This window comes from Heterodontus francisci, chromosome 9 (assembly GCF_036365525.1).
Source record: "Heterodontus francisci isolate sHetFra1 chromosome 9, sHetFra1.hap1, whole genome shotgun sequence".
In the NCBI taxonomy this organism is placed as follows: domain Eukaryota; kingdom Metazoa; phylum Chordata; class Chondrichthyes; order Heterodontiformes; family Heterodontidae; genus Heterodontus; species Heterodontus francisci.
In genome coordinates, this window is record NC_090379.1 from 36,540,104 (window position 1) to 36,672,854 (window position 132,751).

A 132,751-nucleotide genomic window follows, 5' to 3' on the forward strand; every position below is an offset into this window, starting at 1 on the left:
GTGCTGCTTTTCTTAAAAGAGAGTTATAAATAACAGATGACTTTACAATGCACAATGGTGTGGTAAAACATTTGTCTCCAGTCTATAAAGCTTCACTATTCTACTTATGTAATTGAAATTTAATACTTTTATAGTGCCGATCGTTACCTAATGGAGACCCCATCCAGCCTCATTCTTCTCACCTTTATCTCCTCCATTTCACTGATCTTCTCAGAGATCGAGCAGATAAACAGGTGTTTGAGTCTACTTCCCTTCAAGCTACTGATATCAAATGCAGTTCCAGAGCTTGGCTAGTAGAGAGATTTCTGGAGAAATATTTAGAGTATGATCTTTCCATCCCTCAGGAAAACACTGCATAAATCTGTATAGCTGAAAATATTGCACACATAGCTGGTGATTGGGAGTGCCAGTCTCCAAAATAACTCAATCCCAAAGAAAGCTCTTTAACCTTTATGCTACTGGGTAAAGCATTAGTAATTTTCATAATGAGAAAAAATTGTAGAATAGATAAAAGTAACGTAGCTTTTGCTACACTTCTTCGTGCAGTTTGAGACTAAAACAATTCTTGGCAAATTCTTATGGACAACATAGAAGTATGCTTGATGTATGCCAACCACAAACACATGCTCTGCCCATGAATGTACCTAGTGATTTGCAGGTCAGGTCCCTAGAGATTCTATGGTGCTTTATCCAGAAAGAAAGTTGAGAAATACTGTCATGAATGTTACAATGAACTGATATGTGACTAGTAAGCAGCCGCTTTTTGCATGAGCACGCAATATGCCCTTCAAAGTCTAAATAAAGAAATTAAAGACTTGTTATAAGTATAAACACCAGTAACTCTATGTATAGTTGATTGCTGAAGTGTATTTGTCTCTTTATGTAGAAGAATTTACTACAAGCTGTTCTAGTAAACAACATTCATAGCGCCCCATAACCAGCTGTTAGAATCAATCACACTGTCTCTCTGTCCTCCTCATCACTCAGTGTCACTAACATTGAATACATTTTTATAGCACTAGGAAACATTCTGGCAGAGTGCCAAGCACACCACATCATTTATCAAACTGATGATTTATTAGCATTCACATTTAAAACTAATTTGTTAGTTTCACGTGATAATGATTTCCACATTGGACACATTACTTTCAGAAAAAATGGCCTTTCTGCTGATGGGATTATGGTCCTTGAGTTTCCCGTGCACACTTATGTTTACTCATATGAATCCATAAAGGCAGACTTTTTACAAGCCATTTTATCTGTTGAGAGAGAGGAAATTATTGTCCAGTATTGGAGTAATATGATCGTTCACTTCTTTTGTGAGTCTGCTTCAGTCTCTTGGGAAGTATAAATAAGGAAATTGTTGAGGTTAACAGTTGAGAATAATGGCAGTATATCTTACCAAATATAAAAAGCTTTCTCCCCCTTTTGTCAAAAGAATTATGAAAATTCTTTCAATTTTAGGAATTACTATAATGCTTGTTTACTCGTTCGCCACTATAACTGATGATCATTTTTGCTGATGTGATCACTTGACAGATAGTGTATATAATGAAATATTTTAATCTTTGAGGTATCGCGTATTCCCTACTGCAGTCTCTTAATTACAACAGTGACTATACTTCAAAAATGTACTTAATTGGCTGTAAAGCACTTTGAGACATTCTGAGGTTGTGAAAGGTGCTAGATAAATGCACGTCTTTCAAGTCTTTCTTTTTGTAAGTAATTTAGATAAATTAAGATTTGATACGGCCCCTGAGAGCATCAGCAGGTTCTGTGAAACAAAAGTCTTCTTGGCTGGTTATTGTTTTTAAAGTTTCAGCTCATACAATGTGACAGTATTATTAGAACAGTAAAGATATTGATATGATATGGCAGGAGTAGCTTACACAACTACACAAGATACACTTAAAAATATACTACTTTTGTTTCTATGGCTGTCTAGTTCTCTTTCCTTCCTAGTCTCTCTCTCTAGCCTTTTATTATTTAACTCGTTTTAAGGAAACTAGCCCAATCCAGTTGTCCAACATATTATTTTTAAAAAATAGCTATAAACATTTTCTTTGATTATTCTTGCTTTTAGCTCCAGTCAGCTATTGTGGATATAGGTAGAATGTCCAAACCAAAAGGTCTTAAAACAAGCTTATACATCTGGTAAATGCTGTTTCGTTGGCTAGTGAAAGACAGGACATACAAATGAGGTAGCAAGGTCACACTTTGGTGCATATAAACTGAAAACAGGAAGATTTACTGTCATACAAATAATCTCATTGGCGGCATGCAACATTATCACACCTAAATGACTTAACCTGAGAAGGTAAGATTTAATGATCATATGCTTTGTATCCCAAGATCTATTCTGACTCTAAGACTGGAGGTAGAGAGGATTACCACACTCTCCTTTTGTTTCTGGGTTCCAATTCAGCCACAGAGAGGATGACACTATTTTCTTTGGCAAAGATGTGAAGTTCTTTAAGTAAAATTAATCTGGGTTAGCTTCACAGTTTGGGATTCTACATTATGCAAAATAAAAAATGAAATTTGATACAGTTGATATCAAAGGAGACGTTCAAGGCACCCAGAAAAGTAATTAGTTCACAGGGCACTGGGGTTCCAGAATTGCAACCCCAGTTCTCCAACTCACACTTCCTTTGAACATGGCTTGCTGCCGATCATTGAATTTGCTCTTATATGAGGATCTCTCAAGCAAATGGCATAAGGAGCCAGCTCTCCCCATGGCTCTGGATAAGTACAGGCTGTGATGTTGCAATGAAGGCATCAAATATGATATTTGGTCTATACTAAGTTGGCAAATTTCAGCCATGAGTGATGGTAGGCTCTATGATTGGTCAGTATCTGAAATTTGAGGAGGACGAAAAGGAGAAGGGAAAAAGTAAAACAGTCAGAGCTCCTGCTCTTATTCAAAGAAGAACAAAGAACAAAGAACAGTACAGCACAGGAACAGGCCATTCGGCCCTCCAAGCCTGCGCCGATCTTGATGCCTGCCTAAACTAAAACCTTTGGCACTTCCGGGGACCGTATCCCTCTATTCCCATCCTATTCATGTATTTGTCAAGATGCCTCTTAAACGTCACTATCGTACCTTCTTCCACCACCTCCCCTGGCAGCAAGTTCCAGGCACTCACCACCCTCTGTGTAAAAAACTTGCCTCGCACATCCCCTCTAAACTTTGCCCCTCTCACCTTAAACCCCTTGTAACTGACTCTTCCACCCTGGGAAAAAGCTTCTGACTATCCACTCTGTTCATGCTGCTCATAACTTTGTAAACCTCTATCATGTCACCCCTCCACCTCTGTCGTTCCAGTGAAAACAATCTGAGTTTATCCAACCTCTCCTCATAGCTAATGCCCTCCAGACCAGGCAACATCCTGGTAAACCTCTTCTGTCCCCTCTCCTAAGCCTCCACGTCCTTCTGCACGCAATATTCTAAGTGTGGCCTAACTAAAGTTCTGTACAGCTGCAGCATGACTTGCCAATTTTTATACTCTATGCCCTGACCGATGAAGGCAAGCTTCTTGACGACCTTATCCACCTGCGTTGCCACTTTCAATGACCTGTGGACCTGTACGCCCAGATCTCTCTGCCTGTCAATACTCCTAAGGGTTCTGCCATTTACTGTATATTTCCCACCTGCATTAGACATTCCAAAATGCATTACCTCACATTTGTCCTGATCTGCCATTTCTCTGCCCAATTCTCCAACCGATCTATCTCCTGCTGTATCCTCTGACAATCCTCATCACTATCCGCAACTCCTCCAACCTTTGTGTCGTCCGCAAACTTACTAATCAGCTACATTTTCCTCCAAATCATTTATATATACTACAAACAGCAAAGGTCCCACCACTGATCCCTGCGGAACACTACTAGTCACATCCCTCCATTCAGAAAAGCACCCATCCACTGCTACCCTCTGTCTTCTATGACTGAGCCAGTTCTGTATCCATCTTGTCAGCTCACCTCTGGTCCCGTGTGACTTCACCTTTTGTACCAGTCTGCCATGCGGGACCTTATCAAAGGCTTTACTGAAGTCCTTATAGATAACATCCACTGCTCTTCCTGGAGATGAATGTGTGGACTAAGTGAAGAAGGGATTGAGGCTTAGATGAGATTTTCCCAACTCATTGGCTGCATAGACTGCAGGCACCCAAAATCACACATAAAGAATGGCTTTTTGGAATTGCTCTAATCCTTCATGAGAAAATGCATTGTCTGGTTTGGTACTGACCAGGTAGACTGGAAAGATACCAAGGGCTGAATTTTAAGATTGGCAGCAAGTTCAAAAAATGGTGGCCCACAGGGGGGGCCACAGGCCAAAGAGCCACCACGATCTCTCGTGTGTTGTCTCATTTAAATAGCTGGGGGTGGCCCGCCCCCCCTCTATCACATGGAGGGGGGCGGGCTGTCCGTAGCCAGCAATGGTGTCAACTGCCTGTGCGCTGGCACCATTTTTAAAAGGCAGCCAGCACATTTAGATTTTTGAAGATACACTCCCCAAAATCTAGCAAATAAATTTCTAATGCCCCTTTCCCACCCCAATAACAACTACAATAAATATTTGCCCTTTCCCCCAAAGCTTTTTTTTCTCAAAAATATACTTTATTCATAAAATCTGTAAAAAATACATTACAAAACAGTTCAAAACAGCACCAAGTTGACATTCCAAAAAGTGCAAAGGAAATCAGTTTTCTTCAATACAGCAGTGAGTTGCCTCACAACCCTTCCATTCCATTTTACATGCCATTCCATTTTACAGCAAACCCATATTTGGTGTACACAGCCCAAGGGGTTTCCTATGGGTCCAGCCCCTCAGTTCACTTTGGTGGGAGGGACCTTACACTGTGGTTTTTCCCCATTGAGCCTTTGCAGTGGCGGCCCCAAGCTTTAGTGCGTTCCTCAGCACGTAGTCCTGGACCTTGGCATGTGCCAGTCCGCAACACTCGGTCATGGACAACTCTTTGCGCTGGAAGACCAGCAAGTTTCGGGCAGACCAAAGAGCGTCTTTCACCGAATTGATGGTCCTGCAGCAGCAGTTGATGATTATCTCGGTGTGCATCCCTGGGAAAAGCCCACAGAGCACAGACTCCTGTGTTACAGAGCTGCTAAGGATGAACCTCGACAAAAACAAATGCATCTCTTTCCACAACTACTTTGCAAAGACACATTCCAGAAGGGCTCGAGGGCAGCTTGCAGAGGGGGCAAGACTCCGGGCATGCAGGAAGGATCTGACGGGGAGGGCCCTTCTCACCACCAGCCAAGCTATGTCTTGGTGCTTGTTTGAAAGCTCTGGTGATGAGGCATTCTGCCAAATGACTTTGGCAGTCTGCTCGGGGAACCATTCGACAGGATCCACCATCTCCTTTTCCCGTAGGGCCTTGAGGACATTCTGTGCAGACCACTGCCTGATGGATTGGTGGTCAAAGGTGTTTTCCCGCAGAAACTTTCCCACGAAGGATAGGTGGTACGGCACGGTCCAACTGGATGGAGCATTCTGCAGCAATGTGACCAGACCCATCCTTCACAACACCGGAGACAGATAGAAGCTCAGCACATATTTATTTATTTAGAGATACAGCACTGAAACAGGCCCTTCGGCCCACCGAGTCTGTGCTGACCAGCAATCACCCATTTATACTAATCTTACATTTATCCCATATTCCCTACCACATCCCCACCATTCTCCTACCACCTACCTACACTATGGGCAATTTACAATGGCCAATTTACCTATCAACCTGCAAGTCTTTGGCTGTGGGAGGAAACCAGAGCACCTGGCGGAAACCCACGCAGTCACAGGGAGAACTTGTAAACTCCACACAGGCAGTACCGAGAATCGAACCCGGGTCACTGGAGCTGTGAGGCTGCGGTGCTAACCACTGCGCCGCCCTGACATAGTCACACTTGATGTTTGCGTACTGGGGCTCTATGCACAGCTTGATGCAGCCGCACGCGAAGGTGGTCATCAGGATGAGGGCGACGTTGAGTACATTTTTCCCGCCCTTATCCAGAGGTTTGAACATCGTGTCCCTCCAGACCCGGTCCATTTTGGATCTCCAGATAAAGCGGAAAATGGCTTGGGTGACTGCCACGGTGCAGGAGTGGGGTATGGGCCAGACCTGCGCCAAATATAGCAACAATGTGAGCGCCTCGCACCTGATGACCAGGTTCCTACCCACAATGAAGAGAGATCGCTGCTCCCACATGCTCAGTTTTTGGTGTACCCTGGCTACTCGCTCCTTCCAGGTTTTGGCACACGCCCCGGCCCTTCCAAACCATATCCCCTGGCTACCAAGGCCAGTTTGAACTGGTCACAGATGCTCATCAGTCTGTGAACGGACAGCGGATCCAAGCAGAAGATGGTGACATCGTCCATGTACAGGGGAGGCTTTTACCCGAGTGCCTCCACTGCCTGGGATTGTCACCCCTCTTATGCTCGCATCCTTCCTAATGGACTCAGCAAAAGGTTCGATACAGCAAACAAACAAGACAGGGGAGAGAGGACAGCCCTGTCTGACTCCAGATTGGATCGGGAAATTTCCGATTCCCACCCATTGATTGAGACTACGCTATTGATGTTTGTGTAGAGCAGTTTGATCCAATTGCCGATTCCGTCCCCAAACCCCATCATGTATGTGTGCAATATCCTGTCAAAAGCCTTCTCCTGGTCCAAGCTGATGAGGCAGGTGTCCACCTCCCTATCCCGTACATAGGCGATCGTATCCCTGAGTAGCACGAAACGATCAGAGATCTTCCTGCCGGGTACAGTGCAGATCTGGTCAGGGTGAATCACCAACTCCAGAGCAGACTTGACCCGACTGGCGATGACTTTGGACAGAATCTTGTAGTCAACATTAAGCAGTGAGATGGGCCACTTCTGATTTCCGCCCTCTCCCCCTTCCACTTGTAGATGAGGATGATGATGCCTTTCCTCATGGATTCTGGTATGCTGCTGACCAGAAGCATACTCTCGTATACTTTATGCAGACCTAGGCTGACCCAGTCCCATAGATTCGAATACAACTCAACCGGTAAGCCATCGCTTCTGGGAGTTTTACTCATCTCGAAGGACCTGATGGCATTTGTCAGCTCGTCCAGAGTTACCGGTTTGTGCAGTCTCTCCCTCATGCTGTCATCTAAAACCTCCATGATAGATGACAGGAATGACTGGGAGGCCGTGCTGTCCGTGGGCTTCACGTCGTCCAGCCCAGCATAAAAGTATTTGCTGATCCATAGTATGTCGGACTGCGAAGATGATCCTGAGCCATCCTTTTCCTTCAGGCTTTTGATCACAGAACTTTCTCAGTGTACATTTTGGAAGAAGTAACACGAGCACATCTCATCCTGCTCAACAGAGTGGACTCTGGACTGGAAGATGATCTTGGAGGCCTCCGTGGCAAAGTGCGAGGCCTGCTGACTCTTCACCTCTTGGAGATCCTCCTTGACCTTGACCCCCATCGACAGCACCCGGAGCAGATTTTGCATTCTTTTCTGGAGTCGGGACATTTTTTTTTTTAGAATTAGAATATTACAGCGCAGTACAGGCCCTTCGGCCCTCGATGTTGCGCCGATCATCTGACCTACACTATTCCATTTACATCCATATGTCTATCCAATGACCACTTAAATGCCCTTAAAGTTGGCGAGTCTACTACTGTTGCAGGCAGGGCGTTCCACGCCCCTACTACTCTCTGCGTAAAGAAACTACCTCTGACATCTGTCCTATATCTTTCACCCCTCAACTTAAAGCTATGTCCCCTCGTGTTTGCCATCCTCATCCGAGGAAAAAGACTCTCACTATCCACCCTATCTAACCCTCTGATTATCTTGTATGTCTCTATTAAGTCACCTCTCCTCCTCCTCCCCTCTAACGAAAACAACCCCAAGTCCCTCAGCCTTTCCTCGTAAGACCTTCCTTCCATACCAGGCAACATCCTAGTAAATCTCCTCTGCACCCTTTCCAAAGCTTCGACATCCTTCCTATAATGCGGTGACCAGAACTGCACGCAATACTCCAGGTGCGGCCTCACCAGAGTTTTGTACAGCTGCATCATGACCCCGTGGCTCTGAAACTCGATCCCCCTACTAATAAAGGCTAACACACCATATGCCTTCTTAACAGCCCTATTAACCTGGGTAGCAACTTTCAGGGATTTATGTACCTGGATACCAAGATCTCTCTGCTCATCTACACTACCAAGAATCTTCCCATTAGCCCAGTACTCTGCATTGCTGCTACTCCTTCCAAAGTGAATCACCTCACACTTCTCCGCATTAAACTCCATTTGCCATCTCTCAGCCCAGCTCTGCAGCCTATCTATGTCCCTCTGTACCCTACAACACCCTTCGACACTATCCACAACTCCACCGACCTTCGTGTCATCCGCAAATTTACTAACCCACCCTTCTACACCCTCATCCAGGTCATTTATAAAAATGACAAACAGCAGTGGCCCCAAAACAGAACCTTGCGGTACACCACTAGTAACTAAACTCCAGGATGAACATTTGCCATCAACCACCACCCTCTGTCTTCTTTCAGCTAGCCAATTTCTGATCCAAAGCTCTAAATCACCTTCAACCCCATACTTGCGTATTTTCTGCAATAGCCTACCGTGGGGAACCTTATCAAACGCCTTACTGAAATCCATATACACCACATCCACGGCTTTACCCTCATCCACCTGTTTGGTCACCTTCTCGAAAAACTCAATAAGGTTTGTGAGGCACGACCTACCTTTCACAAAACCGTGCTGACTATCGCAAATGAACTTATTCTTTTCAAGATGATTATAAATCCTGTCTCTTATAACCTTTTCCAACATTTTACCCACAACCGAAGTAAGGCTCACAGGTCTATAATTACCAGGGCTGTCTCTACTCCCCTTCTTGAACAAGGGGACAACATTTGCTATCCTCCAGTCCTCCGGCACTACTCCTGTCGACAATGACGACTTAAAGATCAACAACAACGGCTCTGCAATCTCCTCCCTGGCTTCCCAGAGAATCCTAGGATAAATCCCATCTGGCCCAGGGGACTTATCTATTTTCACTCTTTCCAAAATTGCTAACACCTCCTCCTTGTGAATCTCAATCCCATCTAGCCTAGTAGGCTGTATCTCAGTAATCTCCTCGGCAACATTTTCTTTCTCTACTGTAAATACTGACGAAAAATATTCATTTAACGCTTCCCCTATCTCCTCTGATTCCGCACACAACTTCCCACTACTATCCTTAATTGGCCCTGTTCTAACTCTTATCATTCGTTTATTCCTGATATACCTATAGAAAGCCTTAGGGTTTTCTTTGATCCTATCCGCCAATGACTTCTCGTGTCCTCTCCTTGCTCTTCTTAGCCCTCCCTTTAGATCCTTCCTGGCTAGCTTGTAACTCTCAAGCGCCCTAACTGAGCCTTCACGTCTCATCCTAACATAAGCCGCCCTCTTCCTCTTGACAAGCGCTTCAACTTCTTGAGTAAACCACGGCTCCCTTGCTCGACAACTTCCTCCCTGCCTGACAGGTACATACTTATCAAGGACACGCATTAGCTGCTCCTTGAATAAGCTCCACATTTCGTTTGTGCCCATCCCCTGCAGTTTCCTTCCCCATCCTACACATCCTAAATCTTGCCTAATCGCGTCATAATTTCCTTTCCCCCAGCTATAATTCTTGCCCTGCGGTATATACCTGTCCCTGCCCATCGCTAAGGTAAACCTAACCGAATTGTGATCACTATCGCCAAAGTGCTCACCTACATCTAAATCAAACACCTGGCCGGGTTCATTACCCAGTACCAAATCCAATGTGGCATCGCCCCTGGTTGGCCTGTCCACATACTGTGTCAGAAAACCCTCCTGCACACACTGGACAAAAACAGACCCATCTAAAGTACTCGAACTATAGTATTTCCAGTCAATATTTGGAAAGTTAAAGTCCCCCATAACCACTACCCTGTTACTCTCGCTCCTGTCGAGAATCATCTTCGCTATCCTTTCCTCTACATCTCTGGAACTATTCGGAGGTCTATAGAAAACTCCCAACAGGGTGACCTCTCCTCTCCTGTTTCTAACCTCGGCCCATACTACCTCAGTAGACGAGTCCTCAAACGTCCTTTCTGCCGCTGTAATACTTTCCTTGATTAACAATGCCACACCCCCCCCTCTTTTACCCTCTTCTCTGTTCTTTCTGAAACATCTAAATCCCGGAACCTGCAACATCCATTCCTGCCCCTGCTCTACCCATGTCTCCGAAATGGCCACAACATCAGGATCCCAGGTACCAACCCATGCTGCAAGCTCACCCACCTTATTCCGGATGCTCCTGGCGTTGAAGTAGACACACTTTCAACCAAGTTCTTGCTTGCCAGTGCCCTCTTGCGTCCCTGTAACCTTATCCCCTACCTCACTACTCTCAACAGCCTGTACACTGGCACTGCAATTTAGGTTCCCATTCCCCTGCTGATTTAGTTTAAACCCCCCGAAGAGCACTAACAAATCTCCCCCCCAGGATATTGGTACCCCTCTGGTTCAGATGAAGACCATCCTGTTTGTAGAGGTCCCACCTACCCCAGAAAGAGCCCCAATTATCCAGGAAACCAAAACCCTCCCTCCGACACCATCCCTGCAGCCACGTGTTCAACTCCTCTCTCTCCCTATTCCTCTCTTCGCTAGCACGTGGCACAGGCAACAACCCAGAGATAACAACTCTGGTTGTTCTCGCTCCAAGCTTCCACCCTAGCTCCCTGAATTTCTGCCTTAAATCCCCATCTCTCTTCCTACCTATGTCGTTGGTGCCTATGTGGACCACGACTTGGGGGTGTTCCCCCTCCCCCTTAAGGATCCCAAAAACACGATCGGAGACATCACGTACCCTGGCACCTGGGAGGCAACACACCAACCGTGAGTCTCTCTCGTTCCCACAGAACCTCCTATCTGTTCCCCTAACTATGGAGTCCCCAATGACTAATGCTCTGCTCCTCTTCCCTTTTCCCTTCTGAGCAACAGGGACAGACTCTGTGCCAGAGACCTGCACCCCATTGCTTACCCCTGGTAAGTCGTCCCCCCCAACAGTATCCAAAACGGTATACCTGTTGTTGAGGGAAACGGCCACAGGGGATCCCTGCACTGCCTGCTGGTTCCCTTTCCTTCCCCTGACGGTAACCCATCTACCTACTTCTTTTACCTGAGGTGTGACTGCCTCCCTATAACTCCTGTCAATAATCCCCTCCGCCTCCCGAATGATCCGAAGTTCATCCAGCTCCAGCTCCAGTTCCCTAACGCGGTCTGCGAGGAGCTGGAGTTGGGTGCACTTCCCGCAGATGCAGTCAGCAGGGACACTCTTGGCGACCCCTACCTCCCACATTCTGCAGGAGGAACATACAACTGCCTTTACCTCCATTCCCACTATTCTAGATTCCCAATAAATCTACTGAAAAACCAAACGAAAAAAAAAGTCAAAACTTTCTCTCTCTTGCCCCCTGAACACCTCTGCAGATAAAAACCTCTTGATGTTCTCCTTGATCACCTCCCACCAGTGCAACAGAGAGTCAGAGGGGTTTCACGGTTCTCCAACCTTTGCAATCCCTTTTGAGCTCCTCAACGTTCTCTGGGGTTCGCAGTGTAGCATTGAGCTTCCATGTCCCCCTGCTAACCCGCTGGTCGTCCTGTAAGTGACAGTTGGACAGTAAGAGGCGAGGGTCAGAAGATAACACCGGCTTGACGTCGGTGGATCTGACCGTGAAAGCACGGGATACAAACAGGAAGTCAATCCTGGAATGGGCACAGCGTCTGGTCTTGACTAGGTGTATCTATGCTGTTCTCCATCTGCAGGGTTGCTGAAGACGTAGTGCAGCTTGGCATCTTTTACTGTTTCCATCAGGAATCTGGATGTAACGTCCAGTTTGCTGTTGTTCCTGCCGGATCGTCCAGCTGCGTTAATGATGCAGTTGAAGTCAACGCCTAGAATGACAAGTCTGGATGTTGCCAGCAGCAATGGGAGCTGCTGGAGGACCGTCAGCCGCTCGCTGCATTGAGCTGGGGCATACACGTTGATCAACCGGAGCGGAGCATTGTTGTACATAACATCTGCTACGAGAATGCGGCCGCCCACCACCTCCTTAACTTCAGAGATGGTGAGGTTGCCTCCCCGCAGCAGAATACCCAGGCCGGAGGAACGGGAATCATTACCCCCTGACCAGATCGATGGCCCATGGGACCCCCATCGTGACTATTGCCTGTAGGTGCTGAGGTGTGGTATTCCACACTCCTGCAGAAACAGCAAGTCGGCTTTGACCTTGGCGAGGTAGTCCAAGGTCGAAACACATCGCGTAGTGGATTTAACAGTACGCAGGTTAATCGAAGCAATCTTTATACCCATTTTAAAGTTAGTTGTTGCTTCCCACACCGGTTGTCCTTGCTAGCCCCAGTCCTTGGGTATGTTCCTGCATACCCATAGTGTACGCAAGCTGTTTCACATTTGTTGGGCTCAGAAACCCCTCCTAGTTTCTCATGGGGGATTTGTTCCGCTGGGGTGACATCCTTTCCTTGCATCTGGTCTTCTTTAACCAATGAGGACTCATTGCTGCTCTGCCTTCACCAAATGCCTCTTTGTAATAAAGGCTGTCTCGGGTCTGCAAATGAAACCTGGCCCGAGCCCAACAGAACCACATCCGACCCCAAGCCCAACCCGGCCTGAGTCCTTTCATTTTTTCCCGCGCCTGACCCGACCCGAACATCAGTTAACCTACTTTCCGTTTTTCACTTTGTTGCTTATCTACACAAGCTTAAAAAAACTGTAACAAAACCACCTTTCAAGTCCAAAAAGTAAATTAACAGTGGAGCCACTTACCGGAGGTGGTGATAGAGCGTGTCCGACATGGCCCGACCCGACCCAAGCCCGAATGCCGGACCTGGAAGTGAGACCCAACCCGAACCCGATACATATCGTTGGGTCCCGTCGGGTTCGGGTGGGGTAGCTATGCTCTACTTTGAAATACAAAGTTACGCAGGATGCAGCCCAATTAAACAATGTGGGCATATTGAAGGAAGGTCCTCAACTGGTTGAGACAGATGAATCCCTTCTTCATCGTCCCTACTGTGTGTTCTTTCATGATGGTTCCTGGTCCCTTGGCTTTGACTATATCAGTGTTGCTGGGGCATGGTTGTCACTAGCGACGTCTGTGGGATGTAGGTTGGTAGACTGTCTGGGATATGTACTTCGTGAGTGGTGATTCCATGCCCTGAAGGCAATACGTGAGCAGTCAATGAAGCCTTGCCTTTGAGAGAAGTCAGCCACTGCTGCAAAGTCCTGAGCTTTCTCCTGTTGACTTCAAAAGGTAAATGGTGTACAGCTCAGCCCTGGTGCATGGGTGCAGATAGCAGACTGCAACATGAGGCTTATGTCCCCGTAGCAACCTTAAAGGATCCAATGGCAAAACAATTGAGGGTCGTTCTTACTTTCAAGGTGAATGACAAAGCCTCCTATTCCAGCAGGCAGCAGGTGTTGTTCCAGGAGGTTGTAGAGTTTTGCAACATCCTGCCTGGAGAAAGACAACCTCCTCTTGTACTGCTCCTGACAGGTCCAAAAGGGGAACCTGACCTAAACATGCTGTGTGCTGGATATACTCTCCAATGAGCAGTCACCCTCACCCTTCTGCAAGGCCTAGCTGCTGCTGGTGGTTGCTGAGGCTTCTGTTGCTCCTCCTTCTCCTCTTCCTCCATTCAGAATAAAGAAGCACACTAAGCCCCCTAATAAGCAGGTTATGCTTGTTGAGGATGAGAAGCAACAAGAAATGTGACGAAGTGACCTGTGAGTTAGAAATCTCTCAGCAGCCCAGACAGCAAAACGATCTTCCGATCCAGTGAGCAGATGCTGGAAGTCCCTTTTGATACAGCTTCAATGGCTCTCACACACAGATCACTCCAGGTTTCATTGGGCAGGGCTTCGAAAATGAGATAAAATAGTCTTGGGGTCCAGAGCGTGTAATTGGAGCATGACTTTTAAATTTTAATCAAGAGTATGTCCCAAATCAAAAAAGGTATTGGTGGTTAATATGGTGGTGTGAGGGAACGATTTGGGAACAATGTTGTAAGAACCCGGTCCTGATTTGAACCCCGTGGGCTGAATTTTGTGAAGGCGGCAGAGGTCTTCTGCTGGAGCCAAAAGCGGGAGGCGACCCCGCTTCAACCGGTGTGGGGACCTGGGCAGGCATATTGCTGGCAGTGGCCAATTAAGAGGCCACCTCCAGGGCCGCCATCCAATTAAGGACAGCGACCCGCAACCTGCCAAGTGCTGCCAGCCCAATCAGAGGGCCGGCAGCTCAGCAGTGGCCATTGTTTAGGCTGCAGCTGCAGGGAGAGGCCACCTCAATGGCAAGGCACCCTCAAAGAAAGGTAAGTGGGGTTGGGGACGCCAGAGCCAGGCAGGCAGGCAGGCCCCAGCGATTGGGGTTAGGAAACGGGGTCGTGGAGCACTGGTGGCACCATTGCCGCGAGGGTGTCCATTGCCACTGTGGGGCCCCACTGTGGACCTTGGAGTGCCCATAAAGGAGGGGCTCCCCACCCCCAGAACCAGGTTTCACCGGACTGTCTCCCCAAATGGCGACGGGCCCACCTAATGCAAGCAAAATGCCTGTGGAGGCAGCAAGTAGCCCTTAATTGGCCACTTAAGTGGCTCAATTGTCCTCCTGGCAGCGAATCTGCCAATGTTCCCACCGCTGGCAAAGTGGCACGGCCTACCCACCTCCCCAGCCCGTTGCCAAGGGGCCCGGAAAGTTCCAGCCCTCGCTCTCACTGGGAGGGCAGGGTTAAAATTGAGGATTGTATCTTTGCCAGTACAATCTGCCCTGTAGCAGACAGAGAAATCTAAATGTGAACTTTTAAAATGACCACAAACTCTTATCATCAAATGGGACTTCTCTCATACTCTGGCAATATGTATAAACAACTCTTAACAAAATGTGACCCTTACTCAGAGAGGAGCCATTGATTTAAAAACCTTAGAGGGAGGATCGTTTTTCAATAGCTCACATGACAATGCTGCTAAGTCAGGGTTCTAAATAAACATCAGGTTTATGACGTCAAAGAAATTTGACCTTAACAGGGATACAATATCACGAGTATGAAAAATAAATGTGTGCTGTGCTAGGGACTAGGAGCCCTAGTGTGAATCCTAGCCTAACATCTACACCCAGGCTTCCCCCTGAACAGTGAGTTAGTGACCGTGAATACAGCACCACATGGAGGGAGGTCCTGACATTATTCGTATGCGGTATCTCCCAGCAGAACTGACATTTATCATGGCTGTGGTGATGTGCCAGACTATTCAATCCTCCCAGCTATAATTGGGGTCAAGGGCAAAATCTAAAATAAAATTGGCTAACAGCGCGACTATTTCCTCCAGATATTACACAAAAAGTTTCTTCCAGTAACTCGCAATGGATGGAATGACAGCAAACAATGTGGTTAGCCATTGAAAAAGAATGAACTCTTTACTTTCCCTCCTTACTGAGGTTGCTGCTGGTATTCTATCAGGATCACTACAACTTTCAATTCCACGCAATTACAGAAATTTCAGCATCGAAAGATCAATTGGTCCATTGTACAGGTGCTGGTCCACATTGGAGCTCTTTGCCCTAAATCCTTTTTCCTGGCTTTTACCTGTGACATTTAATACATTTCTTCCATGAGCATTTAACTCTTTCAACATTGTGATTGACTTGGTTTCAACACTACTTGTGATAATACATTCCATATCCCGATAACCTTTGATCAGGTTGACACATGGTTTTAGATTTATCAGGAGTAAGAGCTTGGCAGGGCTTACTGCAAACTTAGGGACAAGTAGGTCACTATTTTCTGAATGGGTGGAAAATAATGAGAAGCTTGCCCCCAAATTTGGGGTAAGTACTTCCAACCTGCCACATTCTGACACCAGGGCGCAGAAGAGGAAGATCTACTGCATGAGGTCATTACATTGTCTCCTCTTCCTCACCATCACCCCTGCAGGCAAGATTTTTGAACTAATAAAACCCTGGCCCAATTTTCATGGCAACATGTTGCGCAAAGACAGACATTAGCTCGTTAAAGTATCGGTGTACCTGACCCAGAGAGAACACATACAACCTTTTGAACCTTTGAAGCTTGAGCCTGCATTACTCTTAACATATTAAAGTTCAGTTAAAAATAAGAGAAAGGATGAGTCCAAGTAACAACTTAAAGCAATCACCCTTCCTTTAATGATCGACAGGTGGATAGACTAGATTCTAAGGACATGTTTACACTTCCAACCAGGAGCCACACAATTATATCATGCACTACCAACTCAACAGTGTTGCTGAGCTTCTGGTGATTTGTGGTTTGGGAATCATCTAAATCATCTTCAATAACATTACTTTATTAGTTTCTTATTTATGAAAATATCGTAAAATATTAGTTAAAACAAAATCAAATGAAACACGCTGGAAACTGAGTAGTGCAATGGATTAACATTATGGGGGTTAATTTTAACCTAACCCATCCATTGGGGAAACTGGCAGGATTGTTTGCAACCCTGGTTCGACATCCTCTAATTTTACTCCTCATAGAGGTCGGTGCAGAGACTTATTGGGGCGGGTGGGGGAAGTGGGGCAGGGGGAGTGGTGGGGGGAGGTGGAGTTGGAAAATCAGTATTCCATCTGATCCAATAGGTTTTCCACCTGTTGAGTTTGCTTAAAATTAGCCCCAGTGTCCTTTCAGCTTTGCTGCCAGTTTGTAAATCCATCTTAGAATAATGCCATTAAATTCCCTTCTCACTGCTGCCTATAGAAGTCCCAAGTGAAATGAGTTTGGTTATTCATAATACCTACTGATTTGCTGCAATTTTGCCCATTTGATGCACAATCAGTACAAACTGGCACTAAATTTGACATTCCATATGCAGAAAATGGTATGGAAAATGATAAAGTTACATTCATGTTTGGGACTGCTCTTCTGAGGTTCAAGATTAAGACACAGGGTTGGAGCAGGTTGGCCTTGTGTTACCTGATTTAGGGCTGCTGGATGATGGTGATAAGTGCAAGGTTTGCTCATCCCAGGTCTACTGATATGTTTCACAATGCTGAACATAAAAAGAATTCGAGGAAGCCAAGAAGCAGTATTAGAAGATGAACAAGACTCAAGAGGTACTCTTCTTTAGCTCAAAAAGCAGCAAAGGGATAGCCATCACATTTTGTTGTCAGAATATGCTAACTTGTTAACGGAATTGTTTATATGACTTAGAAAGCACATAAGCATGAACTCAAAATCATAGCATTAACAGCATGTGAGGAGGCCATTTCATGCATTGCACCAATGCTATATATATCTACTCTCCCCCCATTTCCATTCCCTTTCTCCCTATTTTTATTCTCTCCTTTTTGAATACTTATCTGATTCCTTTTCAAATATTATAGTCTCTGCCTCAATAGTCACTTGTGGCAAAACATTTCAGCCCAGAAATTCAGGCACATTGTATTTTCAAGGGGTTGGGGAAGTGATGCAGGGTACATTCCCTGTATCGGCATGGTGAGGCCCAATGCTCCCCCAATATTGGGCCATGGGCCTCATTTCAATGACGATGACAACAATCCTCAGGTAATTGTGTCCGAGGTCGGATTCAGGATTGCGGCCAGGGCCAAGGGTTGGGTCCTGGAGCAATGGAAAATGGGGAGGGGAACCACTGCGATGTGAAGGTTGCCTCAGGACAAACCAATGTTGGGCATAGCTTCAAGCAGGCATGGGTAAATGACGCATGGGGGCTAAATTTGATAGTCCTTGAAAATGGGTATGGGGATCGTGATGCAGGATTAACCCCACTCCCGTTGATTGCAATGCAGGTAGCATGGCAGCTCCATGCTGCCTGCTCATTTTAATGACTTCAGTGTCAAGCTAGTGCTAACTATTGTGCTGATTGGCTGGACTGAAGAAAAAAGATTTGCAGGGAAAAGCAAGGGGAGTGGGACAAGCAGAGTTACTCGTGCAGAGAGCCAGCATGGACACGATGGGCCAAATGGCCTCCTTCTGTGCTGCAATTGTTCTATGATTCTATTATAGAGGCAGAGAGGAGGTGACCTCTAGTTTCCCTTTCTCGCACCCGGCAAGTGATTGGTGTATGGAAGCGGAGGCAAGTTTTCAACTTAATTTAGATGGTGTTTCAAATTTTTAGAAAACTATGGACAATAAAATACTGCTGTAAGAACATTCAATGTCATTAAGAAAATACACAATTAAAATTCATTCAGAAAGAAAAAAATGACTTGATATTCTACAGTGCCAATCATTGTTGATTATTTTAACACATCTGTTCAAAATAAATAAAGGTTAGCTTCCAATAACTAGCTTCTGGGCATTCAAGCCTAGAAATTCAATGTGCAGACGTAAAATAGGAGCCAAAGTATCCAATATGGTGGGCGCATTCTGAGTTGGAAGAGTTCCATTAATATATTCACCAGGCCATCGCCTGATACAGGCGTTGGTCCCTTTGTATATACAAATAAGGGACCTAATGCATGTTTGATGTCTCATTTACCAAGTTGGTTTGTCCTAAACAAAGCTGGTACTGAACTGGATTACATTCAGGAAAATCAAGTCTACATCCAGTCTAACTAGCAGTCCTTAAGGGATGCAGGAGTTCACGTCCCCACTTCCTGTTAAAACCACAGACGGCTGCTGGCCACCTTTCAACCTCCTCCCGATTGCACAACCCCTCCCTCTCCCAATCGCACCCGCTTCTCCAGGACCTAACTGAGAGCCACTATCAGCAGCAGAGCGACACCAAGTTCATATGCTCTTTGCTGGCAGACTGGCTGGGAATGTGCAGCAGGTGTCTGCAGCTCACTAGTCTGTTGTAAATGAGGTCTGAGGCCCAAAATCGGGTGAATCTTGGGCCTACCCATTCTGGCGCAGGGATTGATCCCCACACCAAGTTCGTGCTGGCAAGCCAGAATGAACCAATTTCTTATCTACCTTGTTTACATAATAAGATGGATGAAATCACAGACAATGAAATAGATGAATCCTCAAATAGATTGCTATGCTCAACATTAATCTTAAAAAAGGTCTCTTTTTCATTAACACACAGACCAGCACTATGCATTTCAAGCAGGAGTACTTTCTGGACTTATAATATTCATCACCTCTCCACACTCCCCTGAAATAAACAGAATTGAACAGAGCCTTAGTTTTAGAATTTGCTGTTCTTATTTTTGTGAGCTGTGGACAGGTTTGTCAGTGATACCACTGGCGGGTTATGTGGGAGAGTGACAGTTGGAATCCAACTTGTTTCATTCCACATGCTGAGGATCAGGCATGTGGCTTCCACAATTGGAAACAGTAATATATGTGTGCAATGAGTCACTGTCTTCCAGGAAAACATTACCTTAGCAACCTAAACCCATGTGACTTACTCAGAGGCCAATTTGTTAGTTGATATCCAGCCACAAAACTCAGGACTAATGGAGCAGTCAAACACTAACACCACTGAAATTATATTAGGTTTTTAAGTCATTTTTATGAACCAAAGGATTTACATTTATTGTACTAAAAGAAAGTTAAAACTAGAGGCATAACAAAAGGGGCATTCAAAGAGTTGCATTAGTAAAGAAACTCAGAGCTAGGAAAAGTTAAGAAACAATGCGATGGAAGGTGTTTTCTGATGTGGTAAATAATAATTTGTAGGAAAAACATATTTTTCATCAACAAAATAACTGGAATATATCTAAATTATTGGAACAGGTTCCACACAAATGAAAGTCACTCTTATAATATTTTCCCTTCCCTTAACCACCCGGAAAATATGACATGTAGGAATCCAGCTCCCAGACTTCTGCAATGCCACTTTGAAACAAGCCCCTAATATGAGATTTGTGAAGCTTTTCGAAGTTAGATGCTTGCTTATTTTCCTGTGTTGCAAGACCAATAATGCAAACTTGAACCAGATGGATGACTAATAGAGGACTTTTCTGGATTAGACTGTTACAACCAGAATAATTACAAACACATTGATGCATTGGGCAAAAATAATCCATAATGTAGGTATATTTTAGAATGATTGAAGGTGACCCCTTTTATTAGGGCGACTTAAGGCAACAGCAAGAAGTATATTTTACTCTGTTCATTAATTTTTGTGAAAAAGTAGTATGACCTAGTTATCTGCACTTCCTGGGCTGGATTTTGTTCCCAACCCGACGTCAGGTTCTGTGGCGAGGGGGCTGGAGAACTTCTTTTTAGCGAAGCAGCAGCCGCCACAATCTTGCTTTGAGTGGGATAGCTTGACGTCTGCCTTCCCGCCCAGAGGTATGCCCATCGCCTCCCCTACCCCACCCCCATCGGGGCCTTCCAGACCGGCCCTAACGACACCGCTTCACTTACCTTGGGTCTGGATAGGTCTGAAGCCTCTGCAGTACCGGCAGTGGCCACTGCTCCCAGTGGTACTGTTGAGCTGCTGGCCTGTAATTGGCCGGCAGCTCTTGGGGGGAGGGGGGATCCCCGTCTCTATTAAATGTTTAAAGGCCTCCTTAAACTTTGACTCCAAAAATCCAGAGGATTGCTTCAGCGCTTAGAAAAAATGCAGAAGCGGGGCTCCCTCGTCTTTTCATGCCGCCGCTGGGAAACCCACCTCCTGCATAAAATCCAGCCCCATATATTTTTGCTAGAATTAGCAAACAGAAGACAATGTAGATTAAATGAAGTGCTTAAAATGATCGTCCCTCCACCCTTGTGGGAGATGCCTGACCTCCAATGTGATGTGCCTGAGATTGAAAACAGTCAGAACTGTGACAACCACCTTCATACAATCTGAGTTATTGCTGAAACAACCATACATTTGGATTTTGTTTTGTAAACTGAAATTAACTAAAAGGAAGTACTGAAATCATGGGATAACTTTCTGACTTTGCAATATCAGCAGGAGCATATATTGGTCTTAACAATGGTTTTCTGTAAATTAACTTATTATTGGCCAAAATGATATTATAGTCAAGTTTAAGTTGATATGGTTTCTCCTTTAGAGCATTTACTTCCATGCAGCAAACTTCTTACTTCCAATAAGTTGCACAAATGTTATTATAATTACAATTGCCAACGATCAAGAGGTTGCTGGTGACTATTTTTTTTCCCCAATATGGTTCAGAATCATCAAAAGAAAATGCAAGTGTGGTGGACTGTCGTATGGTAAACATCTTCAAGGCTGTGTTGCTGGAGTTTCACTGGATTTGGTTCCAATATCCAAAAACATATTTTTATGGACAGGAAAAGGCTCAAACAAGCCTGTTCTTTTTCAGAAACCAACTCCACCTTCTCATCATTTCCCTTAATCCCCAATGTATTGCTGCTTAAATGTTGTTGTTAGCTACTATAACGTCTGGTAAAGAGCTACTTCCTATTAAAGTTTTCAAGCAAGTTTCTCTTGCTAATTGGCAAAGCCAAGCAACTTGCTGAGTAAGAAAAATGATGTCCTGCTGGATCTTCTGTTTCGGTTCCTCCCAATCAAGTTGCACTTAAACAGCTTCTAAACCAACATTTTCCAAATAAGCAACTCTGCATTTATGAGAGCAAAACAAATCTGCACAGTTTTTGGAACAAGAGCTCCAACATATTTCTCTCTCTCCAGCAAATACATTCTCAAAATAAACATCCTAATTAGCGTCTACACCTTGTACAATTTGTCACATTCCAATGCGTACAGAAACCAATTTAAATTCCCTGCATTATTATGTAATCAGAAAAAATCAGCACCATCCTTCACATGCATGTCAATGAGTGCATTCTTATCATTTTTTACAATCTGGTGGAAGATAGTTTATTAGTTAAATTGACAAAATGAGGTTTGCATCCAATTCTAATCATAACTAAGAAAGGATTTGCTTCTCAAAGTACTTGGGGTAAAGTTTAAGCAGCCATATCAAACATATTTTTGCTTATCATACCGTTAAGATGGATTCGAATTAACAGAACAAATTAATTATGCATTTGAAAATTAGTTAATGGCAAGAAAGTTTAAATGATGATAAAGACTGAATTAGCTCCCCACAGAATCCTCCCCATGCCACTTAACGTTCCTTTGCTGAGTGGATAACAAGTGATTTGCTCTCAGCCGCTCTCTAACCAACAAGAATGCCTGAAATTGAATATCCTTCTAAGGGTGCATTTACACCCCAGTTTCAGTGTTAGAGAAGTCCACAGTGGAATGTGGGCATACCTGGGCCTTCACCAGTAATGCAGGAAATATGAGAAGTTTCAAGAAAAGCTGTAAAATAATTGGATAATGTATGAAACATTTTTCATTGCTGGTGCATTTCACAGAAAATCATACCGCATGCATTCAGAGTACTGTTATATCAACACACACAGATGTATTAAAACACACACACGCGCAATCAGGATGCAGTAATGTCCACAAGCTTCAAATGATTTGAAACCAACCATGTTATCATGGATTTTGGAAGAGTTGATGTAAATTGGCTATCCTGAATCCAAAGTGCACTTGGAAGTGATTTGCTCTCAGTCCATCCACCTACTGCATCTAATTTTTCCCCTCACTCCCCATAAGGAAGCACCTTTATTTGTCGCATGTGCTGCCGCTAGTGAATAAACTGGGATCATAAACTGCTGACAATGAAAGCTGTACATATCACTCTGTAGTACATCAGAAATCATCAACACAGAGATACCACTTCCCTGTTCAAATGATTTGACGTGCAAATAGATGTAATGAATAGCACAGAGCTCAGTTTCAATTTCAATTAGTATCTTCTGGAAGAAGAGGTCTACTTGCAAATTTCCATTGGGTTAAACCAGTGTTGAAAAGTGGGGGTGGGGTTGGGATAGGGAGGGGTGGGGGGGAATGTGTCCTTCATGTTATCAGAATGCTATGCATTGTCACCAAGATGTCAAAAGGATCAATCTGAGATTCTCTGGAGGTGCCAACAGGTCAGGAACATTTTCTAGATTGTTCATTGCAGGCAAATACAAGGCATTGTAGTATTTTTTCCAACTGAATTCCACAGATCATTTTCCCCTTCCATAATTACATATTATTCTTTGCTGCTTTTTGCAGTAACATGTCAAAGACAACCACTGCGACAGGCTAACCTGTTACTTTTCACCATAACTGTCTTGGGATGTTTTACTGTGTTAAAGATGCTATACAAAGCACAAGTTGTTGCCATCATAAAATCCCTGTTGTAGTGCATTTTCAGACCCATAATTTCATATGTTAAATAATTCAGACAGCAATCTTGACATCAAATGTAGATACATCTTCCAACTTTGTCATGTTATTCTACTTAAAATATTCCATGAAATAGGTTTGCTTTTAATCATATTTATAGAGAATCTCACTGAATAATGTAACCTGCATACCAGTGATTTTCAAACTTTTCTTGGGGGAGGGCAGTGGGTAATCCTCTGTGAGTATTTGCACACTGCTGGGACCTCCTGCAAATATTGGCATGCTCCTGGGAACCTCCTGCAGACACTGACGTACTCATATGAAGCTCTGTCCAAACTTCCAAAGACATTGTCAGCTGGCCAAAGAAAAGGAGTGCTATCAGCCACTCTCTAACCAAATAATGTTCTAGTCAATCAACAAGTACAGAAAAATTCAAATATGTTACAACACAGAAAAAGAATCAGATAACCTAAGAGATTCTCTGGGATTCACTTGCAAACTTCCTAAGATCCAGGGATCTTTGTTTCAATACTACGCTATATTCAAACACAGCAGTATTTGTTCATCATCGAGATTTTAAAAAAGATTCTACAAATTTAATATAAATTCAAATTTACAAAGAATCTAGCAAAAGTATAACTTACCATAATGGTAGGCTGATCCTGATCTGAACTGAATGGTAAACACTACAACTAAGTAAGTAAATAAGAGAGGATATTTCACTGGTTCTCTGTGTACAGGTTTTGAACACAACATAATATATTTTCATGATATATTGTTGGTATCTTCTAAAAATGATATCAATTTAATATGTGTGTTTTGACATTAGGCCAAGCAGGGTATTTTTTTTAAATGTAATTCATAACTCTGAAAGCAAATATCCACAGTGCAGTTTTACCTCTGGCCAGTCCTCTAAGCACATCCATGTCAGTATAATGAACTCTATATTTATCATCAGCTAGCTTTCAAGAATGGAAAGTAGGGTAACAAAATACTTTGTATGTATCATTCAAGAGATGGCCAGTGAGCAGTAAAGGGATGAATTACTAATGGGTGAAAGAATCCTTGCCACTTTGTGTCTGTGTACACATGTAATTGAAATGATAATCCAAAACCAGACTGGGAGTATTTTATACAAACACTGACAAATCTGATATAACATTGCTCAGTTGGTGTTTTTAATAATAAGGTTGTTATGCAAAATTGTATTATCACAGTTATGACCAAGGCGGGAGGAGTGCACTGTTTTTCAGTTTCACTTCTCCACAGGTCACAACATATATTTAAAATTTTTCCCATTTACCAATATGGTCAATCTAGACTATATTTATCCCAGAATAAAATACACCAACCAGGTTTTTTTTAAATAAACAACAAAATTATCAGTTTATTATAAAACAAGTCTTAACCAGTAACAATGCAAAGCATTAACACACAGATTGAAATATAAAAATTCCCTTTTTACCTGAGCCCCTCACACACACACACACACACATACACTGGTTAACTGAAAAAATAAAGAGATTTACTCTTTAGAGCTCTATTACAAAAAAAAAAGGCAACAAAAAGAATACTTTGGTCAAATACTTGCTAATTCTTGAAGAACAAAAGAGAAGATATGGAAAGATGTCAGATGTCCTCTATTTTGGTTTGGTGTCCCAAGTACGCATAGACGGCTGTCAATGGGATCTTCCTAGAACAGTTCTTGTCAGGCGACATCGAAGATCAGTTTGAGCAGGTTTTCCAGGAAAAATGCAGCAACAGGGGTTTCAGGCAGTTTTATACACTTGCTTCTCAGAGTTTCTCAAAGAGATGGAAAACTGGCAGGCTTTTCAAAGAGCTGGAACAAGCTGAGTTGGGGCTTGTCCTTGGCAGGTTGATTCTTTAATTCATTTTCAAACCATTGTCCATAACCCAGCTGCCTGTCCAAAGTGAAACCAAAAACAATGTCACAAGAGTCAAGCCTCCTGACCCTTATAAATCTTGACTCGTCACTTCTTCATAAGCATCTTTCCCCAAATCAAAAAACACCCCGCTGGGTAATTATCTGAAGACAGGTGACTTCCAGTAAGGGCTTGTTTATAGCACTGCTTGATTCTTCCAGTAAACGTTGTTTACAAGCTCAGTCCAAAAGACCTTCTGATGACCTCTTTTTAAAAAAACACCAAGTTCCAACACCTATAGAATCCTTTTCAGTCTTAAAACCCAAGTCCTCCAAAAAAAATTAACAAAAAAATGGAAGCACTCGTAACATCACTGATTTATTAGCATTGGGGCAGTCTTGGGTCTGGCAATAGTATGATGGGGTCTTTTAGAAGTACTTTCAGGACGCCTCCCATGGTTTTGGAACAGTTTAGATGTAGTGTTCTCGAAACATTGGAACAGATCTTGAAATCCGAGTTCACTGGAAGAGGCGGGAGGAGTGGAAGTGGGAAATTGTTTCCTATACTCATCTTAAGTAAGAGAGAAGGGATTATTACCTATAAAATAGCAATGTTGTCCAACAAGAGTTGCTGATTCACCACAGGTCTGGTTACAGTGTCACCATTTTAGCATATGCACAAATTTTAGTATAAAATGCCTAACATTGATTCATACAATACAGGTAAATGTACTTCACATGTGCAGTTGCTCAACAAAGATCCACCACCATGTAGTAACCAAAAAATTAAAGCACTCACAACGACGAGAAAACATTCTATCTCACCATTTTGCAAACAAATGCAAAAAAAAATTTAAGTACACATGCATACTGCATGAGAATGACTATTGAAATTACATACCAAACGGCAGTGTCTATTACTCATCATTAATTTACTAATCAGAAATGCAATTAGCCACGTGGCTAGTGGTTAATGTACTAGGCAAGATTGAAATACATAAACTCAATCTAAACAAGGGACACGAGTTCTATAAAAAATAATCACTTAAATATTGAAGAGATTTTTAAAACAGATATAAAGTATAGAAATCTGGAAGCAATTTTTATGTAATATACAAATCTGTAGGCAATTTTTAGACAAGATATAAGTATGGAGCCAATTTCTAATACAGAATATACAAATCTGCATGTGACTTTTATTAATAAAATATGAATCTGGATTTTAATATAAAACTGCCTGGCACATGGAAGGTAACAGAGATCCAAAAGGTGATTCATTGAAGTAAATATCCTTCCATAATTTCAGCAAAAGATCTTTAAAACCCTGGAGAATGGCACAAACCACTGTTTTTAATTCCTTATGTTATTTGTCCACGGGTCTCCCACTCCCTGGCAATGGTCGGAGCCTGAACCAGATTGTCGCAACCTTGGTGTCGTATTTGACCCCGAAAAAAGCTTCTGACCACATATCCGCGCCATCATTAAGACTGTTTAGTTCTACTTCTGTAACATGGGCTAATGCTGCCCCTGCCACAACTTGTCTGCTGCTGAAACTTTCATCCATGCCTTTGTTACCTCTGGAATTGACTATTTCACTGCCCCCCTGGCCAGTCTCCCATCTTCCACTGTCCCTAAACTTAAACTAATCCAAAACTCTGCTTCCCTTATCCTATCTCACACCAAGTCCCACTCACCCATTAGCCCTCTGCTTGCTGACCTACACTGCCACCCAGTTAAGCAATGCCTAGTTTTCAAATCCATCCATGGCGTCTCCCCTCCCTACCTCTGTAATCTCCTCCAGCCCAACAACCCTCTGAGATATCTACATTCTTCCAATTCTGGCCTCGTGTGCATTGCAATTTTAATTTCTACCATTGGCGGCTGTGCCTTCAGCTGCCGAGGCCCTAAACTCTGAAATTCCCTCCCTAAACCTCTTCACCTCTCCTTCCTCCTTTAAGAGGTTCCTTAAAATCGACTTATTTCATCAATTTGCCCTAATATCCCCTTATGCGGCTCGGTGTCAAATTTTGCTTGATAACGCTCCTGTGAATTGCCTTGAGAAGTTTCACTATGTTAATGGTGCTATATAAGTATATGTTGTTGTATCACCAATCCCCCTCCAGAGAACCGGTGTGGAAATTCCAAGTATTTATCTTTTACCTTTTCTTACCTTCTTGCTCACATTTCAGATTTACACCCTGGATTTTTATATGCATGAAAGCAAATAAATCAGAAAATACCCAGTACATTTTTAAAAGAAATAACAATGGTTTTCGTTACAAACTTTGATCTTTCAACTTTGTTAAGTGTTATTTGTGTGAATATGTAATTGGAAATGCAACTCTTTTTCTCGATATGCTCTGCCTCAGTGTAATATTGGTATCACACCCTTAAGAAATGTACAAGAAAATAGTCCTTTCTTTTCATATCATTTATCTCCTTAATAACATCATCATCCTGCAACATAAACTCATCCAGGGGTCCAAACTGTCATGGAGTAGACAGCAATCTTCCTAATCCCAGAACATTGCAATTTGCTGCTACATTCTTGACCTTAGCAACAAAAAAAAACTCTTCATCCATGTGTAAATAGACACCATTCATGCAGGATGTGCATGTTGATTTTGATATAAATACATGTGATAGAAGACATCCATGGTATTCAATAATGTGGTTACAGGCTCTGGGGAACAGAATAGGCATGAGATTTTGTTTTACCCAATTATCACTATTATTTTTAAAGGCGTATTTTGTCATTAATTTCTTTCATGAAGCATTCATTGGTAATATCTTTTGGTAAAATGGATTAGACTAGCTTGTTAAGATTACATTGAAGAAAACAGCATGTGACATTCTTTCTGAACTAAATCTCTTTGAGCCTAACTGTTCTAATCTGTTGTTTACATAGTAACAATGACTACTCTTCATAAAGTAATTCTCTGGATATGAAACACTTTGATATATCCTGACAATGTGATATGATGCTATCTAAATTCAAATTCTATCCTTAAGGAATTAATGTGCCATCTTGGCTCCATTCATAACACACCCAGCTTTTGGATGAGCTTTTTGGATGTGCAAATTAAAGATTCCATAGCACTATTTGAAAAATAGGGTGTTTCCTAATGTCATGGCTAATGTTGATCCTTCAAGTAACACCACCAAAAACAAATTAATTGATGAAACAACTCATTGTTCTTTGTGGGATCTTTCTGTGCACATGGCTTTACCTTTAATCGGATAGTTACTGCACGATATAATTCGATATATACCTTCATGCTCACCAACCATCTTTCATGCTAGTATTATGTAAGAGATGAAAGAACAAGTGAATGTAGAAATAAATTCAGTATAGTTATCGATAAAGTATACAAATATAGACCTTCCTCTTCCATTCTTATTTCATACTATGTTTAAACAGTTTAGAATATGGGTTTACATATTTCACCATTCTCTGAACACCATAGGAGATTTCTTCTGTTCACTATTTTTTGTAAACCATGAATGCATTTATAAAGAAAATGTTTCTATTTTCAATTCAAATAGTAAACAGAGGAAATGTTCCCCAAAATAATATCTGCGAGACAGCATGGGATTATTCTACTTGGAATTATGTTAGAGGCTCTCCACCTTCTTAATTGTCATCTGCGGGAGACAAAGGGTCTGGAGGTATGTGGGAACAGGCAGGGTGAGGGCATGTTTATTTACACCAGGGTTTGAGAGGCTGGTGTGCTTGCTTATTCCCTATGAATGTACTGGAACTAGAGAGAGAGTTAACATGGGGAAAATACATGAAAAGATCAAGGTCTTCTTCTGATCCATATTTTGCATGGCTGATTCAATAAGAACATAAGAATAGGAGAGAGAATAGGCCAAACAGCTCATCGAGCTTGCCCCAACATTCAATAAGATCACTGCTGAACTTTCACATCAACTCCACTTTCCATCCTATCCCCATATCAGTTGATTCCTTTAGTGCCAAAAAAATCTATTGATCTTAGTCTTGAATATACGTAGTGACTGCATCCATTACCCTTTGAGGTATAAAATTTCAAAGATTCACAACCCTCTGAGTGAAGAAATTTCTGATCTCAGTCCTAAATGGCCGACCCCTTATCCTGAGACTATGACCCCTACATCTAGACTCTTCAGCCGCGGAAACAGCCTCTCAGCATCTACCCTGTCAAGCCCCCTAAGAATTTTATGTGTTGCAATAAGTTCACCTCTTATTCTTCTAAATTCCAGAGAAAATAGGCTCATTCTAATCAATCTCTTCTCATAGGTCAGCCCTCTCACCTCAGGAATCAATCTAGTGAACCTTTTTTTGCACCGAAACTAAGGTAAGTATATCCTTCCTTAAGTAAGGAGACTAAAACAATAGTTGCGTATGAGACCTGCCGAGAAGTCCTTATAACAAATCCACTATTTGCTAAAATGGTTTAATTCCTGGAGGGATAGTGGTTGAATCCTGAGAGACATGATTAAAAAGTGCTGTAAATATTTAGATCAAACCACTAAAGTATAGGTACATTTTTACATCATAACACATACAAAGGAGAGTTTCATTTCAATTGCTTAAGCTAGGGGAAGGCAAAGCACCAGGGTTTGAAAGGATACAAACTTAGATTCTGAAAGAGTTAAGTGAGGAAATTGTAGATGCCCTAGAAATTATACCTGAGGACTGTATTGAGTGTGAGTGTGTGCTGAAGGGCTGGAGAGTGGCCAATGTAATATCCATTCTTTAAAAAAAGGGAGACAGAGCTAAAAGGCAATTACAGGTCAGTTAGCTTGAAATCTGTGGTAGGGAAAATTGTTGAGTAACTAAAGTTGAAATTAACATACATCTAAACAAAGTGAACGCAGTTAGAGGTAACCAGCACAGACTTCAAAAGGGATGACTGGTTGATAAACCTTTGAGGAATTAACACATACAGTAGATGGGAGAAATTGTAGTGTAGGTAGTGTACATGGACTTTAGGAAAGCTTTTGACAAGGCACTATATGGGATATCTTCTACAGAAGATAGGAAATTAGTGGGAGGATGGCAAACTGGATTTAAATAAAGTTAGAAGGAAAAAGAGGGAGAGAGGAAATAAAGACCAGTTTTTCAGCATAGTTAGAAGTGAGTAGTGGTATCCTTCAGAGTTCATTTCCAGGGCCCCTTTCTGCTTAATGTTTATATTAATAATTTGGAGATATGCCTAGAGGGATTGGTGTCAAAATTTGCAGATGGCACTAAAATAGGAGGTGTGGTTAATTTTTTTTTATTAGACCAAAGAAAATTGTAAATAGATATTGATAAAGTGCAGTAATGGACTAAAAAGTGGCAGATGAAATTCAATCTCAGTAACTGACGAGGGGAGAACTCTCCTGCTCTTCAAATAGCACCATCAGATCTTTTATGTCAACCTGAGAGGGCAGACAAGACCTCGACATAACGTCTCAACTGAATGATGGCACCTCTGATCATTCAGTACCACACTGAGGTGTTATCCTGGATTATGTGCTCAAGTCTCTGAACCCACAACCTGACTCAGAGGCAAGAGTGAGCCAAGGTTGACACCTTGACTCTTTTAGTAAAGTGCAAAATGGTATTTATATCATTTTCTTTGCAGGTTCTAATTTTATTTGCCCCTGCTCCTGTCTTGAAAATGCTGGCTCCTTGCTGGATTCAGTTCCACAGTTGTTGTGACACCCTTTGGGGTTTCAACCAAGTGGTCATTAATTCATGTATGAGTCTCAGCAGTAACTGGCAGAAACTATGGGGTTATCACAGCTGAGCCCTGATTCTGACACCATCCCAATATGTCACACATACACTTCCAGCCAGGGTAATTGGTTAGTAATCAGGAGAAGAAGCCGTAGACAATTTTAACCTGCCTAATACAGGAATGCCATGGCCAATAGTGATCCCCCCACTGCTGTCCTGGCTGAAATTACACAACTAAGCACACATCAGCAATTAAATCTGGGAATTTCTGGATCTGTATGGCTCAACTATTGACTGGACAAACATGCTGAATCATCATCAGAGGAAGCCTTTCCAGGATTGATTACGATCACAACTCAGCTTTTATGAAATCAAAATTGAAGTGAACTGCAACAGTCCCTGAGTGAGAGGAGTTTTTAGACTGGCATGTTGGCCTTCTTACTTACAAGTTATTACAGCAGCACACAAATGCTCTTTGTTCTACCAAAGGCCCTGCATCACACCTGCTCTTAAGTTTCTACATTTCACGTGCACACATCCATCTCAACTTATTTAAGAACTCTGCTTCCAGATAGGACAAAGCTGCTTTCCCACCAAAAAAACTCTCCATTCCAATATTATCATAAATGTTTTCAAAGTATTTTCAATGAGCAAAATGCTAATGCTTTAGAAAAGTTTAATAAAACTATGAGGTATTGAATTATTTTCGAACAGATTTTGTGTTTTTAGCTTCCACTTCATAGATTGCTTTATAAATGACCTTCCCTCCATCATAAGTCAGAAGTGGGGTGTTTGCTGATGATTGCACAATGTTCAATTCCATTTGCAACTCCTCATACTGAAGCAGTCCATGCCTACATGAAGCAAGACCTGGACAACATTCAGGCTTGGGCTGATAAGTGGCAAGTAACATTCATGCCACACAAGTGCCTGGCAATGACCATCTCCAACAAGAGTTGAACCACCTCCCCTTGACATTCAACTTACCACCACTGATTTTCCCCTACCATCTACATTCTGACGATCACCATTGACCAGCCAAATAAATATTGTGGTCACAAGAGGAGGTCAGAAATTGGGTATTCTGCAGCAAATGACTCATCTACTGACTCCCCAAAACTGTTCTACCATCTATAAGGCACAAGGCAGGAAGGAGTGTGATGGAATATCTCCACTTGCCTGGATGAATGCAGTGCCAACAACATTCAAAAAGCTCAACACCATCCAGGACAAAGCAGCCCTCTTGATTGTCATCCCAACCAGCACCTCAAACATTCAATCTGTCCACATTGAAGTGTATACTATCTACAAGATAGACACCAGAAACCCCCCAAGACTTCTTTGACAGCATCTCCCAAACCTGCGGCCTCTACCACCTAGAAGGACAAGGGCAGCAAACGCATGGGAAAACCGCATCTGCCAATTCCCCACTGAGTCGCACACCATCCTGATGGAAATATATTCTGTTCCTTCATCGTCACTGGGTCAAAACCCTGGAACTCTCTAATAGCACTGTGGAAGTATTGTCACATAATATGTATTGATTCAAGGCGGTGGCTCACCACCAGCTTCTTAAGGGCAATTAGGAGTGGGCAATAAATGCTGGTCTTTCCAGGGATGTCGTGAATTCATGAAAAAAATTAAAATTGAGCGATCGTATTATAGTCATTGAAGAAATGGAGCTGAGATACAGACTGACAAATTCTACCTTAACAATGTTCCTCTGAGCAATATCTCTGTGGTACAGATAGATATATGCAAAGTCCCTTTTATTTGTAATGGTACAGGTAAACCATCTATTCTACTGGGAGAGAGTCTAAGCACATTCTGCACATTTAAGTCACCATTGTACATTAAAATGTGGATCGCCATTGTATGCAAACTTACTACTCTATACGGTTATCTCAAACAGGTCTGTAACAGGCAGTGCTCTCATGCAATTTATACTCCATTTCAACTAATCAGGAAGTTAAAGACGGTGTTGATGTAACCTCTAAGATATTAAGAAATTTCTCTTGCATTGCATTTCAAATTAAACATTTTTATTCTGTTTTGAGTAGTGTCTGCTTTTCCAATGCACATGGATATATCATCTACATTCTCTGTTGTAAACCTTTATTAGCAGGTCTGACCCAGACACAAACTTTTTTTCAAGGTTCTTGCATAAATATTTTATAGTATTCCCTTCTTATAAATTGTTAAAGGTTAGTTCAGATATATCCTCTGCAGGGTGAAATGTTTTATAGCAGTTCTCTGCATTCCTTTTACTTACCAAGTTCACTGCTCCCAGGGGTAGGTGTCTTAGTTTCAAGTTTCACATGTGGTCAAACTGTGATGGGGGTGGGGATTGGGGGGGGTGGTGGGTGGTGGTTGGGGTGGAGGGGGGGGTGGAGCATGACTGGATACAGCAGTTTACAATTAAAGTGTTAGAGACTATCGGATCAAAACAACACATAAAACAGTGCATCAGCAGTCAACTACATTCTACTTGTGAAGCTCCAGATAAATGTTACATGGGCAAATACATATGAAATGTGTAAAATATAAAATTACATTTCCTATTGGTTATAGTTCTTTGTGACAATGTGCTTTGGACACCATCCTGAATTGAGAAACTAGCTATCAGCAATCACTGAGTAAAGGAAACAGCTTTTATTTTACTCAGTAACCTTGGGTACTTTATTTTCAAACTCCTTTACAATGTCTTTAAATAATATAAAATGTAATAAGTTGCAAATTATGTCAGTAGAGTAGATCATTTGATTTTTGTACTGTAACTGTTGATGTTCATTCATTTGGCACCTTCCCCTACCCCAAGCCCTTCATTTTTTTTTTACTACAAAGGCCATCATTTGAAGGATAAACAAAAACTCCATTTATCTATTGACAGCAAATATGAAGGTGAAGTTACACTTATCCACTTAGTTTCAAAAGGTTGTACTGCTAGAATACGTGAATTGGATCCCTCTTCATGAAAAGGTTATTCTACGGCATTTGTTTCACCAAACAGAATTGCACAGAAGATTGGGATAAATGTAAGTAATCTGTTGTTGCATTAGCATAGTAAGTCCTAAAATCGATCAAGTATGACCTCAATCTTGTATGGTTTCATTCCGACTCAATAAAATATGCAGTTGTAATCTCTATATAAACTAGATGATTTTATAAGTATAATTGCTGCAGAAATCTGTAATTCAGAAAATTCCAACTATTCCAATAAGTTGAATAGCAAAAGCATCATTTTTTGCAAGAGCACCTCCACACTTGGATTACGCATGCTGCATGATGCACCACATGGATGCACTTAAAGGGTTAAAATGCGTCAGAGCCCATCAGTGCCATCTAGGCAAGATTTTTAAAAGAATATTTTTAAAGATCTGATACAATATCACACTAATGAAGTGCTGAAACCATTAATCATTTTCTTTGGGTTTATAGCTCCTCTACAATAAAGTAAGAAGAATTCTAGAAATGGAAAGCCTCCTTTCTTACAATGAAAGCTGCCGTGACCTTTAGGGTGCTGACAATAGTATTCTGACATCATGTAAAACAACCTTCAAATTTAAACCAGGTGCAGATAGTTTGCTGGCGTCTTGTGGCTGCCATTCTGTCCACAGACTCATGGACAGAAGTGCTGAGGTACCAAGTGTGATTGCACAGAGATGCCACACACAGCCAGAGCCTGGAGGTATGGCTGGAACAGCTGATGCCATTAAAATATATTTATATTCAAAACAGCTACACTTTTCTCTGTTAACTGTGATGTGCTTGCATTCTGCAGACACTTCAACTGACTATCTTTGGAAAGGGATTAACTTACCTTTTTAAAAATATTTTAGATTAGCCATACGAGTTTTACCTATTTTACTTATGCTGCCATTAGAAACATCAGTGCTCGCATGTCTGGTCTCAGACTCTGGTACATCACTTTTGTAATCATTAATGGTATGAAAAGTCCAAACAAAAATAAAAACTGCAACTGGTAGTATAACATCTGCATGAAATTAACTTTTTTTTACTTTTTCTAAATAATCAGAAGTAATGGGCAGCAGTCATTCATACAGTTGTCGTGTACACTTCTTAAGTGATGGATGCATAAAGATTGCATAAATACATCTAGAGAATGGTTCATTAGGGAAAGGTAGAAAAGTAAAACTGATCAGAGAAGATTGTAGTTACTTCCTCCATCTTCTTTCCAAAAATGTTTTCAAGATTAAGATTGTTCATAAACTTGAGGTTGAAAACAATTTAGATTCTTATCTAGCTAAAGGTTCAGTTAAATAATTCAAAACACAGCTTTTTAAAGTCTGTAAAAAGAAAATGCAGCAACAGATTTGTGGGGCATGGAGGATTAAATATTTAATGCATGACAAAAATGCCTGCATACCATATAGAAACATTGTCATTTAAGTCCATTGTATTATGATTAGGCTAATGACATCTATTGGCTTGAACCTGATAGTCCTATAAGGGGAAGAATGAGACATTAAACCTCGGCTCTGTCTTCCCACCCAGGTGAGGTAAAAGATAAGACAGAACTATTCTAAGAGCTGCACTGGAGCTCTGCCCTGTGTCCAGGCTAACATTTATTCCTCAATTAAGAACCAAAAAAATGCTGTTTGTGGGAGCTTACTGTCTGCAAATTGGTCACTGCATTTCCTAGACTACAACAGTGACTACCACTTTAAACGTACTTCATTGGCTGTAAAGCACTTTAGGACATACATCCTAAGGTCAGGAAGGGCACTATATAATGAAAGTCCTTCAATAAAAGAATACATGATTTCCCACTGGTTAGTCCCATTATTAACCATGACATGCCTGGTAGGAGTTTTAGAACACAATATAATTATGAAGATGTTAATTTCACTAAAAGAGAACAACTGATCTGCAGATGTTAAACTGGGCACAATTTTCCACAATAATTACTTTATATCCTTTCAAGGTATTTATAACTTCAGTAAGGCAACTTCCCACAGTAGTAGCACCTTTCCCTGTAGCAACATACCAACACTTCAGTCTAGCTTCTAGCCTCATCACCAGCCACTGATTTGAACTAGTGGGATAGGGCAGCAAATAATAATCTATAATCTTAAAATCTGTGTGGTCCTGGGTTGATTTTTCAAAAGCCAGTTAACAGGGAAGTGTGTGCATATTCTTCTTAGTAGAGTGTACAATGATAATTATGCTAATACCTTCAAAATGTGGTTTGGAGGTATTGTTAGGTCTTTTAAGTTTGAGTGCAATGCTGTACAGTCTAAAACTTCAAAAAAGGGCAAGAGGCTCACAATGATAGTTGAATACAATGATCTGTCCAGCATACTTCTAACCTGTGTAACACAGCAGAATGGTATTCGTCTAGCATTATGATTGGAAATCACAGTGGAATGTACCAGCAGCAAATGCACCATCATTCTGGAAGCCACCACAGACCATTTATGAATAAATGCTATATAACAGTAAGACATTAATGCAGGAACAGTTTCTTGATAAAATAGATCATATGCACAGTATCTGTTGTGTGACTCAATTTTATTGTAAAAGGTATTGTCAAAGGGCGGAATTTAATGAGCCCGCCAATGGGTGCCATTCCCGTGCATCACATGGGCAGCTGCCCCACTGTGATCATGCAGCAGGCGGCCATTTTGCATAGTGGAGACACGGCACCCCCCCCCAAAATCACCTGGCAGGGTCGGAATGAGAGTCACTGACTATAGTGTCAGATGACTCCGATGCAGGTACTGGTGCCATATTTAAAAGGCTGCCACCCCTACATTCACTCCTGCCTTAGAATCATTGTGAGCTTTCAGCATCTGAAAATGTTGCTGGACTGGTACCTGGTCCACCATCCGCAACCCCCCTCCCCCCACATCCTCTGAGGAGGGCAGCACAGAATGGCTGAGGCAAGATACAGGGTGGCCCCACATTTCAGTGATGCCTTCCTGCAGATTCTCCTCCAGGCTGCAAGGGCAAGGCAGGAAGTTCTCTTTCCCAGCAATGGTAAGAAGAGGTCCTCCCACCTGACCAAGCAAGCCTGGGTGGAGATCTCAGAGGAGGTCAGCAGTTGCGGGGTCACCCAAATGGAACTGGGTGCAGTGCCGAAAGAGAGTCAATGATCTCCTGCGTTCAGCCAACGTTAGAGCTCCATACCACACTCCTTTGTTGTGACTGCATGTGACTATGTGGGAGAGTGGAACTACCACAGCGATGGCAGAGGGGCTGGGGTATTATCTCATCCCGACAGATGCATGGGGGCATCTTGGCCACAGGCCACCTTCCTTTGTAGCTCACCACCATCAACTCCCCTGACAGCATGCATCAGCATGAGCTAGATCAGATTCCCCCAGTAGGGGACGAGGAGCTGACAGTATCAGAACTGTCATGTTGATCTCCCTGCCAATTTTTATTATCTCCGTCCTTCCTCTCGCAGGACAAGAGGGTCCACAACAGGAGGGAGACAGCACAGACTGACGGAGGAGTTCTGGATCTGCGTCCTCCCACCATCGCCAAGGAAGAGGTCTTGGAACTGGCAGGGACCCAGGGCGGCCACGCAATTGCAGATGGAGAAACTGGAGCCTATGCGCAAGAAAGTGAGGATCGACTTTAATCGACATACTCATCACTTCTGGAGACCGACATCACGTATAGTTGACATGACGAGATCTGCATAGCCTAACCCAGCCGTATGTGTTCTCTTATGCAGGTCAGCATGCGCAGCAGACAAAAGCAGAAGGGGACAGCCATCAACCTCTGTGGAGCAGGACCAGATAAAAAGCAATAGTCATGGTAAATTAGCTCTGGCATGCTGTCCTTAATGGAATACGTGTAGCCTAACCCACACATTTGTTGTTTGCATTGTATCTTGCAGGTCACCGTTCGCAGGAGACCACAGACCCTGAAAGACGGACAACAATCTCGGAGGATGAGAAGCACGCAGAGAATGCACTGTCGCACGACTCTCCTGCACCTTCCACCAGCACAGATACTTTCATTGCAGTGGATAACTGCTCGGCTTTAGAATCAGGGTCACAAGCTGGTGAGAAAACCATATATACACACAAGAGCATCTGGCTGAGGCTGAGACAGTTGGAGGACTGTGGGTTGCAGGCCAATTCTGACCCCCAGGCTCATGACCAGCCTCTGATTTCAACAGTACAGGGCATGCTGGAGATGCAGAGAGGGGTAAGGAAACATCTGGCGAAAATGCCAGAAGCCATGAGCAGATGATGGAGTCCATCATGCCATGACTGCTGCCATATCTCAGGCATGTGAGTGCATGGTTTCCTCCATTGAGTGGTTGGCGACCCTCATGGAAAGCCAGATCCCTCAGACCTGCACACCAGCCATGAGCTCAACATAGCAGTGGCAAGATGAGAGAAGGAACAGGAGCCTGGAGACTTCTCCCGCTCCTCTGGTAAGCAGGGAAGTTCAAGTGAGCCTTGGAAGGGAGGAGGAGAGGCTGCCCCCCACAGCTGGGGCTCCCTTCAGGGTGCTCGGAGTGTGCACACGGCTCCTCAGTCCCTCTGCCAGTAAGCCCAGCTCCAGCAGCCATGATGCCTGAGGAGAGTCCAGCGCCAGTGCAGGACACCCTCAGGCAGTGGGGCCTTCCAGGCCTCAGGCAGCCAGAGGATGCCCACTGAAGTCATCACAGGCCAAGGGGCAGCCTGCCTCCAGGCCAGCTGCTGTCACAGGGATCTCACCGCATTGGTACACCTGCAAACTTAAGACCACCTAGCCACATTTGGGAACTCGTGGGTGTAGGAAATATGTAATGCATTAAGTAAAGATTCGTTTGTACAAATTAGTGATCATTGTCTGACAGCCATTTTCCATTATGCCTTAATTATGAGCTGCTGACTTTCCCCTTCATGCAATGCCAATGTGACCACAGCCCTCTTAACATATGTTCTCCAATGGGCACTGGTGCACATTGTAGCTGGTCGCAAGTCAGGGAACACAAATGGAAGGGAGGTGACAGACTACATGCATGAAGGTGAGTCTTTGTTAGATTCTCAGACTGGCCATCAGGGTGGCTGGAAGCAGGCGATTGAGGTTGTCTCTTGCTTCCTGGGCATGTCGCTCAATCTGTCTGGCCACCGGTGCAAGGTCTTCACAAGGGTTTGCCCCTCTCCCTCCTTGTCAGCAAAAACAATAGGGCAGCAATAGTAGAGGATTGTAACTATCCCAATATTGGGATAGTCTTAGTGTGAAAGGAATTAAGGGAGCAGAAATCTTGAGGTGCATTCAGGCAAATTCCAGAGGTCGCAACTTGGCTTGTAGCAGGGCGCATAAGTCAGCGACTGCCTGCCTGAAGAGCTGTAGTCTCCGCTGACAATGGTACTCAGACATTTGGAGGCAGCTGATACGAGTCCGGTACATACTCTGGCACACGTGGGCCCTGTTGGCATGGAGCTTCAGACAGGCGCAGCAGCCTCTTGACCCTCCTACATCACATGATGGGGTACAAAAATACAGAGTGTACAAGACCTATGCCAGGTGACCTGTGGGCCTGCAGATCATTGTCGATGCAGAGACAACCCTGCCTTTGCAACTGAGCTTTGGCCTATTCTATTGGTGGCATCCCTGATGGCCCTCACAGGGCAAGCTTGCTGATAGCTGGACCTCTCTTCCAGTAGTATGAACAACTAAAAGGTAACACACAGCTGGTTTGGTAACCCATGCAGAGCGCCCGAGACCACAAACCCCCTTGCAGAGCACACAGCAGAACAGTCTGACAGTGGCCTCAGTGTCCCCCTCTTCCCTGTGGAGCATTGCTCAGGGCTGCCTTCCCATCTTGGCACTAAAGCCTCTCACCTCAGTGCTGCCAGATTTTAATGGTCGTGACCCCGAAGGTATGTAGATGCATGTAAAAAAAAAGCTGCTTAGCTTCCCGTCGTGTCAGAGTGGCAATGTCACCATGGTGCTTTCCTGCTGCTGACAAAATCCAGAACAGACATGACAGTGCGGGATTTCTGGCTGTATTGTTCTGTTGCACTTTTCTGTTTCCCCCATACCACCATTCCCTGATGAAGGCGGTTGGCTGGTCTGTGGGAGCCTTGATGGTCACATGTGCGCCATGTGAAACGTTCACATTAAATTCTGCCCCATATGAGCAACATTAAATATGACCAAGACAAATGAGCCAAACTGATTTATAAAAATTCATTGAGCTTCCTTTAAAGGTATGTGCAAAAATGCCACTCACAGTCATCAAGACTAGATATAACCCTGGCTGATGTGGAGTTGGTTAATTTTAGGACAGAGGCTACAATTGATTCCAGCATCTCTTACTGGAGAAGCAGTAGAGAATCTTGACCAGAGACTCCAGACCTTCAAATCTTCGCTTCTGAATGTTGGGTAGGACAGGTTTGGGTTCAGCTGCAATGGTCGTCACAGAAAAACCAAGTCTCAATTGAGAGAAGAAAAGGCTGGGACACCAATATAAGTCATTGGCTTCAAAAGGAAGTGTAAGCAGAGTTACTTTACCTTTTAAAAAAAAATGGGAACAGGGGAAATAGGAGAAAGAGAGATTGCTTTCAGGTCCCAAATCAATCAAAAAAAAAACTGTCCCTTTTGGCAATTTCTACCAACACAAAGAACATAACAGAATTGAGATTTTAGCCTTATAAACAAATTTAATTTTACAATCATCCATATTAATAACTACTGATGAGATTTACACTCAAACTGTATATTTAGCATATTTGGAAAAGTCCAATTTAATTTTTTTTTAAACATTTACAGAAAATAATGCAATACTTTCTACAAAGGTAAAGTGCAGCTTTACAAAGAACTGCTGACAGGTTGAAAATATTCTGTTAACACACACTGTACAAAATGCAGCAAACAGAATCCTTGAGTTTTAGACCAGAGTATTAAGATATGACTATCTGAAGTCTATTTTTAGGATTGCATTAATAGAATATCATGGCTTAAAAGACTTAAATCTGAACCATTCATGCCAAATAAGAATACACTATTACAAAGGACTGCAGTAATTTAACATTTTATACATGTTCTGGAAATTTAGATCAGCAATCAAGTTATTTTGGGCAGTAGATTCAAAAATGTAAAAAAGACACACTTTTAGCAACTACAAAAAGGGAAAATAATAGGCAATACATGTATATTGTTTAGTTGTACAGGGCTACAAAATCATTTAATCAAAGCAGTTGAAAATACTGCATTAGTGCAAAATTTGACAATAAAATAAGTACTTTTCAGAAAATGTAAACAATAAGGAATTTTCCTGTGTTAGTGTTCAAATTGAATAACCCGAGCTGTAAAAAGTATCTCAAAAATGTCGTCTTACAAGTGTTGAACACAGATTATAAAGCATTATAAGAGGCTATAATATTTTGAATGTGCTACGGGCATTAGCATCCGGTTGGAGGAGGTCATTAATAGAAATGAATTGACTGTGCCATCAAAACGAGCAACTGTGCTACTGTATAAATGTGGAGTTATCAGGATCAAAGGCAAGTTAGAATTTGCTTAATTTTAAACATGGGGGCAGTGAAGTCAAACTTACTAAGTGGTTTCATTGTTTTGCTTCCTTCAACAAGGTTTTCTAATTTTGCACAAGTTAATGTGTGACCTGCACAGTTATATTGCCTGTACAAAATAAAACCTATATAGATGAAGCCCAACTGTAAAATATTACTTGAACAGTTAATAAAAGTAGACAAATGTTAATGCACTTTAGCAGTCAGCCAGGTTTTACTTGCAGTACCTAATCTTGTAGAATGTGTAAACAACATTAATCTGTGGCAAGTGACAGCTATTGTATGCCTTTGATCATTCAAAACCCCCTAGTATTAATTGTCAAACCAGAATAACTTCAAAAATATTTAAACATAGGTTCAACCTCAAGATAATATTTTTAAATGTTAATCATTAGTTTAAAAAACCTACATGTAGACTTTTAAGGTAGGAATTTTTTTCAAAGCAGCTATCAAAACCATATCAGTAACCTGCATAATGTAATGTTAATATAAAGTTAGGCAAGAATGCAGCACTTTAAAGATTGTCTGTGTATTTTTAATATTCACCAGTTCTATGGGACAAAAACAATTTAATATCAAATCTGAGCAAAGATCACCCTCTCCCATAGTATTCAATTATTCAAATTCTTTAGTAATTTGAATGAGACACAAATTCAATGTATACAACATAAAACTCCCTTTAATCCATAGTGACTCTTCCAAGACTAAAAAAAGATTAGATTTTAGAATCATGACAAAACAGGTATGCATCAGGTTGTTGGATACAAAGCACAAAATACACCAATAGATATTAGATTAGGCTAGCTTCTTATCCAAAGTGTGCAATAATTTTGTTTGATTTTTGCCAATTAACATACAAGTTTTAAAATATTCTCTCTCATGCACACATTCATAATTTACTTTAATATAGACTTATTTTGAACATCTTTAAAACTGACCATTTTGGACAATAATTTGAAAAAATTTGGAAAGAAACTTAACAGTACCATAAATCACCAATACTTCTACTGCAATTGAATCCAGATTACAAAACATTGCAATGGTCATAGAAATTTTCCAAAACATTTTTTTTCAGTTTGTAATGTTAGAGATTTCCCTTCTGGTGGAAATTGCTCCATGGTAGTATGGTTTTAAATTAGCTGATTTCCCCGCAACTGCTCCCCAAATGAGAACAAGGAGTTGCTAAACAGAAACAGGCAAAGCTAGGCATCTTTAATTTTTATCCTGCACAAGTACTTCTGGATGTCTGGTTGCCAGTTTTATTCATGCTCCTATTGTGATATTCAGAAGATCTGATCCAGTTTCTGTTCTTTTTGCCTGCAGCAATGGTAATTCCACTTGTCACCATATTGCCAGTGAATCAGGAAAATGTACATGGTTGCAAAGATGACTTCACTGCACAACTGATGATTTCCTGAGTGTTTTTGTGGTTTCATTATGTGCAACTTCTGTTGATTAGGCTAATTTGTCTCTGTGCAGCCAGGTTATAATGATAACAGGCAAACTAATGGCACCAATCAAGAAGCCCAGAATAATCAACCCTAGAGCCTAATAAAACAAAAGAGCATTTACCATATAACAATAGAAAGAAAATATAAAATACATTGTGTTTTTATGAAAAATCTCTATTTAGTCATTGATTCATAATCAGCAGCCTTGAGATTATATAAGTGAATAATAGTGTACAAACACTTGAAGCGTTAGTTTGAAATTACTCTGCTATTTTAGTGATGTTGACCCATTGATTTTAAATGGGTTAATGCCTCTGTTAAATGAATGTAGGAGGGGAATTTCAGGTGAAAAGCATTTAGCATTTATATGCTGCAGTCATGTGACACCACCCATCTTACCCCTAGCCATCAGGGTTATACTGATAATCAAATTTGCATGTATACCCAGTTTCCTTTGAAATGTGAGATACTATGCAATTGGGCCAGCATTGTACACATCTGTGCAGTGTCACTCTGGATTTCAGAAAAAAAGAAGCCCTCTGCTACCAGTAGGTATAATCGCTATTTTCCTATGTTCTGCAGGCATGTGAGATGGTACTGTTTAATGTCACTTCACTCATGTGAGGCCAGTTATTCTGTTAAAAGTGCTGGGAACAATGGGAAGGAAGATGAAGCAATCCATCATTCAAAGGGCAGGTGTCTTTAAGGCTTCCCATATGGCTATGCTAGTTTCAAACTGTTGAAGTTCATTAATGTCTTGGTACTTAAAGCAATATACCATTGTTATGTAGGTAAATATCGCTGCAAACTAAGTGGGATGTCCATTTAGTTTGAAAGGAAACAAAGTGCCTGTGTGAGAGGTCTGTTGTAAAACTGGTTAAAATTTGAAAAATTATGTCAATGAAGTGACAAATTAGGAGATACAGATAGCACCATGACAACTATCTTCAGTCCATTATAACAATGGAGAAAGAAGGATTTCCAACAAAGTTAATAAATCCCTCTGGTACAAGTTTCAAAAATGAAAGAAGCTCAAGAAACAAGCTGTTGCAAGGCCCTCCAAACCTTTTAATAGTTATGAATGAGATAACTTTAGATCAATTTCTCTTCTACCAGTTGAGTATTGACTGTTAGATTGGAATGTCTTTTATCACATTATGATGATTAAAGAAAGCCAGGGTTACTAAAAGGCGATTATAGTCTTACATGAAAAATCGATTACATCAAAACTCACCACAAGCTTCTTCAAAGATTTTAAAGGTTCTCTACTTATTCGCAGGTAAAAAAGTCCAGGGTAGATAAATAGTAAAGCAGTTGAGGTAGTGGAACCTGAGGAAATGGAGAGAAAATTTTAGCCCTTAAATAAATTGAATTACAGTTCACATATTTTGAAAGGTAGCTAAAGCAAAAAAAAAATGAAGTGCTACCATAATACCAAAATAGCTTTGAACTATGCATGCAATCTGATTTTTTTTTTATACATAGAATGACACAATGTTCAGCACAGAAACAAACCATTCAGCCCAACCAGTGCATGTTTGTGTTAATGTTCCACACAAGCCTCTTCCCCCCACATTTCATCTAATCCTATCAGCATAACTTTCTATTCCTCTCATTCATGTTGATCTAGTTTCCCCTTAAATGCTACTGATAAAGGTCCAAAACATCAGACCCAAAAATGCCCAGAGATTTTTATTCAATACTGAAGTCAAGTAAAAAAGTTTGGAAGTTGTGCTTGATACTGAATTTTAGCTATGAAGGAAGATTGGAGAGGCTGGTGTTGTTTTCTTTGGAACAGGAGACAAAGGAGATTTAACTGAGGTTTACAAAATTATGAGGGGGGCCAGATAGAGTGGCTAGAAAAGATCCATAGGAAGGTCAATAACCAGGGGGCACAGATTTCATGTAATTGGCAGAAGGATTAGAGGGGAGTTGAGGAGAATTTTTTTCACCGAGAGAATGGTGGGGACCTGGAACTCACTGCCTAAAAGGATAGCAGAGGCAGAAAGGCTAATCACATATAAAAAAGTTGGATATGTACTTGAAGTACTGTATTCTATAAGGCTACAGACCAAGAGCTGGAAAGTGGGATTAGGCCGGATAGTCATTTTCTAGCTAGCACAAACACTATATTTGCAAAATCTCTTAAGTTTCTATGATTCTTCGTGTACAAACTACCTCACGGCAGCTTTAATTTAAAATGTGGAAGATTCAGAAGGACAATGCTCGACATTGGAACATAAGTAGAAACTTCAGTGATCATGTAACCAGGAAATTGCAGTCTTTAGCCTTTATGGTTGTTAACTTGACGGCAAATCCTTCAGCAGTTACTTGCAATTGGGGTGAGATGGGAGCACGGGCCAGACCAGTGCCTTCCTTTAAAGATTCTTACATGCGTTACACAGTCACTGGCATTCATCATTCACACACTTGAAAATCACAGGTGCCCCAACAAAGCTTTTCACTGCCCTACATGTTTGCTGTGTTACATTTCATAAAGAGCAGATGATAAATTGGTTCAGGAGGCTTAAAAAAAAAGCTGTTAGGTTTACATCTTTTCCAGACTCTACCTTTGCATAGTAATGATAACTTACTTCCAGCTTGAATAAAAACCAAGTAACAAGTTAACTTACCAACTACACCAAAGATATTTTGAATATTTGGCACATATATTGCCAACAGCACAATCACTGTCTGAATAGCAATCGTGACAGCGATATGGTGTAACCACGAGAAGGGGCGGTTTGAAAAAAATAGCAGCATAAAAGATTTCCTTGCCTGCAAAAAACAAAAACTTCAATGATAAACAGATGCTCTTGAGAGTGCTACTTGCTGGACCTGAATATTACATGCGATAGTTTATATAAAATTTTTTTTTGTAAAGGCTCTTAATACTAAATGTAACACAAGAGCCTCATACTGAAACCAATAAAACATTTTAAATTGTAAACCCATCTCTGAAAGTATTTTCTTTCAATTTGTTAACATTTTGAATTACAAGCTTATGCTAAAAGCCATATTTATTTTTAAAAATTCTAAATTTACCTTTTACCAAAAAGTACAGAGATTACATTAAAACTAGACCCCCTGTAGCATTGCTAACGGGTTATCAAGGATCTCAATTGTTATTTCTGGTGTTTGTCCTGGTCCTGTTGCAGCCTACATGTGACAATAGTTTGGTCATTGCTTCAATACAAAAAATTATTGGCGTGATACATCACATGATCAATACAAGTAAAAATATTACATACCTTACTCAGACTGAAAGATACATTTGTCATACTATTTATTCACCAGTTAAAATATTTTCAAGATGTTCTTGACTCCTAAAACACCTTTTTTATTTAAAAAAAAGTAATATTTTTTGCTCCACCTCCCAGAGGATTTGAAGTACTTGTGTATGATATAAATACTGTTAATTTTTCTTTTCTCAAAACTTTTTCCATAATTATGAGAAATTTTTGGTGGCTCTCTATACATCCTGCAGTAGATTTGTAGTTCTTGCTGAAACTGTTGTTGGTGGAGTGCAGCACCATTTGCTCTGTAATGCCAGCACCCTGAATAGGTGTCTCGCTCAGAGTCCAGCTGCAATATCCAAGTTGACTGAAATGTCTCAAATCTTCCTCTCTGGCCATGGCACAAAACATCAATATTGCCAGGGACCAAAAAGAACCACACACTAAACACCATTAACTTAAAATTTTGCTTAATGGTTTAATCTGTACAAACAGGCACAAGCCGTAGAATGGTCTGTTCCAGGACGGAGTGAGAAAGAATATGAAACAATGATTGAAGAGGCCTGGAGTGAGTCAGGAAAGGGTGCTTAACTTGTCCAATGAGGATGATCAAATGGATAAAATTGGGAGGGTGTAAAGGTCATCTGTTAATGCCATACCTTTGCATTATGGTTGCATTAGAGTGCTGATAGTGGAAGTTTGGTAACTGAGGAAGTTCGGTGAGGAGGGAGTGAGGAGCTCCTTTTCATTTCCTACCTGTCCTCAGAGTGAGGGGAGCCGAGAGCTTCCAAAGAGCACAGCTGACTGGGAGAAGACTCGGAGGGCAGAGTTCCGGACCGGTAAGTATTAAAAAAAAACTTACCTCTGGTAAAAAAAAACTGAAAGTGATGTCACAGGAAAGCTGTGACCTGATTGGCTGGTAGTGAATTTTTACTGAATTTGAAAATAAAACGTTGATAAAAATTGATTAAAACCCTAATTAACTAATTAATAAGTAAAGTAACTAAACCAGAGGGAGGAGATTACTGTATTTAGTTAGCATTTAATATTTATAGTTGGAATCTAGCACAAGGGACCATATAGTTAATTATAACAATTTAGTAAGGATTTAATAAGTATTTATTTATTTTAAATTAATTTGTTAATTAGTGCTAGAAATGTCAGTTAGAGGGGTGAAGTGCTTCACCTGTGAGATGTGGTAGGTCCGTGACGCTTCCAGCGTTCCGGACGACAACATCTGCAGGAAGTGCACCTAGTTGCAGCTCCTCACAGACCGCATGGATCGGTTGGAGCAGCAACTGGATGCACTTGGGAGCATGCAGGTGGCAGAAAGCATCATAGACGGGAGTTTTAGAGAAGTGGTTACACCCAAGGTGCAGGCAGATAGATGGGTGACCGCGAGAAGGGGCAGGCAGGCAGTGCAGGAATCCCCTGTGGCTATCCCCCTCTCCAACAAGTATACCGTTTTGGATACTGCTGGGGCGGGGGGGATGGCCTATCAGGGGAAAACAGTCGCAGCCAGAGCAATGGCACCACGGCTGGCACTGTTGTTCAGCAGGGAGGGACAAAGCGCAGAAGAGCAATAGTTATAGGGGACTCTATAGTCAGGGGCACAGATAGGCGCTTCTGTGGACGTGAAAGAGACTCCAGGATGGTATGTTGCCTCCCTGGTGCCAGGGTCAAGGATGTCTCTGAACGGACAGGGGGCATTCTGAAGGGGGAGGGTGAACAGCCAGAGGTTCTGGTACACATCGGTACCAACAACATAGGCAGGAAGAGTGATGAGGTCCTGCAGGGGGAGTTTAGGTAGAAAGTTAAAAAAGACAGGACCTCTGGGGTTGTAATCTCGGGATTACTCCCTGTGCCACATGCCAGTGAGGCTAGAAATAGGAAGATAGTGCAGCTAAACACGTGGCTGAACAGCTGGTATAGAAGGGAGGGTTTCAGATATCTGTACCATTGGGATCTCTTCAGGGACAGATGGGACCTGTACAAGAAGGACAGGTTGCATCTAAACTGGAGGGGCACAAATATCCTGGCTGCGAGGTTTGCTAGCATCACTCGGGAGGGTTTAAACTAGTGTGGCAGGGGGGTGGGAACCAGAGCAGTAGGACAAGTGAAATAAATGAGGGGGAACCAGTAAATAAGGCCAGTAAGACTAAGAGGAAGAGCAGGCAGGGAGATGTTGCTGAGCACAGCGGGACTGGTGGTCTGAAGTGCATTTGTTTCAATGCGAGAAGTAGAACAGGTAAGGCAGATGAACTTAGAGCTTGGATTAGTACTTGGAACTATGATGTTGTTGCTGTTACAGAGACTTGGTTGAGGGAAGGACAGGATTGGCAGCTAAATGTTCCAGGATTTAGAAGCTTCAGGCGGGATAGAGGGGGATGTAAAAGGGGTGGGGGAGTTGTATTACTGGTTAAGAAGAATATCACAGCTGTACTGCGGGAGGACACCTCGGAGGAGTCATGCAGCGAGGCAATATGGGTGGAGCTCAGGAATAGGAAGGGTGCAGTCACAATGTTGGGGGTTTTCTACAGGCCTCCCAACAGCCAGCGGGAGATAGAGGAGCAGATATGTAGACAGATTTTGGAAAGATGTAAAAGGTAACAGGGTTGTAGTGGTGGGTGATTTTAACTTCCCCTATATTGACTGGGACTCACTTAGTGCGAGGGGCTTGGATGGGACATAATTTGTAAGGAGCATCCAGGAGGGCTTTTTGAAACAATAGTCCAACTAGGGATGGGGCCATACTGGACCTGGCCAGGTGGTCGAAGTTTCACTAGGGGAGCATTTTGGGAACAGTGACCATAATTCCATAAGTTTTAAGGTCCTTGTGCATAAGGATAAGAGTAGTCCTCGGGTGAAGGTGCTAAATTGGGGGAAGGCTAATTATAACAATATTAGGCAGGAACTGAAGAATTTAGATTGGGGGCGGCTGTTTGAGGGTAAATCAACATCTGACATGTGGGAGTCTTTCAAACGTCAGTTGATTAGTATCCAGGACCAGCATGTTCCTGTGAGGAAGAAGGATAAGTTTGGCAGGTTTTGGGAACCTTGGATAACGTGGGATATTGTGAGCCTAGTCAAAAAGAAAAAGGAAGCATTCGTAAGGGCTGGAAGGCTGGGAACTAACAAAGCCCTTGAGGAATATAAAGACAATAGGAAGGAACTTAAGCAAGGAGTCAGGAGGGCTAAAAGGGGTCATGAAAAGTCATTGGCAAACAGGATTAAGAAAAATCCCAAGGCTTTTTACACTTATATAAAGAGCAAGAGGGTAACTAGGGAAAGGGTTGGCCCACTCAAAGACAGAGAAGGGAATCTATGTGTGGAGCCAGAGGAAATGGGCGAGGTACTAAATGAGTACTTTGCATCAGTATTCACCAAAGAGAAGGACCTGGTGGATGATGAGCCTAGGGAAGGGAGTGTAGATAGTCTCAGTCATCTCATTATCAAAAAGGAGGTGGTGTTGGGTGTCTTGCAAAGCATTAAGGTAGATAAGTCCCCAGGGCCTGATGGGATCTACCCCAGAATACTGAGGGAGGCAAGGGAAGAAATTGCTGGGGCCTTGACAGAAATCTTTGCATCCTCATTGGCTACAGGTGAGGTCCCAGAGGACTGGAGAATAGCCAATGTTGTTCCTTTGTTTAAGAAGGGTAGCAAGGATAATCCAGGAAATTATAGGCCGGTGAGCCTTACGTCAGTGGTAGGGAAATTATGAGAGAGGATTCTTCGGGACAGGATTTACTCCCATTTGGAAACAAATGGACTTATTAGCGAGAGGCAGCATGGTTTTGTGAAGGGGAGGTCGTGTCTCACTAATTTGATTGAGTTTTTTGAGGAAGTGACGAAGATGATTGATGAAGGAAGGGCAGTGGATGTTGTCTATATGGACTTCAGTAAAGCCTTTGACAAGGTCCCTCATGGCAGACTGGTACAAAAGGTGAAGTCACACGGGATCAGAGGTGAGCTGGCAAGATGGATACAGAACTGGCTTGGTCATAGAAGACTGAGGGTAGCAATGGAAGGGTGCATTTCCGAATGGAGGGATGCGACTAGTGGTGTTTCGCAGGGATCAATGCTGGGACCTTTGCTCTTTGTAGTATATATAAATGATTTGGAGGAAAATGTAGCTGATCTGATTAGTAAGTTTGCGGATGACACAAAGGTTGGTGGAGTTGCGGATAGTGATGAGGATTGTCAGAGGATACAGCAGGATATAGATCAGTTGGAGACTTGGGCGAAGATGGAGTTTAATCAGGACAAATGTGAAGTAATGCATTTTGGAAGGTCTAATGCAGGTGGGAAGTATACAGTAATTGGCAGAACCCTTAGGAGTATTGACAGGCAGAGAGATCTGGGCGTACAGGTCCACAGGTCACTGAAAGTGGCAACGCAGGTGGATAAGGTAGTCAAGAAGGCATACGGCATGCTTTCTTTCAACGGTCGGGGCACAGAGTATAAAAATTGGCAAGTCATGCTGCAGCTGTACAGAACTTTAGTTAGGCCACGCTTAGAATATTGCGTGCAATTCTGGTCGCCACACTACCAGAAGGACGTGGAGACTTTGGAGAGGGTACAGAGGAGGTTTACTAGGATGTTGCCTGGTCTGGAGGGCATTAGCTATGAGGAGAGGTTGGATAAACTCGGATTGTTTTCACTGGAATGACGGAGGTGGAGGGGCGACATGAGGGTTTACAAAGTTATGAGCGGCATGGACAGAATGGATAGTCAGAAGCTTTTTCCCAGGGTGAAAGAGTCAGTTACTAGGGGACATAGGTTTAAGGTGAGAGGGGCAAAGTTTAGAGGGGATGTGCGAGGCAAGTTCTTTACACAGAGGGTGGTGAGTGCCTGGAACTTGCTGCCGGCTGAGGTGGTGGAAGCAGGTATGATAACGACGTTTAAGAGGCATCTTGACAAATACATGAATAGGATGGGAATAAAGGGATACGGACCCCGGAAGTTCAGAAGGCTTTAGTTTAGGCAGGCATCAAGATTGGCGCAGGCCTGGAGGGCCGAATGGCCTGTTCCCGTGACGTACTGTTCTTTGTTCTAGGATAAACAGCAGCGATTTAAAATGACATTAATAGTAAAGGCTATGGAAGAAGTGATGCAAATTTCAGCTGCAGCACAAAGTGACAGATTGGATCAGATCATTTCAAGCCACACTTAAAAAGAACAAATGGTATTGAAGTACACAAAATAATAACTTCTTTGCCAGAACTCACTGGGAAATGGATTAGAGGCACCGTCAGGAGCACGGAGAAGAGTAGGCATATTCTAACAGACATGATGACAGAGTCTCGTGGCAGATACTGGCTGTAACTGTGCAACAACTGAGAGCCCACTTTGCCTGCAAGAAATAATTCAAAATTCAACAAGAAAATCTTAAAGTTTTGGGAGGTTTATAGAAAGAACATTAAAAAAATTTCTAATAAATATTCAACACAAACCATAAAAGGTCAGGTAGCCAAACAAGGCTGCGAGCATGTAGATTGAAAAACTCAGCGTTATTCCTGTGTTAACTGCTTTTTGCATCCTGCTCTTTGAAGGTCTGATTAAAAAAAATCCAAATACATTAGTGTTGCACATGTTTCGTTACAAGATAAGCACAGCAGTCATTATAGTCTAAAGCAAGAATTACAGAGCTCATAAAAATAGAATTGTGTTATAAGTTGAACATTAAATTTGTATATAAAAGCTAGAATATTTTTAAAAAGACACAAGTTTAGACTTTTGATGAATTTTTGTACTGATTAATGGCAAGAATATGGGAATGGACCAGCCTCAAATATATCTGGTGAAGGTTGCACGATTTACCTTCCCTACTATAATACAATAACTGAAGACTCTCCAACAAGTCAGCAAACTTAAAAGAATTATTGTACTGTCACAAACACCTTATTCATAAAATAACTAGTAAGGATGAATAAATTACGTTCATGGATAAAAGTCAATTAAAATGGACGTGCGATAATACTGAATATTTTGAGGAGAATTGGATAGGAGAGTCAATGTAACAAATTTTAGCCTTTAAGTAGTTGATGACTGGAGTTCACTGAATTATATAGATTGGATGGATACCAATTTCCATAGGAGGCCAGAACGACAGGCCACTTTCACTGTTGCAGTGTAATGTACACTCAGTAAACTGAAACCTTTAGCTAGTCAATAGAGACCAGTTTCCTCCACTTACCTTCGGAGCTCACAGTAAATGGGCAATACAGACGTGTGGCACAGAAATGAAAAGGCCATGGTTGGAATTGCATATGCACTCTACAAGATGAAAGATTGCAGTATTAGAAATTATGCTGGATAAAACTGGTCGTTATATCTATGGTTTAATCAAATCATCTTGTTCATGAGACCCACTTCTGCACTCTTGACACCTTTCTCACTAAACCACTGACCAAACAACATTTCTTCTTGGCCCCATGCTAGTTGACATTTTGGAATGGGTTCCTATTCCTCATGGACTGTCCCCTTCAAAACTATTACCCCTAACAACTTCACTTCTTTAATGTCTTTAATGTAGTAAAGCACCACAAGGTGCTTCACAGGAGAACTATCAAACAATATGTGATACAAAGCCAAATAAGGATATTAGGACAGGTGACCAAAAGCCTGGCCAAAGAGATAGATTTTAAATTGAGACTCTTAAATGAGGAGAGAGAGATATATTAAAGAGGTAGAGAGGTTTAGGAAGGGAACTTGACAGCCTAGGGCCCAGGCAGCTGAAGACACAGATGCCAATGGTGGAGCAATGAAAATCAAGGATCTGCAAGAGAGCGGAATTGGAAGAGTGCAGCGATCAGAGTTGTCAGGTTGAAGGAAGTTAGTGATAAGGAGGGATGAGGCTATGGAGGGATTTGAAAAAAAAAAGGAGAGAACTTTAAAACAGAGGTGTTGCTGGACTGGGAGCCAATGTAGATTAGCGAGAAGGTTCAGATACAGGCAGCAGAGTTTTGGATGAGTCCAAGTTTATGGAGGGTGCAAGTAGGAGGCCAGCCAGTGGAGCATTGGACTAGTCAAGTCTAGAGGTAACAAAGGCATGGATGAAAGTTTCAGCAACAGAGGAGCTGAAGCAAAGGTGGAGACAGATGATGTTAGAGGTGGAAGTAATTGATCTTGGTGATGGAATGGATATCTGGTCGGAAGCTCACCTCGGGGCCAAATAGGATACCAAGATTATGGTTCAGCCTGAGAGAGTGACCAGTGAGAGGGATGGCGTTGGTGGTTCAGGAACCCACTCTCAACCCAGCTGTCCTCACAAACTACCCCTAAATCTCCAACCTCCCTTTCCTCGCCAAAGTCCTTGAATGTGTTGTCTTCCAAATCTTTGCCCACTTTTCTTTCAATTCCATGTCAAACTCTCCAACCAGGTTTCCATCCCTGCAACAGCATCAAAACAGCACTAATCAAAGTCCCAAATGATATCCTGTGACTGTGACCATGGTGCACCATCTCTCCTTGTCCTTCTTGACATCTCTACAACCTTTGACATGGTCGAGCACAACAACCTCTTCCTACATCTCTTTTTCCATGCTCCAGATCAGTGGGATTGTTCTCACTTGGTTCCATTCTGAGCTATCCAATCACAGTTAGAGCATCACCAGCAATGGCTTCTTTTCCCACCCTGCACGGTACCACTGAAGTTCCCCAAGGATCGATCCTGAGCTCCTTTTTCCACATCTACATGCTGACCGTGGCAATATGGGCCAGGTTCCACATGTATGCTGGTGACATTCAGCTATATACAGCTCCAACATTTCTTTCAGCCCTCTTATGCCTACATGGTCATAAATCCACTCCTGGATGAGCTGCAATTTCCTCCAGTTAAATACTGGGACAAGCAAAGCTATCATCTTTGGTACCTGGCTACTGTACTCTTGCAACAGATTCCATCTCCCTACCCTGCCAATGTTATTAGGTTGAATCAGACTCCAAGCTGAGTTTCCAACCCCTTATCCACTCCATCACAAAGTCCACTCACTTCCACTGCCCTTGACCCTCATCCTGGCCTGTGTTATATTTGGACTCGACTATTACAATGCCATCCTGACTGACTTTCCAACCACTACCCTTCATAAACTTCAGCTTATCCAAAGGTCTGCTGCCCATATTCTATTGCACATCAGGTCCCACTCACCCATCACTCCTGTAATCGCTGACTTACACTGGTTTTCAATCCCGTCAACACTTCAAGTTTAATATTCTGATTCTCATGTTCAAATCTCTCTATGGCCTCGACCCCCTAATCACTACCCTTCTTCAGTCCTATAACCCATCAAGAACTCTGCAATCTTGCAACTTTGGCCCTTGAGCATCCTGAAATCCCTTTGTAATGCCATTAGCAGCCATTCCTTCACATGTCTCGGCCTTAAGTTCGGTATCTCTCTTCTCCTTTTAAAGACATTCTATAAAACCCACTTCTAACCAAGATTTTAAATCACTCTTCTTCTTTGGCTCAGTGTTGATATTTTTTGTCTAATTATGCTCCGATGAAGTGCCTTGAGAGATTTTGCTATATTGCAGGACACTATTTAAATAATTGCTGTTTTAAGTAAAATAAAAATCAAATATAGTAGAAGACCACATTTACATGGAGAAAAATGCAATTAGACAACCATTCTCCAGAGTGAAGAGATGATGTTTCATGTCTAAATAGTTTATAGCACAGGTCTAGAAATCAGAACCCCTCCACATCCAAAATGGTCATCCCTACCCAATTTAAAACCTGCTGCTATAATGCAGGGTAAATTACTATGACACACCTTTTCACTGTTGCCAAAATTAAGGGTTAGAATACCTGCAGATTTGATGATCAAAAGCTTCAAAAATATCATGTGTACCTCATGTTAATTTGCATCCCAACCATATTCCATCCATGATGACGCACAAAGTGCCGACAGCAGTTTTTTTTTTAAATGCAGGATACAGTTTGGTTAAAAGGGGGCCACTGTGTGAATTACCATGCATTTCAACCAGCCTACTTTGCTGACACTTCATACTATGGTATGCAAAGGGTCATGATGTCAAATGAATATTGCTGTCAGTGCTTCGTCAATAGGTACATTCATTCACACAAGAAATTGGTTTTTGTCTCTTTTTTAGTTCAGACTTTAATCACTCACAACCGTGAAATAATGGGTTACTTTATTTAAAGGAACAAAGGAAAAGTTAAATCAAATTTGATGCAAATTGTGTATCTCAAGTGACTTACATGCTAGATTTGCATTTATTTTAAATCTAATAAAATACCATAGTTTTGTATCAACCTTATGCCAATTTTATGTTGCAGTAATATTCTGTGGGGATCGAGAACCATAGTGGATATCACAAATCAAGGAATGGTTTTAAATAAAACGTCAGCACTGGAAATATATCAAATATTTTACTTAAGACATGAGATAGCCACTGAATTTTTAAAAAAAAAAAAACAACAGTTAGAGACTATTTATGTTTAAACAATCCTATATCAAGTCCAGTTATAATGACGTTCAAACATTCTTGGAACATGCCATTCAGATCACTCATTCAACATGCGTACAAAGTGGATTTTAGGTGGATCACTTTGTTTGTTAATAGAAATCAGTCACAGTCCATTTCACTAATCTATAGATTTAGGTTTTGTAAAATGTATCCCAATTTATGCTATAAAGGTAATTTGGAAATTCCTGTTCAAACAGCTACTATAAGTGGATTGAGATGATCAAGACTGGTTGTACTGATGATTTTAAATTCTATAACCACAGAAGAGTTGTTTGGCCTGTATATACTGCTAGATTATATAGAGTACAAACCTTGGACGAAATTTGTAAAAGCTTTGGCTTACAGTCATCGAAACTGAAGTTCTAAACAAGAAAAAAAAGTTATATTGTATGAAGACCTATGTCATCTGCTGTCTGTTTAACTTTATAACCTGGTACGCATTTTTCATTGATCATCTTGCATGTTACTGTGAAAGATATAGATTTTTCTCTTTCACTTGAAAACACTAACATAAATAAATAGATATCCTCCTTTTTCCTCACCATCTTTTCTGTAGGCAACAACATATGCTAGGGGAAATGCTACTTATTTGGGCGCCAAGAACTATCCAGTAAATCACCTAATTGACCGTCTTGATATGTAAACCTATACAATGAGTGGGATAATCACGACCAAGTCTGATCCAGATATCCACACATTTTCTGCCTGAAGTCACTTGACAGCAGATTAGGAACAGGCTGATTCTTTCCCCTCTCTGGCCTAGGGAGGGAATCCAATAGTTATTTTTAGGAATGGAGCAATTTTACAATCTTGGGCATTGCATAAAGTATAAATTAAGTAAAAAGAAACGTATTACAATGCAAGAATTCTGTCAAATTGGATCGCAAATGAACAAATGCCTTCAAAGTAAATACAGTTAATGACACAATATATTCCATTTGAGGGCTCTATCTACTTTATACTGCTATAAAATTGCTTCATGCATCAACAAGCCAAACCTTTGGAGCATGGGTTTGAATCTAGCCCAGATTTTGGACCAGACATGAAATGAATTTGGACAGTCCCAATTCAGTTCCTAATGAAGGTAAGCTCAACACAAAATTACTCCTAGTTTGCAGTCTCTCAGGGAGGCAACTAGATAGCTTAGTTCTAGAAATTTAAAGTCACATTGGTTGAGGCCAAGACATGTTATTGGGGCAGATTAGAAGGCAGTTAACTTGAAACTTAAATACACTATAGCTGACAAGAGATGATGCCAATGTTAGGTGCCTGAAATGGGAAGCATTAATGTGCATTTTGATGAACAAAGAACAGCAAAAAAAAAGTCACATTCCATTTGAAGCCCTTTATAACAGGGGTTCTCAACCTTTTTGCTCCCGAGGCCCCCCTCCTATATTAGGACATTTATTGTATTTCAATGCCAAACTCCAACAGGAGGAGTGAAAGCCAGCGACTAGAATTAACCACACCATTTAATGGTGGATGGCACATGAGAAAAATGGAGAAATAAACAGTGCACTGAATGATTTTACCTACCAGACCTCATTACTATAAATATTAGCAACAGAAACAGCCCCATTCTTTGCTCCTCCCTAATCTTTTCACAAATCGGTGACATCGACTCAAAGGGCACAGGCGCTTAGACTCGGCCGACCTGTCCGTCAGAGAAACATATGGCCATGAATATAAAACTGAGTCGGAGATACGCAAAAAGCCACAATGCTTTCAGCTATTTTATAAATTCAGGCTGAAGACACTGTAGGAGAGAATCATACCGGATTCTGATTATTACTGCCTTGCCGCAGGCCCAAAGGCTGGCAAGTCTCTTTCTTTCACCTCATTCCTTCGCTCCAAGACCACGTGGTACACACACTCTCCATTGGCTTAGTTTGCAGATATAGATATAGTTCTGAAGCACATAGAGCAGAAAGGTGCTTGGGTTCAATTCCTAGTCTACGCTGTTACAAGACATGAGCCAAGGCAGCAGTAGCGATGCTGCAAATAGTCTTGAAGTCCCCATGTCCTCTCATCTCAATACCAAACACTAACACAGGGTTACATTTTGCTGCAGACAGTGACACTGGGAAGTCTCTTTCTTTTCACCCAGTTCCCCACATTCATGGGGCTTCCTTCCCATCTCAACCATGAGTTTAATGAAGAAAAGAAACAATATCTTTTCAACCGCTTGACCGGCTTCCAATCAACACTGGGTTTCTCTGCACAAGGGGAAAGAAAAAAGGTTGAAAGGAAGGCTTGCTCAGCACATAAAACACTGGAAAAACCCACTGTATTTCCTGCCGTCAACTCAGGTTTCAAGAACTTCTACCTTCCTCTTTTAAAAAAATATTTAAAAGCAATGAGCTGGCTGTGCGGATGAACATCGAAGCAATCAAAAAAACTTAGCGAGATAAATTGTAGAAACCAGTGATACTCTCAGAAACTCACCCAACAATATCACAAATGGTGCCCAAGAGCGAGAACTTGCACTTGAATAGTCTGTATCTAAGACTATTCCAATCATCTCAGAAACAGCAGAGCAGGAAAGACTACTGATGGGAAAAAACCAAGTCATGGGAGGCTACTAATGGAATAAACCAACCTGTGGACCCTTGAAATCTTGTTGGGGGGTCCTGGGGAGGGAGGGGGGGCAGCATGGATTCCCCGGTTGAAAATTTCTTGCTTTATGACTTATATTACAGATAGTCTTCAAAATGCAGAGATAAGGTACTTGAATTTACACTGCACTCCATTAATTCACTAACACCTGAACTTCTGTATTATTGTGCTGTAAAGCCATTGCTTTTGGGCGGCACAGTGGTTAGCACCGCAGCCTTACAGCTCCAGCGACCCGGGTTCAGTTCTGGGTACTGCCTGTATGGAGTTTGCAAGTTCTCCCTGTGTCTGCGTGGGTTTCTGCCGGGTGCTCCGGTTTCCTCCCACAGCCAAAGACTTGCAGGTTGATAGGTAAATTGGCCATTGTAAATTTCCCCTAGTGTAGGTAGGTGGTAGGAGAATGGTGGGGATGTGGTAGAGAATATGGGGTTAATGTAGGATTAGTATAAATGGGTGGTTGTTGGTTGGCACAGACTCGGTGGGCCGAAGGGCCTGTTTCAGTGCTGTATCTCTAAAAAAAAAAAATAGATGTTGATGTGGTATAAATTATAAATCCATTAAAAAAAATTAGACCAGACAGCTGCAATACAAGATGTGATGTTTTAGCCTAAATAGGGCACAGATTACACCCCCCAGTTAGGAGGTCAGGAATCAGTGGCGGCACAGTGGCGCAGTGGCTAGCACTGCAGCCTCACAGCTCCAGGGACCCGGGTTCGATTCTGGGCACTGCCTGTGTGGAGTTTGCAAGTTCTCCCTGTGTCTGCGTGGGTTTTCTCCGGGTGCTCCGGTTTCCTCCCACAAGCCAAAAGACTTGCAGGTTGGTAGGTAAATTGGCCATTATAAATTGTCACTAGTGTAGGTAGGTGGTAGGGAAATATAGGGACAGATGGGGATGTTTGGTAGGAATGTAGGATTAGTATAAATGGGTGGTTGATGGTCGGCACAGACTCGGTGGGCCGAAGGGCCTGTTTCAGTGCTGTATCTCTAATCTAATCTAATCTAATCACACTGAGTTAATTACTATAGGATCATATAGCACAGAAGGCCGCCATTCGGTCCACTGTGCTGGTGCCGCCTCTTTGAAAGAACTATCCATTTAATCTCAACCCCTGCTTTCCACCCCCACCCCACCCACAGTCCCACACCACCCCTGCAGATTTTTCCTTTTCAAGTTTAGATTCAACTTCCTTTGAAAAGTTACAACTGAATCTGCTTCCATCACCCTTTCAGGCAGCGCATTCTGGATCAATTAATTAAAATTAACTAACTACTTCGGAGTGAGCGGGTCATTTCCCCACAACACAATAATATCCTTAAGTAGAGCCTTTCTTGACATGGTAACGAACAGCAAGGTGTCATTCAAGCTATTCAGCAACTTACCTTAACCAGAGGAGTTGAAAAGGCATCTTACCTGAACATAATTTACAGTGCCATTCAACAGTGGGCAAGGAATGAACCATTTTTTAACTATGACCTGCAAAAGACAAAGCAGAAAGATGGCATGTTTGATAAGGTTAGATTTTGCTGAAGTAACTCAATTTGTTTGCAGAATGAGAATTCATGAATCTACAGAGTCAGGAATGAACAGGTTATTCAACTACAGAGCTCATAATAATCAATCGCAACTCTATCCAGGCATGTGCACACGTGGAGGCTAATTAACACATTCTCAACTGTGTGCACAGTCAAAACTAACTAACGCAACGCAGACCAAAGATCTAACGTGGAACCTTTTAGGTATATTTGGGTCAATGACACCATATTTATCCACTGAACCATCAACAGGAATTCCACGCAGCTGCCTGAACAATTCTTAGTTTAAATATTTGCAGTGATCTGAAAAATCACAGGAAAATGTAAACACTAATGGAGATTAGAGGATTTAAAAATCTACAGCCACATCAAGATGCAATATACAAATATGTAGTTTTAGTACCAAAAAAACCTTCCGTTCCAACAATTTTAATAGGGACAAAGAGGAAAGTTGATTTAAGAAAAAACTTCAAACCAGTACGCGGAATGGTGGAGTTGCCTTTTTTTCCCACTGCTGCTTATGTGGTATCTAGAGGACAGTGCAAGGGACTCTGCACCTCTGAACTAACTTTGCTATGCTTATAACTGCAAACAGCAGTGAATTTAGCATTTTTTGCATGCTGATTTAGTTCTTACATACAAATATAACCCAAAATACAGAGTATTTCCAGTGGCAAGAATGTCAAGATGTATTGAGCTATTTCTATAGGAATTTTTTTTTGTAGCTTCTGGTTTGCATGTTGTGGTTTTAACCAAATTAGGTTGCATAGGTTTTGGCTGGCCCTCCAGCAAGCTGAATGCAGCCATCTTTGAATTGATTGCAATACAATAAGAAAAGCCTTGTATGGAAGAGGGAGAAAAAGAAAACAGGACAGTGTAGATAGAAAAGATTGTAGAAGCTGTTTAAAAAGCATTTCAAAAACATGCCACAGACATGCATGCTATTACATTTTAAATTGAATGGGGGAAAAAACCCGATTTTCAAATTTCTTGCACTACAATTCAACTGTCCCAGCTTTCTTTAGACGCATTGGGTAGAACTTCCAACTTCAGAGATGCCACAAGTACAGCACTGAGTCAGACACCCATTAAAAGCCACATCCAATTTTCCTTTCTCAGTGGCAAAGTAAGATCAGGTGGGATGTTCAAGTCTGGAGATCCATTACCACCCATTTTATGGCCCTGAAGTTGAAAGCTCCACTTGTTATTTTGGTGCAAACTGCACATTCAGAAATAACATGCAAGCACTAGTACTAATCAACTGGCAATTCCTGACAAAACCGAAATCTGCACACAGTTACCACCAGTAGAGGATTCCAAAAAATCACTTACAGGTTTTGTTTCCACCCTGGCACATTTTGAAAAGAAACAGTTTGTGATGAGAGGAAGAGTCTTAACAAATTTGTTCAAGTTTCAGGCTTACTATATTAATATTTTCATCTGTTGGAAAATGCACATGGATAAAAAGCAACAGGACTGGAAGTTAAAACTTTTCACCTTTCCCTCTACACTACCAAGCTTCTGACACCAAATGCTTAAAAAGATCCATAAAGCAGGCTGGGTCTCTGATTTGCACTCCTGCTAGAGCAACTCTTAGCCACCACTTGGTACTTTTATGACTGGAACTCAAGTTCACTAACCCTCCCACAGCTGCGAGCAATCCCACTCAGCGATCAGAAAAATTTCTCCTTAACGTTCTTAAAATAAGTTTTTGTGAATGTTTTGGGAAGTTTAATTGATCTGATGGAGCGACAGGTTCTGCATAATGTTTTTGGGAAGAGAGCAAGAGGAACCTAGAAAATAAGGTTGGTGGGCATGCACAAGATCGAGACAGAAGTAGTTTGATGAAAATCCAAATGAGTTAATGAGTGGCACATCAATTCTCCTATGGCTCTTTTTCCCCTCTCAAAAAAAAAAGTCGAAGAGGAGAAAATATTTAGCAGGTAATACATAAAGTTTATGACAAATGTTTATTTTTGTTAATGAATTGACAATATGGGGGGTATAGACTAAGGTCTCACTCTAGAAGACAAAGGGAGTCAGAAGAAATGTTTTCACACGAGGCTATTAAAATATGAAATACTTTACCACAGGTAGCTATTGATTTAGAGACTACATCATATATAAAAGGAACTGAAAAAAATATTTGAAATACGGAGAGCATTAAAATGAATGAAGGAGAAGGGTAGGGAAATGGGATTAGAATAGTCAGCAGTAGTTGAAGAAATAGGACAAGCACAGGCATGATGGTTTGTTGGACCTCCTTTTATGCTGCAATTTCTATGATTTGACCATAATACAAGGAGGAGAGATGATCAGCCAACTACATGTGGTTCTAAACAAATTATTCAAGGATTCCATCCAAAGTGAATACCACAACTGGCTTTACAAGAGGAATCATAAAATCAGTCCGGTAAGTCATGTGCAGAAGCCTCAACCACTTCAAATGCTGCAGTGGATCCTTGATAAATGGCAGATCAAACCAGACTACATGATTAGTGGATTTAAAAAAATGCTAAGTCACTAGCACATGAATGAAAGTAAATCTGTCTGATGAAGATCCAGCACCTCAGAATCAAATAATAATGAAGAATAAGAGGATACCACAGTACTGGAAAATACAGGCATGCAGTTCTATTTGTTTTCCAAAAAGGTTGGAGGGGTCAAAACTGTACCCAAGTACTGCATTGTGTTTTTAGTTCACAGCTGTTTTTGAGCATACTGTTACTTGTATGGTTCATATGTTTCACTTGTATTGCATAATTGCAATTTGTATGAGTGAGTGAGCTTTAAAAACTGTTCCACTATAGCGCTACAACTTTCATAATTATGTTGTACTGGGATACCAAAGGATAGCCTGTGCATCTGGACAGTGAATCTGTCTCAGGTTAAGCTATGTCATGGTACATATTTTACAGTAATGTTTCATTATCACTAATACCAGGGTAAAATATGACACTTGACAAATGTATAACAGCTGCTCCATGCAATTAAATGAAAATGTCTAATAAAAAAAAAAATGACAGTTGCTGCAAACTTTCCATATCTTCATGCATTACATGGTTAGAAGCAATTTTTTCTGGTTAATTTTCCCAGCCATTGACTGGTTGTTGTAGGTGGCAGATCAGTAGGCAGGAATATCCCAAGGCAGATCAGTGACAGTAGATTGCTGCTCTGATGCAGTATCCTTCCATAGCACATTAAATAGGTTCAAGGTCAATTTTCTCGCAAATTCCCCCACCCATTCCCTACGTAGTAAGCTTCTCAACTTAGCCAAGGGTGTTCATCTGATGCAAAACAATCATTCTGCATCAGAAGTTGGAGAATGATGCACTGTGCAGAGGAACAAATGGAGCAATAATGATGCAACTTTCAAACAAAGGATCAGCGCAGAATTTTAACTTTCCTTGTCAGAATATATTATCTGCTCCTCTCCCTGGTCACCCCGACTGTGATACTGTGTGAAAAACCTGCTCCCAGGATCTGTCAGAGCTACTGAAAATTGTTTGAAAGGTGTTAAATAGTAGTCTCAAGTGATGCTCTTTCCCATTACATAAACTTCTGATCTTTCTTCACTAAAGGTATAGTCGAAAACAGGAAATTATCTTGTTGAGAAGTGAGGGAGAGTCTGCATCGTATCACTCCATGTTACAATGCACTGGAGCACCAGCACACTACCCTGAAGCAAGACAAAATGTTCTTCAAATGTATGCCCAAGTCTTATTTTAATATTCACCACTAATCACCACAATACAGTATATTGGTCATGTAGGTACTTATAATCTGCAAACTTGGGATGTGATTTATGCATTTGTATATATTAGTCTTCTGCTAACCAAACACCCTAAAAATTGCAACCAATTTAACAAACTTAAAGGCAACAAATATGAAATTACACTCACCACAATGGTAAAGTAGACCATGAATAAGATGGACAAACCACTTGTGTAACCAAGAAACTCTGTGAAAACAATAAGTATTAGGAGATTCCCAAATAATAGCTGCATGGGTAAGAAAGGAAAACACATTCTATAATAGTTTGCGTAAAGGGAATGATACTCTAGCCTCTTGGGCAACTGCAAGAATGAGCAATGCCTGCATGCATTCCACCTCCCCCACAAAAGGAGCACACTTAAAGTAAGGAGATGCACGTGCAAAATATTGACAGAAAACATCCACTGGTGTATTTGGCAAATTAGCAGCACTTTGCAGGAGCTAAATAAACAGCAGCAAAGATTGCGTGGAAAGAACTGCAGAAAAATACTCAAAACACACATTTCCCATGCTTCTGACACCACGTTTCCAAAACAAAAGGGGTGAGCACTCAACCTACTTTCAGATTTGTGAGATTCTCTCAGTTGGCTAACAGGTGGTGCTCAGCTATTAGACAGATTAGAGAAACTGGGATGGTTCTCCCTAGAGCAGCAAAGGGTTAAGAGAAGATTTAGTAGAGGTGTTGACGGGTTGAAAGCAGAGTAAATAAGAAACTGTTTTCACTGGCAGGAGGGCCAGTAACCAGAGGGAACAGATTTAAGGTAATTGCCAAAAGAACTGATGGAAGGATGAGAGTTTAAAAAAAAAAAAATTGCAAGTTATAATGATCTGAGATGCAGTGCCTGAATGGGTGGTAGAAGCAGTCAAGAGTACCTTTCAAAAGGAAATTAGATATATCCTCAAAGGGCTACAGGGATGGAGCATGGGAGTGGGACTAATTGGATAGCTCTTTCAAAGAGCTGGCACAAATATGATGGGCTGAATTACCTCCTTCTGTGTTGCATCATTCCAACTTGATACTTTTCTGATTTACATTTAGAATTACTTACTTACTGCTGGAATGTTTACCCACATCTTTTAGATAATTTTTTGGAACTCTTACACTCTCATTCAGCTGGTCTAATGGTGACCATGAAACCATTGTCGACTGTTGTAAAAACCCATCTTGTACACTAATGTCTTTTAGGGAAGGAAATCTGCTGTCCTTCCCTGGTCTGGTCTGCAGGTGACTCCATACCCACAGCAATGTGGTTGACTCTTAAATGCCCTCTAAAATGGCCTAACAAGCCACTCGGTTCAAGGGCAATAAATGCTGGCCTCGCCAGTGATGCTCACATTCCACAAATGAATATTTAAAAAAATGATCCATCCACTCCCCAAAACAATAATTATTGTCGAAATGTTATTTTGAGCAAGATAAAACAGGACCCGATTTACATAATGGACAATGTGTGCTCAACAAAAAGTTTGAAGTAGTTGGCAAACTGCAGAAATTCCAACTTGCCAACATTGTTTTTAATAATCTAAACAAAAACCTCTCAGGACAGTCCTCAGCCTCCAGCAATGTAAGTGCATAAAAGTGAAGAGGTAGGTGAAACCTGGAGACCTTACTGTACATAAAAGGTGGAAAATTATAACCACTGGTGGCATTCCAAGAATTTGCACTGGAAGAAATGAGGAGGAAGGTTCATGAACTGAGGACTATTAGACCGTCGTCTCCTTCGCCACCTCTGACTATAGGTTAAATATTTGATGTGTGCAGGAGGTCATGTGATCAATTCACCAGGAACACCTGTAACTAGATTTGACAACCCCCCTTCTCCCCAGCAACCGAGTCCTAACTCATTATTTCCCAGAATCTTAAAATAATGGAACTTATCACTTCACTCAGCCTTTCCATCTTCTTACAATCTACAGGCCTATTTAAAACCAGGGCTTGGTGTTAGCTTGTCACTACTTAATTTAATCATACCTTGGTTCTTTCTTCAACCTTAACAATAGCTTTTGATTCAGCACCTAAATAGCTCAAACTTTTTTTTAAAAAACTTGCAGGGCAAGATGAAATGCCTCAATAAGCTTAACTTTAAATCTAATCTTTTTGCAGTGTTGAAAAGCCAAGATGGTTTTCCAGGATATTGTTTTTTGACACAAGTTTATTGTAAATGGAGTTTTAAAGTTGCTGAAGGGAGTGGAGGATTCAAAAATGTAGAATACACTAATGTATGTAGAATAAACTTGCATCATGAGATTACCAGCATTTTGGAAATGACAGAATTCCATATTTGGGTATTACAATCTCAAAATATCCGACTACAGAAAATAAATGGAGTCAGGACCCTGGGAGATACAAGGACTGCAAGTTGCTGAGCTATATCTTCTTGAATCACTGAATTATTTTCATCTACTTGCGTTTACTTTCCAAATCCTATACAGGTTGCTAAAGGAAGTGGGGGCGGAGATAGCGGAAGGGCTTGCCATAATCTTTCAATCTTCCCTAGATACAGGGGAGATGTCTGAGAATTGGACAGTGGCAAATGTGACACCCTTATTCAAAAAAGGGTGTAAGGACAGTCCTAGCAACTCAAGGCCAGTTAGTTTATCAGTAGTGGATAAGGTTTTAGAAACATTAATCAGGGGAAAAAAAAAAAAACAGGCACTTGGAAAGGTTGAGTTAATTAAGGATGGCCAGCATGAATTTGTAAAAGGCAGATCATGCTTGACTAATCTAATTGAATTTTCTGACAAAGTAACAGAGAAGGCTGATGAAGGGAATGCTGTGGATGTTGTCAGTATGGATTTTAAGAAAGTGTTCAACAAATTACCACATTAAAGGCTGGTCAACAAAATTGAGGCTCATGGAATAAGAGGGTCAGTGTCCAACTGGATAAAAAACTGGCTCAAGGCCAGAAAACAGCAAGTTGTGGTAAATGGTTGTTTTTCAGACTGGAGGATGGTAGACAGTGGTGTTTCTCCAAGATCTGTGCTCGGACCACTACTTGTTTTGCTACATATAAATGACCTGGATCTTGGAATACAAAGTAGAACTTCAAAATTTGCTGATGATACCAAACTTAGAGTTGCAAACAGTAAGGATGATATGAACCACCTGCAACAGGACATAGACTAGCAGAATGGGCAGACAAGTGGCAGGTGAAATTCAATACAGACAAGCGTGAGGTAATGCATTGCAGCAGAAGGAATAGGATGAGGCAATATAGACATAATGGCACAGTTCTAAAGAGGATGCAGGAATAGAGGGACCTGGGGTTGCATGTGCATCGATCTTTGAAGGTGGCAGGACATATTGAGAGGATGGTTAGAAAGCCATATAGGATCTTGGGCTTTATAAATACAGGCACGGAGTACAAAAGCAGGGAAGTTATGCTGAATCTTTATAAAAGGGCTGGTTAGGCCACAGCTAGAGTACTGTGTCCAGTTCTGGTCACCACACTTTAGGAAAGACGTGAGGGCCCTTCATAGGGTGCAGAGATTTACCAGAATGGAAAAGGGGATGGTGGATTTTAGTTACAAGGTTAGGTTGGAAAAACTGGGGTTGTTCTCCCTGGAGCCAAAGGAGATTGAGGTAAGATTGGATAGAGGTATAAAAGATTATGACTGGCTTAGATAAGTTAGACAGGGAAAAATTGTTCCCATTAATTGATGTTACAAGGACCAGGGGACACAGATTGAAGGTTTTGGGCAAGACATGCAGAGGAAAATGTCAGGAAAAACATATTTTGACACAGTGAGTTGTAATGCCCTGGAACTTGCTACCCACAAGGGTGGTGGAAACAGAGACAATGATTTCAAAAGGAAATTGGATGGGCGTTTGAAGGAAATAAACTTGCAGGGTTACAGGGGTCGAGCGGGGGAGTGAGACTGACTGGATTGCTCTGTGGCAAGCCTGTATGGACTTACTGGGCTGAATGGCCCCTTTCTGTGTATTAGATGTCTATGATTCTATGACTGGGAATGCTTTCTAGAATTCAAAATCCAAAGGGGAGAGAGCATGTTACTTATGACCTTTCATGAAATCAGTACTTTCAATTATTGGATGGTTAATATAGTGCTTATGCATGTGCAGTTCTCATCACTTAGCATCTTAGCAACATTCAGCAACAAAAATAAGTGTAACTTGAACTCTGACCAAAACAATGCATTTCACGAACACTCCAAAAGCAGCAATAGTTATAGATCAAAAATGTTATGCTATTAAGCTCATCACACTAGGGTCAACTGAAACTTCAACTATGGACAATGTGTTTTATTTATTTTTTAAAAATCACAGCGATTTGGCAAGTTCAAATCCTGCTACCAGTAGGATAAAAGCACAAAAGAAACAAATTAGTAAAAAGTGGTTATTGATGTGTCACTCATTTCATGTTGGTAAGGATTTGTAAAGCAAAGGTAACATTTACTCACACAGCAAAGGCTGATCTCCTAAGGCAGAAAAGATTTTATCAAAACAACAAATGGCTTAGATTAGCATTTACCTACACAGGTCTTGTGATATATAAATTTAACAATGGAGAATCTACAGTTTGATAATTTCAAAGTTAGGGCAGTTGCTCACCCCCAACCCATTTAGAATGTTCAACTGAATCATCAATTGTACTCTATTTAATGGAATCACATTTTGTCAAGTTAAGGTATCATTGGAAATAGAATTTATCAGAAGAGAAAAACATCATTTTTTTAAAAAAAGTGTGTCAACATCTCTATGAACATGGAAATAAAATCAAGTAAAACAATCACCTATTTTACGAAGAAGAGCAAGAGGGAAAACGATGCAGATAACAGTAATGCAGAGCAGGATCTGTCCATTAAGATACCACGGAGTTCTAAAGTGTCAAAATAAAAAGATACTCAAGTTAAACAAATGGTACCAGTAAATTAACAGTGACAAATCTAAGGTGAAGGATCGCTGCCACAATTCATTGTGAACATAGATTTGTAAAAGACAAGCCTGAAGTGTTTCCAACCATGTTCAGCAACAAGTGCTGAGTGGATGATCCATCTCGACCTACTCAGAGTTCCCCAGAAGCCAGTCTTCAGCCAATTTGATACAGTCCACATAAAATCAAGAAATAGCTGAGCACACTGGAGACAACAAAGGCTATGGCCTCAGCAGCATTCTGGCTGCAGTGCTGAACACTTGTGCTCCAGAACTAGTCGCAGCTCAAGCCAAGTTATTTCAGTACAGCTACAGCACTGGCAGCTACCTGAAAGTGGAAAACTGCCCAGGTACGTACTGTCCACAAAAAGGACAAATCCAATCTGGCCAGTTACCGCCCTATCAGCATAGTGATCAAAGGGGTCATTGACAGTGCTATCAAGCGGCACTTACTTACCAATAACCTGCTCACTGATGCTCAGTTTGTTGGACCACTCGGCTTGACCTCATTACAGTGTTGGTCCAAATACTGAATTCCAAGGTGAGGCAAGAGTGACTGCCCTTGAAAGAGTCTGGCATCAAGGAACACTAGTAAAACTAAAGTCAATGGAAATTGGGGGAAACTGTCTGGAGTCATACAGCAACAATTTGTATTTATACAGCACCTTTAACATAAAACATCTCAAGGCACTTCAGAGGGATTAGAAAACAAAATATGACACCAAGCCACATAAGGAAATATTAGACAGATGACCAAAAGGTTAGTCAAAGGGGTAGGTTGTAAGATGTGTCTTAAAGGAGGAAAGCAAGGTAGATAGGCAGAGAGGGAGAGTGTTCCAGAGCTTAGGGCCTAGGGAGCTGAAGGCACAGCCATCAATGGCTGAGCGATTAAAATCAAGGATGCAGATGTTTAAGGGTTGTAGGGCTCTAGGAGATTAGAGAGATAGGAAGGGGCCAGGCCATGGAGGGATTTGAAAATATGAAAATAAAAATAAGAGGCGTTGTTTAACTAGGAACCAGTGTAGCTCAGTACGTACAGGCATGATGGGTGAATGGGATTTAGTGCAAGTTAGGACACTGACAGCAGAGTTTTGGATGATCTCAAGATTAGAAGGTTGAATGTGGGAGGCCGGCCAGGAGGGTTACACAATAGTCAAGTCTGGAGGTAAGAAAAGCATGGATAGGGGTTTCAGTAGATGAGCTGAGGCAGGGGTGCAGTCAGCCAACGTTACGGAAGTGGAAATAGATGGTCTTAGTGATGGATGCTTAGCATCTAGCACAAAAGGAAGATGGTTAAGGCTATTGGAGGCCAATCATCTCAGCCTAAGAACATCGCTTCAGGAGTTTCTCAGGGCAGTGTCCTAAGCCCAACCATCTTCAGCTGCTTCAATGATAGTTGCACAGTGTTCAATCCCCACTTGGATCTCCTCAGATAATGTCCGTGCCCACATGCAGCAAGACCTAGACAACATTCAGGCTTGGGCTGATAATCAGCAAGTAACATTCATGCTACAGAGGTGCCAGGCAATGACCATCTCCAACAAAAGAGGGTCTAACCACCTCACATTCAATGGTATTACCATCATCGAATCCCTCATCGTGTACATATTGGACTTCACCACTGAGCAGAATCTCAAGACTAGCTACCTAATTACTGTGGCTATAAACAGCAGGTCAGAGGCTGGGTATCCTGCAGCAAGTAACTCATCTCCTGACTCCCCAAAACTTTTCAATCATCTACAAGACACACTTCAGGAGTGCGATCACAGAATCGTTAGTGCAGGAGGCGGCCATTCAGCCCATCGTGCGCACATTGGCTCTCCAAAAAAGCAATTCCCTCAGTTCCATTCCCCTGCCTTCTCTTCATAACCCTGCACATTCTTCCTTTTCATATAACTGTCAAATTCCCTTTTAAATTCTTCAATTGAACCAGCCTCCACCATGGTCTCAGGCAGCACATTCTAGATCTTAACCATTTGCTGCGTGAAAAAGTTTTTCCTTATGGCACTTTGCTTCTCTTACCAAATACATTAAATCTATGCCCTCTCGCTCTCAATCCTCTCACGAGTGGGAACAGTTTCTCTCTATCTACTCTGTCCAAACCCCTCACGATTTTGAATATCTCTTAGAAAATCACCTCTCAGCCTTCTCTTCTCCAAAGGAAAACAGTCCTAACTTCTACAATCTAGCTTCATAACTGAACTTCCTCATCTCTGGAACCATTCTCGTGAATATTTTCTGGACTCTCTCCAATGCCCTCATGTCTTTCATCAAGTGCGGCGCCTAGAACGGGATGCAATACTCCAGCTGAGGCCGAACTAGTGTCTTATACAAGTTCAACATAACTTCCTTGCTCTTGTACTCTATGCCCCTATTAAAGTCCAGGATATTGTATGCTTTATTAACTGCTCTCAACCTGTCCTGTCACCTTCAATGACTTATGCAAATATACACCTAGGTCCCTCTACTCCTGCACCCCCTTATTGTACCCTTTATTCTATATTTTCTCTCCATGTTCTTCCTACCAAAATGAATCACTTCGTCTGCCACCTGTCTGTCCATTCTATCAACTTGTCTATGTCCTTTTGGAGTTCTACACTAGCCTCCTCACAATTCACAATGCTTCCCAGTTTCGTATCATCTGCAAACTTTGAAACTGTGCCCTGTACACAAAGGCCTAGGTCATTAATACATATCAGGGTCCCAACAACATTGATCCCTGGGGAACTCCACTATAAACCTTCCTCCAGCCCGAGAAACATCCATTAATTACTACTTTGTTTTCTGTCACTCAGCCAATTTTGTATCCATGTTGCTACTGTCCCTTTTATTCAATGAGCCACAAGTTTGCTCACAATTCTGTAGTGTGGCACTGTATCAAATGTCTTTTGAAAATCCAAGTACATCACATCAACAGCATTGCCCTCATCAAAAAAAACTCAAGCAAGTTAGTTAAACATGCTTTTCCTTTAAGAAATCCGTGCTGGCTTTCCTTAATTAACTCCCATTTGTCTGATTACTGATTTAAGTGACAAGGAATAAATAAAAAGCTCCAAGTTTCATATGCTTGCTTCTTCACTGCACACTGGAAGCAATCAAGTAAAATGGCAAGCTGCATTTGGAAGTACATTTAAGTATAATAATGCCAGGGAAAAATTGAATAAACTTATATTTATATACAATGAGTTATCACTCTCTGAAATATCTCAAAAGTACTTCACATAAGGACCAATTTAAAATGCAGTGACTGTTGCTATGCAGACTAAGCTGTCATTTTTCACAAAGCAATATCTCACAAACAGTAATCAGATCAATGATTAATAAACCTTTGGAATATGTCGCACTTGCCTGGATGAATGCAGCTCCAACAAGACTCAGGAAGCTCAACACCATCCGGGACAAAACAGCCTGCTTGATTGGCACCCCATCCTCCACCTTAAATATTCACCTCCCCCATCACCAGATCACAGTGGCAGTAACATGTACCATCTACAAGATGCACTGCAGCAACTGAAGGTTTTTTCGACAGCACCTTCCAAACCTGTGACTTCTACCACCTAGAAGGACAAGGAAAGCAGGCACATAGGAACACCACTACCTGCAAGCTCCCCTCCAAGTCTATCCTGAATCTTTCAGTTTCTCCATTGCAGGGTCAAAATCCTAGAACAGCTTCCCTAACACTGTGGGAATACCTTCACTACAGACTGCAGTGGTTCAAGGCAGCAGCGTATCACCACCTTCTAAAAGGGCAATTAGGGCCAAGCAGCAGCCAGCAATGCCTGCATTCCATGAATGAATAAAAGATAACTACCCTACTGAGAGGAAACGCTTAGTATAATTCTACTATAAGATCAAATGTTGTATTGCAGACAGCAAAGTAAATGCTCCAAAACTGCATTGTTGGCATAATTCTGAGCTGTTACAAATGTCTTACCCACAGAAGTTTATGCCATGCATGGTTAAACAAAAAAAAACAATTATGGTTTATCAGAATTCAACACGACTGTACGAAAAATTGAGCAATGTGCGTTTCTAGAAATATTATTGAGTCACTTAAAGGAATAATGAAAAACCTGAAGTTACTTAACTAGCGACTTCAAAATGACAGCAAGTATTTCAACAATTAAACTTTTGATTTTGCAAGCATAATTTCTAGTGGATCAATAGTACCCTAGTATGTAGGAACCTATACAATAATGTAATTTATGATGTTCTAATCACCTCTGCTATGAATAAATTATTTAATCTAACTGTATATTGAATTCAATTATATTGAAACATCTACATATAATAATCATCGCTGCTGACACTTACCCATTGTAGTAGTTGTGTAGGAAACCAGCAATTGCAGCAGGTAGCTCAGATTTTATGATGAACAGATAAGACGACATTGCTGATGGCAAAAAAAGTAACAAAATCAGACAACTTTCAGAATATATTTGGCTTATTTTTCCTCTTTTTTTAAATTAACCATTAAGAGCTCTATTAAGCTTGACTGCTGATTCACTAAGTAAACAGGCTGGCTAAAGTGATACTAACCAATTTAAGTTTCACGAGACAAGGAAACATGGGCAGATATAATAATCTTTATTTCCCATTAAATTATTAAAAATGCCACAATGAATAAAGGATTTCCTGTGCATTTTCTTTATTTCTGCTTCAACATCAGAAAAAGTTAAAACTGTCAAATTTCAAATTACAAACCACTCAGCTATAAATATTCTGAATTAATTTTGAAGCTATTGCGTTAATTAAATTGGTTAAACATAAGGAGCTTTCCACTTTGAGACATGAAGATCGCAAATCCACTTTGGATAAACATTTCAATCCCAGGGCAAGAATTGTAGTCATTTATGACATACATGTTACATGATTTCTGCAAAAGGTAGGTGTATAACTTTTAGCTCTATATTTCATGTTTTACTACCAATTAAGCCAAATCTGTTATGGTTAAGTCCCAATATTTCACAAATCATTTTAGCCAGAAGTGTTTCATGCTCAATTCTTATTTGCCAAAGACCCCATACCAAAAAGCATTTCTATTTTTCAAATGCACAAATCAATGTGGCCAACGTTTTGGAAAATGTTTTAAAAAAAATTTATAAACATCAGAAAAGATTATGCAAGTTAACTATATGTCATAGAGTCAGAGAGATACAGCACTGAACAGGCCATTCTGCCCACCGAGTCTGTGCCGACCATCAACCACCCATTTATACTAATCCTACATTAATCCCATATTCCCCACCTTGCCCCAATTCTCCTACCACCTACCTACACTAAGGTAAATTGGCCATTGTAAATTGCCCCATCAACCTGCAAGTCTTTGGCTGTGGGAGGAAACCGGAGCACCCGGCAGAAACCCACGGGGTCACAGGGAGAACTTGCAAACTCCACACGGGCAGTACCCAGAACCGAACCCGGGTTGCTGGAGCTGTGAGGCTGCAGTGCGAACCACTGCGCCGCCTATGTATTGTGGAAATCGAGGGTCGGTTGGCTAGACAGCTGGTGTGAGATGCAAAGACGCCAACAGCTAGGGTTCCATCCCCGTACTGCTGTTGTAGTTCATGGAGGCCTGCCTCCTCGCCTTGCCCCACGCTCGTGGGGTGGTGACCCTCAAGCTATACATCATCAACTGTCTCTCAAATGGGAGAGATGTCTATGGTCCTTTGGGACTATGGCGACAACTGTGGAAATCATCAAATGGTTACAGCACAGAAGGAGGCCTTTCGGCATGTCGTGTCTCTGTTGGCTCTCTGCAATGAGCAACTCACCTTGTCCCACACCCCTGCCTTTACCCTGCAATTTTTTTCTCTTCAGATAATCATCCAATTCTCTTTTGAATGCCTCAATTGAATCTTCCTCCACCACACTCTCAGGCAGTGCATTCCAGATCCTAAACACTTGCTGCGTAAAAATATTTTCCTCATGTCGCCATTGCTTCTTTTGTCCATCACCTTAAATTGGTGTCCTCTGGTTCTTGATCCTTCCTTCAATGGGAACAGTTTCTCCCAATCTACTCTGTCTAGATCCCTCATGATTTTGAACATGTCAAATCTCCTCTTCTCCAAGGAGAACAGCCACACCTTCTCCAATCTACCCACGTAACTGAAGTTCCTCATCCCTAGAACCTTTCTTGTGAATCTTTTCTGCACCCTCTTTAATACCTTCACATCCTTCAAGTGTGTTGCCCAGAACTGGACAGCACTCCAGTTGAGGCTGAACCAATGTTTTATACAGGTATATCATAACTCCCTTGCTCTATATCCCTATTTATAAAGCTCAGGATCCTGTATGCCTTATTAACTGCTTTCTCAACCTGCCCTACCACCTTCAATGATTTGTGTACGTATACCTCCAGGTTCCTCTGGTCCTGCACCCCTTTAGAATTAGTAACCTTTATTTTATATTGCCTCCCCTTGTTCTTACTACGAAAATGAATCACTTCACACTTCTCTGCATTAAATTTCATCTGCCACTTGTCCGACTATTTCCTCCTGAAGTTTATCACTATCCTCCTCACAGCTCAGAATACTACCAATTTTCAGGTCATCAGCAAATTTTGAAATCGTTCCTTGTACTCCCAGTTCTAGGTCATTAATATACATCAAAAAAGCATGGGTTCTAAACACTGAACCCTGGGGAACCCCCACTATATACCTTCCTATAGTCCCAAAACAAGTTTACCACGACTGCTTCCAGTCACTCAGCCAATTTTGCAATGCTGACAAGCCTGTTATGTGGCACTCTAGCAAATGCCTTTTGGAAACCCATGTACACTACATCAACCTTCTCTGTTACCTCATCAAAAAACTCAAAACAAGTTAGTAAAACATGATTTGCTCTTAAAAACCATGCTGGTTTTCCTTAATTAAATCCAGATTTGTCCACTGTTAATTTGAGAGAAAATGATAGTTTCTAAAAGCTTTCCCACCACTAAGGTAAATTGACTGGTCTGTAGTTGCTGGGCTTATCCTTACATCCATTTTTGATCAAGCACGTAACATTTGCAATTCTCTGATATGAATTTTTTTTAAATTCATTCGGGGGATGTGGGCGTCACTGTCTAAGGCAGCATTTATTCCCCATCCCTAATTGTCCTCAAGAATGTGGTGGTGAGCTGCCTTCTTGAACTGCTGCTGTCCTTGGGACATAGGTTCATCCACAGTGCTGTTAGCAAGAGAGCACCAGGATCTTAACCCAATGATAGTGAAGTAACGGCGATATAGTTCCAAGACAGGAGGGGAACTTTCAGGTGGTGTTCCCATGCATCTGCTGCCCTTGTCCTTCTAGGTGGTAGAGGTTGGAGGTTTGGAAGGTGCTGTCTAAGGAGCCTTAGGTGAGTTGCTGCACTGCATCTTGTAGATGATACACACTGCTGCCACTGTGCGATGGTGGTGGAGGAAGTGAATGTTGAAGGTGGTAGATGGGGTGCCAATCAAGCAGACTGCTTTGTCCTGGATGGGGTCGAGCTTCTCGAGTGTTGTTGGAGCTACACCCATCCAGGGAAGTGGAGAGTATTCCATCACACTCCTAACTTGCGCCTTGTAGATGGAGGACAGGCATTGGGGAAACAGGAGGTGAGTTATTTGCCACAGAATTCCCAGCCTCTGACCTGCTGTTCTAGCCATAGCATTTATGTGGCTGGTCCAGTTCAGCTTCTGGTCAATGGTGACCCCCAGGATGTTGATAGTGGGGAATTCAGTGATGGTAATGCCTTTGAACATTAAGGGGAGATGGTTATTGCCTGTGGTGCCAATGTTACTTGCCACTTATCAGCCCAAGGCTGAATATTGTCCAGGTCTTGCTGCATACGGACCTGGGCTGCTTCAGTATCCGAGGAGTCGTGAATGGTGTTGAAGATTGTGCAATCAGCGAACATCCCCACTTCTGACCTTATGATTGAAGGAAGGTCATTGATGAAGCAGCTGAAGGTGGTTGGGCCGAGGAACTCCTATAGTGATGTCCTGGGACTGAGATGATTAACTAACAACCACAACCATCTTCCTTTGATTATATGAACAGGATAGAAAAACACAAATTAATCTTAGATATTGAAGAGTTTGGTCAGCCCCCATCTGGAGCACTGCATGCAATTTTGGTCAGCTAATCGCAAGGATATTGCCATCTGAAAAAGTATAGAATTGAACGATGCTGGTTCAAAATACCAGGAATTTACAGTAAATGGAAACTGTAAGCAAGTTGGGATGGATATGGTGAAACAGAAGCTTTCAAGATCATGAAGGGAATACACAAAATATGTCCAAAGAATTGCAGAATAAAGAGTTCAAATATCAGGAGACACAAACTAATAGAAGCAAAAGGGATGCCAGACTTTGTCAGCTGTGGCTCAGTGGCAGTACTCTCAGCTGAGTCAGAAGGTTGTGGGTTCAGAGCCCACACCAGAGTCTTGAGCACAAGATCTGTGCAACACCGAGGGAGTGCTGCATTATCGGAGGGTCTGTCTTTTGAATGAGATACTAAATGGGACCCTGTCTGCCCTTTCAGGTGGACATGAAAGATACCATAGCATTACTGCTAAAAGGAGGAGAATGCTCCTGGTGTCGTAGTCAATATTTAACCCTTTAACACGACCACCTAAAATAGATTGGCTGTTTAAAAATTGGCTGCCCAGTTTGCTGCATTACAGTGACTGCGCTTCAAAAGTACTTCATTGACTGTAAAGCACTTTAGAATGTCCTGAGTGGTGCTATATAAATGTACGTTCTTTCTTCTAACATTTTCACACAAAGGCGAACACATTGTGGAATAAGTTACAAAGAAAAAATTATCAAATGAACAGTATAACTGGGCTCACAAAACATTTAGATGTCTTTCTAGAGGAAAACGTCAGTGATTATGATGAGGAGGCAGATAGCTAGGCATTTGTCAAAGAGAGATGGGTTTAATCTAAGATTCTGCACAACTGTTGAGCATCAAGTCAATGAAATCTCGCTTCTGACCGTTGGGATTAACTAATCTGATCTGGCCAGGTCTGGAGGTCACCTAAACATAATTATTTCCATTCAGCTTCCTGTCTGATTGCTGTATGGTAGGATAACTATGCTCCTTGTTGCACTTGCATAAAACTAGCCAATCTGAAAACTGTCTGCTTTAAAATAAAACAAATATACCTGCAAAGATTACATTTAAACCTTTTGTTAAAAACTATACAAAATGTTCAGTCTTTGGGGCAAACGCATCATTATCAAATCAAGTTCAGCAGGTGGTTGATGGCTAATACATGTACACGGCTACTGTTGAGTGAAATTCCTTAGAAGCTGTACCTAAACAACTGGGAAATGGCAAAGGCTATTTCATGAAAGAATTATGCAGAGCTAAATAATCAGCAATTCAAACAAAGGAAAAGACTGTTTAGGATAGCTATCCTTTCCAAAGAACTGAGCAATCTACAGCTTGAAACAGGAAGGAGGGGAGTAGCAGCTTTCAGTGGGTAAGTACTAGCTTGAACTGGGGGGGGTGGGGGGTGCAGTTGGGATTAAGAAGGAAGAGGTCGAAGCAAGTGCCAGCATCTATGGGAGCAGGAAAAAAGATGGGCAACAAGTTAAACTGGGGTGATGGAATGGGAGCTCCAATTTGAATTGGGGGAGGACAGGGAGAAGGCTGCCTATATGATCTGGAGGGGGCAAGACAGTACTTTTGTAAACAGAGTGGAGGGATGGAAGGTGTTATTGGTCTCTATAATAGGAGGGAGGAGAATGTGGTAGCAGTGCAATGGCCATTGATGTAGCCTTTGAGGAAGTGACAGTCTAACTGGTCTATTTGTTTCCAATTTTTTTAGATTTTCTAGACAGCACCTTCCAAACCCACGACCTCTACCACCAAGAAGGACAAGGGCAGCAGATGCATGGGAACACCACCACCTGCAAGTTCCTCTCCAAGCCACACATCCTGACTTGGAACTATATCGTGTTCTGTCACTGGGTCAAAATCCTGGGACTCCCTTCCTAACGGCACTGTAGGTGTGCCTACACCCCAAGGACTACAACAGTTCAAGAAGGCAGCTCACCACCTTCTCAAGGGCAACTAGGAATGAGCAATAAATGCTAGCCGAGCCAGTAACATCCACATCTCAGGAATGAATAAAAAAAGTTAAACATTAATTAAATATACAAGTGTTTAAACTTAAGCAAAATGCACCATTTCCAATGCATGCGAGTCTAACGAAGGTTATTCACAAGCCTGTGCCTCACTGCACCTTCAGTATAACTTGTTCAAGTTTTCAGTTTTTGGGGTGGGTTCTTTTAGAAACAATTAGTCAACTTGCATAGTTTAAGTTGGCAATGTATGCCTTTTCACCACTAACTAAGAAAAAATGATTTGAAACAAAATGGCACATTTGTTTTCTACATGGCACAAGACTGCAATGTGCCACAATTTGCCATATCACTAAGTAAATCAGATGTGGAAAATTTATACTGATGCTCTTCTGAGATCAGGGTTTAGCCACATATTGGGGGGGAAAAAAAAAAAAGCACTTCTGGTCATACTGTTGGCAATTTGGGAGTGTCTGGTGCTAATACTGTGACGAAGGTTATCCTAAAGCAGCATTGGCATTTTTCAACTTAACAAGAATACTTCAATAAGTAGTTTGAGGGAAAAAAAAGCACTTTGAAGAAATTTTATAGTTATTACTGAATTGATTTTGTATTTTGGCAACTCATTATAGCAAGTTGGAGTGAATTAAAATAGGCTTCATTGATAAAGGTTTGCATGTCTCCCAAAGCAATCTGGGCAGAATTAGCTTTTGTAAAGCAAAGTATTTAAATTTTATTGCAAACAGATGCCAAAATTTAGATTTAGGCTCATACAAACTACTCATTTACATTTCTTTTACTGAGACATAGTTACGCAATTAACAGCAGTTTCTGATTACATCTGTTCATATCCAACAGATTTCTGTCATATGAAATGATTTGCTTTAATTCTTAGCAAAATATGACATTAGTTTTTATGGAGGCAGTTCAAATTCGGAAGCGAAAGGCACTGGATTTACTTAAAGCTCAATGTTATTAACCATGTTAGAGGAACAACCTGGAGTTCCCACTAAAGATGAGCAGCATGGGAATTTATTAAAAAAACTCTTTCCACATGTGGTTGAGATAGCAACCATTTCTCTCAGGGTTTTTATCACCTTAGATAAACAAAAGCAACATGGAGAGGAAACGTTGCATTTATATTTTAAACCAAGTACATCTCCCTTTGTTTTAAGCGATACTTGCATGACACTCCGGGTAATGTAAGAAATGCTGAGTAGTCTATCTGATTTATAAATTATTTATTGGAGTCAAAGTGTTTCTTCTGTAGGCAAATCATCTATAAACCAATAATATTCCTGTTTTTGTATCTTTCAGGGGACATGTGTGAAGTGGTGGTGGGCATATCTCTCTCCCCCCACAAACCACCCCCTCCCCATTTTTCTACAGGCAGCAAGGTTCCATAATTTGCCTAAAAATATTTGCGCTGGAAGGTACATATCTGGAATTGCCTGTCATTGGCACATGCCTAGAAAGTCTGGCAGAAGCAGTTTGGCAACAGAGTGTGGAAGGTTCCCAGTGAAGGAGTTGCATTTTAATCAATTTTTCTTTCAAAGTAACCTTACCTTTAAGATTACAGGCCTTGATTGTATCCTGGAAGCCCAGATATTCCCAGTTCTGCCCTGGCCAGGGAGACACACAAGGTCTGACCAGCTCAGCTGACCTCTGTGAAGCTCCAAGAGGCTGGGAATATCTGACATGGAGAGTTCTCGCCCTCAATGTCATTTTCCCACATCCCCACCATACTTAATGGCCTGGTCTTGGAAGGTGGAGACTCTGCCTACACAATGCCATCTAGGTTCTTTTGGTGCAGTGATAGGACTCATTTCTTCCAGGTTCCAGCCTAGTTCTTGACTTTTCTAGCAGATTAGCATAATTTCACTAATCTCAGCAGCAAACAGTTAAGAATTTTCAGAGTCTAATTGACTCTTACAGACAGCCTTGATCCTTTGAAATTGAGTGATCACCATTTGTGGAGACAAGAAATAAAAGTATAAAATAAAAGACAGAACAAAGTTGAAAAGCGCACATTAAAACAAACTTCACAATAACTAGAGTGCCCAAGAATTTTACTTTCCAAGCCACGGACTCATTTTACCTTAACACAAAATGACAGCTGTAACACTCATCTTGAAAGTAGAAAAATTCTTCTTAAAGTATCATATTTGAGTTTCTGCACAAAAATGCTGTCATTCAACTTTCTCAGATCAAGTAGTTTCTCTCTGGATAGATCAGCTTACCTCCGATGTTCTGTATCAATATCGTACTGGCAACCATAACCTGAAGAAGACCGCACAAATCTCAGTTACTCTTGATATCCCAGAGAACTTTACACCAATAAGTTACTTTAAAGCGCAGTTACTGTTACTATTCAGCACCAAAATTTACAGTAACCCTTCATAACAGCAAGGAGAGATGAATGACCAGATGATCTGTTTTTGGTATTGTTTGGGGAAAGACTGTTGGCCAGTAACTCACTGTTCTTCTTGAAACGGGGCATGGGATCTCAGTTTGATGTTTCAGCTGAAAGACAGTATCCCCAACAATGCAGAAATCCTTAAGTACAGCAGTGAAGAGTCAGTCTAGATTATGTGCTCAAGCCCTACAATCGAGTTTGAGAGATGACAGTGTTCAGCCTTTGGGTGATCATGTCATCATGCAAGAATTTTAATATTCTATCTTGTCTGCAGTCTAAAATAATCCAATCATCTCAACTGATTATTCTAGTGATACAGAAACCACACCCAATACATGCATAAAACAGAGAGACAGAGCATGGATTGTGGGTGGAGGTCGTAGATTTTTCATCTCATTTAAACAAATTGCTAGCTTTCAATTTTGTACAGCGGGGAGGAATATGGCAGTGCTGACAGGCCAGAAGAAATGAAGAGCAGAGAAAAAGCTCATTTTCAATGAATGGGATTATATACAGGGCTCTACAGGTACACATGGCATATCACCAAGAAAAGCATGCAAGAACTTGTTTGTTAGTCAGGCTAATAAACCAGTGTACAGCACAAAGTGTTTTACTATTACCTTCCCAGTGGTCTTAAAGGCACAAAATCCAAGGTCTTCATAGGATGTCAGTGCTATGGATATATAAGCGAGACGTTATTAATGGAACTGGGCTTCCTCTTTAGATTGCAGCTTTGAAATTTCATTAGCGTAATGTCACTCTTTCCTTTTCAGTTCTCTTAGGAACTTTATTGAACAATTCCCACTCTACGGACTGAATTTTCTGATAACACCATGAGGAGCAGTGGTGGGTGCGCAAAATGGTGGCGCTTCTGCTTATCCCATGACTGACCACGCAACCAATCACGTGTGGGGGCAGAAATGGAGACAGCACTTACAGGGTCACCTGATATGGTGCCAGCACCTGGTCCTACATTTAAAAGCCTGCCAGCCATGCATTCACTGTCTCCCTGCATTTTATAGATGTTTACTGAAGCAAAACTTCTGCGCTGTTCCTAAAAGTTAAAACTGAACAAGCCGCCCCACTGGGCATCCTTCTGATCATCTCAGAAGTTAGAGTAAGGTTGGCCCCACGGTTCAGTGAGCCTCCCTGCTTATTCTGCAAGGCAAAGGTGGGAAGTGCTCTTCCCCAGCGATAGCAAAAAGAGGTCCTCCCGCCTCACCAAGCAAGCCTGGACAGAGATCGCAGAGGATGTTAATAGCTGTGGGGTCACCCGAGTAAAATGACCTCCTGCATTCAGCAAAGCTAAGTGCCACGTTCCAAAATTGCTTGGTGTGATCTGGTATGTCACGTGGCTGTCACCGCCATTTCAAAGACAGGGAGGTTATAGCAGATTGCTGGCAAATGACTGGCTGCATAGGTGAATCAAGTCGGTTGAGTCCGTATGCCAGGCAAAGCACCCCCCAGGTGTTGAAGAAGCGTCCACGTTAGTAGAACCGTGACTTTGAAGTCTGGCAATATTCAATATCTGCATCCTTCTTCTTTCAGGAGGGGGACCCATAACAGGAGGGAGACAACCAGAACCGGTGGCAGAGTGCCTGACCTGCATACTTTAAGTCAGGCTGAAGAGGAGGCACCATCTCAGACGTGGAGCTTGGGGTCCCAGCGCAAGAGTTGCGATTATTGCTGATCAGATAAAAATGCAAGAGTCATGGTGAATTACCTCTGACATGCTGTCCTTATGTTGTTTGCATTCTATCTTGCAGGTCACCATTCACAGGAGACCACAGACCCAGAGAGACTGTTGACAACCTGCGAGGACGAGGAAAACTGAGGATGCACTGTCCCATGACTCTCCTGCACTTTCCACTAGCGCAGATACTTTCACCTCAGTGGATAACCGCTGGGCTTTACAATCAGGGTCACAATCTGGTGAGAGCACAACACATGCACCTGAGCAGCTGGCTAAGACAGCAGAGGCCACTGACAGTCAGAGGACTGTGGGTGACCAGGCCCAAGCTGAGCCCCAGGCTGATGGCGGGCCTCTGGTTTCGGCAGCACAAGGCATGCTGGAAATGCCAGAGACCATGTGTAGCCTTGAGCGGACGGTGGAGAGTCCATCCACGCCATGACTGCTGCTCTGTCCCAGGTATATGACAACATGGCTTCATCCATCGAAAGGTTGGCGGCCCCCTTGGAGAGCCACATTCCACAGATGTGCAATGACCTGCAAACCCTCGCCTTGGCCATGAGGTCCACTCAGCAGTGGCAGAGCAAGAGAAGAACCAGGAGTCTGGAGAATGTTCCAGCGCCTGATCCTTCTCCGGTGAGCAGGAGGCTCCAAGAAGCCTCAAGAGGGAGGAGAGGATGTGCTCCACATCTTTGGCCTTCCCTCAGGGCGATTCAAGTGTGCACACCAGCGCAACATCCCCTCCGCCAGTGAGCCAAGCTCCAGCAGCCGCAATGCCTGAGTGCACTCCTGCACCAGTGCAGGAATTCTTCAGGCAGCCGGGGCCCTGCAGGCCTCAAGCACTGAGAGGACACCCACTGAAATCATCCCAAACCAAGGGGTGTCATGATCAGCCGCATGCCTCCAGTCCAGCTGCTGTCGCAGGGGATGTACCACGCAGGTGCACACACAAGCGTACTAAAAAAAAAAAAGACATTTTGACCCACGTGGCTATTCATGGGTGAAATCGATATCACATGTTTAACATAATTAGAAGTGCATTGATGCAAATCCTCAGCCTTCATTGATGGATAACCATATTCACCATGGCTTGAGTGTGACTACTGCAATCCACTCAAATACCTGACTACATTGGTAAAGTGACCACTGACATCATTAACAATCCAATGAGCATGATTGGTTCATTAGTTGAATGATGTCATATGGCACTGGCTGAATTGGATGTTGCAATTCATGCTGGAGGGCAAGATCGTACAGAGGCAGAGAACATGATACTACATGCATGAGGGTGAGTTTTGGTCAGAAGTATATTTGTTGCAAGTTATGTATTTCAAGAACAGTCCGTTATAAGGCTCTGCCTCGCCTCCTTTGCTGCTGCTCAAGATGTCTGCCCTCCATCACTCTGCTCGTATCTTCCATGATTGCTTGGCCTTGCATACCCTTAGTGTCCTTTTCGTCAGAGGAAGTTTCCTACTCCCACGTCTTCCTCTGACAATGCCTGCCCCCTCTGTAGTGCTATGTTGTGTAGAAAGCAGCAGACCACAATGATGCGTCCAACCTTCTGTGGGGTATACTGAAGGGCTCCACCAGATTTATGAAGGCAACAGAACTGCATCTTCAGAATACCAATGGCCTGCTCTATGGCTGCCCTGGTGGAGCTGTGACAGGCGTGGTAATGCTCTTTCGCATCATTGCTGGGGTTCCTTACAATTGATCACACCTTGGACCTGTGGGAATCCCGCAATGGCCCCAAATAAAATGGCCCTTTTGGCCTAACTCTCAGGGTCTGTCCTGTAGTGCACATACTCACCGGCCCTCCTGAACAGAACACTGGACATCTCCTTGATGCAGTAGTGTACTGTGGATTGAGAGACCCCACCCATGTCTCCGGTGGATCCCTGGAATGATCCAGAGGCATAAAAGTTTAGGGCCACAGGCACAGGGAGACTACCAAAACCCATTGGTCACAAATCATCATTGAGCAGTGCGCAGAGGTCTGAAACAGCCTGTCTGGACAGCCACAGTCTTCTCCGGCAGTTCCATTCAGACATGTGTAGGTGCATCAGGTGAGTTCCACATACTCACTGTTGTATCTGTGCTCTTCATTGCATTCCCGGCTCCTGCTGCTCACATCTGGAGGCTCCTCTTGCGCCCGCCTCCAGTGATTCGCCTCAGAACAGTACAGGGATCCAAGAAAACAGGGTGAATCATACCCTTCTCTATCCTCCTTGAACCTCTGGCTTCTTTCAAAGGTTAAGTATACCTATCTATGCAAAGAGACGCTTGAATTTTGGTTACAGGAAGCCAACATTAGCTCCATGGTACGGATTGACGTTGGACCTGCAACATTTCCGAAAGCGCGAGTCATCATGATCAATCCAACATTTCCGTGCACTGGCCTTCCGAAAGAAAATCATCGACACTTGCTGAGGTTTCCCAAAACTCCCTCACAGACAATGCAGTTGCAGAGTTCTCCCATATCCACCCTCACAGACAATGCTGTTGCAGAATTCTTCCAACCAACCACTTCACCTAGATAACAGCCTTAAAGTAAATCACCCTTTTGAGTCACCGAGGACTCTCTCCTCAGTGCCGCCAGCTGTTTAAGGACACGAATCTGAAGGCACGCGAGTGCTGCCCGCCCAACCCAAGATTGCGAATGCCTGGTAAGATCGCTATTAATTAGATCCAGATGTATACTAAAGAGTGTTTTAACATCTTTGGCCTCCTCGTCTTGAAAGACAATGGGTAAGCGCCTGGAGGTGGTCAGTGGTTTGTGCAGCAGCGCCTGGAGTGGCTATAAAGGCCAATTCTAGAGTGACAGACTCTTCCACAGGTGCTTCAGATAAAATTGGTTGTCGGGGCTGTTACACAGTTGGCTCTCTCCTTGCGCTTCTGTCTTTTTTCCTGTCAACTACTAAGTCTCTTCGACTCGCCACGCTTTAGCCCCGCCTTTATGGTTGCCCGCCAGCTCTGGCGATCGCTGGCAACTGACTCCGACTTGTGATCAATGTCATAGGACTTCATGTCGCGTTTGCAGACGCCTTTAAAGCGGAGCCATGGACGGCCGGTGGGTCTGGTACCAGTGACGAGCTCGCTGTACAATGTGTCCTTGGGGATCCTGCCATCTTCCATGCGGCTCACATGGCCAAGCCATCTCAAGTGCCGCTGGCTTAGTAGGGTGTATATGCTGGGGATGTTGGCTGCCTCGAGGACTTCTGTGTTGGAGATGTGGTCCTGTCACTTGATGCCAAGGATTCTCCGGAGGCAGCGAAGATGGAATGAATTGAGACGTCGCTCTTGGCTGACGTACGTTGTCCAGGCCTCGCTGCCGTAGAGCAAGGTACTGAGGACACAGGCTTGATACACTTGGACTTTTGTGTTCTGTATCAGTGCGCCATTTTCCCCACACTCTCTTGGCCAGTCTCGACATAGCAGAGGAAGCCTTTCCCATGCGCTTGTTTAATTCTGCATCGAGAGACAGGTTACTAGTGATAGTTGAGCCTAGGTAGGTGAACTCTTGAACCACTTCCAGAGTGTGGTCACCGATATTGATAGATGGGGCATTTCTGATGTTCTGTCCCATGATATTCATTTTCTTGAGGCTGATGGTTAGGCCAAATTCATTGCAGGCAGCCGCAAACCTGTCGATGAGTCTCTGCAGGCACTCTTCAGTGTGAGATGTTAATGCAGCATCGTCAGCAAAGAGGAGTTCCCTGATGAGGACTTTCCGTACTTTGGTCTTCGCTTTTAGATGGGCAAGGTTGAACAACCTGCCACCTGATCTTGTGTGGAGGGAAATTCCTTCTTCTGAGGACTTGAATGCATGTGAGAGCAGCAGGGAGAAGATCCCAAACAGTGTAGGTGTGAGAACACAGCCCTGTTTCACGCCACTCAGGATTGGAAAGGGGTCTGATGAGGCGCCGCTATGCTGAATTGTGCCTTTCATATTGTCATGGAATGAGGTGATGATACTTAGTAGCTTTGGTGGGCATCCAATCTTTTCTAGTAGTCTGAAGAGGCCACGTCTGCTGACGAGGTCAAAGGCTTTGGTGAGATCAATGAAAGCAACGTAGAGGGGCATCTGTTGTTTACAGCATTTCTCCTGTAGCTGGCGAAGGGAGAACAGCATGTCAATGGTGGATCTCTCTGCTCGAAAGCCACACTGTGCCTCAGGATAGACACGCTCAGCCAGCTTCTGGAGCCTGTTTAAAGCGACACGAGCGAAAACTTTCCCCACTATGCTGAGCAGGGAGATTCCATGGTAGTTGTTACATAAATGGCAATCCCGTCGCAGCGGTGCTGAAGTGCCACCATGGCACTTCGCCACCTCAGATAGAATCGGAATGCAGCATTACAGCGTCGAGTTCCGTGGTGGACAAATCCATACCAATTCTGTTCCGCCCCCCCAGCCCCACCTAAAAAAAAACTTGCATAAAATTCAGCCCTATATGTATTTGATAAAAAGGAATAACATGCAATATTAATAAATGCCCTATGACATTAGATTTCTTTAAAAAAATGAAGGCATTAACTATTTTTCGCAACATCACTTTGGTCATTCTAAGACAAGTTGTTAATGAATGCTTACAACCCTTAAGAACAGTAAAATAGTTTAGTTTTCAACTCACCAGTCTGTCCACACAACTCAAGCAGCAGATGAACTGAGAATGCAGCCAGGAAAGCCACAAACAGCAATAGGAAGCTGTAGGAAGAAAACATTAAGGCAATATGTAAATACAGAGTGACAGGTGAATTAATGATCATGCCTTGCTGTAATAAGCATTGCACGTGACAAAGCATGTAGCTCGAATTTTGCCGAACATTTCAAATTTGCTACCAAATTTTCTCCTCTTTGTAGAAAACCATGGGTGTAGTTCCACATATGGAGCACCAAAGGTTTCCCACTGATGTAACTATTCTTGACATGTGATCTAAGACAGTAAATAACAGCAGGCTGGACCAGTTGAGCTGGATTCTGCCCATATACACACACTTTCAATCAGGCATCTGTGGATAGCTAGAATGAGCAGGAACTCTGGTCAATGATAAGGTGCCATTTTTGGGTTAGTTGGTAGCAATCAGACCTGTGAATCAGGTCATGAATTCAAGTCCCACTCCAGAGACTTCAGCACATAATCCAGGCTGAAGTAGATGTGCACTGGTGAGGGAGTGCTGCACTTTTGAAGGAACAGACTTACTGATGAGAAATTAAACTGCCATCTTATCTGCCTTCTCACATGGGTGCAAAAGTATCTGGTCATTATCCCATTGTCGTTCTTTGGACCTTGCTGTGTGCAAACGGACAGCCAGTTATTGATAGGAAGCAATCCCAGGTCAGGTTTGACAGCAGGATAAAATACCCACCATTCTGCTCATAACTACTTGGATTCAGCCTCGAAACAATGCTTGCTACTGAATTAATATGGCCTTTTCAATTTCCACATTAGCTCTAATCTCTAATGTAAAAATTATAAATTTTCCAGGGAATCATGCTCCCAGCTGCCTCCAACAGTGCGCTGTTAACATTTAGATTTCCCGGCCAGGCTGTAATGTGTTTTTTTTTTCATCAAATAGAAGTGAAAGAATGTTGCATATGCCTCCAGCTTATATTACAAATCCAAAGTAATTACGTATTTTTAAGGTGGAATTGTTCGAGAGGTTAGCTTTTTGGGGCTGGGACAGCTTGCCTGAAGACTTATTACATTTCTAACTTTTGCCACTTCTGATGAAAGCTCACAGATCCGAAACGTTAACTCTGCTTCTCTTTCCAAAGATGCTGCCAGACCTGTTGGGTATTTCCAGCACTTTTTTTTTAAAAAGTTGCCTGAAGAATTTTCTAGTTTTCTATGTTGGCATCATCATTCCCACGAAGCTGTGCACGTGCACGGTTGTGCAGCAGCCTGGAAAGTGCTTCGTGGGCCTTATTCCGTGATAAATAATGCACGTGCGCAGCTGCACGAAAAAAATTAAAGGGGTCACTCACTGACAAAACTGGCCATGCACTGCAAATAAATTTTAAAAGGGAACATTGGCTGGCATGTATGACAAGTGTTAGCTGGTTCATATTTCTCCACTATACCGTAGCAGCAGTAACTTGTTTTTACATAGCACATTTAAAGTAGTAAAATGACCCAAGGTGATTCACAGAAGTGTTAACAAAATTTGACACCAAACCACAAAAAAAGATATAGGATGAGCGTGGTCAAAAAAGTATGTCTCTTAGAGACGAGAGGGGTAGAGGTGTTTGGGCCTTGGCAGCTGAAGGCACAGCTGCCAGTGGTGGAGCAATTAAAATCAGGGATGCACAAGAGGACAGAATTGGAAGAGCGCAGATATGTGAAGGTTGTCGGGCTGCAGGAGGTTACAGAGATAGGGAGGAACAAGGCTATGGAAAAATTTGAAAAGAAGGATGCAAATTAAAAACAAAGCATTGCTTAACTGGGAGCCAATATAGGTCATTGAGCGCAAGTGTGATGGGTGAACAAGACTTGGTGCAATTTAAGACACAGGCAGCAGAGTTTTAAATAACCTCAAGCTTACGGTGGGAGGATGTCTAGGAGTGCATTGGGATAGTTAAGTCTAGAGGTAATAAAGGCATAGCAGCTTATAAGAATTTCATTGCAACTACTCTAGACATTGCATTCATGACCCTTATAATTATCAGAAGTTCCCATGACTTTACAATGTTCAGATACAGGCAAACAATTCAGGACATCAACTGGTAAAACCAATCAAGTGCAGCTATGTCCTGCTTACTTACCTGAAACCAATAATACCTGTACTAGCCATTGCAAATGCCAAGCCCAGGATGCCACTTCCCATGATTGCATGCATTATATTAAACACAGAAGAAGCAAATGAAGCTAGTGATGATTCCTGGTGCTGTGTTACCTGCAAAAATAAAGTTTTATTAGATTTGGAAGAAAAATTACAATTGACTGGTTACATCATGTAGCTAGCTGTATATAACTTCCTACCAGAGTATAGATCACAGCGTCATTACAAAATATGAAAGTTTCTGATGTTTCTCTCTCTACAGATGCTGCCTGACCCAAGTATTTCCAGCATCCACAGTATTTTGCTTTTGACAAAATATTGTATTCATTTAACTTCATTGTTTTGTCCAGGTGGTTCTTTTTCATTCATGTCCCATTGTATCAAATGCATTATAGAAACAAAACTATTGGAAAAGTGGTTGAAGCATGCACTGATGCATATATTACATTTACAGTGCCAAACCATAATTCAGGGGAAACGGGAATGTACTTAATGAATGAGGCCCACTTGACCAAGCCACATGTATTTAAATCTCTTTAGTGACATACATCTACAAACCAGTTTGGGATGGCATTTGTCTATGCTGCGCAAGTAGGCAGTTTCATTGGTTTCTGGGGCACTTTGCTGGTTCCAGCCTTTACACTGGAGTCAGCAGACTACTACTCAACATTAGCTGAGCCACAACACAAATGGTTTGGATACACTAATTTTTGTACTGTTATATCATGAGTCACCAGATTATCAGCATTTGCTTAGCACCAAATTTGCAAATACTTCTAGAGTTACAGGTGTCAGTTTTCCCTGTAAGGTTTGACAATCCAGTTAATTCTTCCTCTAGTCTTATGCATTCAGGACTATTGAAAGTTCCTATTTTAGTTGGAACAAAATGCCAAAACAATTCTGGCTACAGAAATGTTTACAGTAGATTTTGAATTCAACAATATTTTCCCAACGCAATTTAATCTTGAAGGAACGCACATACATGTTTTTGTACAGCCCATTTTAAATAAGGAGTTCTGTAACAGCTGGTGTTAAGGTGACTGCCTGTTTATTTTTGTTCACCTTTCTCAAAAAAACCCTATTTGAATCATTATTTTCATCCTACATCCTCCTCCTCCGTCATTCATAATGACTTTCCCTCCCTCCCTATCTTCCAAGATATTCCTGTAGATATAATCCTGAGGCAGAGGAAATTACTTCAACCGTATTTCTGGATTTCAGAAGAAACCAGAATGCTAATGAAAGAGTTATCAGTGTTTAACATTCCTTGCTTGTGCATCACCAAGATCATCAGAAGCTTTAATCAAATAAAATAATTATGCATTGCTTTCATGTGCAGAAAAGTGATGAGATGACCCACAAAAAACTTTAGGATGCATCATGTACATGCACACATACACATGGTAATATAGCTGTAGCATTTTGAAAGGGTGAATGGAGGCAATGAGATCATTGCTGCATGGGAGAGCACGTGAGGGAGAGAGAACACTATACTCGGGATGGCAAAGAGTTTAAGGAAAATAAGCTCCTATGCCTAGTGATCTCAAACGCCAAGTCCCAATACTATCTGGGTGTCATAATTCAGGTTTTTCTAGACTATTTTTCCACAGAAAATGTGTTCCACAGTTCCTAGTCTCTCATTTATTTATTTTTATTTAGAGATACAGCACTGAAACAGGCCCTTTGGCCCACCAAGTCTGTGCCGACCAACCACCCATTTATACTAATCCTACATTAACCCCATATTCTCTACCACATCCCCTCAATTCCCCTACCACCTACCTACACTAGGGGCAATTTACAATGGCCAATTTACCCATCAACCTGCAGGTCTTTGGCTGTGGGAGGAAACCGGAGCACCCGGCAGAAACCCACACAGACACAGGGAGAACTTGCAAACTCTGCACAGGCACTACCCAGAACTGAACCCGGGCCGCTGGAGCTGTGAGGCTGCGGTGCTAACCACTGCGCCACTGTGCCACCCATTATTAAGAAAATATACCGATTTGTCTTTCTTGGGTCCAAAGTTATCAGCCTCACATTTCCCAAACATTGAAATCCAACTTTCCACAGTGTTATCTATTCATTTAATCCATGTCCTTTTGTAACTTCTCATTTCCATCCACACAATTTATTGTGCCTCTCATCTTTGTGGCATTTGTAAACTTGGATATATCTATTCCTTCATCCAAGTCGTTAACATGAATGGTGAAAAACTGAGGCTCCAGTATAGATCCCTGGGATCACCACTCGCCACATCCCAATCAAAAAACATTCCCTTTATCCCAACTCAAACAATTGCCAGCACATATCACAAAATAACTTCTATTAAGGTTTGCCTGGGTTTCTCCAAAAATGGGGCATGGATCTCCTGGGTGCTGCTCGATGACGCTGATCAGTGAATGTGAGAGGGGAGGGGATGTTGTTTGGAGAGATGAGAAGTGCAGATTATGAAATTGGGGAGGGGGAATCAAGGGAGAATGGGGTCAGGGGGTGTGGGTTTTGGAGAGAGACTGAGAATTGGGGACCAGGGCTCGTGTGGTAGCTGGGGTGGAAAAAAAGATGCAGACTGGAGAATGGAGTGGATGTGGGGACCAACATCATCTTCTGCTGCTCCTGGCTCTGCAATGGGCTGAGTGGGAGCGGCACCGAGAACAACAGCCAGTAAAGGGCAGGAAACTTTACAGTGGGAAAACAGTAAGAGATTGTTTCCAGTGGTGGAAGAATGGGAAACTAGGGTACAGAGATTGAGGATGTTCACTGGAAGAGGGAAAGAAGGAAGGCTTTTGCATCGTGGGCTATTAGAACATGGGATGCCCCACAAGTGGCTACTGATGCAAAAACTAGATCATTTGGATCACCACCAGTACTGGGAAAGTGGGAGCTATACCACTGGGACGATCTTCACCTGAACCATGCGGTGAATGGTGTTCTGGCAAGTCGTATAACTAGGGCAGTAGAGAGGGCTTTAAACTAAATAGTGGAGGGGGCAGGATCAAGTGATGGGAGAGATAGTAAATTAAAAATAGTACAAGGTAACAACATGGGTAATAATCAGTGTGACAGCAATGGTCAGGGGAAACAAACTTGAGTGCACCAGCAGAGAAGGCCAAAATTTGCAAAAGTGGTAAAAAGGCAGAATTAAAGGCAGTGTATCTAAATGCACACAGCATTCATGACAAAACAGATGAATTGACAGCTCAAAAACAAATAAATAGGTATGACCTGATAGCCACTACAGAGACATGACAACAAGGTGCCCAAGACTGGGACCTGAATTTTCAAGGATACTTGACATTTCAGAAGGACAGGAAGCTATGAAAAGGTGCTGGTGTTGCTCAGTTAATTAAGGGTGACCTTAATATAGTAGCAAGAAATGACTTTACTTCTAAAGATCAAGATGTAGAATCAGTTTGGGTAGCGCTAAGAAATAGCAACAGCAAGAAGTCACTTGTGGGAGTAATTTATAGGTTCCTTAACAGTAACTACACTATAGGATGGAGTATACATTAAGAAATAATGGGGGCTTATAAGCAGTAATTATTGGTGATTTTAATCTACATATAGATTGGACGAATCAGACTGGTAAAGGTAACTTGAAAGATGAGTTCATAGATTGTTTTCGGGACAATTTCTTACAGCAGCAGGTTCTAGAGCCAACCAGAGAGCAGGCTATTCTAGACTAGGTAACGTGCAATGAGACAGGATTAATTAATGACCTCAAAATAAAAGGAGCCTCTAGGTAGTACTGATTATAACAGGATTGAATTTCGCATTCAGTTTGAAAGTGAGAAGCATGGGTTTTAAATTTAAATAAAGACAATTTCAAGGGTGTGAAGACAATGCTGGCTAAAGTAAACTGGGAAATTAGGTTAAAGGGTAGGACAGTAGAGATGCAATGGCAGACATTTAAGGAGATATTTTATAACACACAGTAAAGATACATTCAAGTGAGAAAGAAAGACTCTAGAAGGATTCACCATCCGTGGCTAACTAAGGAAGTTAAAGGTATCAAATTGAAATAAAAAGCGTACAATTCTGCAAAGATTAGTGGTAGGTCAGAAGATTGGACAGAATATAAAAACCAGCAAAGAATGACTAAAAACGAAGGGTGATCTTTTCAGCCTCCACAGTGCAGGAGATAAAGCTGATTGCAAATAACTGGTAAGTTATTACACTAATTGCACTAGCAATAATTGATTGTGAAGCTAAGTAATGGCAGGGCAGCTCGGCCAAATGGAATGTGCCCCGTGGTATGTGGGAAGTTGTGGACATACCATGTGGCCTTGACAAACACATCTGCAGGAAGTATCTCTGGCTGCAGAAGCTTGAGCTTTGGGTTTTGGCACTCGAGCGGTGGCTGGAGTCAGTTGGCGCATCCTCGAGGCAGAGGACTTCGAGAACAGCACATTTCAGGAGGTAGTCAACCCAGTGCTGAAGAGAGCACAGTCAGAGAGGGACTGGATAGCTGGCAGACAGAAGAGAAGGTCACAGCAGGTACCGCAGGAGTTTCCAGAGGGCATCCCACTTTCTAACCAGTATTCAGTTCTGAGTACAGATGGGAAGGAGGGTTCCTCTGTAGAGTGCAGTGAGAGTCATGATTGGAGCACCATGGGTGACTCAGCTGTGCAGGGAGGGAGGAAAAAGGACAAGAGAGCAATAGCAGTAGGGGATTCTATGGTCAGAGGAACAGATAGGCGTTTTTGTAGTCGCAGTCGTGATTCCAGAATGGTAGGTTGCCTCCCTGGAGCAAGGGTCATGGATATCACCGAGCGGCTACAGAACATTCTGGAGGGCGAGGGTGCACAGCCGGAGGTCGTGGTCCACATTGGTACCAACGATATAGCAAGTAAGAGGGATAGGGTCCTGCAGGTTGAGTTTAGGGAGTTAGGAAAGGGTAGTAATCTTCGGATTACTCCCAAGGCCACGTGCTAGTAAGTATAATAATAGGAAAATACACCAGATGAATGCGTGGCTGGAGAGATGGTGCAGGAGGGAGGGCTTCAGATTTCTGGGGCATTGGGACTGGTTCTGGGGAAGGCGAGACCTGTACAAGCCAGATGGTCTGTACCTGAACAGAACTGGGAGAAATATCCTTGCAGGAAGGTTTGCTAGTGCTGTTGGGGATGATTTAAACTAGATTGGCAGGGGATGGGAACCTGAGCGCAGTTCTAGATGGGACAATTTCAGTGCAGGGAACAGGACGCAGAAAATTAGCGAGTGACTCTGAAAGGCAGAAGAAGCAAAAGGTTAAAAAGCATGCAACACAGGAATTTGGCAGTGTTAAAGGGTATTTATTTAAATACAAGGAATAATGTAAATAAAGATAAGTTGATTAGAGGTGTGCAAAGGAAACCCGACGCGAGCCCAAATTCTGGACCCGGAAATCCGACCCCACCCACGTCATCGGGACCCGTCGGGGTCGGGTTGGGTGGCAGACCTTTACATCAGTACATGGGTAAAGGCCTGCTACCCAACCTGACCCCCCCACGGGATCCGACGGCATGTGTCAGGTTCGGGTCGAGTCGGGTCTCTGGGTCCAGCATTCAGACTTGGGTCGGGTTTCCTTTGCACACCTCTGGAGTTGATGGCACAGATAGACACATGGCAACACGATATTGTTGCTATAATGGAAACTTGGCTTAAAGAGGGGCAAAAATGGCAGCTCAGCATCCCCGGATACAGAGTTTTCTGGTGTGATAGAGAGGGAGATAAAAAAAGGGGGTGTAGCATTATTAAAGAATCAATAACAGCTTTGAGGACGGATAATATGCTAAATGAATCAAACAAGGCCATATTGGTGGAGCTCAGAAACAAAAAGGGGGCAGCTACATTACTGGGAGTGTACTATAGACCCTCAGTGAGGGAGATAGAAATCTGCCTACGTATTTGTTATTCTGAGTGCAAAAAATTCAGGGCAATAATAGTTGGGGATTTCAACTACTCTAGTATCAACTGGGATACAAACAGTGTGAAGGACACAGAGGGGACAAAATTCTTGAACTGTGTTCAAGAGAACTTTTTTTAGCCAGCACGTAACAAACTCAAAAAGACAGGGTGCAATTCTAGAATTAGTCCTAGGGAATGAAGCTGGGCAAGTAGATGAAGTAACAATGGGCGACCATTTTGGAGATAGTTACCATAATACAGTTAGTTTCAGCATAATCATGGAAAAGAACAAAGATAAAACAGAAGTAAAAGGTTCTAAATTGTGAGAAGGCAAATTTTAAGAAACAGAGCGCTGACCTGGTGAAGGTGGACTGGATACATGAAGGAAAATCAGTGGCAAACCAGTGGGAAGCATTCAAGAGCAAGATACTACAGGCACAGTGTAGGCATGTCCCTATAAAGATTAAGGGTGGCACTGCTAAATCTAGAGCCCCTGGTTATCTAAAAGCTTACAGGGTAAGTTAAAGCAGAAAAAGAAAGCTTATGACGATCACAAAAAACTTAATACTTCAGAAAGCCTAGAGCAGTATAGAAAGTCTTGGGGTGAAGTAAAAAAGGAAATTAGAAAAGCAGAGAGAGAGGACATGAAAAATTATTGGCAGGTGAAATCAAGGAAAACCCAAAGATGTTTTATCAGTACATTAAGAGTAAGAGGATAACTAAAGAAAGGGTAGGGCCCATCAGAGATGTACAGGGGAACTTATGTGTGGATGCAGAAGATGTGGGCAGGGTTTTTAAATGAGCATTTTGCCTCTGTCCTCACAAAGGAGAGGGTTGATGAGGCATTGTAGTTAAAGAGGAGGAGTGTGAAATATTAGATATGATAAGCATAATAAGAGAGGAAGTGCTTGAGGGGCTGACGTCCCTGAAAGTGGATAAATTGCCAGGACCGGATGGATTGCATCCCAGGTTATTAAAGGAAGCCAGGGAGGAAATAGCGGATGCACTGAGGATCATCTTCAAATCCTCACTAGATACAGGTGAGGTACCAGATGATTGGAGGCCTGCGAACATCGTATCAATGTTTAAAAAGGCTGCTAGGGATACGCCAAGGTAATTATAGGCCAGTCAGTCTGACCTCAGTGTTGGGTAAGTTGCTAGTTTATCCTGTCCCCTCAGAATAGATCTGTCACTTAGAAAGGCATGGATTAATCAGGGATAGTCAGCATGCATTTGATAGGGGAAGGTCATGTCTTACAAACTTGATTGAGTTTTTTGAGGAAGTAACAAGAAGGATTGATGAGGGTAGTGCAGTGAATGTGGCTTACATGGTTTTTAGTAAGGCATCTGACAAGGTCCCGCATGGCAGACTGGTCAGTAAAATGAAAGCCCATGGGACACGGGGGAAGTAAAGCATGGCTACCCGTCTAGACCTGACGACATGCGTCAGGTTCGGGTCGGATTTCTCTTCCGAGTCCATCATTTGGGCTCGGGTCGGGCTGGACGTGGACAGTGCTGCTTTGCTCTGGGAAGTAATCTTCAATTGAACATTCAGATCAAGGCGGGAAACGTGCAGTCTCTGCACTCTGCAGTGAGCGAGTGAGCGTCTCTATGACGTTATTGCACTCATGCTGTAGCTTCCATCCATCCAAAGGTGATTCTACACTACAGTGCACTATGGATGCTCGTGTGTGAAAGTTGAGGGGGGGGGGGGTGGTGGGGAGAGAAAGAGAGCCCATGTCATTGGTTCTGGTGACAAGATCAAGCTCAGATTCCCAACTCTGCATGATTCTACAGGAATAGCCTGTTGCCGGAATGGATGAACAGGATCACAACACTTGGACAAGGTACAGCACAATAACCTGTTTGATATCATTAACTTTATTACAGCTGTCGGGTCGGGTGCAGAAAAAAATTAAAGGACTCAGGCCAGGTTTGGATTGGATGTGGTCGGGTCGGGTTTCAATTTTATACCCGAGCAGGCCTTTACAGGGGAAGGTGACAGGCTGGATCCAGTGACAGGAAAAAAAAGGGTAGTAGTCCATGGATGCTTTTTGTGGTATATATTAATGATTTGGACTTAAATGTGGGAGGCATGATTGGGAAAGTTGATGACACAAAAATTGGCCATGTAGTTAATAGTGAGGAGGAAAGCCGTGGACTCCAGAATGATATCAATGTTTTGGTTGAGTGGGTGGAAAAATGGGAAATGGAATTCAGTCCAGAGAAGTGTGAGGTTTGGGGAAGGCAAATAAAACAAGGAAATATGCAATAAACGGGACGATATTAAAGGGGATAGAAGAAGTGAGAGACTTTGGAGTGCATTTCCACAGGTTCCTGAAAGTGGCAGGACAGGTGGGTAGAGCGAAGGAGGCATATGGATTGCTTTCCTTTATTGGCCGAGGTATAGAGTACAAAAGCTGGAACTGCATAGAGCGTTGGTTAGGTCACAGTTGGAGTATTGCGTGCAGTTCTGCTCACCACATTACAGGAAGGACATAATTGCTCTGGAGAGAGTACAGAGGAGATTTACAAGAATGTTGCCGTGGGTTGAAAGTTGCAGCTATGAGGAAAGATTGGATAGGCTAGGGTTGTTTTCCCTGGAACTGAGGAAACTGAGGGATGACTTGATTGAGGTATACAAAATTATGAGGGGCCTAGATAGAGTGGACAGGAAGGATCTGTTTCCCCTGACGGGGAGGTCAGTTACCAGGAGGCATAGATTTAAGGTGATTGGTAGAAGGATTAGAGGGTACATGAGGGGAAACTTTTTCACCAAGAGGGTGGTGGGTGTCTGGAATTCGCTGCAGGAATGGTGGTGTAGGCAGAGGCCCTCAGTTCTTTTAAATGTACCTGAGGTGCTGTAACCTGCAGGGCTATGGTCTAGGTGCTGGAAACTGGGATTAGTTTGGGCGGATAGTTTATTCGGCCGGCAGAGACACCATGGGCTGAATGGCCTCCTTCTGTGATGTACTTTTTCTATGGTTCTAAATTAGAGTATGATAGAAAGCTAGCTCGAAATATAAAAACAGATAGTAAGAGTTTCTACAAGTATTTAAAAAGGAAAAGAGTAACTAAAGCAAGTGTGGTTCCTTAGAGGGTGAGACTGGGGAATTAATGTGAAATAAGGAAATTGTGAAGGGCCTATTACATTAGCAGTGACTGGGGGGGGGGGGGGGGGGGCATAGATTTAAAGTGATTGATAGAAAGATTAGAGGGGAGATGAGGAAAAACTTTTTCACCCAGAGGGTGGTGGGGATCTGGAACTCACTGCCTGTAAGGGCAGAGGCAGAAATCCTCAACTCATTTAAAAGGTGTCCGGATATGCACCTCAAGTGCCGTAACCCGCAGGGCTATGGCCCAAATGGTGGAAAGTGGGATTATACTGGGTGGCTCGTTTTTTGACCGGCACAAACACGATGGCCCAAGTGGCCTCTTTCTGTGCCATAAACCTTCTATGATTCTATGTTAAAGTAAATGACATGACATGAGCTGACATCATGTGATCAAAAGGAATGCTTACAAAACCAAAATTAGTCATCCTTCTTCTAACTCCATGCATTTTCATTTTTGCTAATAATCACTTGTGGTGCAAATGCTTATAAAATGCTTTTTGGCATTCACTGACACTTTCCTACCCACCAGATTAGAGACTTCCTCAAAAAGAATGCAACTAAATAAATCAGATCTGCCCCTTCACAAATTCAAGCTGACTGTTTCAGCACTTTGCACTAGTAATATGATTCCAAGAACTTTCCCACAACCTTCATCACACATATCATGCACAATTCTCCCCTTCCCACCCCAAATTCATCCAACATTCATTCTCATCCCTTTCCAGCTATCTTTTCACCCCCTCCATATAAAGAAACCCCTTAGTTCAACAACGAATTTCAGGAAACAGACTGAGCTCCCAATCAGCTTCATCTAATCCCCAACCTCACTGACCCTACCTGTTGATAACAACACTGGTGAGAGGGTCAGTGAGGTTTGACCAGAGGTCCCTAGCAGACACTTTATTTCAGGGGTCTTTCCACAAACACGATACAACAATAAATCCATGTTGTCATTATAATGAGTGCATTTATGTTGTCTGAGGCAACATAAATGAGATGCAGGACATCACCCTTGAAAGCAATCATACAACAGTCATATTAAATGCACTCACATCACTCGGGATCAGCCGTGTCTCTTGCCCCTCTCCACGGATTGTCCAAACGGTCCCCATTACACCAGGAACTGCTGCTACTGCAGCCCTCACACACTCAAAGCAACTCCACCCCACCAACACGTGATGAGCTCACGTCACCGCAATTTACGATAACGCAGCATGTTGCTGCGCGCCTTTTGATGACGATGCAGAACCAGTGTTCCCGTTGGAAGGCGGAATGAGGTGAGCGTGTGAGAGGAACATGCTGTCAGTGGGTGAGGTCTCCGAGCAACAGGGGCGAAAGAGCAGCGCCCCTTCCCCTCGGACTGGCTCCCTGAGGTCGAGCGGGGGAGCTGGGCTCAGCCTTAATCGGGACGGGCCGGTATTTGCTCCGGTTCCAGGTGCTGCCTGGACGGCGCACAGCTCAAGTTCTCCAGGGAAAGATTGGCAGGAACACAAATCACACAGCCGGTGATGGCATTTAAACCGGCCGTTCGGATCATCTAGTGTCCGCCATCAGTAGGGAAAAAGAACTGCTCTTTTTACGGTACTGTGGATGATGCTGCCATTTATGGCCGGCTCCTAGTTGCCCTCAGAAGGTTGTAGTTCTCGGTCGGGGATTCCAGGATATTGACGGATAGGTGTGAGCCCATAGCAATGTCAAATTTGGCATTGAACTAGCAACGCCACTCAGAGAAACCAGTGGGACGATTGGAGTGGGATATCGAATTATTAGATTAAATCAGTGGAATGCTCTTCTGAATTTAGGGCCAGGCCTCTTGATTAATGAAAGTAGAGGGAAGTTTGTGACTGGCTGTGCTATTATCTGACCTTAGAGTACTTGGTGTTGCCACTGAGTGCCCAATTTGGGAATGTGTTCGAATTTGGATGCTAACATTCTTCACCCTGGTGAGCCAAATATTGACCAATAAATGTTCAGCTAATAGTCTCATCTAAGATCGTGTATTCTGTATTTCCTTCATATAGTATCTTACAGGGTGCTGCAATTGAAAATTGTGGATAGGTAGGCCACCAGTCCCTCTTGGTTACCTAAATGGCAGGTGGAAAGGAATAGGTGAAGTACGAAACTCTAAAATATGGAAAAGCCAAAGATTTTGATTTTGAAAATAATTATGTCAATAGATCAAACAAAGTGTGATAGCTGGATTTGAAGAGACTTGTCTGTGTTCAAGAGAAAACTGCATAACAGGTGAGTTTAAAGGAAGCATTACTTTGCAATTTGGATGGAGTCCCTTTTCCCCTCTTGTATCTTTTGAGTCTTGCAAAAGAGATAATTGTATTAAGGACTTTTTTCACTATTTGCTGGATCATCATCAAGTGCTGGAGAAAATCCATGGCTTAAATTTTATCTACCAGATTCTTGGCATTTAAATCACAACTAAACTCTGTCTGTATTATATTGTTTATGGGGTGGTCCAGACAGAAATGTTTATTGACTTGGAAATGAAGAATCTAGTTGGTACAATAGTTTCTGGTTTGGGCATGTCGGTTCATTGGTCTGAAATGCCAACTTATGTGCTAATGAATCAAGCTGCTCCAGGTTAAATAAAAGCAAAATACTGCAGATACTGGAAATCTGAAATAAAAACAAGAGATGCTGGAAATACTCAGCAGGTCTGGCAGCATCTGTGGAGAGAGGAGCAGAGTTAACATTTCAGGTCAGTGACCTTTCATCAGAAATGCAGGACTGCAGAATGGAGGTGTTCCCTGCAGGGAAAAAAAGAGCTCACAACAGTCACTAGATATCTCATACGGGTGGTGGTGTGGCACCTGCGCAATCTGACACCGGTGGAGGAGGTGACAGTGGACATTGTGAGGGTGCCATCGCAGCTGGCCATAGGCAATGATGAGATGGGAAGCCATGAAGGGCAGGATCTTTTGATTGCTCTGTCTTCCGGTGAAGAGCATGGAGGCAACTCCTACCTAGTACGCCCTGTGACTCTTTGACCACTGTCATCTATGGGGTTGGTTCTGCTGATGCACCTGCTGAGTAGGCCGAGTTCTCTTCACCACCTTGTGTTTCCCACAGGACCAGAAGCGGAGGGGAAGCACAGTGTCCCAGCAGAGTCATCGCCGGCCTCTTTGCCAGGTAGAGATGTTCCAGAGCCTGCAACATCACATCATTCCTTTGCACCATCCACCAGCAGTGCAGACAGACTCACCTCAGTTGGGCCTCAATCAAGATTAGAATAAGGAACACTGGGTGAGCAGCACATCACAAGTGAGCAGGAGAAGGAGAAGAATGAGGCAGAGTCAGCTGTGCGCAGTCCCCTTCGGAGGATGGATGAGATACACAGACATGCTTCGCTGGATGAAGCTGCTGGGTCTCGGGAGAGTTTTTCTGGAGCATCAGAGGCAGATGAGTTCCCGTTTGTTGGAGTTCACTGAAGCATTATGGAGCCATGGGCAGACAGTGGAGGAGTTCATGCAGTGCATGTGCAACATTATGACTTAGGGATTCGAGCACATGATTTCCTCCATTGAGAGATTAGGCACCATCTTGGGGAGCCATATGCAGCGCCATTCTCAGTGGATGCAGGAGCAGCGCACTTGATATGCACAGAAAGAGTGAGACTATAGCATGGACTGCTCAGTGTCGCTGATGGTGTAGAGGTGCATGGCGTGGATGCCAGCTGCATCTTATCTGATGGCCAGCATGCAAGAGTGCCATGAAAGGGCTGAGGTTGTAGGGGAGGCTAATGAGGAGGTCACCCTTGTGGCACTGGCGCCATCCCTTGCCTCCTTGGCCCCTCCGACTGAGGAACCATCCATGCTGCAAGGCCCTATAACAGCGTCTGCCCCTGCAATGATGCAGGCGCAGCAGCCTGTGGAGGAGCCCCCATGGGCACCTCCATGACTAGGACTAAAGCCATGGGCAAGCTGCAGAGACAAGGGAACAGGCTGCCTCCATCTCATCTTGAGTCACAAGGGGAGTACCTTGTAGAAGTGGCCATGAGCAAGGCACCACATCATTAGTTCCACTTTTTGGGTCACCTAGGTGAAGTTTTGTCAGTTTGTTCGGTCATTTATTTCTCCTTTTAATAGTAATAATTGCCTATGATCCCATGGCACTATTTTGAAGAAGAGCAGGGGAGTTATCCCTGGTGTCCTGGCCAATATTTATCCCTCAATCAACGTCACAAAGACAGATTACCTGTTGTTATCACATTGCTGTTTGTGGGGGTTTGCTGTGCGCATACTGGATGCCGCGCTTCCTACATTACCACAGTGGCTACACTTTAAAAAGTATTTCATTGACTGTAAAGTGCTTGAGATTACCGGTGGTCATGAAAGACGCTATATAAATGCAAGTCTTTCTTTATGATGTGGAATAGACTTGTGTGTTGTTAATGCTTGATGTCAGAAGTGAAATGCAGATTAAGGTGTGGGAGGTTCCTGGGTCTGCTGCTGTTCCATGATCTGTGATGTGGGAGAATGTTGGCAGTGGAGATCCCATTCTCAATGTTTTTGGATGGCAGTGGGATTCTTCAGATATGTGTGCTTGCTGGATATTTTCTTTGATGGAAGTTGAGTTACAGAATCATCTATTATAAAGGCTGAGAGGCGTTCAAATGAATGCTGCTGAATCAGTCGCTCTTGCGGCCTAGCCAGCCTGCTGATCACCATGAGATCTGGGACCGCCTCGGCAGTCTTCCTCCAATGCCTGGGCACTGGGCTCCTCTGCAGCACCCCATTTGTCCTCTTCCTCTTCTTTCTCCTCCCTGTCCTCTGAGGAAGAGTAGCATTGCAGGTCTTCTCTTCATCCAGCTCCAGTCCTCTTTGTATAGTCATATTGCGCATCGCATAGCAAGTGACCACAATAGGAGACACTGGCCAGTCAAGGCGACTGAAGGCATCCTCAAGATGCCAATGGTCTGTTCAATGCAGGTTCGTGTTAATAGGTGATTCTGGTTGTAGCACCTCTCTCCATCCATGTTTGGATACCAGACCGACACCAGGAGCTACCTCTTCAGGGAATAACCCTTATCCCCCAGCAGCCACCCATGGAGTCTGGATGTTGGCCTGAAGAGGTATAGCACCTAGGACTCTCGCAGGATGAAGAAGTCATGACAGCTGCCCAGAAACCAGGCACACACCTGAAATATGCACTTCCTGTGGTCACAGGCCAGTTGGACATTCAATTTCTGTTTAGGAATCTGGTTGGCTGGTCTATCAGTCCCTTGATGGCAATGTGGGTGGAATTGATGACACCCCTGGACCTGAGGGAATCCATCAATGGCAACAAAGCCCAATGCCCTCAGTGTCTGCACTGGTCCATCTGTCTCAAAATGGATGTAGTCCCCCATCCTCCAGAATAGGGATCCTGACATACTTGATGGCATGATGAGCTGTAAACTGCAAGATGCCACTCAGGTCTGCAGCTGATCCTTGGAACGACCTGGAAGCATAAAAGTTCAGGGCGACGGTGACCTTGGTGATTGCAGGTAAGGGACTGGCATGGCGTTTGCAAGGCCTTAGGCGATTGTGCACCAGAGCACAACTGTCTGAGACCAACTGCCTGGATAGGCGTAGTCTCCTACAGCACTGGCGCTCTGTCATTTGCAAGTAGCTAACCCTTGGGCGGCACAGCTGATATCTTGGGTAGCGCCTTCTTTCCCTTGCAGCCTGTCACTGTGCATCTCTGGTCTCCTCCTGACCAGGAAGATGCATCTGCTGAAGCTACTCCTCGCTACTCTGTCCAATGTCAGAGTAGCCTGCTCCCATTTTCAACTCACTTAGCTGGTGCACGTTCGTTCACCAGGGTTTCCTCTGCCAACCTCTTGCTCAAGTGAAGCCAGCAGCTTCACGTCCCTTTCTGGTGTCCTACCATTCACTGCTCAAAAATTCAAGCCTCTCAGTACCAGTAATAGCAACTGTCTACCACTGGTTGACCATCTGAGCATTATTCTCCACTTAAGTTGGTTGACCAGTGCATCGATTAGCCCTTGTGGCTCCCCGCTGTGTTCGTGACAGCTACACCTTGACGTGTCCCAGACATTGTGTTTTCTGTTCCTCTGAGGTCTGTTAATGAGCTCATCAATGATGAGCTCATTAATTGGAGGCATGCGGGTTCCCGGTTCCCCCACTTCTCCCCTTCCTTTTGAAGTTGCGTTGGAGGCATTGAGATCCAGTGATGACCTCTGGGAATGTGATTTTCAACGCGCGCCCACACCTGTGCCTGGCCCCACTGGCAATTGAAAATCCAGCTTAACGTTTCAGGTCGATGGCCTTTCGTCAGAACTGGAAAAAAGTCAGAGATATAACAGTTTTTAAGTATAGAGGCAAGGAAAGGGGGAGGGGAGGAAAAAACAAAAGGGAAGTTCTATGGTTGCGTGGAAGGCAAGTGAGATTAAATGACAAAACCAGGTGTTAATGGGACAAGTAAAGAAACAAAAGATGGGTTTAGAGGAGCTATAAATAGCAATAACAACCATTACCAGCAACTGCTGCCTGAAAAAATGGGAGCAGTGGTTATGATCTGAAATTGTTAAACTTATTGAGTCTGGAAAGCTGTAAAGTACCTACTTGAAAGATGAGGTGCTGTTCCTTGTGCTTCCGTTAAACTTCATTGGAATAGTATGAGGCTGACGACAGAGAAGTCAGAATGGGAGTGGGATGAAGAATTAAAATGGCAAGTGTTATGGCTAGGGGGGGGAGATGGTGTGGATGACTTTCACTTTTCACCTCAACTGACAATAGACAGTGTTTTTAAAAAAAATATTGTTTTAGTCCCTGAGTGCTTTAGAGGTCAAATTAACAGACAAACGACAGGTTTTCGTGTAGACTTCAAAAATAGATAAATTATTTATTAAACAATACCCAAACATATTCACAACCTCACCCACTCTCACATGCACACACACAAGAAGGGATTGAGATTAGAGGATAGCATGCATTTAAATCCAATTGTTGTAAAAAGAGTTCACTTTGAAACTCTTTTTTGGCTTTCCGGGAGGAATTTTTTAACAGCGGTGCAGACCTGGTGTTCCTTTTCTTGATTCACCAGATTATTTCAGACTCCTCTGGTTAAGATTCAGTCAATGTTGGCGGTGAGAATCCCGTTACAATTTTTCAGGTGGGGAGTTTTCAAGGTTACCTTGCAGTGTCTCTGCCTCTGTGGTTTAAAGATGTTGCAGGCAGGGTCATCGTCTTGACTGGAATGGACCTTCTGCTTGCTGGCTGGCTTTCTGTCTATCTTTCAGAGAGGTTTTTTAAAGAAAAAACCTTATCACACTTGGTTGAGGTCAGGTAACCATAGATGTTCTACTCTGGTGTGTTCATACAATGTCTTTGAACGCGTGGCCATTGTTACACAAGGGGGTTTGAATGTGGCTTATCTTGATAGTGATGTTATGTCCCACCTATTTTCTTGGCTTTGAATCCGGAGTTTCCCTGTCTGTGAAGGCCTTTGTCTACCCAATTCTTGAAGATAGGAGCCATTTAGTATTGAATGGGCTACGTAGTATTTTAATGTGCCTTTCCCAGGACTAGTCCAGACGTGATGATGGGTTTAGTCCCCAACAGTCACTATGTATATTTGCCTACAGGAGAGGTTACCTGACCTCTTACTCCATCTTGTCTGCAGTAAAAGTGTGCCTTTTTTTTTTAAAGAGTTTAGTTCATCAGTTCATTTTTACTGTTTATAATTGCTCCAGTTCACTTTAGTTCATAACAGCCTTGCGTGAATGTAACACAAGCAACTGGAAGCTCAGGGTCGCACTGGAAGACTGAATTGAGGTGTTCAGCAAAGCGATCATCCAATCTTTGTTTGGTCTTCCCAATGTAGAGGAGACCATATTATTACCTGCAAATGCAGTATAATCAGTTGCAAGAAGTGCAAGTAAATCACTGTTTCTCCTGGAAGGAGTGTTTGGGGCCCTGGACAGTGTGAAGGGTGGAGGTGAAAGAAGAGGCTTTGCATCTCCTGCAGTTATGGGGGAAGGTTTAGTGGGAAATAGAGCAGGTGCTGGGGGTGATGGAAGAGTGGACCAGGGTGTTGTGGACAGGACGGTCCCTTCAGAATGCTGAAAGAGGAGGGGGAGTTATGTTTGGCAGCATCATGTCGTAAGTGGCCGAAATGACGGAGGATTATCATTAAATGTGGAGGCTGTTAGGGTTCCCCCTTGTCCTCATCTTCCACCTATCATTCTGGGAGTGAGAAGAACAGGTGAGGGCAAAAGTGCGGGAAATGGAACAGGCACTGTTGAGAGTCCTGTTGAATGCAATGAAGGGGAATCTTCAAGTGAGGAAAGAGGAAGACATATTGGAAGCACTGGTGTCAAGGGTGGGATCATCAGAACAGATATTACGGAGACAGAGAAACTGGGAGTATGGAATAGATTTATGGGTTTAATCTTTAAATATCATTTTCAAAATCACTGCCTTTTCCATATTTTACAGTTTTGTACTTCACCTTCCACCCGTCATTTAAGTAACTAAGTGGAGTTGGTAGCCTATCTGTCCACAATGTTCAACTAAGATACTGTATGAAGTGAATACAGAACTCTATACACTATCTTGCAGGAAACTATTAGCTGAACATTTATTGGTATACAATCAAGGTGGCTGTGGGAGTAAGTGGGCTTATAGTAGATATTGGTCGAAGGCTTATCCCCAGAAATGGAGATAGAGAATAAAAGCAAAATTCCAGTTCCGAAGAAGGGTCACTGACCCAAAACGTTAACTCTGCTTCTCTTTCCACAGATGCTGCCAGACCTGCTGAGTGATTCCAGCATTTCTTGTTTTTATTATGGAGATAGAGAAGTTAGGGATGGGAAGGGAAGAGTCAGAGATGGACCAGGTGAAGATGAGGGAGTGGAGGAAATTGGAAACAAAGTTGATAAAAATTTGGGGTGAGAGCAGGAAGTGCCACAGATACAGTCATCAATGTACTGGAAAAAGATGAGGGAATGGACTGAGTGGGACTGGAACAAGGAATGTTCCACATATCCCACAAAAAGGATGACCGACAAGGACCGAGATGGGTTCCCAAAGCAACACCAGTTGAATCATCTTCAAGTATCAGTGGAAACCCAAAACCCTAAATGCATTCCTTGTAGGCCTGATGAAAGGTCACAGACTGGAAATGTTAACTGTTTCACCATATGCTGCCAGACCTGCTGAGTATTTCCATCATTTTCTGTTCTTATTTCAGATTTCCAGCATTTGCATTATTTTGCTTTTATTTATCCTTCCAGGCTTTCCTTCTCTTTTAGAGCTAGAGTTTCATAAATATGAGACTTCAACATGGAAAATGTAATTTTCATCAGTGTATTTCATTGTGTTTAGCTTGGCCATACTAAATGTAAAAGGTCAGTTAAGCCTTGTCGTTGACTTGGTGACATGATCCAGAGATTTCTTATCAAAGTCAACGGCAAGGCTGCCCAGACGGGATCATTACTGCATTAGTAACTAGTGTTCAATAATTTTTCATCTTAGGATTCTTGTTTTCTTTACCAAGTCTTGGGCAAATACTGTATTAAGTGGATCGGCTAAAAGATTAGCGACTAAGCAACAACTTCAAATAACTCCAATACAATCTCAGTATTTCTCCAGCCAGTACATTTCCAGAGGTGTTGTCACTGAACTGGCCATGATGTCAGCCCGTAACCTTGAAGAGGACATCAATCTTTACACGCCTCCCACAGCAGTACGTGGCATAACTGAGCTGAACAGAGACTTATTTACAAAAAATGTGGCTCTTCCAGCTCTCAAGGTGAAAAAGGACGTCGTAAACAAAGTCATGAAGTCTTTGAAAAATGTAACACTGAAAAGACCTGGACTAAAGCGTGTGATTGAAGACTCAGAAGATAAAATGTGTAGACTTATTTTATTGGACCCATGTAAAATATCATGCTCAGAATCTTTTGAGGCCTCTGAGAAGGCTGTTCTAAAGGAATATAATGTTGATCTTCAGATTCACATGTACAGTTTAGCAATGACTTACGAACATTTCAAACCTGAAGAGATTCTGAAGGCAGTTTTGCCTGAAGGGCAAGATGTAACCTCTGGATTTAGCAGAGTCGGCCATATTGCTCACATGAACCTTCGAGACCATCAGCTTCCGTACAAGTATTTAATTGGTAGGGTGTGAATTTTGTTGCTTCTAAAGTCAGAAATAATTTATATTTGTTTAAGGGGGAAAATATACTATACTTTTTCTTAGTAAAGCAAATGATACTGGATTAATAACATCCAACTAATTACTTTGATGCATAGAAGTTTAAAACCACTTTTTATGCTTTACATCAATTCAAGTAATAGTTTGGAGAAGCTGGGATTCTTCAGAGAAGGTTGAGAGGAGCTTTGATAGAGGTGCTCTGATAGAGGTGCTCAAAATCATGATGGATCTAGACAGAGTATTTGGAGAGAAATTGACCTCATTGGCGGAAGGGTCGAGAACTAGAAGATGCAGATATAAAGTGATTGGCGATAGAAACCAAAGGTAACATGAGGAAAAACTTTTTTACACAGTGAATGGCTATGATCTGGAATACATTGGCTGAGAAGATCTGGTATGCCTGCAAGAGTGATGGAGGAAGATTCAATTGTGGCTTTCAAAAGGAAATTGGATAAGCACCTGGAGGGAAAAATCTTTGCAGGGCTATGGGGATAGGGCAGGGGAGTGGGACTAGCTAAATTGCTCTTGCAGAAGCTCAGGTTTGATGGACCGAATGGTGACCTTTAGTGCTGTAACCATTTCGTGTTAACTAAATGTGAATTTGTTACAAATATTTGGATGCAATTTCAAATTATTGCTGTTAATTAAGCTTTGAAGTTTGTGTAAGTAATTCTTGTAGCTCAGGGTTGTTGTGTTTTACAAAAAATAAATAAACTAATCAGAAAAAATATAATGCACTGAACCTTTTTTCTGCATTAATGTGTTATTCTTTAAAAAATTGCCACTAATTTTGTTTCTTAGGCCAAGTTATAATGGATAAGAATCCTGGAGTAACTTCGGTGGTTAATAAAACCAATATTATTGACAACACTTTCCGTAATTTTCAGATGGAAGTGCTAGCTGGGGAAGACAATATGATAGCAAAGGTAAGATTTTCAAATTTCACTACAATTTTCTTGTTTCCCAATTAAGTTTCTTTAAAACTGTTGCCCTTTTTTTTTTACTTCCACCCATTGAGTAATTTTTGAACTCTTTGATTAACTACTAAGGATAAAAAATGTCTCCTATGTAATCATAGTTTAAAGGCATGAGGGCATTTTTAGCAACCACAATTAAGGAGTCTTGGAAGAGGAAATGATCGCCAGTTCTGAGTTAGGTGTTCTTTTTGGAGGAATACAAGATGTAATGCTTGTGTGCATTATGTGGAAGTATCACCAATCCAAATAGAAACATAAACAGCTATGGTAATAATCTATCTTCTTGCATGTCAGACTGCATTGAAATAAATCATTGTCTTTAGCCAAGTGAATCATGTCTCTTTAGGATCCAAGGCAATTATTTGGGAAGAAGGAGAGGAGGAGGATATGACCACCTTCTTACTCTCTAAATAATAATATCCACCATATACAAATTCTTCCATTCCAGGAAGAAATTATATTTCTGCATACTGCAGGCAGGAGGTGAAATATAATTATTATTTCTGTATATATTTGAGATGATCATAACTTGAACTAATCATTTTCTTAGTTGAAGGATGAAAACTGAAGCCCCTGTTTTGGATTTTATTTAGGTTACTAAGTGTCATTCATTTGAAACAAATGAACTATATAAAATGTTACATAACGTATATGGGAAGGAGTTCTAGAGAGTGGGAATTTGAAAAGGACAGCTATGCTCCTAATTGAACTGTCTGGCTGACCAGCCCAAGGGAAGTACAGATAACTTCTTTTAAGTCATCGAATCGTAGAAAAGTTACAACACAGAAGGAGGCCATTCGGTCCAGCTGACTCACTGCAAGAGCAACTCGGCGAGTCTCACTCCCTCAACCTTTCCTGTAGCCCTTCAAATCTTTTCTCTTCAGTCATGACAGAATGTTTACCTGAAAGTCAAGCTTTAGAGCACATTTGCAAGTAAAACCTGGTTTGTTGTTTGTGTCTTGCATGGGTTTACTCTAGGAAATGGAGAACATTTAGTAGAAGATAGTTGAGACAGCAGTATTTTCTCATATCCATTTCCTCCTGCTCTTAAAGGTGCTTAAAATGATAAGGTTGTTCTGGAAGAGGTGCACATCTATATTTTTGAACTTGTGGAGAGTACTTTGTACAATAACATTGCCGAGCCTTTGGGGAACACTTGGTACCATGGTGATTTTCTTTTTTTAAAAAAAAAAAGACCCAGTGTAATTTCATTTTCAAAACTGGTTTATCAATTGAATTCTAGGGAGAATTGTAAAGTGGGTTATTTTCACAGTTCAATTTCAATTGCATAAGTTTACTAACTTCATTATTTACCTATTATTAGCTCTTGAAATGCAAAAATATAATTTGTGTTTTGATAGGTCAAAGAGAACAATATAACGTATGAATTTGATTTTTCCAAAGTCTATTGGAATTCTCGGCTCAGTACAGAACACAGTCGAATAGTTGGTCTCCTGAACTCTGGAGATCTAGTGTATGATGTGTTTGCTGGTGTTGGACCTTTTGCTGTTCCAGCAGCGAAGAAAAACTGCAGAGTCATGGCAAACGATCTGAACCCAGAGTCATATAAGTGGCTTGTCCACAACTGCAAGCTGAACAAAGTAGACAAAATTGTGCAGACATTCAAAATGGATGGCAGGGACTTCATTTTGGGACCAGTTAAAGATGATTTAATAAAACAAACTGAAGTACTTTCATCAAAGGAGAACAAAACCTCTATTCACATAGTTATGAACCTGCCTGGTTTGGCTCTCGAGTTCTTGGATGTCTTCAGACAACTGCTAGAGGAGCAGAACCCAGTTGGTGCTTTACCCACAGTCCACTGCTATAGTTTTTCCAAGTCTGATGAACCTGCCAAAGATATTCAGAGAAGAGCAGAGAATTTCCTAAGAACCTCCTTAGAGGGACGTTGCTCTATCCATTTGGTTCGTAATGTGGCCCCAAACAAGGAAATGATGTGCATAAATTTTAAGGTCCCTGCTGAGGTTCTATGCAGAAATCACTTGGCAGAAGAAGGTCAGTACTTCAGTGGCAGTATCTGTTCTTATAATGACACATCATCATCTTTACAGCTTCTGACATTCAGTATGATCATGTCTATCATTGCCTAATAGCCTGTGGCTTAAAAGTTGAACTCAGCCATTTATACCAGAAACAACCAAGTGCTCTGTTAAACCACTGTACTAAAAGAAAATATTATAAGTTTTAGGATCTTACAGGTTTTAGATATTCTCTCAGGTAGAGCAATTCTAGCCACTCCTGGAAGCAGACTAAGCTGCTTGTGTTTATGGGTGTTCCCATACTACCCAAAGTTTCAATAAACGATACCTGACGTAACCCAGGGGTTTAACATAGTATCTCTGAATAACGTCAGTGAGTCCTCTTGACTTAACCAACATTATCGCTAACTACTCCCCTATATGCTACTTCTGAGCCTGGTCAACACTTGCCCTCTTATTATTCTGTTTGAAGACCTGGCTGACTACCTGTGCCTCTGTCTTTTTTTAATCTCCCTGTGTTCACAACCAGAAAGGATTAGAGAAATATTTAGCAATTTCAGGAATTTCAATTCTGCCTCATATCAGCACTTATATTGATGAATTTTCTAAAATGTTAAGTAATTCTGACCTGCCATAAGATTCAACCAATACCACAAGATTCCTAATAATGACAGAAGATACTGTTCATTGCTTTGATATAAATTAGCAACAAAATTTTAAAGTTACTGCAGTCACAGGTAAATCAAAATGCCTGGACTTTTTTTTTCAAAACTGGAGATAGTTCAATAGTGAGATTTTACTTTTGGAAAATATCAATTTGGTTGAATCAAATCATTATTTCCTCCCCCCACTTAATTTACAAATGATCTGTTCCCCTGTATTGCCCCTGTGTCATGAGCCATTCTTGGGTATCTTATTCGTAGTTCAAACTCACCATTACAATCTAGGTGAACAATGCATCCCTCTGATGACCTGACCTAGCATGGGAAGTTACTGTTCAGAGAAATATGGAAGATGATATGCCATCTATCACTCTATGCCAGTTAACGCACATGACTATTTATTCACATGTACATTGAGTGTCGTTTACATTGAAGACTGCTCAGTGTAGTTCACCCAATATCAGGGCAACACTGCACTGTCAGTAATTACTGACTGAGCACCAGTAAAATAGATCTAAACATTTTAAGTGTGTTACGTTGCAGCACAGGAAAATGGCAGAATATGAAAACACATAGTAGATGTTAGAGATCAAAGCATCAAATAGTAAGAAAAAAAATCAACTTTTTTTCTGCAAGTTTTTATAGTTTGACTACAGTTCAGAAGTTCTGTTATTAATATACGATCTCGCTTTCATCTTTCCAGACAATACTGAAGAACCAGCTCCAAAACGTCTCCGGCCAGATGAGATTACTGCCTCAGAAGGACCACAGTGACTTGTGATAAATGAGCAACATCATTTTTAGCTGTTAAGAAACTGAATACAGTGCAATTTAATTACCAGTCAGTAGAAGGAATCTCAGAATGTTTGCATCATTTCCTGGACTCCATTCTCCTGGTCATGTCTTGCTTCTATAAACAGCCAGTGATTTGTTATAATGGGTAATGAAGCCCTCTCAAGGGCTCAATTTTTTCTTGCTTACAGGGATAGTTTTTCCACTGTGGATATTGAATTGAATCATGTTAATAAGTAACCAAAAGGAAATCCTGACTTCAAAACACCATTAGAACTGCAAATTTTTTTTTTTTAAAAAAGCATTGTGTATACATTAATCATTTTAGTTTTTGGAATTGAAATTGCCCGAGTTATGTTCTGCACAGCAGAGCACATTTCAGTAGTTTTAAGAATAGATGGCTTCAGCCCAACTGCAGTAAAATAAATTGCATTTGTCATAAACATATTTTCTTCAGCTCCAGTGTCTCATGATTAGGGGTTCAGTTCACAGGAGTAGTGGAGCAATTTGTATTTCATTGAAATAATATATTCTAAGTTATTCATATAACAAGTAACAATGATATTTTATTTTAATTTTATTAATTTTAAATCACGAAGTAAGACATCCTGAGATTGGTCAGAATGAAGTGCTTGTTCTTTAGGCACTTTTGTACATTTAATTTATTTGTGATACACTGCTGTTGGGATATTATATCCTTGCATCTCAGTTCAGTTTACTCATACAGTAATGACACTGATGTTATCTGATGGTTTTTCTAGTATCAAGGGCAATGGGAGCAAGCCAAATAGTTGTTTCGCATCATAGAAGGTAAATGGGGTGAGAGTAAAGTACGATGCAGTTATACAATGTAGTCGGAAACCTGGTTTGCTGAGCTGTTGCAGCTAATGTGTCCCTAAATGTCTTGCCCTGAAATGATGATTTTTTTTAAAAATTGGCTGAAATTAATTATAAAATAGTCTTGTCATTGGGTTGTAGCTAATTAGATAACTTTGATGTATTTTAGTGCTGAGTATTTTGCTTATCAGTGTGAACATGCTTGGCCATGTGAGCCGCATGGAAGATGGCAGGATCCCCAGACACATTGTACAGCGAGCTCGATACTGGTATCAGACCCACCGGCCGTCCATGTCTCCGCTTTAAAGACGTCTGCAAACGCGACATGAAGTCCTGTGACATTGATCACAAGTCGTGGGAGTCAGTTGCCAGCGTTCGCCAGAGCTGGCGGACAGCCATAAAGGCGGGGCTAAAGTGTGGCGAGTCGAAGAGACTTAGCAGTTGGCAGGAAAAAAGACAGAGGCGCCATGGGAAAGCCAACTATGTAACAGCCCCGACAAACAAATTTTTCTGCAGCACCTGTGGAAGAGCCTGACTCTAGAATTGGCCTTTATAGCCACTCCAGGCGCTGCTCCACACACCACTGACCACCTCCAGGCGCTTACCCATTGTCTCTCGAGATAAGGCCAAAGAAGATGGAATGTGAACAGTGTTGATGCTAGAGAATGGAACATATTTCTGCTTTTAGTGTTTAGTGTCAGTATCGAGCATCATCATGAAAAATATAGCATAAATTAGGTGCATCTTATTTTTCTTCAACATTGCCTCAAAACTGCACATGAACTTTCCAAAACTCCACTGCCCAGTGTGACATTTGTTATTCATAAGAGACTTCTGTAATTATCACACTTCCTGTCATGCTTCCAATGTCACGGTGAGTAATTATAATACTATAAATGGTACATTTAGTGGAGATTTCAGGAGTGTCTCACTTGGTGTCATGCTTATATTTCCGTGTCACACTTCAAAGAGAAGTTTTTTTTTAAAGGAACTTTCTAGGAACAGAGTCAGGATATCTGCAGTCTCTGGGTGAGGTCTTACAGATAATTCAGTGTTTACTAAATAATAGCAATCTCTTACTTGACCTCTGTAGGAACTCAGATAATACTTAACAAAAATTATATGCTTTACATTTAAAATGTTACAACCAGGTGAGAAAGGTGTCTAGGGATCCCTCTCAGCCTTCACCTGGTCTTACCGTAACAGGGTTTAATTTTAAACACACTGTGTTTTGAGCACCCCCTTGGTGAATCCTTGTTCACCACTTTCCAATTATATGGCAAATAAACCAGCACAAACAGGCGTTCTTAGGTTTAAAGAAGAAAAGTTGAAATTTATTAAACTTAAATCTAAACTCTAATTCGATTAATGCCTAGGGATACACGATGCACCCACGTTAGCATGCACACGCAATACACACATGCAGATAGAGACAGAAGAAATAAAGTGGAAAAGGTTTTGTGTGTTACGGTTCTTCGAGCTCACTGTAGAGTCCTTGATTGCTTTTCGTTAGGGCCCAGTATTCTTCTTGAACCTTGTTTGCTGTAGGAGACTTTTCTCTCTCGGGATTCATGTGTCTTCAGTGGATTCAGAGGTTTGTGAGAAAGAGATGGGAGCAGACAGTTAAGAGAGGCTATGGCGAGCCAGCCAGGAGAGATCTTCTCAGTTCAGGAGCATTCTGCTTTTTTTCCAAACTGTTTGTACAAATTCAAAAAACTCAGGTCGCCCTGCAGGTTAGTCATGTGACTAGCTGGTTTGACCATGTCCATTTGTGTATACCTTCTGGGAGAGGAGCGGACCTGTGGGGAGCTGATAAATAGAGTCCGAGGATCACAGCCTAGATAACTGACCTTCCGGGGGAGCAGCGGAGAGGAGTCCAGGCATGCCGGAATTTGAAAACAAAGTGGGCAGAGACGTCGCAGGAAAGCTTCAAGGTGATTGGTTGGTGACTGACTGCTGTTGGGAGTATCAGTAAATAGCTGGGTTAGTACACCAGTGTTAGGGTGCGTATGTAAATAGCTTAATAATGAACAAGTGAGTAACCTTTTTTGAGTAATGTTTATTTTAACTTAAATCCTACTAAAAATCAATACAGTTATCAGCTTTAAAAGTAAAGGTAAGGACTTTAGATTGTAGTGGGTATTGTTCGGAGTAGAATGAGGCCCCGAGCGTAATTAGTATTTTTTAATTAAAGGGAATAACTAAGTAATCTAAAGATAAGTCATAGTAGGAGAGCTCACATTCATGATATGCTCCTCCTACGCTTCCAGTGTCCCTGACGACCATGTGTGCAGGAAGTGTATCCATCTGCAGCTACTGGCTACCTGCATTACGGAGCTGGAGCTGCGGGTGGATTCACTGTGGAGCATCTGCGATGCCGAGATCGTCATGGATAGCACATTTAGCGAAGTGGTCACACCGCAGGCAAAGGCTGAAAGGGAATGGGTGACCATCAGGCAGAGTAGAGGAAGGCAGGTAGTGTAGGAATCCCCTGTGGCCATCCCCTGCTCTAACAGATATACCGCTTTGGATATTGTTGGGGGAGATGGCTCAGGGGAAAGCAGCAAGAGCCAAGTTCATGACACCATGGGTGGCTCTGCTGCACAGGAGAAGAGGAAGAAGAGTGGCAGAGCTATAGTGATAGGGGATTCAATCGTATGGGGACCAGACAGGCGTTTCTGCAGCCACAAAGTAGACTCCAGGATGGTATATTGCCTCCCTGGTGCGAGGGTCAAGGATGTCTCTGAGCGGCTGCAGGGCATTCTGAGGGGGGAGGGCCAGCAACCAGTTGTTGTGGTACATATTGGTACCAACGGCATAGGTTTAAAAAAAGGGATGAGGTCCTGTAAGCTGAATATAGGTAGTTAGGACGTAAATTAAAAAGTAGGACCTCAAAGGTAGCAATCTCAGGATTACTACCAGTGTCACATGCTCGCGAGAGCAGAAATAGCAGAATATATCCGATGAATACGTGGCTGGAGAAATGGTGTATGGAGGAGGGATTCAGCTTCTTGGGACATTGGGATCGGTTCTGGGGAAGGTGGGACCGGTACAAGCCGGACAGGTTGCATCTGGGCAGGACCGGGACCAATTTCCTTGGGTGGGGTGGGTGGTGTTTGGTAGTGCTGTCGGGGAGGGTTTAAACTAGAATGGCAGGGGATGGGAATCTGAGCAGAGAGACAGAGGAGGGGGAAACAAGGATATAAATGAAAGACAGAAAGGTAAGAAGCAAAAGTGGAAGGCAGAGAGAACAAGGATGAGAAACAAATGGGGCCATAGTGCAAAATAAAGCTAAGATGACTAACCATGTTAAAAAGACATCTAAAGGCATTGTGTCTTAATGCGTGGAGCATTCGCAATAAGGTAGATGAATTAACAGTGCAAATAGATATAAACAGTTATGATATAGTTGCGATTATGGAGACATGGCTGCTGGGTGACCAAGGATAGGAACTGAACATCCTGGAGTATTCAATATTTAGGAAATACAGGCAGAAAGGGAAGGGAGGTGCAGTAGCGATGTTAGTAGAGGAGGAAATCAAGGCAATAGTGAGGAAGGATATTGGCTCGGAAAATCATGATGTGGAATCTGTATGGGTGGAGCTAAGAAACACCAAAGGGCAGAAAACGTTGGTGGGGTTGTCTATAGGGCCCCAAACAGTAGTGGAGGTGTAAGGGATGGTATTAAACAGGAAATTAGAGATGCATGCAATAAGGGTACAATTGTAATCATGGGTGATTTTAATCTACATATAGATTGGTCAAACAAAATTAGCAATAATACTGTGGAGAAGGATAGCCTGGAGTGTGTACATGACGGTTTTTAGACCAATATGCTGAGGAACCAACTAGAGAACAGGCTATCCTTGACTGGGTATTGTGCAATGAATAGGATTAATTAACAATCTTGTTGTGCGGGGTCCCTTGGGGAGGAGCGACCATAACACGATAAAATTCTTCATTAAGCTGGAGAGTGAACTAGTTGAATCTGAAACTAGGGTCCTGAATCTAAATAAAGAAAACTACAAAGGTATGAGGCACGAGTTGGCTATGCTAGATTGGGGAACTTTACTAAAAGGGTTGACGGTGGATAGGCAATGGATAACATTTAAAGAACGTGTGCATGAATTACAACAATTATTTATTCCTGTCTGGCAAAAATAAAACCAGAAAGGTGGCTCAACCGTGGCTTACAAAAGAAATTAGGGATAGTATTAGATCCAAAGAGGAGGCAGATAAAATTTCCAGAAAAAGCAGCAAGTCTGAGGATTGGGAGCAGTTTACAATTCAGCAAAGGAGGACAAAGAGGTTGATTAAGCAGGGAGAAATAGAGTATGAGAGTGAACTTGCGGGGAACATAAAAACGGACTATAAAAGCTTATGTGAAGAGAAAAAGATTAGTGAAGATAAATGTACGTCCCTTACAGTCAGTAACGGGGGAAATTATAATGGGGAACAAAGAAATGGCAGAACAATTAAACACATACTTTGGTTCTGTCTTCACAAAGGAGGACACAAAACCTCCCAGAAATGTTAGGGAACCAAGGGTCTAATGAGAGGGAGGTATTGAAGGAAATCAGTATTAGTAAAAAAAAGTACTAGGGAAATTAATGGGGTTAAAGGCTGACAAATCCCGAGGGCCTGATAATCTACATCCCAGAGTATTTAAAGTGACCCTGGAAATAGTGGATGCATTGGTGGTCATCTTTCAAAACTCTATAGATTCTGGAGCAGTTCCTACGATTGGAGGGTGGCAAATATAACCCCACTATTTAAAAAAGGAGGAATTACAGACCAGTTAGCCTTACATCAGTAGTGGGGAAAATGCTCGAGTCTATCATAAAGGATGTGATAGAACACCCGGAAAGTTAAAACGGGATTGGACAAAGTCACCATGGGTTTACAAAAGGGAAATCATGCTTAACAAATCTGCTGGAGTTTTTTCAGGATGTAGCTAAGAATAGATAAGGGAGAACCAGTGGATGTGGTGTATTTGGATTTTCAGAAGGCTTTTGATAAGGTCCCACATAAGAGGTTAGTGTGTAAAATTAAAGCACATGGGATTGGGGGTAATATATTGGAAAGGATTGAGAATTGGTTGACAGACAGGAAACAGAGAGTAAGAATAAATGGGTCCTCTTCCGAGTGGCAGGCAGTGACTAGTGGAGTACCGCAGGGATAAGTGCTTGGGCCCCAGCTATTCACAATATATATTAATGACTTGGGTGAGGGAATTAAATGTAACATTTCCAAGTTTGCAGATGACACAAAGCTTGGGGGAGAGGGGATGCAAAGAGGTTCCAATGTGATTTGGACAAGTTGGGTGAGTGGGCAAATGCATAGCAGATGCAGTATAATGTGGATAAATGTGAGGTTATCCACTTTGGTTATAAAAACAGAAAGACAGATTATTATCTGAATGGTGATAGATTGGGAAAGGGTGAGGTGCAACGAGACCTGGGTGTCCTTGTACACCAATTGCTGAAAGCAAGCATTCAGGTGCAGCAAGCAGTTAGGAAGGCGAATGGTATGTTGGCCTTCATTGCAAAAGGATTTGAGTACAGGAGCAAGGATGTCTTACTGCAGTTATACAGGGCCTTGGTGAGACCACATCTGGAGTATTGTGTGCAGTTTTGGTCTCCTTATCTGAGGAAGGATGTTCTTGCCATGGACGGAGTGCAAAGCAGATTTACTAGGCTGATTCCTGGGATGGCAGGATTGACATATGAGGAGAGATTGGGTCGACTAAGCCTATATTCACTAGAGTTTAGAACAATGAGAGGGGATCTCATAGAAACCTATGAAATTCTAACAGGACTAGACAGGCTAGATGTAGGGAGGCTGACCCCGATGGCTGGGGAGTCCAGAACCAAGGGTCACAATCTCAGGATAGGGGTATGCCATTTAGAACCGAAATGAGAAGTTTCTTCACTCAGAGGGTGGTGAACCTGTGGAATTCTCGACCGCAGAAGGCAGTGGAGACCAAGTCATTAAATGTATTCAAGAAGGAGATAGATATATTTCTTAATGCCAAAGGGATATGGGGAGAAAGTGGGAACAGGGTACTGAATTAGACGATAAGCCATGATCCTTTTTAAATGGCAGAGCAGGCCCGAAGGGCCGAATGGCCTACTCCTGCTCCTATTTTCTGTGTGTATTTGGCCATCTTAGCAGTCAACCTGGAATGCGAGCTCCCCCACCTTCAACGTCTGGTGATCAACAGGTGGCACAGTGGGGCAGCGGCAAGCACCGCAGCCTCACAGCTCCAGACCCGGGTTCGGTTCTGGGTACTGCTGGTGCGGAGTTTGCAAGTTCTCCCTGTGATCGCGTGAGTTTCCTCCGGATGCTCTGATTTCCTCCCACATGCCAAAGACTTGCGGGTTGATGGGTAAATTGGCCATTGTAGAAAAAAAATTGCCCCTAGTGTAGGTAGGTGGGAGGAGAGTTGAGGGAAGGTGGGGATGTGAGAGGGAAAAATGGGATCAGTATAAATGGGTGGTTGATGGTCGGCACGGACTCGGTGGGTCGAAGGGCCTGTTTCGGTGTTGTATCTCTCTATGACTATGACTCAAAATCCATTGTGGGTTGAATGTGTCAGGGAATGGCTGCTTAGTCCCTCCAAACACTGTCTGTTAATATGCAAATGTCTTTTCCGGCCACGGCTGATCTGTTTAACAAGTCTTCTTCACTCCGGTAACAGTTTAAAATCAATGTTCATGACAAAATTAATGTGCCTCATTCTTGGCAGGTAGGGGCCTAGCATGACACCTCCACACCCAGTGGAATGAAATGCGGTTTGAGAAAAGCGCATTTCATTAAAAGGATCGAGAGAAAAATGTAAAATACAGAAAAAACATGCATTTCTCTCATTCATTAATCCTAAAAAGTACTACAGCCTTCTCTTGGTGCCAGTGCTGCTTTAATTTCCCCTTTTTTGGCATCTAAATAAACATGTGGTTCTTTTTTTGGGGAAGTTTTTCTTCCGTTTGCCCATTTCCATGGCTGCCTAGGGTCTTTGTTCCTGCTGAGGTAATTTTTAAAAAAAGTCAGTAGTGGGCTGGTCTGTGCTGAACTCTCTGTGCTTTGCTGAGTCATGCAAAGGCTTTTAACTTCGGCGATGGGTGGTTTGCTTCTTTTTGACTGTGGGGGAGGATTCTTTGCTAATCTCCCCTTTGTCCCAGAGGACACTCCTGCCTGTAGGTATTTGTGCAGACTCTACTGCACTCCCTTGTGGCACTTTGACTAGGTGAGGCATCACCCTCATGGTTTCTCTGCCCCCGAGAGGTCTTTCTTTGTCTCTGCAGGTTCCTGTAAATGCTATTAGCAAATCTGGTGGGGTGCTTCTAGAGTCTGTGTTTACGTAGGCGGATGTGTGGTCTAACTTTTCACATTTTTCAGGGTTGGCTGACCGTCAGTCTGGGTTTTCATCCTGGTTTCCTCTCGGACTTCCTTTAACCTGCCCTCTTGGTCATTTTTTCCCCTTCTCTGTCTAACTTTTTGCCAGCCTTGTACCTGCCTGGCCCTTTTTGTTTTCAGCAGGGGTCCCTTACAGTTCATCAGCCCTCTGCTGGAAGGTCCTCATAACACCGGTACAGTACTTAGGAATGCAGGTTTCACTGTAGGTTGGGGTTTCCCCTTAACCTGGCACATGTGGCAAATCTTACAGTACTCCACCACATCTTTGTGGAGTTTTGGGTAGTCAAACTGCTGTCTTATGTAGGCTTTGGTCTTTCGTATACCAGCATGTACAGCCACTATAGTCTTGTGGGCCCTTCTTAATATTTCTGTCTGGTACCTCTGCTGCATCACTAGCTGGTGAACTACTGCCCACTCCTTGCTCTCAGGTCTGTGAGGCGAACTCCATTTCCTCATCAGTACCTCATTCTTTAAATAGTAGCAATCAGGGACTCCCTCTGCTTCACTTTCAGCCTGGGCCTGTGCTAACCCTCGCAATACTGGGTCGGCTCGCTGAACCTCAGCTAGGGAAAATCCATTTAATTCATCCCCGGGTCTCCTAACTTTCCAAAGAAAGTCTCGGACAGGCAGACCTCATAGTCATCCGCCTGCAGTGCCAATGCAGTCTCCTCTGGGGGAGCTGGTTTGATCATGGCCTGATCCACTACACATTCAGGGAAAATGCAGGGGTCCGTCTCCCACCACTGCCCTGTCTCTCTGACCTCCTGCGGTGTTTCTTTCACTACTGGGGGGGCTACCACCTTCACCCCCGTCAGATCATGACCTAGGAGCAGGTCAACCCCGTCCACAGGCAAACTAGGGACAATCCCTATGGTCACCGGTACCGAAACTAGGTCACACTCCAGGTACATCCAGTGTACAGGCATATGCTGCCCTCCAATACCATTCACCACCATTTTGGTGTTCACTGCACTCTCTGGGGGCAAAGGTCAGGCCTTTTCCCAGTAAAAGGGATCTAGTGGCTCCTGTGTCCCTGAGAATCACTATGGGCTTGCTTGGCCCACTCGAGGGGTATGGAGGTGCTCTCCAGACACAAAAACCCCGATAACTTTCAGGAACACTATTACATTTTCCTGCACTTTCAGTGGTAGACTTCCTGGGTCTCACTCTTACTGCAGTTAAAGTCACAGCTTGTTCTGCTGTGCTTTCCATCAGGTTCCCTTCACTGAGCGGGTATGCCCTGATTAACCCTCCAGGTTTTCCCTTTAGTTTCCAGCAGTCAGCTCTTAACTGCCCTGCTTTATTACAATGGGAGCACACAGGCTCTGGGTCTCACTCTTGCTCACAGCACCTTCCTTTTTGGCTAGAGGAGGGCCCCCTGTGTCTCCTACTTTCCTTTCTCTCCCAGGACTGTTTGGGCTCCTATCACCTTCCCATCCTTTGGCGCTTCCGGATTTGTGGGGGTGATTAAGAAAGGTTCTCCCTGGAAACCGACTTATAAATTAAATTAAGGCAAACTCAAACAAAATTTTGTACCCAGCTCTGGATAATGCTCCTCCATATTGGCTATGCTTTCATTGGGGTTACTCTGTCGCCCCCTAGTTAACGCAAGCCGCTTCAACTCTCTCTCTCCACATTCTTTCCAGAATATTCTTTCTCTCTCCTTCTCCTCAAATTCAAGTTTCCTCTATTCTAATTGTATCTTTGATAACAATACCCTGTCAGAGTCTGCCTCTAACCCTGTTTCTGCTTCAGTTGCAGACATGTTAGTACTCAAGCACACAGAACCACAAGAAAACCTGTATCGAAATCTTGCTCTTTTTGATTGGAGGTCGGAAGCCAAATTGTTCCCAATTTCTCTCGTTTGTCTGTGGGTAAAATCCAGGACGCTAGCACCCAAATTTCTGTTACGACCGGGTGAGAAAGGTGTCTAGGGTTCCCTCTCAGCCTTCACCTGGTCTTAACCGTAATAGTGGTTTAATTTTAAACACACCATGTTTTTAACTCCCCCCATGGTGAATCCTTGTTCACTGCTTTCCAATTATAAGGCAAAGAAACCAGCTCAAACAGGCTTTCTTAGGTTTAAAGAAGAAAAGTTGAAATGTACTAAACTTGAACTCTAATTCGGTTGAAGCCTATGGATACACGACACACCCACACTAGCATGCATATGCAATACACACATGTAAATAGAGACAGAAAAGAGAAGAAAAATAAAGTGTAAAAGTTTGAGGCAATATCTGAAGAGTTTTTGTTACGGTTCTTCGAGCTCACTGTAGAGTCTTTGATTGTAGGTAGATCTTGCTTTTCGTTGGGGCCCAGTATTCTTCTTAAACCTCGTTTGCTGTAGGAGACTTTTCTCTCTTGGGTTTCATGTGGCTTCAGTGGATTCAGAGGCTTGTGATAAAGAGTTGGGAGCAGACAGGAGAGATCTCAGTTCAGGAGCAAACAGACACTCTCTATTCAAACTGCTTGTACAATTCAGAAAACTCCAGGCTACCACGTCTTGGATTGCATCACCGTAGCAGTTTCTGGAATGCTCCTCTTACACACAATACCTGGTGCTAAAGGTCCATTGTGGGTTGAATGTGTCAGGGAATAGTCCTTTGTCCTTCCAATCACAGTCTGTTAATATGCAAATGTCTTTCCCAGCCACGGCTAATCTGCTTAACAAGTCCTTTCTTCACTCTAGTAACAAAATCAATGTTCATGACAAAATTAATGTGCCTCCTTCTTGGCAGGTGAGGACCTAGCATGACAATTTGTTGTTGTCTAAAGATACCTGGTTTGGTTTGTTCTATTCTGGGGGTTACTAGAGTTTTTAATTTGGCTGTTTTTCCGGCTGAGTGGGAAAACTTTAATAATATGCTGCGACCTGTGGAGTGATGGGACTGAATTGACAGTGCATTGCTCCCGCCTTGGTCGTAACAACTGCTATCTTTATACTTCCATCATACTCAAGTCAGTTGTTTAAAATTATAATAGTCATTGGCACACACAGAAAAATGCAGGTATCAAGCCATTAAATATATATAACGTTTACAGACTACAGCAAATTTCATGTAACTGAATCTACAGGAATTGGTCCAACCCGAGTTGGCAACACCTGATCCACATCATGCCAAAGGGTCTAAGGACTATGGAAGAGTTATCCAGACTTTTCCCATAGGAAGTGTCTGAAAGGCTCTTTTCTTCTTGGGATTGTGACAAAGGAACAGGCTATCAAAATTCTCAAGCTCCATTTTCAGTGCATGGATAGGGGGAACTCTGCAGTAAAGTCTATCAGTGATTTCCAGAATTGTCTTGGCTTGCTGCATCTTCATAATTTGACCATTACAAAGTGGTTGGACCTTCCTAGCACAGAAGGTGAAAAGGTGATGGAGGAGACTAATATCCTACTGAAGACAAAAATGCTATGAAAGATAGGAGGTAGGCCCTGGTACTTGATATCAGGCAGGGGAATCATCAACTTCATCCAATAACAAGGCCCCCTCCATCCTCTTGACACAATAATAGCCCTTCATGAACTCTTCCCTCACTCTCAAGACAACCATTCAGCTAATGCATCAACATCCTGTCAGGGAGACAATAGTTAACGAATAATAACCACCATAGGGTGGCACAGTGGCGCAGTGGTTAGCACCGCAGCCTCACAGCTCCAGGGACCGGGTTCGATACTGGGTACTGCCTGTGTGGAGTTTGCAAGTTCTCCCTGTGTCTGTGTGGGTTTCCTCCCACATGCCAAAGACTTGCAGGTTGATAGGTTAATTGGCCATTATAAAAAAAAAATTGCCCCTAGTATAGGTAGGTGGTAGGGAAATAGAGGGACAGGTGGGGATGTAGTAGGAATGTGTAGGATTAGTATAAATGGGTGGTTGATGGTCGGCACAGACTCGGTGGGCCGAAGGGCCTGTTTCAGTGCTGTATAACTAAACTAAACATACAAGCCAGGGAACAGGTCTCCCTGGGAAAAATACACAAAAGAGATACATAAACATATTTATTGCCATCTTGTCTGTTCATTGTGTCCTACTATGTAGGCAAATCTCAGAGGTGTAAAAATAATAGGGTAATATTAGTAGGGGATTTCAACTTCCCTAATATCAACTGGGACAGTCTTAGTGCAAAAGGCTTAAAAGGGATGGAATTCTTAAAATGCATACAGGAGAGCTTTTTGAGCCAGCACATAGAAAGTCCTACAAGAGAAGGGGCGATACTGGACCTAATCCTAGGGAATGAAGCCGGACAAGTGGTAGAAGTGTCAGTGGGGGAGCATTTCGAGGATAGTGACCATAACTCTAAGATTTAAGGTAGTTATGGAAAAGGACAAAGAGGGACTGGAAATAAAAGTACTGAATTGGGGGAAGGCCGATTTCAATAAGATAAAACAGGATCTGGCCGAAGTGGACTGGGAGCAGCTAGTTATAGAGTCATAGAGAGATACAGCACTGAAACAGGCCCTTCGGCCCACCGAGTCTGTGCCGACCATCAACCACCCATTTATACTAATCCTACACTAATCCCATATTCCTACCACATCCCCACCTGTCGCTACATTTCCCTACCACCTACCTATACTAGTGACAATTTATAATGGCCAATTTACCTACCAGCCTGCAAGTCTTTTGGCTTGTAGGAGGAAACCGGAGCACCCGGAGAAAACCCACGCAGACACAGGGAGAACTTGCAAACTCCACACAGGCAGTACCCAGAATTGAACCCGGGTCGCTGGAGCTGTGAGACTGCGGTGCTAACCACTGCGCCGCCCACTTAATCCCACTTATCCCTCTCACATCCCCACCTTCCCTCAATTCTCCTACCACCTATCCACACTAGGGGCAATTTTTACAATGACCAATTTACCTATCAACCCGCAAGTCTTTGGCATTTTGGCTACTTTGTAGGAAAGTCTACATCAGACCAGTGGGAGTCATTCAAAAAGGAAATAGAGAGAGTTCAGGGCCAACATGTTCCCGTAAAGGTGAAGGGTAGGACCAACAAGTCAAGGGAACCCTAGATGTCAAGGGATATAATTGGATTGGATAAGGAAAAAAAAGGCTTATGGCAGATTCAAAGCGCTGAAAACAGCAGAGGCCCTAGAGGAGTATAGAAAGTGTGGGGGGAGTGGGTACTTAAAAAAGGAATTAGGCGAGCGAAGAGGGGACATGAAAAAACATTGGTGTGGCAAGATAAAGGAAAAGCCCAAGGCATTTTAGAAGTATATTAAGGGCAAGAGGATAACCAGGGAAAGAGTAGGGCCCCATTAAGGACCAAAGTGGCAATGTGTGGGGAGCCGGAGGAAATAGGTGATGTTTTAAATGATTACTTTTCAACTGTGTTCAATATGGAGAAGGACGATGTAGGTATAGAGATCAGGGAGGGGGATTGTGATATACTTGAACAAATTAGCATTGAAAGGGAGGAAGTATTAGCTGTTTTAGCTGTCTTAAAAGTGGATAAATCCCCAGACCCAATGAGATGTATCCCAGGCAGTGAGGCAAGGGAGGAGATAGCAGGGGCTCTGACACAAATTTTCAAATCGTCTGGCCACAGGAGAGGTACCAGAGGACTGGAGGACAGCGAATATGGAACCATTATTCAAGAAGGGTAGTAGGGATAAACCAGGTAATTGCAGGCCAATGAGCCTAACATCAGTGGGAGGGAAACTATTGGAAAAAATTCTGAGGGACAGGATAAATCTCCACTTGGAGAGGCAGGGATTAATCAGGGATAGTCAGCCTAGCTTTGTCAGGAGGAGATCGTGTCCAACAAACGTGATTGAACTTTTCGAGGAGGTGACTAGATGTGTAGTTGAAGTCGTCTACATGGACTTCAGTAAGGCTTTTGATAAGGTCCCGCATGGGAGATTGGTTAAGAAGGTAAGAGTTCATGGGATCCTGGGCAATTTGGCAAACTGGATCCAAAATTGGCTTGGTGGAAGGAGGCAGAGGGTGATGGTCGAGGGTTGTTTTTTCAAGCGGAAGCCTGTGACCAGTGGTGTACCGCAGGGATCGGTGCTGGGACCCTTGTTGTTTGTAGTGTACATTAATGGCTTAGACGTGAACGTAGGAGGTATGACCAGTCAGTTCGCAGATGACACGAAAATTGCTGGTGTTGTAAATGGTGAGGAGGAAAGCCTTATATTACAGGATGATATAAATGGGCTGTTAAGATGGGCAGAGCAGTGGCAAATGGAACTTAATCCTGAGAAGTGTGAGGTGATGCATTTTGGGAACACTACAAGGTAAGGGAATATACAATGGATGGTAGGGCCCTAGGAAGTACAGAGGGTCAGAGGGACCTTGGTGTATTTGTCCATAGATCACTGAAGGCAGCAGCACAGGTAGATAAAGTAGTTAGAAAGGCATATGGGATACTTGCCTTTATTAGCCGAGGCATAGAATATAAGAGCAGAGAGGTTATGATGGAGCTGTATAAAACGCTAGTTAGGCCACATCTGGAGTACTGTGTACAGTTCTGGTCACCGCACTACAGGAAATATGTGATTGCACTGCAGAGGAGATTCACCAGGATGTTGCCTGGGCTGGAGCATTTCAGCTAAGAGAGACTGGATAGGCTAGGGTTGTTTTCCTTAGAGCAGAGAAGGCTAACGGGAGATATACAAAATTATGAGGGGCATTGATAGGATAGATAGGAAGAAACTTTTTCCATTAGCGGAGGGATCAATGACCAGGGGGCATAGATTTAAGGTAAGGGGCAGGAGGTTTAGAGGGGATTTGAGGAAAAAGTTTTTCACCCAGAGGGTGGTTGGAATCTGGAACACACTACCTGAAGAGGTGGTAGAGGCAGAAACCCTCACAACATTTAAGAAGTATTTAGATGAGCACTTGAAACGCCATAGCATACAAGGCTACGGGCCAAGTACTGGAAAATGGGATTAGAATAGATAGGTGCTTGATGGTTGACACAGACACGATGGGCCAAAGGGCCTGTTTCTGTGCTGTATAACTCTACGACTTCTCCTTATTGTAACTACCCATTGTGTGGTCCAGCAGTATTTTGGCATCTGTATGAGCATTCTTGCCTTCCCTTACCTTGGCAGGTCTGGAAAAGTTGTTAAAAATTTTCTGGCATTGAAGAACTGTTGATACGGCCTTGGACTGAACACCAGTGCCACCTCCCTCCCTACTAGCTGTTCATTGTTTTTCCAGAACATAATTCCGTGGGTGCCAAAGAGCCTTTGTCTTCTCACCCTTACCTGCCAACATGGCCCCATTGCAGCCTCTAGGAAACAGATGATGTCATTGCATTGCTGCCTTCAAGGGCAGCTCCACTCTCTCTATTTGCCTCTAACCCTGACTGCCACCCACCTCCCCCATGCCACCCCCAACTTCTTCACCTGCTATGCCTTCTGGCCATGCAAACTGCAGCTGTCTTTTAAATGCTGCAATTAGCCTTGATTTCCCTCCCTCCCAACAGCAGACACCGACATTCCTGTTTCAATCACATCTTAAATATGCAGCAAGACTCTCCCCCTTCCCACCCCAAGTAAAATCTGATTAGATGCCATAATCACGTGGGAAGGCAGAATTCCTGCCCAGCAATTTTTCAGACTAGCTCAAAAAAGTCTAGCCCCAATTGTCAATGTCACTCAGAGTCCAAAAGATGGCTGGGTAGGAAAAGGAAAAATGTCACATTGATGCCAAAGGGGATATTCAAGGTTGGGGCTGAGGCATGTTGGGCACAACAGAAGGAATTTTTTTCAAAATAAATTAAAAGATGTTTCTCACTTTGCAGTTATTCCCCATTTTCCCCATGCGGCAGCTGCACAGAGTTTCAGTGCATCCCTCAGCAACTAGACCACAGAATGTACAAGTCCACAACACTTGGTTTTGACAGATCGTTGCTTGGGAAAAATCAGCAAATTTGGGGAAGCAGCAGCAGTTGATATTTGACTTGATATGTCAATGTAAAGGTGCACAATGCATTTAACCATTAAGCTACATTAAGTATCTCAACTCAATCACAATCAGTATGTGAACAACGTAAATGAGCTGGGATAAATCTAAACAAAATAATGCTTTTCAAATTCTTTTGGATAAAATTTCAGGAAGTTCTTTTTGAATAATTCATGTTGAAAGATCATGAACAGCAATATGTCAAGTTGCAACACAGGAGCAGCCAGATATTTTTAAACTTCCACATGTATTCACCTCCCGTGTATTTTTGATGAATGCAGTAACATATTTTAAGGTCAGGGTCAGAGACAATAAGAGAAATCAGGTCATTTTTAGACTTCCACATATATTCACTTCCAGTGTACTTATGAACCATTTAAAAATATTAAGAGCAAGAAAAATCAGTAATTAAGTATTAATAAATTTTACTCAAAATAAATGAAAACTTATTCAACTGACTGGACAAACAGAGGTGCTGATATCTTTACTTTATACAGACATGACTGAGCTCCAAGAATATCATTTTTGGCCGTGTTGAGAAACACTTATGCTTCCTCAATCTTCAGTTATCAGAAATTAAACATTCATTGTTAAGTGGTGTGTACATATCTGTGACCACTAGTATTTAGCTTGTGTCTCCTTCTCCCTGTAAGTGGATCTCGACACACACTCCTTGTAAATAGAAAATGCTAATCTTTGAGTTTATCAGCTGCTGTCTCCAAACAGCTGCCCAAGTTCAAGTTCTTTGGCTGTGTGTCAATTTTCCATTCAGCTGTGGTGTGGCCGATAGTTTTCTTTTTATGCAATTCTGGCTGTTGAAGCTCCTGGTATCAATCCAATGGCTACCTTTGAATCATTCTTCTATCAGGCTAGCCAGATTGCCAGAAAAGACCACTAAATGCATCTTGGAGAGCACGGTAACATGCAAGTGAAGAGGTGTAGCCTCCAGCAAGATCCTGGGGTGTGGCAGTACGTACATGGTTCAGGTACCTTAATTAAAATTGAACACAGTTCTGAGAAATTAATTTGCATACATCCTATTAGACTAATATAAGCAAATGAAAAAATAAATTAAAAATAAAAGATCTTCACACAGTTGGGTTGATAATTTCCAAGCTATACAGTTACCAAGAAATCTAACTACTAATGTAGTTACACTTAAGGTGCCAGTCTGGCATCAGTATCAATCTTGAAAGCAATGGCAATGGACTGAGTTATACAGCCTACACCACTTGTTGACGTCCAGCTGTTGCCAATGTTAATGAAGAGTCAGTCGCTGTTACAAAGTTTGCTTCACATCAGTTGTACTTCTACCACCAATAGTCAGTCACTGAAGTGAATAGAGATATCCTTTCCAGGTAGGGTCAGACCAATTCCAATATATTGGCTTGCATTCAGACTGAAGTTGTACTATAGATAGTGTTGCAAAATTTGCATCATTATGTAAAATATGCAAATGTTCAGGTAGGCGAGTGGCCACCCAAAATATTTGCAAATGGGAATTTTATCAAAGAATTGCATCCAGTAAAGGAATGCCAGGAATGTACTTAGTCTTACCTTGTAGCTGGCAACTTCTAGAGTCTGTAATATAGGATGAATTTAGTGAACACTTAGAAAGGCATCAGACAGCGCCCAACTACTTTAATTCTTATAAAGAAATCAGTGTATGGATAATGGGCATGTGGCGGACATTAATATGGAATTTCAGAAGACATTTGATAGGGTGCCACATGGGAAACTTGTTGAGAATATTAAGACATTAATATTAAAGAAAATGTAGCTGCATGGATAGAGATGTCATGGAGAAAGTAGGAGGGTAAATGGATGCTTTTTAGCTTGATTGGATGTAGGTAGTTGAATGCTTCATAGACTGTTTATTAAAATTTGCTGATAAAATAAAATTAGGGGGCATTGCAAACTAAGCAAGAAGGCTGGCGATTTCTGGGGGACCTACGCAGATTAGTGGAGTGGGCTGATGCAGCTCATTGAAGACAACTATGAAGTACTACATTTTGAGATAAAAAGCAGCGAAAGGCAATTGTAACCTAAACAATAAGATTGGAAGAAGAGATAGATAATTTCTAACGTCCTGTGGATGAAAATGTTTTTAGGATAAATTTTGGTAAATCATCAACAAAGGGGCATAAAAAACTCAGGATTATCTCCAGAAGGCTGAAGGAGGAAGTTAGAAGAAATGTTTTCACGCAGGTTATTAAAGACAGCTTTATCATAAGTGGTTGCTGAGATAAAGACTATATCATTTATAAAAGTAGTATTGGAAAAAGAATACAAGAAATTGGAAACAGGCAGGGAAATAGGAATCATGTAGATAGCTCCAGTTGACAGGCTAGTTCTCGCACAGGCATAGTGGTCAAATCGTCTCCTCCGATGATGTAATTTATGATTTGAGTAAAACAGGTTGTTCTTAAAATGCAACTTGGACTGACCAATTCCCCATGCATTCCGTAATATCTGCTCAAAGGCAATGATCGGTAAACGTGCGTGTTTGCTTGGTGGTTTTCCAAACAGTGGTTTCATATGTGCATGGTTTGAGCACATATGTGTTTGGTAACTTTGGGGAAGGATGTCAGTTCAGCATTAATCTAGATTTGCAGGCTTCAATCCATAGTGCACAAGCATTGCAGATCGTTAATCCATCTGAGGAATGCTCAACAGCTGTATCGGCGTGAGCGGAACATGCGACCACCAGCAGTTGAGGTAAATGGAAAAGAAAATCAGATGGGGGTCTGGGGGTGGGAGTGGGAGGAAGTAAAACAGGCTAATGATTCATGATCAGCCATTTGAGGTTTTGACACATTATATAGAGAAAAACTATCCTCTCTGGTGGGTGGGTCAATAACTAGAGGTCATAGATTCAAAAATCATTGGCAAAAGATTGAGAGGGGAGATGAGGAGAGTTTTATTCACTCAAAAGTTGTCAGGATCTGGGACACTACCAGAAAAGGTGGTGGAAGTTTATTCCATAAATAATTTAAAAGGGAGTTGGACAGATTCCTGAGGATGAGGAACTGATGGACAAAAAGCAGGGATGTGGATCAAAGCACAATTACTTTTTCAAACAACGAGCACAGGTACGACCAGGGATAGGCACCGACATGTTGCACCACAGACATTTGACAGAATTACTGACTCAGCCACGGATGTGGGGGCAATTAATTTGTACATAAAGTGTATAGCCAATCTAATACCATCAAAACACAGTCTGATCTAAAACACATTTCTTGCTATTTAGTGAGGTACCTGGCATTGTTTTTCCTTGCACAAGTAGTCAATATCTGCCCACACACTTGAAGTAGTGATGCGGAGAATCCAGATAGATGTCCATCTGTCAGATGTGATCTTGATCTCTTTCTCTCTCCTCTGGCACTCTCTCTCCCTCTCTGTGTCAATCCCTAACCCCTCTCTGTGTTCATCTCTCACTCACCTCTCTCCTCCTTCAGTGTCCATCCATTTTTCTACTCTCCCTCCCTCTTCCCACCCTCCTCTCTTGCCACCCCACTTTCTCCCTCCCACTCCACCACTCTCTCTCCCTCACGCCCACTCTCTCTCTCCCCCCTCTCCCTCTCTCTTCCCCCCCTCTATCTCTCTCTCTCTCTTCCCCCCTCTCTCTCTCTCTCTTTCCCCCCCCATCCCTCTCTCTCTCTCTTCCCCCCCATCTCTCTCTCTCTCTTCCCCCCCCATCTCTCTCTCTCTCTTCCCCCCCATCTCTC

General features: G+C 42.5%; 3 protein-coding genes across 8 annotated transcripts in view; 1 reads left to right on the forward strand and 2 right to left on the reverse strand.

Moving 5' to 3' along the window:
• Positions 1–41,185: 41,185 nt before the first annotated feature.
• On the reverse strand, positions 41,186–99,413 carry slc38a6 (solute carrier family 38 member 6). Its single transcript, XM_068038783.1, has 16 exons — positions 99,294–99,413; positions 89,220–89,350; positions 87,088–87,161; positions 81,387–81,439; positions 80,591–80,630; positions 72,607–72,685; positions 68,154–68,239; positions 63,527–63,585; positions 59,503–59,565; positions 55,790–55,840; positions 52,183–52,262; positions 51,440–51,540; positions 51,215–51,339; positions 45,384–45,528; positions 43,985–44,079; positions 41,186–42,847 (listed from the first exon to the last, which is right to left on the reverse strand). Exons 1-16 carry the CDS (start codon positions 99,351–99,353, stop codon positions 42,755–42,757), a joined length of 1,335 nt encoding a protein of 444 aa, XP_067894884.1. The 5' UTR covers positions 99,354–99,413; the 3' UTR covers positions 41,186–42,754.
• Positions 99,414–99,449: 36 nt separating this feature from the next.
• Positions 99,450–114,590, forward strand: trmt5 (tRNA methyltransferase 5). Of its 6 annotated transcripts, none has more exons than XM_068038787.1 (6): positions 99,463–99,518; positions 100,419–100,485; positions 107,736–108,379; positions 109,219–109,343; positions 110,756–111,410; positions 112,760–114,590. In XM_068038787.1, the coding sequence occupies exons 3-6, from the start codon at positions 107,890–107,892 to the stop codon at positions 112,828–112,830; spliced, it is 1,341 nt and encodes a 446-aa protein (XP_067894888.1). In that variant the 5' UTR covers positions 99,463–99,518; positions 100,419–100,485; positions 107,736–107,889; the 3' UTR covers positions 112,831–114,590. The 6 variants fall into 6 exon arrangements, with proteins under 6 accessions (XP_067894885.1, XP_067894886.1, XP_067894888.1 ...); XM_068038788.1 differs by lacking the exon at positions 99,463–99,518 and adding an exon at positions 99,525–99,822; XM_068038784.1 differs by lacking the exon at positions 100,419–100,485 and having other exon boundaries at positions 99,450–99,518.
• A 14,838-nt stretch (positions 114,591–129,428) lies between these two features.
• The window catches only part of mnat1 (MNAT1 component of CDK activating kinase), a 256,635-nt gene continuing 253,312 nt past the window's right edge, over positions 129,429–132,751 (reverse strand). The window contains exon 8 of the mRNA XM_068038275.1: positions 129,429–130,010. Coding sequence (XP_067894376.1) covers positions 129,890–130,010 — 121 coding nt within the window. The 3' untranslated portion in view covers positions 129,429–129,889. The remainder of the gene's footprint in view (positions 130,011–132,751) is intronic.

Excerpts from the sequence above, each read along its gene's own strand:
- trmt5 (XM_068038784.1), top strand. Across the intron at positions 108,380-109,218 it reads TCCGTACAAGTATTTAATTG|GCCAAGTTATAATGGATAAG; the intron begins GTAGGGTGTGAA and ends TTTGTTTCTTAG. Across the intron at positions 111,411-112,759 it reads AAATCACTTGGCAGAAGAAG|ACAATACTGAAGAACCAGCT; the intron begins GTCAGTACTTCA and ends TCATCTTTCCAG.
- slc38a6 (XM_068038783.1), bottom strand. The coding sequence starts at position 99,353 with ATGGGGACCGTTTGGACAATCCGTGGAGAGGGGCAAGAGACACGGCTG. Across the intron at positions 87,162-89,219 it reads ACAGGTATTATTGGTTTCAG|CTTCCTATTGCTGTTTGTGG; the intron begins GTAAGTAAGCAG and ends TTCTTCCTACAG. Across the intron at positions 51,541-52,182 it reads ATTTACTGTGAGCTCCGAAG|ACCTTCAAAGAGCAGGATGC; the intron begins GTAAGTGGAGGA and ends TTTTTTAATCAG.